Below are 144179 nucleotides of genomic sequence, written 5' to 3' on the forward strand. Positions count from 1 at the left end.
TGGGAATTGAAGAAGGTTAAAGATTAAGAGAAGACAATTAGAATTGACAGCTAAGATATTACTGACAGCATTGGAGAGCTAGGGTTCAGTTGAGTGATCAAGTTAGACACCAAATTACAGGGTTTTAAGAAAAGATTGGGAGAACGGGGAGTGGGGTCATTGAATATTAGAGAGCTTTTTCAAGGCGTTTGGGTGCAAAGAGAGGAGAGGTATTGGAAGACAGCTAACAGGAATAGTGAGCTCTACTGAGGAGTCTTATTTTTTTTTAAATTGAGGTAATTGGGGTTAAGTGACTTGCCCAGGGTCACACAGCTAGTAAGTGTTAAGTGTCTGAGGTTGGATTTGAATTCAGGTACTCCTGACTCCAGGGCCAGTGCTCTATCCACTGTGCCACCTAGCTGCCCCCTCTACTGAGGATTCTTGAAGATTGAGGGAAACAGGTATGTTTGTAGACAGCAAGAAAAGAACCAGTACATAGAGAGAATGAAGATCAGAGAATGAGTGGGATAATAAGTAGGAGCAATGTGGTAGAAAAGATGAGAGGGTATGGAATCAAGGCCTGGCCTCTTTAAAGATGTGTTCCCTTCTTTGGAAACCAGAATCATGGAGAAAATGATCAGAGTGACTGAATTTTTATAAACCAATCACCTTTCAAATGCCTTAATGCTAAGTACTATTGAAATGAATCCTTTATAAAATAAATACATCACTCCACTCATCTGAATTTTCATACATAAAGACTTTGATGGATCAATAGGTTTCTATATCATTTTGCTTCAGATAATTCAGGGACTTAGATGTAGCAAACCACTCCAGTATCTTTGCCCAAACAAACCTCAAATGGGGTCATGAAGAGTCAGACATGACTGAAATGACTGAACAACAGCAGTCAAGCATTCACCAGGGCTGCACTATGTTAATAATGCCTACTATTTAGAACTGATTGGGGGAGGGGAAGGTCTCTAACTCTACTTTGTCTTTAATTCACTTATTAGATTTGGGGCAAGTCATCTAACCTTATCAATACTTTCCTTATCTTTAAAATGTGGGTGCTAATAATCCCTGACTTTGTCAGGGCATAATATCAATCAAGTGAAATAATGGGAAGGAAGGCAATTTTGAAAACTAGAATGCAAGATATATAAAGTAATTTGTAAAAACTGAATTTTGCTAAATCAGCCCTATGCAAAGAAAGTGCCTGAGGAGGTTTTCATCCCAAACGTCATTATAAGATTAACACAAGGAAAGTTCATTTGTTAAACCAAGCCTGGTAATTGTTTCAGCATCAAAGGTGTTGCTTGGTGGGTGGGGAAGAGATGCTAAGAATCTTGCCAAATAGAATTACTAATTAAGATATGGATTTCTATGGGTAGGTGTGGTGATTCAAAAAGTTGTTGTTCTTCCTTCATTTTGAAAAGGACCAATGACATCAGAAGTGATGTCTGGGGCAGCTAGGTGGTGCAGTAGATAGAGCACCAGCCCTGGATTCAGGAGGACCTGAGTTCAAATTTGAAATGAGATATTTGACACTTACTAGCTGTGTGACCCTGGGCAAGTCACTTAACCCCGATTGCCTCACCCAAAACAAAAAACAAAACAAAAAAAAAGAAGTGATGTCTCTTGACTTGTGAGGGAATTGGATTTAAGTGAGGCAGAGTTGCACAAAGTCCTTAGCCTCACTCCCTCTTTCAGAGCCATTGAAGTCCAGCAGCAGGACAAGTCAAGACAACTGGCAGTGACCTGGAATACAGTGAATAACATCGGCATCTTCAATTTAATATATACAATGATTGTTGTTCACTCCTGTCTGACTGTTTGTGAACTTACTTAGGGTTTTCTAGGCAAAGATACTGTAAGTGGTTTACTATTTCCTTTTCCACTCATTATACAGATGAGGAAACTGTGGCAGAGTGAAGTGACTTGCCCAGGGTCACAGAGCTAGTAATTGTCGCCAAATCTGAAGTCAAGTCTTCCTGACTCCTGGCCTGGTGCTCTATCCAACTATACCACCTGGCTATCCCAGTTCAAAAAGTAAATACAGGGCAGCTAGGTGGCGCAGTGGATAAAGCACTGGTCCTGGATTCAGGAGGACCTGAGTTCAAATTTAACCTCAGACACTTGACACTAGCTGTGTAACCTGGTCAAGTCACTTAAACCTCATTGCTCGCAAACCGCCCCCCCCCCCTAAAAAAGTGATGGCAATTGGTCAGCAGCTTACTCTAAGAGGTACCTTTTAGGTCTGTGAACTTGAGCCCTGGACCCTCCCTGACTTTTCTTCTTTGGGTAACTTGTAGGTCTTCCTGACTCAGAGGCTGGCTCTCATTTTGTATATCGTGCTGCTTCTAGTACATTACTATTTAATGTGTAATAATAACCAAATAATCTTGTAGACCTTGAAAGTTTACAAAGCACTTTCTTCACATCCTGTGAAGCAAAAAGTGCAAGATTTATTTAACTATTAAGGAAATTGTGGCTAAGAGGTTAAGTAATTTAGCTAAGGTCACACAATATCCAAGTCAGGATTCTATTCCAGATCTCCTAATTCTTGTGTTCTTTCCATCATTACCACACTATCTCTCCCTCCAATGTCATTAATTCAGAATTTGACTAAAGAGTGTGTGTTCTTTTCATTGGTGGGGAGAGGTGGAGAGAGCACTTAAAGTCTTTTTCTATTTTTAAAATTAATGTTCTAATGTTTGGTCTGGATCAAACCTCACCACTCCTTGATCCCCTCTCTATCTGTATTTAATCTCTGTGGGAATCAAAGGGAGTTGTCTCAGGAAGAGGAGAGACTGAATCCTTTGTTTTACTAAGAAAAAATGAATGTGGTAGGTCGAAAAGTTTAGAAAGAATAGTTTATACTTTGGTTCTGTGCTGCCCCTCTTCTTTGCAGAACTCGCCTTCTCAGAAGTGAGTGATTGGATTTATCTCCTTTAATTTCAAAGTTTTTACTTAGCAACAAACTAGATAACAATTTCAAGTTCCTTTGAATATATTAAAGCTTGAGTTCTCTCTTATACTTAGATAGGAGCATCATAAAGGGATTTATTTCTTGAATGTGTTTCTCTTTTTCACCAGTACTACATTATAATCAGGGCAAGAACCAAGTGAGTAAGAATAATAGATGATTCTCTCCTGGGTTATGGAGGGAGGCGAGGCAGTCTCTTGGGGTCAGGTCACATGAAGATAAATGTCTGAAGACATGACTATTCTTCCAGTATTCCAGGTTCCTAAGTTCAGCTATATCCCTCACTCCTCACTCCCCTCACTCCACAGAGTTGATTGTATGCCAAATCTTGCCATTCTTACTTCCACAACATCCTTACATTTGACCCCTTCTCTCTGCTCACATACCTACCACATTGGTTCAGGTGCTCATGACTTACCTACTTTACTGTTGCAATCCTCTCCAGATTAATCTGCCTGCCTCAAGCCTCTCCCAGCTCTAATCAATTCTCCATATAGTTGCCAAGGTTCTTTTCCTTAAGTGGGTATCTGACTATGTCACTCCCCTACTCAATCAACTCCAGTGACTCCTGATTACCTTTAAACTCCTTAATAATTTTACCCCAAACTAAATTCACAAGCTCATTTTTGGTTGGGGTGGGGAAAGGATTCAATCTTCCCTTATATTGTCCTCTTGTTACAGGCAGAGTCTCCTTAAAGCACTCCCAAAGGTTGATTAATTCAAAGCAAGAATCCCTTCCATGATATAGTAGCCCCAAGGTATGGCTAATTCTTTCAAATGATTCCAATACATTTTGCTTGTGTCTTCATCTGATTTCATCCAGTGGCTCAAAAACACTTTATGCCTCCCAAATGGATTATGGACTTATTTAATATACATTATACCTTTGGTTGATTGGTTTTATAACTCAACCAAAGAGGTATTCTCTCCTTTTAAAAGTTTCAAGGAGTAGAGTCAAATCAAATCAATAAATATTTGTTAAGTACCTACTATATGCCAGGCTGTTGTTATTTGTCCCTTTTTTTGAAAAGGAACATCACAGGTGGTGTCTTGACTCATATGCGAATTGGATTTAAGTGAGACAGAGTTGTGCAAAGTTGTCAGCCTCTCTCTTCTAGAGTCATTGAAGTCCAGTGGCAAGACAAAAGTCAAGATGACTGGCAAAGGTCCAGGATGCAGTGGATGACCCAGGCATCTTTAATGTCTGTCCAAATTCTAAGCACTCCAAAGCACCTGCTTTAGCTGCCTTTGTGGCCATTGGAATGAATTGCTCTCATCCTCCCATTCTTCTGGGGAAAGTCTTCATGTGCTTGGGGTAGACACTCCCCTAGCTCACTGACAGGTTTGAGGCCTGCTGGTTACTCTGTCAGTGCCAGGCCCTTTGTTAAGCATTGGGAATGCAAAAAGAGGCAAAAGGCAGTCCCTGCCCTCAAGGAACTTACAATCTAATAAAGTATATTGGTAGTTATATTCATTGGAGATGAGGAGTATGAGATTCCATTTTTAAATTTAAAAGTGCTTGCATGGGGACAGCTAGGTGGTGCAGTGGATAAAGCACCAGCCCTGGATTCAGGAGGACCTGGGTTCAATTCCAACCTCAGATACTTGACCCTTACTACCTGTGTGACCCTAGGCAAGTCACTTAACCCTCATTGCCCTGCAAAAAAAAAAAATACTTACTGATTGGTTAATTGAAAATCCATACAATTACAGAGGTAGAAGAGACCCTAAAGATTACCCAGCCCAACCCCTTCATTTTATATCTCAGAAAACAAGAGACCCAAGAACATTAAAGTGAGAGTAATCTTCAGATTTGTATCTTGTGGCTTTTACCGTGGCTTTGGCTTTCACCTTAGAGAATTATTTTAATTACTATTAATATTATTTCAAACTTCTGGAGATGGCTAATTAGCTTCTAAGTATGGTATTTTATATTGGTCTTTGCAGGATCCTTTAAAATTCTTTTTCCCCTTCTATGTGTGTACACACATATCAAACTTTTTTATTTTTACAATGTGAATTTTCCCTTCTGCTTTTCTTTTTTTTTCTTTTTTCTTTTTTTTTTTTCAGGGCAATGAAGGTTAAGTGACTTGCCCAGGGTCACGCAGCTAGTAAGTAACCAAGACCAGATTTGAAAAGCAATCTCCCTGACTCCAGGCCCATTGCGCTATCTACTGCATAACCTAGCTTTGTGGAGAATGGCATGAACCCAAAAAATTATTTTTGAGAATACTGAGAAAAAAAAAGATCAAAACAAGGGATAATTCTGAAAAATAGATATTGGCGATTTTCCAAACCAGCCCCCTCATTGTACAAATGAGGTCACAGAGGCCCAGAGGAGTGAAGTTCTTTGCCAATAGATAATAAGTGGGAAGTGCAGAGCTAGGGTTCAAACTCCGGGCTTCTGACTCCAAATTCAAGATACTTAACAGTAGGTGATACTTAACCCTACGTAAACTGTAAGGATACCCTGCTTTAAATGCACTAAGTTCCTCTTCTTCCTCCTCAGAAAACTGTAGTATGAGGACAAAAATGGCGTCTAATTCAATCAAACTTGATTCTCATAACTATACAATGAATTAGACACCATTTTTATCCTTGATTCTCATAATAATTCAGTGAAGTAGGCACCATTTTTATCTTTGATTCTCATAACAATTCAATGAATTAGATGCCATTTTTACCCTTATTTTACAATCTCAGTGGAGTTAAATGATTTCTTCAATAGAACACAGCCAGCAAATGTTTGAGGCAGGATTTGAATCCAGGTCTTCCTGACTCTGAAGTTCCCACTGTAATGGCTGCATCCTACTGCCTACAACTTCACTTTTTATACCCTATTTTACAATTGGACAGAGTTCAAGAGACAGTGGAGCATAGAAGGGACTGGTGTGTTATGGTCCGTGGGGTCACAAAGATTTGGACATGACCAAACACCATACCTGAAACTCAGAGAGATTACATAACTTCCCCAGTGGAGGTCATGTGGCAAACTGGTAAAGCCAGGACACTGATTTCTCTACTCTCTCTTTTTTTTTTTTTTCCTATTTCAGATTTCCTTCTTCTGTATGTAGAACATTGGATGCATTTTTAAATAGCTGAATCGGTCTTATTTTAGGTGATTGTTATTCCAGTCAACAAGCATCCACCTAACTTGCTTTTTACCCTGTTTGATTGATCTACTTTTCTGTAGCGGTCTTCATGAGGCAATCATCTCACATAGCCTGCACCATATTAATGTGCAGCTTAGCTCTGCATTTTAGAAATCCATCATAATGAGACGTAGCCAGAATGCAATCTTTACTATTCTTACATATTGTTCTTTACTGTGGGATCAGCTGGTCTCTGGGTAGAATTAGGGAATTAAGTGCCTAAAGCCAGATTCTCATCCTCTGTTGCTCTGTGGGGATTGTTCCCCTGCGCTAGATGGAACGAGAATCTAGCCTCTGGTTAATTGTTAATAAGGGCTCCACCATGCTGATACGTTGCTTGCCATTGCATTTTTTAGGCATTTCAAAAGAAATGCTGGTTGAGCCTTGCTATGATCTTTCCTTCAATGGCTTACAAATATGTTGCAGATTATTGATCTAGTGCCTAAAGTTGGCTAACCATTTAAAAATTTCCATCTAAATGGGAAACAGGAGAGGGAGAATAAAGAGAATATCCAGGATGATTGGCAGGGCAGACTGGAACTCAACCTCCTGACAATTCTCTTCTCATTTGCAAATATATTGGTGAAAAGCCTAGAGCTGTCTTGAATATCTTTCACTAATTTAGGTGGTTCTCTCTTAATATAGAGGTTATTTAACCTTTTCAAACCTCTGTTTTCTCATCTTTAAAATGGGAAGGAAAATAATAAAAGTCCTATCTGCCTCACAAGGCTATAAGGAACAAATGAGAGAATATATGTGAAAATATTTTGTAAAGTACCCACCCCTACACAAATATAAGCTATTATTATTATCACAGGGGCAGTTAGGTGGTGTAGTGGGTAGAGTGCCAGGCCAAGAGTCAGGAAGACCTGAGTTCTCAGACACTTATTAGCTGTGTGGCCCCCAGGCAAGTCACTTAACCCTGTTTGCCTCAATTTCCTCATCTGTAAAATGAGCTGGAGAAGAAATGGCAGATTACTCCATTATCTTTGCCAAGAGAACCCCAAATGGGGTCACAAAGAGTGGGACACAACAGAAAGTGGGAGTACATTCCAACCCTAGGAGACCACTTACAGAAAGTTATATGGTCAAAGATAGAATGTCACAGGAAGAGCTAGCGGGCCATAACAAAGAAATGCATCAAGAGAAATAATCTGATTCAAGACAAAAAGGTAGAAAGGAGGCAATGGTGCCAGATTGAGAATTTTGTCTTTTTGCTCTTATCAATAGGGGAGGAGTCCAGGGTTCGCAGGTATTGGCTTAGCTCTAAATTCAAGAGGTAAAAATAGATACCAGCCTGGAAAAATGGAGATATTACAAGTCCTACAGAAAAGAACATTTCCAATTATAATAAGAACAGGCTGCTTTGGGACCTGGTTGAAAAAGAAAAAGAAAATAAATATACTGCCAGATATCATCTCTTTTCTCTAGGAGGACATCCCATTTCTGGGGAGTTTATCTTTGGGCTGTCTCCTGTGGGGTGTCTAGGAGAGATAAATGCCATGCCATTGTTATAGAACTCTTCAAAACACAGGTGATAGTATAGAATGTACAGGTTCCAGAACAATTGGTCAAAGAAAATACTTATTGACCATAGGCTGATCCAGAAATAGAGCCCTGATATGGCTTTCATGGATAAAGATGAGACTACAAAGTCCCTGGCCAGAAATTCCAGTCAGAAATCTGTCACCAACAGGCGAACCAACTTAGGACTGTGGGTTTGTTGGATGGTAGGAATGGAAACCATTTGTCTCCTTCTTCTACTTTCTTTCTCTTCCCCCTTTACCTTTCTCATTCCGGTCTCATACTTCTCCTGTTTCCCCTCCCCCATCTCACACTTTTTCTGTTTCCCCTTGTGTCAAGATAATGGAATGTGATAGATGAGGAGATTTAGCAGATACTCAGGGGCCCACCTGGAGATTGATTTAAACTGATTGAATTGGATAAGGCAACTGACTGCTGACTGGCTTACTTCCAGTTAACTAGATTGTAAGCACATCTGGCTGGTATTTAAGAGGGTATGTTCTCAGAAGCTAAAAACTTTGAACTTTACCACCTTCGGGTCCAGTGAACCAATGAATTTGAATGACGCTAGCCAATCAGCTTGAAGAACCTCCCATTTCTGGGAGGGGAACATGAAGGAGGAAGCAAACTCTGGCGAGAGAGTTCTTCCTCTTTTGGTGCAAGAAGGGGGAGGTTTAGGAAGTCGAGGATTTCCAGGCTATAAGAAATCTCTTCTCAATCTTTTTCTTTCTTTTACTATCTTTCAATAAACACTTAAAAAAACTAAATTCGTTTATCAGTGATTTTAGTCGGTTCCCCCCAAAACTGGGGGGATAGATTAGAACACACATTTATAATTTTAAATTACACACTCTCTACCACAAAGAAGGTAGGGGAATGATTTGCATCGAATCAGAATCATAAGGGTAAATTTAAACATTCCTCTTCTAGCCAATTTCAAGACCTGAAGAAATTCCTTGACAACCTTTTTTTGCTTTTCAGTTTTCTGATTTGAAAGGGGAGAACAGTAGTCAAGTGTTCTGGCAGGAGTATTTGATCTGGGTCAACAGATTTGAGTTCAGAATCGGTCTCTTATTGTTGTTGTTGTTGTTGTTGAGTTGTTTCTGACTTTTTGTGACTCCATTTGGGGTTTCCTTGGCAAAGACATTTGAATGGTTTGACGTTTCCTTCTCCAGCTCATTTTACAGATGAGGAAACTGAGGCAAACAGGGTTAAGTGACTTGCCCAGAGTCACACAGCTAGTAAGTGTCTGAGGCAGGATTTGAACTGAGGAAGATGAGTCTTCCTGACTCTAGGCTGGTACTCTATCCACTGCCATTGGCCACCTCTCATTGAATGACTTCTAAACAAGTCTCTGTACCTTTCTGACCCTTAGTGTTAAAATGAGTCAAGTCAGGGGCAGCTAGGTGGTGCAGTGGATAGAGCACCGGCCCTGGAGTCAGGAGTACCTGAGTTCAAATCCGGCCTCAGACACTTAACACTTACTAGCTCTGTGACCCTGGGCAAGTCACTTAACCCCAACTGCCTCACTTTAAAAAAAAAATTAATCAAGTCAAGTCAAAAAGCATTTATTAGGTACCTCCTATGTGGCAGACACTGTGCTAAACCCTGAGAATACAAAGAAAGGCAAGAAATAATCCCTGTTCTCAAGGAGTTCACAGTCTAACAGCAGGATACAACGTGCAAACAACCACATCCAAACAAGATGTATGCAGGATATATTAGAGATAATCCCAGAAGAAAGACACTAAGACTAAGGAGGACTGGGACTAGTTTCTTGAAGAATTAGAAAGAAGCCAGGGAAGCCTATCAAGCACCTACTATGTGCCAGGCACTATGCTAAGCATTTTATAAATATTAGAACTTGATCCTCACAGCAACCCTGAGAGGTAGGTGATATGTCCATTTTACAGTTGAGGAAACTGAGGCAGACAGAAGATAAGTGACCTGCCCAGGGTCATACTGCTATTAAGAAACTTAGGGTGGGGGCGGCTAGGTGGCGCAGTGGATAAAGCACCGGTCCTGGAGTCAGGAGTACCTGGGTTCAAATGCGGCCTCAGACACTTGACACTTACTAGCTGTGTGACCCTGGGCAAGTCACTTAACCCCAATTGCCTCACTTAAAAAAGAAAGAAAAGAAAAAAAAAAAGAAACTTAGGGTGGGCTTGGAGTCACAATTTGCTCAGGGTCAAACAACTAGTAAATATCCCGAGGTATATTTGAACTCAGGTGTTCCTGATTCCAGGCCCAGAGAGAATTCCAGGCATGGGAAACAGCCACTGAAAATAGCCACAGTCTGGAGATGGAATGTTGTGTGTGAGAGAACTGCAGGAAGGACAGCGGAGTACATGGAGTGTGAGAAGACTGGAATGGCAGAAGGGGCTGACTAACGGAGGGCTTTACAAGCCAAACAGATTTCATATGTGATTCTGGAGAGAATAGGGAGCCACTGGAGTTTACTGAATGAGGGTGAGTGTTATGGTCAGACCCAGGCTGACTTCACTGAGCTGAGTGGAGTATGGTTGGAGTGGGGAGAGACTTGAGAAATGAGAATAATAACACTTGGATTTCCTACCTCACAGCATTGTTTTGACAAGAGTGACATTTAAATCTCAAAGTGTTATATAAAAACGAGCTTTTTTTTTTTTTTTAACCACAATAAAGGCATAACATGACTATAACAGCATACGTGTGTGTATCCCTTGGGGCAATGAGATGGTTTGAACCTCCTTCTAAGATCCTTTTCAATTCAAGAGTCCCTAAGCATTTTATTTAGAATCTAAAAAAGAAGCAGTTGATTGTCTGGGGGGGGGGGGGGGAATAAAGACTATCTATCTGGTCAGTTTGACCAAAAAAAAAAAAGTTTTTCGTTTTGTTGCTTACTGCCCAGGAAGGGCTTCTGTGAGCACAGGACAGTTGCCAAGGCCCTCTGACCAAGGAAAGCAGTAGATCTATTTACTGCGGAGCAGCACATTTGGGGAGGGGAGAGTGGGGAAGAGAAAGTGATTAAGATTTATTAACCAATTGCCCTGATGTTGTTAGACATTCCTTTGACTGGATTTTCCCCATGTGAGCTTCTCAACCTTAAGTTGCCAGTGTTTTGACGAGTGTGGGTTTGCTGGCCAAACACTGCCCAGGAAACAATGGCCCAAATTCATCCCTCAGAAGCTGTGACACTCAATCCACTGTTCTTGTCCTCCCAGTATTCAAAACTCTGCTGGGGTTTGGATATGACATTGTGCAACTTCCTGACATTAATGTGTCATTACCCTAGGGAAGGAGGGAAAGAAGAGGAGGAGGAGGAGGGCTATTTAAACACCACACACTCACACATCTGTACCCAAGGGTAACAAACACATTCAGACTTCTCATAGCCCAGCATAGTCTTTTCAGAACGGACCTGCTCACTGAGCCCTGCACTGTGCTGTCCCTCAGTAATTTGGATTTAATTGAGCGTTGTCCAATGCGACTTCCTACTAGGTCTTCAAAATACAGGAAGGATTCCATCTTCTCCTTCCCTCCCACACTCCTCCCTGGCACAACTACCTCTTTGCAGTTCACATAAATTTAAAGCAGATCCATGCCAAGGGTGTGACTGGTATGACCTTCCCTTCAGTGTGACCTTGGGTAGGATTCTAGTCCAGCCCTGCTGGCTCAGAAAAAAAGTATGCAAGGTTTTATTCTATGCCCTGAGCTGCAAACACATTTAAAAGTCCACATCCAGGTGAAAGGTGCAGGGGAGGGGGAGTGTTCATGATGAAGTGAGGAGAGACATAGTTTTTGGAATATAGTCTTGCCATGGGCTCAAATACACCAAAACGCAACCCTGGAAAAGCGATTCTCCACGACAACGAAAGCATATATTAAGTGATTACTATATGCTGCTCATAAAGTGACCCCTTCCTGCCTTTCCCAGGCTTCTTACATCTTACTCCCCTCATGTATTCAATAATCCAATAACCATGGTCTCCTTGCCCTTCCTCACACACATTTTATTTCCCAACTCATTTTCACTGACTATCCCCCATGCCTGAGAATGATCCCTCACCTCATCTAGGCCTGCTGGCTCCTCTGGCTTCCTTCAAGTCTCAGCTAAAATTCCATTGTCTGCAAGCAGCTTTTCCTAGTCCTCCTTAATCTTAGTGCCTTTCTACTGAGATTTTCTCCCACCCACCCCCCCCCTCACCATTTGTATCCCCAGTGATTAGCACAGTGCCTAGCATAGAGTACGAATTTAATAATGCTAGTCATTTGATGCTCATAGACTGATTGCCCCAGTGTCTGGAGAGACAAAGACAAAAAAAAAAAAAAAGAAACAGTCCTTGGGTTTATACTCTGATATTGGACCAGTACTTTAAAACAAACAAACAACTTCTGACCTTACCCATCTCCTTCAAAAGATAATCTGCAGATTAACCTGGGCCAAATGGAGATCAGTAGCAAAATCAAGTGTCTGCCTCCATGGTCCAAGACTAGGATGACTCATTTTATTAGTTGTTGTGTCTCTGGTTCTGAAAGCCCTGACACGAGCCTAAACACAGCTGACCCGATCCACACGGTTAAGCTGCTTTCTTTCTCTATTTAACTTGTTCTGTTCCATCCTCAGCCCTTAAAACATGCTTTCGTAGAAGATGCCTCTTACTTCCTGGGATCTCTGCCTCACCTCACCCTTTCAGCAATCACCTGAAACCCAGTCATTTGTCCCATTCCTCCTGAATACATTTTCTTTCTTTGCTGCTGTTTGCATTCTTGGGCTCTATCGCTTTTAGCAGTAGCACTTTTGAAACATAGATTTTTGGTCTGGAGGAAATTCCCATTCTTTCCATAATGGAGTCATGTGGTCCTGTAAAATCAAGAAGGAAGAAAAAAGAGCTAGCACAAAGCCTCCTCTGTAGAATAAGGAAGCTGGACTCAATGACCTCTAAGATTCCTTCCCACTCTAGAACTCTGTGATTCCACATGTCAGCAAACAAAGAGGGATCATGGAAATGGAGAACATGCTCTGACCTTTCCTTGGTTCTGTACAGCAAACGGTCAAAGGATCCCATGCTTTTCTACACAGTGGCGACTTTTCGTATCCATTTATCACAGCTTTGAGAGCAAATGATGCTTCTTTTCTGCACTGGGAAGAAAGAAAAATTCTTTCCTAGGCCCTCTACTCTCCTCTTTAAAAAAAAAAAAAAGCCAATGCCATTCATCACATAATTTCCCCTAAACAGGCATTTTATGTTTCAGTGCTTAGTGGGATCATCTTGATTCAAATCTTTATGACAGTGAACAAGCTTATCTTAAAGAGCTGGCTGGCAGAAAACAGCCTACCAAGATAAGCCTCCCTCAAGAGATGACCTTCCTTGAACCTTAACACCACTAGGGAAAACAAAATCTTCTACTCTGAGCATCGTCAAGACAAAAATGTTTGGAAACTTAAGCAGCCAAAGAGGGCTATCACTTTCCTTTATGAGACGTGAGTTTTCTCACTGATAAAATGCACACTGTAGTGCTCATTGGAGGGGCGGGGGAGGCATAGAGCAGACCAGGTCTCAGTAAAGCAGTTTATTAACTTTATAGATCCCAGTACAAATGTGTCATTACCCTAGGCGGAGCGAAGGGGGAAAAGAGAAGAGGAGAAGGAGGTGGTTGTTGTTCAGTTTCTGTTGTATTGTGACGCTTTTGGGGGTTTTCTTGGCAAAGATACTGGTGGTTTTGTCATTTTCTTCTGTAGTTCATTTTACAGATGAGGAAACTGAGGTAAACAGGGTGAAGTGACTTGCCCAGGGTCACATAGCTAGTAAGTGTTTGAGACTGGATTTGAACTCACGAAGACAGCTTAGTCTTCCTAACTTCCAGGCCTGGTGCTTCATTATTCAGTCAGTCTGTCAGTCAACGGGCATTTATTAAGAGTTTACTATGTTCCAGGGGCAGCTAGGTGGTGTAGTGGATAAAGCACTGGCCTTGGATTCAGGAGTACCTGAGTTCAAATCCAGCCTCAGACACATGACACTTAACTAGCTGTGTGACCCTGGGCAAGTCACTTAACCCTCATTGCCCTGCAAAAAAACAAAAACAAAAACAAAAACAAAAACAAATAAAAAAAAGAGTTTACTATGTTCCAGACATGTTGCTAAGCACTAGAGATGAAAGCCAAAGGTGAAAAATATGGTCCCTGACAATCGAATAAGAACAATTCCTACAATGTGATCTTGCAAGGCCTCAAAGTCTTCTTTAGGAAGTCAGTTGCCACTGAATGATACCATAGATGCATTTGTTCAAGACCAGAGTGAATAGTCCTAACCTTTGTGTCCATCTGGCCCCCATAGCTGCACTGATGTAACTGGGAGAGGCCTGGGGTGTGTGGCTAGTGTCAAAGAATACCCTCATGAGTAGGGATTTGGGGTGAACCAATCATTTGCCAGCACTCTCTGCCAGAGTGTTTTCTGACCCAGAGGGGGACTGCTGCTCTGGTCTGTTTCAGTGCTCCAGTCTAGCTCTGGAAAATGGTTTGTCCCCATGAACTCTTAGAATTAACCTCAGTACAGTATTTTGTCTGAAATCATGGGTTAGAGCACATCCTTCTTCACCTTCTCATCCCACCTTGTGTCCTACCCCCAAACATGTCCTGCCACTTTTTGCTTTAGGATTGTTCCTAATCACAACTACACATTAGATTACCTTTACTACTGTGAAGGGTATAAACATGTATTGTCCCCTGGCTTCATGATTTGGAGTTTATTTAGACTAAAGCTCTCTTACCTGACCACCATTCCCCATTACATTATACCCATCCACATGAGCTCCATCTCTCCCGCGTTCCTAGCACACTCTACCTTTTCTTTCCATTGTGTTCACTGAAAAACACCATTATTGGGGCAGCTAGGTGGCGCAGTGGATAGAGCACTGGCCCTGGATCCAGGAGAACCTGAGTTCAAATCCAGCCTGGGACACTTAACACTTACTAACTGTGTGACCCTGGGCAAGTTACTTAACCCCAATTGCCTCACCAAAAAAAAAAAACCCAAAACACCATTATTAACATGTAGGAGAAGCAATGCTGTTGGTTCATGTGCACCAACAACCCCTTCACAAGATGGGATAGTGGTGTAAGCAACTTGCGAAAGGACCTCTACAGCCAGAGGTTTCTGCTTACACATGCATATAGCCCACCTCATGGAGAGAAGGGAGGTTGTGTTGAAGTGGACTGACCACAAACCAGCAAGAGTTGACCATTGAGTAGACTTCAAAGGGAAGGACAACAACTGTTCTCTTCTTCCTCTTTACTGAACTTTTGATTTACCCATGGACATCCTGAGTAGAGGAAAGGGGCTCTTTCTCTCCCCTAACAACTACTGCAACTGAACATCTATGGCAGCAGCAGCATGTGCTCATTTAGGTGAGTTTAAGAATGGATGGCCACCTCTCCCTCGACTCCACTCCGGCTTGTTCAGATTTACCTCTTTCACTCTGTTCTTTTCAATTCTCTTTTATGCATTATCTTTCCCTATTAGAATATAAGCTCCTTGAGGTTAAGAATTATCTTTTAGTTTTATTGGTTGGGCAATGAGGGTTAAATGACTTGCCCAAGGTCACACAGCTAGTAATTGTCAAGTGTCTGAGGCTGGATTTGAACTCAGGTACTACAGAATCCAGGGCCAGTGCTCTATCCATTGGGCCACCTAGCTGCCCCAAGAATTGTCTTTTGCATGTGTTTGTATTCTCAGCACTTAACATAATCCTAATGACCTAGTAAATGACTCTCTCTCTCTCTCTCTCTCTCTCTCTCTCTCTCTCTCTCTCTCTCTCTCTCTCAGCCCTACCTACCCCTTTATTTTATTTCTTTTCTTTATTTGTACAGTACAGAGATGAGGTAAAGGTGAAATACCTGTTCAGCAGTCCCACAGTGTTTTCTGTTTTAATGTTTTAAGTGTCAACATCCAAAGAGAGTATGATGAGTTACCAGAAATGGATTTAAGTCTTTGTCAATGCACACTTGAGTCTTTTGTGTTTTAAGCATTCCTTTTGTATGGCAGAAATAAATAGCTCTCTTTCCTCAGCACCCTGAACTATCCTCGATCTCAGTCATCAGCCTCCAGCCTCTGTCTTCAATCCAGTGTCCTCTCCAATAATATGAGAACATACCTCTCCAGCCCCACAACTTCTTCATTAAACCCACATTACTACCTGCTACCTCCTTATTTAGTCTCCCCTAGGGCTAAATCTCTGTTTGCTGTGAAGTGAGCTTCCTGTGGCCTCATATAACATCATCGCCAGCTATGATGATGGGTTTCAAGGGAGAACCTTGAATTATCTTATCATTTGTGGGTTTCAATGCATCTCTCTCTGTCTCTCTGTCTCTGTCTCTCTCTCTCTCTCTGTGTCTCTGTCTCTCTCTATATTTGCTTCTCTCTGTCTCTCTGTCTCTTCCTCTGTCTCTCTCCATCTTTCTCTCAGTACTGATATTCTTCCAGGACTCCCTCAGTCCTCAATGGTTAACACACACTCATCCCATCCTACTCTTCCCATCCCACTGGTTCTGAACTCCTGGCTATTGAAATGCAAACTCTATTCCCCAACCCCAATTGCCCTCTCTTTTAGTCCAGTACCCCTCAACTCCTCCTCTCTCTCCACTCCAGATTTGCCCTCTCCTTCCACTGTGCTCTCCAGAATGCCTGCTCCCTAATTAAATTTCCTTTCATCTTAAACTTTTTCCTTTCTTACTTCTTCAATCTTCTGACACTCATTTCTTTTTTTTTTTGGTGAGGCAATTGGGGTTAAGTGACTTGCCCAGGGCCACACAGCTAGTAAGCGTCAAGTGTCTGAGGCCAAATTTGAACTCAGGTCCTCCTGACTTCAGGGCCGGTGCTCTATCCACTGTGCCACCTAGCTGCCCCGACACTCATTTCTGATATGGCATCCCTGGCCACCCTATCCAGTATTAGGTGTACTTTACCTATATACCCTGACTCACTGGTTGGGGGTGGGGGGACACAAATACTCCTCAATTCCCTCTTGCCTCTTAAGTCTCCCTCTCTCCAACATCACTCAGCAACCTCTCCTAGTATGAGATTCACTCTAGTTGGGACAGATAGGTGGTGCAGTGGATAAAGCACCAGTCCTGTATTCAGGAGGACCTGAGTTCAAATCCGGCCTCAGACACTTGACACTTACTAGCTGTGTGGCCCTGGGCAAGTCACTTAACCCCAATTGCCTCACCAAAAAAAGGAAAAAGGGAAGAAAAAAAAAAGAGATTCACACTAGTCAAATTTATTACCCAAATCCTAGTAGCCTCCATTATCTACGAACCTCCAGGACAATCTCTTCATTCAAAGCTTCAAGGGATTCAGATCCTGACTCAATCTTCCCTTCCATGCCAATCCTTATCCTCATACTTGAAGATGACAATAAGAATGTTGATTTTTTTCTTGAGTATCTTGGGCTCCCAGTTCATCAATCTCTTAAATTTCCATGATGTTCATCTTCATTGTGCCTGTGAGAAAATGGGTAGTTGTCCCCTCTCAATGAAGATATAACTGTCAATCATACTCCTCTTGACCTTTTTTTTTTAGGACAAAGGTCTCAGATCCCCTCCTTCCCCTCTGGGTAACAAAATCACATGGTTCAAGGAGCCCTGGTCTGTGTCCATATAAGGAAGAACTGATTAGGGATGGGAATACTGCATTCAGATTAGCTAGTTTTTGCTGGAAGATTGTAACCTTTGAGTAATCAGACCAATGATGAAAAAGGGGAGGGTCCATTTGTGTTTGGGATTAGGGTTTAAAAGAGGACCTACAAGCCCCCTTTCTTTGCACCCACTAGCTACATACTAGGGTGCCTCCTCAAGAGAAGGAAATTAAAGAGCCTTTGTCATATTGCTGCTGAGTTCCCAAGAATTATTGAGAAGAGGATTGTTCTCCCTCACATGCCTCAGCTATAGACAGGGATGGTTACACGTTTGATATAATATCACCTCTAACTGCTCACCTCCATGATCCAAAACTCTGAAATTCCTTCACCTCTCTTCTTAGTCTCTCTTCTTCTGAATTACTGCTCCTAAACCTATTTTTTTTTTGCTTTCACTATGACTCCTATTATTTCTATCCCTCCTGTTCTCTGAGTTCATCATCCCTACTCTACCCTCCCTTCTCTCTCTTCACAGTCTTGACCTTATGGCCAAAAAGTTCAACCAGCAACCCTTGAATCCCTTGTCCCCTTGTCCTATTGCCAGTCATACCACTGACAAACCTCAGACCTAGATTACCCCCACTATCTGCCTTCTCCATTCCAGAAAAAAAGTATTATTGAACATTCCTGAAAAAAAAAAAAGGCATATTACTGGACCAACTGAGTTCACTAAATATTTATATGATCCAACTTCATTTGGTGGCACAGAACATTAGGCCTAGAGTCAGGAAGATCTGAGTTCTAATCCAGCCTTAGATACTTACTAGCTATTTGACACTGGGCAAGTCACTTAACTCTGTTTGCCTCAGTTTCCCCATCTGTAAAATTAACTGGAGAAGAAAATGACAAACCACTCCAGTATCTTTCCAAAGAAAACCCCAAATGGGAACACAAAATAACTGAAGAACAACTTCATTTGGGCCCTCATTGCTTAATAGCAATCTTTTTTTTTTTTGTGGGGCAATGAGAGTTAAGTGACTTGCCCAGGGTCACACAGCTAGTAAGTGTCAAGTGTCTGAGGCTGGATTTGAACTCAGGTCCTCCTGAATCCAGGGCTGGTGCTTTAGCCACTGTGCCACCTAGCTGTCCCCCACAGGCACACTCTTTAAAGAATTACAACTCTGGCACATGATCCACTTAGAATAAAATGGTCTTTTATTTGGGTGCTGGAGAAAGTGACCTAGAGAGACTTTGCCTTAAGGGAAGGAGTTGGCTTAGAAACATTCTCCTCTGGAAGGGAAGTCAAAAGTCTTATAGAAGATGGATGGGATGACCACCTGACAATGGAAAGTGCCCTTTGGGGGTGGGGTGGGGAAAGATACCAGAGTCCCAGGGATTTTTCTTTTGGAATGATAGTCCCAACCTCTGAAGTTATCTCTGTCTTCTAGCTCAGGTAGTAACCATGCCCAATTGACTTTCCTGCTATTTCTCCCCCTATTTCTTAGGTGCATCCTTCCTGATAACTAGTTGGCCAGTTTAAACTTTAATATCCCCTTAATTCCTCTATATGCCCAAGCCTCATGTCAAGTCTATGCAGATGACTCATGTATGTGTCCTACCCTGAACTATTTCTTGAAATTCCATATTACCTAATAGTCATCTCCACCTCAAAGTCCTCTAGCTATCTCAAACTCAAAATGTCCAAAATTGTACTTTTATATCCCCCCACCCCCCACCCCCCACCCAAAGCCATCCCTTTTCCAAATTTCCCCATTTTTACCAGGGGTACCACTATCTTCCCAGTCATGGAGGTCCATAACCTCAGAGTTATGCTGGACTCTTCATTCTCCCTTAGCAGTTGCTAGAAGAGAGAGTGTCCAGATGAAACAAAAGCTAAAACTAGAAGTCTGGAGCCCTAAAAGATTTAAACTTGTCCTGTAGAGGAAAAGGTTTTTAGATGCAAAATAAGACATCCACTACCTTTAAAAGAGTCAGAGGTTTGATTTGCTCAATAGAAAGTGAAGCCCTCAGTGAGACAATGAACTTGCCCTAAGGATACAGACTGCATTTATATTCTTATCTGTTGTCAGGCTTCTGCATAAGACCTCAAAAAGAGCTCGGAGTCTGGTCTCTGAGCCTCAGCTCTTAGGGAATGAAGGAGAAGTTTCTGGCAATCCTGCCAATCTTAGATTATTGCCCTAGCTGAAAAGTACAGTAACACCCCAGCTGGAAGGGAGGGAGAGAGGGATGGAGGAAAGGAGGATTGGAAGGAAGGAGGACAGGAAGGAAGAAGAGAGTGAAAGGGAGAGACAGAGACAGAGAGAGAAAGAATATTATGTAGTGCCAAGCATTGTGCCATGTGCTAGGGATACTAAGAATACAAAACCAAAAGTGAGACAGTTCCTGTATTCTACTTGGGAAACTGAGTCACTGAGTCTTGTGATTCTTTTGGGATGACTCACAATCAATTTGACCCCAAATTCCATCCCACATCAATTTTGTTGTGGGAATGTGGTGGGGCCCTAAGAAACCTAAAGGTCCCAACCCCCAAGGGATCCTTAAACTTTCCAAAGGGAAAAGCAGCTCTGCCCCCACCTCAAGAATGGGTGTTACAGAGCAGGACCCCCCCCCCCAAAGCAGATGATAAGATCTGCAAGAAGATATGCAAGATACGGATGCTGCACATCTTACTGATATCCCATTATTCAAAGATCCCCTCCCAGTTATCTTGCCCTTCCCAGTTTTTGCATTTCCTCTTGCTTTGTAATTCCCTCCCCTTTGTTTTGTAAACACACAAAAAGGCCCAGTCTTCCCTTACCCAATGGGAGTTTTCCATAGTGTTCTGTACCCCCCAGCCATATATCTCTCTCTCTTTTTTAAAAGTATTTTATTTATTTATTTTTTATATTTCTCTCTCTTAATAAATCTTTTTATATTATAAGATTTGTGATGAGCCTCCAATTCTTTGGGAGAGCCAACCCCCCCCCCAGGTCGCAAGCCCCCCCCCCAACAATTTTTCTGAAATTCATTTCAGAGATAATATTGCAGGTGGTGAAAAGTGGGTAGATAGCAAGGTAGCTGTGGTGAATAGCTGGATGGTTATGAAGCATGGCTTCCTAGCTTCTGTCATGGGGCACAGAGCACCCCAGAATTTCTCTGGGGCACACCGAGGAATCTTCTTGAGAAACTAAACCAGAGGACAGATAACGCCTAAAGAGATAAGCTGAACCAAATCGGACTAAGCTAGTTTGGGATTCCTACCCTTCATTCTGGTCTCCCTTACCCTGGGGAGATAAATTTGGGTGTGGCTGCGGCCTTTGTGTTCTGAAGAAGGATCCATAGCCACCCCTCACCCAATTCCTCTAGTCACTACCAGTGGGGGATGGTCCTCCACTCCTCACCCAATTCCCCCAGCTACCACCTGTGGGGGATGGTCCTCTCTCACTAAAGGAACTTTTCACGGTCAGATGGTCCACCCCCATCAGTCCTCTATAAAAGTACCTTCCAGTCTCCTGTTTGAGGAGATTTGGTACTTCTGAGCCATGTGCTTTATGCCAGTCTCCCCATGAAAAGTCCAAGGCTTTCTTTCATGGTTTCCCTCCCCCCACCCTTCCCTTCCCTTGCTCCTAAATAAATTACCACCTTATTCTAACTACTTTTTGTGTGCAAGAGGGTATAATTCTTTAAAGAGGAATTCCTAAGAACCCCAACCCCTAACCCCAACCCATACCCCATTTCCCACCATTACACTTCCATTTATTTGCCTCTCCATCCTTACCACTACCTAACTGCCAAATAGGTATTGGTAAAGCACAGGTATTTCCAAAGCCACTCCCCTGCTCAAAAATCTTCAGTGGCTTTCTATTACCTCTAGGATAAAATACAAATTTCACCACTGGACATTTAAATAATTTCATAATTCGGCTCCACCTTTCCAAACACATTTCACATTATACTCAATATATTCTCTATTCCAATAAAACCAAACTACATGAAATTCTCTGTTCACAAAAATACATCTCCTGTCTCCCTTCCATTTGTTCAAGCTGGCTCCTAGACTGGAATTTTAACTCCACAGTCAAGTCAAGTTGATGTGGGATGGAATTAGGGTGATCAAATTGATCATGAGTCATCCCAAAAGAATTACAAGATTCAATAACTCAGTTTCCCAGGTTTTATTGAAAGACTGTTGACCACAGGGAGAGAACCAGAAAAAAATATGGAAAGGTATCTCTCAAAAAGGGAAAGGAAAGACAGTTATATTTATAGTATGGATAAATTGATAATCAGTCTCATAATAGTCTCTACCTTAGGGAGGTATAGGGAAGGGCTTATCCTAATTTGGAGTTCCTGGGGTCCTAAGCCAACCTTGGAGGTGAGTACTTTTTTTCTGTGGACATGTATTTTGGGGGTTTACACGTCATAAGGTGAATCTGGGGACAAATTTGGCCTTTTCTGTACATGTTACCTTTTCATTCCCATGCCTAGTGTTATGGGGAAATAAGTGAGGGTTTGGGGTAGTGGTTCTTAGGAATTCCTCTTTAAAGAATTACGCCCTCTTGCATGCAAATCCAATTAGAATAAAATAATAGTTTACTTAGGGTGCTAGGGAAAGGAAACCAAGAAAGAAATCCTTGGACTTCTCATGGGGAGAAGGCATGGCACAGAGGTATGGCTCTGAGATACCTATCTCCTTGAGCAGAAGACAGGCAGATACTTTTATAGAGGGCTGATGGGGGTGATCATCTGACTGTGGAAAGTTCCCTTATTGGGGGAGGACCATCCCCTACTGGTGGTAGCTGGGGGAAGATGGGTGAGGGGTGGCTCTGGATCTCTCTAGCCATCAAGGCAGCAGCCACACCTAATTTTATCTTCCTGAGGGGTGGGGGAGACTGGAATGAAGGGTGGCAGTCCTGTGGATAGCTCAGTCCCAATCTAAAGCCACTTATCTCTTTAGGTGTGTCTGTCCTTTGGTTTCGTTTCTCCAGGAGAAGGTTCTCTGATTTATCCCAGAGAACTTCATATAGTTTCTGAATATTTTCATTTATCAATTAGAATTTCTATAGCCTGTCTTTATGTCTTTGTTATAGTTAAGGTCTTTATGACCTGCCTCTTTATGTTCTTGTTATGAGTGGTAATTAATGTGGGTAACAGGAGCCTAGTCCCTGACTTGTATGTAATGAAGGCCCAAGTCTTACATTATCCATTAATCCCTTTCCAGGGCTGGGGTCTATAAGTTATAGCCCCTCTTGGAGCTCAGATCTAAATTAGAGCTCGGGTCTTAAGTTTGTCTGTTAACCCTTTCTTTGCCTCCTACATCAAAGTCACTAGCCAGATAATGTGCTAAGCACCAGGTATACAAATACAAATGAAAAAAAAAAAAAAGACAGTCCTTTAAAGAAGCTTACATTCTAATGGAAGCTGAAAGAGGGGAAAGATGAAGCTAATCAGTGCAGAGACATTGTAGAAACTATTAATGACAGTCAGGAGTGCAGCCTGGAAATGAAGACAAGGCTTACCTGGTCATCTTCCTTAAAATGGAAGTTTTCACAGGAACCAACCAATCAGATGGAGAGGCCAGAGGATTGGAGGGTATTTTCACTGTGTGACCTCCAGGGGAGGAGAGAACTTTCAAGAAGAATAAGTTTCTGAGGCATTCTGGAGAAAGGTCAGTAGAAGTACAATCTGGAAAAGAACGGGGGTAAAGAAATCCATAAACAGAGAAATTCCATAGGAAAAGGAAGTAACTGGGGATGTTTGAACAAGAAAAGACATGACTAGGTCTATGCATAAGAAAGATTATTCTGTCAGTGACACAGGAGACAAACTAAAAGGATATAGAACAGAATCAGGATTATAAAATTATCAAATGGCAAATGGTAATGAGAACCTATGGATGACGATGGTTGCAGTGGGAATAGGGAAGTAGAAAGACAAATTATTCTCACTTCATTGATTTTTTTTGTTGTTGCTTATTGAAACTTATTTACCTAATTACTCAATAGAAATAATTTCTTTTTCTTTTGGTTCTTTTCAGTGACTTCCCAGTAATTCTCAGAATTGGTGCCGCACTTAGAACAAATTACTTACTATTATTGCTGGCTAGCAAATGAATTTGACATCCTCCTGGACTAAATCCAATCCTCTCGATTCAGTTCCCCGATCACCAAAACCAAGATGAATGTGTTCCCTGGCCTTTCTGTGAACATTGCTGTTTCATGAATTCTATTCATAGTGCTCTGATGAAATATTCAGTACTGCATTGCACCATGGGAGAGTGGACAATTGTCCATGTGCATTTTGAATCTCAGGCCACGGGTTTCAGGATGTGTGCTTGATATAATGTGACCATTCATTCTGAATCAAAACTTGGAACATATAGTCTTGCAGAAGATTTTTTTCTGATTTGCTAATTTATTTACATGAAAGCTGCAAAAGTATAAAATCGAGAGTCATATTTAGTTATACTTTTGATGAATTAATCACCTTTACCAAAAAGAAACCCCAAATTCAGTGATATATATTAGTGAGAGATGTGTTCTTTTTCGCCATTTATCCACTATTGAAATCGATGAGGTTTCATTTCCCTTATACTTGCTCAAAGAAAACAGCTTCTTTAATGGTTGTTTATTCTCTCCTAAACCGCTTTGGATTATGAAAAAGGTTTTTTTTTAATTTTCAGTAGTCATCAAGGACTTTTCCTATCTCTAAAAGCAATTAATTAGGGAGAAAATATTACCAACTGACAATTCCGTTCATTTTAACAAACATTAATTGAGACCCTATTGCATACAGAGCACTATACTGGATCTGGTATGCAATAAGTTCTCAATTAATGTACATATAAAACATATATATATATATACAATTATACACATATGTACATATAAATTAGTGTATATAATAAAGTCTCTGTTTGCATGGTATTTACCTTCTAATATGGGAATATGACACATACACCCAGCCCAGTTGATGAAATTATAGATGTCAAAGGACATGTAACAAAGACAGAAAGATGCTGAGGTCTTGAACAAAGTTCAAAGAAGTATATACCCATTGTTATCCCTTTGTTGTGAAATTCCCAGTCAAGCCTGGCAGAATTAAAGGGTGTTTAGCCATCTCCTGGCTGAAGAATTGGTCACACCTTTAGTGGCCCTTTAAAAAAAGTGGGGGGAGCAGGTGGAGAGGAAGTATTGGAATTCTGAGTTGAGAAGAAAGTCAACCATATGGCAGTTGAGCTTCAAGGAAGAGCTGACCCCAAGAACCCAAATGAGTGGCCATAAGGCTACTTTGAAAAGGAACAGGATATTGGTGTCCTACAGTTCTGGAGGAGTGGATTTCCTGAACCCTATATGTTCCCTTTGTGTGCACCTCATCAAGTTGATCTTCTTAAAGCACAGATATGACCATGTCATCCCACTAGTCAATAAACTGAAATGGCTCCCTATTACCTTCAGGATCAAATGTAAAATCATTTGGTTTTTAAAGCTCTTTGTAACCTAGCTCCTTACTGACTGTCCAGTCTTCTTCCACCTTCCTATGTATTCTGAGATCCAGTGACAGTGGACTTTCTGTTCCTCAAACACATTCCATTTCCCAAATCCAAGCCTTTTCCCTCACTGCCCCTCCCCCAGTCCTGACTCCAATTCTGGAATATTCTCCCTCCTCATCTCTACATCCTGGTTTCCCTGGCTTTCTTCAAGTTCCATATAAAATGCTGCCATCTATAAGAAGCCTTTCCTGATCCCAACACACACACACACACACACACACACACACACACACACACACACACACACAAACACCTTTAATAATAGTGACTTCCCTCTGATTATCTCCAATTTATACTGCATGTAACTTATATGTGCCTAGTTGTTTGTATTCTACCACTACCCCCCATTAGACTATAATCTCCTTGAGGGAAGAGACTGTCTTTTTGCCTTTCTTCATATGAGCAGAGTTTAGCAAAGTACCTGGAATATAGTAAGTACTTAACAAATGCTTGTTCCTTGATCTGACTATGTGTTTGCCCAGTCTTCTCACTGATTTTGTACTCCAGGTTTATGGGGGTGTGAGGGGACATTTTCTTACTATATGTTTTTATGATGCCATCTCAATAAAATGTCTTTGCTTTGAGCTAATTATATCCTCTAGGTGACTATTAAAAGTTAATGCCCTGGTAGAAGCTTGTAAGAGATATTTTTAGGAATCTGGACCCACAGAATATCTTGAACCTGGGTTAGTTGTCCCCTGGGGGATCAATTCAACCTGTTAGTACAAGTTGAGGTAACCCTGGAAGAGGCACGATACATGCATCACTCTTTTCAGTCTCCGATTGGAGAAAACATCTGTGCATAACTCTGTAGACCCCAAAGTTAGAGCTTGAAGAATTCTTAGAGAACAATTAGCATAAACTCTTCATTTGAGATGAGGAGACCAAAGTGACTTAGAATCAATGGGATGCTGGTAAATGTTTAACAACCAGTTGGGGGGAGGGGGATGGTGTGTGTGTGTGTTACCCTTTGACACACTTTTAAGTTTAATTTGCATTCTTAACATTTTCTACCATACTTTCTTAAGTCTAGACAATAAACAAAACAATAAATCAAGCTCTGGCTTTGTAGCCTTTGCTGATTCCCGAAGTATAAGCGCTCACACTGAGAGCCAGTTGGAGCTGACCACTGCTAGATAATCAGAGGGAAGTCACTAGTATTAAGCAGGGGGTGGGGAAGGGGACAGTTGGGGGCGGGAGTAGGAATTAGGAAAGGCCTCTTATAGAAAGTAGGATTTTAGGTAGAACTTAAAGAAAGCCAGGGAAGCCAAGAGGTGCAGATGAGAAGGGAGAGTATTTTAGGGTTAGGGTTAGAGGGGGCGATAGCCAATGAACAGCCTTAGTGCTAGAAAAAATATCAATAGTGTTTCTGTAGTGCTTTAAAGTTTGCAATGTGCTTTAGAAATATCTCATTTTAACCTCACAACAACCCGGAGAGATAGGCATTATGATCACCCCCACTTTACAAATGAGGAAACTAAGGCTGATAGGAGTTAAGCAACTTGCCCAGGTGTTGGGGAGGGGGTCATAGAACTGGTAGTAATAATAATACCTAACATTTATATAGCACTGACTATGTGCTGGACACTGCACTAAGCGCTTTACATTTGATCCTCACAACAACCTTGGGAGGTGGGGTCTATCATGATCCCTCTTTTACAGATGAGGAAACTGAGGCAAACACAGGTTAAGCAGTTTGCCTGGGGTCACATACTTAAGTAAGCATCTGAAGTTTAATTCAGGGCTTTCTGATTCTAAGCCTAGGGTTCTATCCACTGGGCTACCTAATCACCTTCACAGCTAGAAGGTACTTAGTCCAACCTCTTGTTTTTTCCATAGGGAAACTGTAACTTAGAATAGGCAAGTGATGGAGTAGGAAATGCTAGAGGCCACTTAATGATAACAGAACCTCTGCTACCATCACACCACAGTCAGAAGCAGTGGGATTGGGGTACAATAGAGAAAAGGGCAGGTTTTGGCATCAGAGGACCGCCATTGAAGTCCTGACTTTGCCATTTAGATACTGTGTGACTTTGGGACAATCCCTTAACTTCTCTATGCCTGAGTTGGCTCATTTACAAAATGAGGGGACTAGACTAGATGATCTTTGAGACACCATCCAGCTCTACAGTTTTCCCCAAGCCTTAGTGCAATTATAAGCCCTTTGAACTTTAGTGACTTAAGGAGGTGTCCCAAAAGTCTTGGTGCCATTTGAAGCTCTTTAAACTTTAGTGACTTAAGGGGGTGTCCCATAAGTCTTGGTGCTATTTTAAACTAGTAAAGCTGAAATAGTTTCCAATGGTACTAAGACTTTAGGGACACCCGGTATATCTGTGATCCTAATGAAAAAAATAAAGGTATTTCAGAATAATTATCTATCTCTTCTAACAGATGATCAAAAAGCCACTTTTTACTTAGCATTGCTAGGCCAATGTGGACCTCCAAATCTCATTTATAAGTAAACCTTGTGAAAAAATCAATATGAGATCTAGTGAACCAGCTAGATAAATCGCAGCTTGGGATCAAGTAAAGTTTATTAAGCATTGATGTTCAATACCCTTTCTTGAGGATTGATATTCTCTTACACCATGACATTCCTTGACTCCAAAGCCAGATGCCTTTCCATTACACCACAGAAAGATAAGATCTCTGCCCTCTGAGTTCACTAAAGGAATGTACAACTTTTTTTGTGAGTTAAAATTGTAGGATTTTCACATTTCCCTCAGAGGGACCAAGATGGGTGCGGAGAGAATACCTTTTATTCCGTAAGAAAAAGACTTGTGATGATCCCACCAAGAAAATATAGAAAAAGTTCCTGCTCTTCTGACATCTTGTTCTTGCCAAACATCCCTGGAGACACTTGCTGAAGCCCCGTTGTCCTGACTAGTGACTGCCTTTCCAGACAATTATTTCAGTAAAGCCCCATCTTAGAAGTTTGTTAGAACCAGCTAGAATTAGCTTATAATTGAATTTTCAATGTAAGCATTTACAGTTCAGAAATCCAAAAAATGCAATAAATCAAGGCTTGATTTATTACTTCGTTGACTTCTGAAATTAAAATAGTTATCGAGAAAAAATTTAATAATGTAGATTAAATTTAAAAGTCTACATTTTCTTCCAGAGAGCTCGTTGTTAAGCATTTACTACCATACTCTTGACTATCCTGGCTTCACTTTACTCTTTTCTCTCTGGCCATCTTCTAATTTTCCCTGTCAACTCTTATGCTTTTGTTCCCCCCACTCTCTTTCCTTCCAATTCTGGAACCAAAAAGCATGATCAAAATAAACTCTGCCCCTCATTTCTGGATAGGATATGTCAGTCTACTTCTTGGCCACAATTCCTCTCTGGGTTCAAATCCTAAAGACAGTCTGATCTTACCAGATTTGAATCACATCTATAAAATAAGAGGATTAGAGTGATCATAAAACCTCACCCCATACCTACTGTATAACCAAAGAAGGGAGATGTCCTAGAGTTTCTACTACCTGCCAATTTGTTTGTAGTGGTTATTTCCTCCTAAATTTAAAACAAAAACAAAACCAAAAAAAAACTGGTTAAGGGGTACTTCAGTAGAGGGCATTGACAACCTGCTGGTTTTACAATACTGAATATAGTAGTTTTACTAATAGTAAGCCATACAAGTAGCAATTTAAGACTTAAAAGACTCATAACAACTCTGTGAAGTACATACCATAACTATTATCCCCATCTTACAGATGAGCCAAGTTAGACTCAGAGTCGTTAAGTGATTTGCCTATAATCAACATAGCTAGTAAGTTCTGGACCAGAGATTTAAACCTGAACCTCTCTTAGTTTGGGACTTTCCTAAATACATCCCACTGATACTTGATCTCTTTATAAATGCCTGCTTTTCCTTGGCCCTTGTGGACTATTACTAAAGTATTCTGTAAGCTTTAAACACATCAACAACTCCAGCTTGCTCAAATTCAGGTCTTAAGAAAAAGTATATGGGGCGGTTAGGTGGCACAGTGGATAAAGCACCAGCCCTGGATTCAGGAGGACCTGAGTTCAAATCCAGCCTCAGACACTTGATACTTATTAGCTGCGTGACCCTGGGCAAGTCACTTAACCCTCATTTCCCTGCAAAAAAAAAAAAAAAGTATACATCAAAGTGAGAAGGCTTATTTTTAGATTTCCTGGTCATTGTGATGATCACCAAAATATTTCAGGTGGCTTCCGTTCTGACACATCTGAACTTCCATATGTTGGATGTAAATTTTCAGAAGTTGCACATAATGTGTGGTAAAGGTTTCATTCCAATCCTGTAAAAAACAAAAAAACTTTGGCTGGTTTGGATGGATAAATTGATTTAAATTCCAGAAACCTCTGAGGGATTTTCAGTGATCCACTTTATCAGAGGGTTAGGAGAGGTTATAATTATCTCTTTTCAAGTATCAAAGATAAAATGGCCTTCAATCCTCTTTTTTCCTTAACAACCTCTTAAAAGGTTCCCATGGTAATCAAATGACCTACCCTACACAAGAGAATAAGGAAAGGCCTGGAGCCCCAGTAATACTTGTTTCTGGTTAATTTTGAATAATGAAAGCATAAATTGTTTCTAAAATCTAATGCAATAAGATAAAGCCAGGAAAATGCTTTCTCTATGTTATAGAATCATAGATTTAAAACTAGAAGGTATCTCAGAAGTCATCCAGTAAAACATCCTCATTTTACAAATGAGAAAACTGAGGTCTAGGAAGATTAAGTTGGCACAAGGTCACACTCATAAGTAGAGCTGGAGTTTAGACCCAGGTCTGGGCCTTTGACTCCACAATCAATGTTCTTTCTACTATACCATGCTTTTCAGAGTGTATTCCATGGCAGTAAAAGTCAAGGTATAGTTTGGGGGATTTTCTGACTTTCCAGACTTTTACTTAAAAGGATATGAGACAAAGGGAAAGGAAGCTGTAATTAGATGGCTGCAGGGGCACAAAGCTGCCTTTGATTTCCTAAACATGTTTAAGGGCACCAGGTAGCAACTTCAGGACTGCTTCAGGCCATTGATTAGAAATTAGCCTAGGTGTGGTGAAGAAATGGGATGGGAAAGAGACTGTGCTCCCATAGTCAGAGTGAATGAATCCCTGTGGGAAGGCAGAAGAAGCATGAGAGTGAGTGTCAGCTCAGTGTCAAAGTGATGCAATGGGTATTCAGGACTGAACTATGTGGTGTGGTCATTGAGAGGGCTGGGAAAGAATGAGTGAGCAGCGAAAGAATTCAGCGAATGTAAGAGCCTGTGAGAGGAGATAGTAAGTGCTAAAGAAAGCTTGAGATTGGAAAGCCCCGGCTTTCTGGTCTGTATTATATTGAACAAGTGGGCAGAGCATATCTGTGTCTCTGTGCCTCACATACAGTATAAGTGGTGGCATAAAGAGAAGAGAGATGAGGGGTTTTTAAGGTGTATTACTTCCTTTTACACTTACATCATTTCATTTCTGAGTTTATCCCTTTGCCCTCCCCTACTCAGAGATCTTTCTCTTTAATAAAAATTTAAAACAAAGGAGAGTTGCCCAGAACAGGAAGACTCTGATGGGCTGGGATTTGGGTCATTGAAAGGAATGCCTATGTTGAGATCACAGATCCATTGGAGTTTTGGAGTACAAAAAAGATTTAGGTTTGTAGACCATTCCCTTATTAACACACACACACACACACACACACAGTCCCCTACTTCTGTAATGAAAGGAGAGAGGTACATTTTATTCCCTCTTTTCTGGGGCCAAGATTGACCCTTATAAATAGGTAATGTTTGGTTTCATTTTATTGTTCTTTCTGTTTACACTGTTGTAGTCATATGTAATGTTTTCCTGATTCTATTAACTTCGCTCTACATCAGTTCATAGATCTAATGTTTCTCTGTATTCTTTGTATTTGTCTGTGTCAGTTGGTTTTGTTATTTTTTCTCTTTGCTTTATTTAGCCAAGTTTCAATGGTAAATTAGAAATTAATGTGATATAAAAACAAAGCACTGGTTATATTGTTTTATATTTGTCTATGTTTCCTAGTTCTGCTTAACTTCTGTTTAATCAGTTTAAGTCTTCCATTGCTTTTCTGAATTCTCCATTATTCATTATTTCTTATACCATAGAGTATTCCCATGCCACAATTTGTTTAGCCATTCCTGAATCCATGGACACCTACTTTGTTCCAGTTTCAAAAAAAAAAAAATGCTGCTATGAATACTTTGGTGAATATGAGAACTTTGTGTCTTTGACCTTCCTACAATATATTCCTAGTAGGGGATCTCTGGGCCAAGGCTTTCAATCAATTCCCCCTGCAGCTTTCTATTATAGTTCCTCCAAAGTTTGCCTCTCTGACAGGGGATGCAGTATCTATTCTTCCCTGAATCACTATAACTGCTATATCTCTCTCTTCATTATCACTGAGCATCCAGTCAGGTGGAGGTCTATTCTAATACTAAATAAAATTCCTGCTGTAGTAGATAGTCTTCCTTGGATATTCACTATCACTGGCATTCTAGTCACTTCTAAATTGCCTTCAGAACAGCTAGACCAATTGGCAGCTCCACCAACAACACATTAGTGTGCAGGGGTGTTGTTTTTTTCTTCCAACTTGAATATTTCTGTCTCTTGTCATTTGTCTTTTTTTCTTTCTCTTTCTCTTTTTTTTTTTTTTTTTTGGTGAGGCAATTGGGGTTAAGTGATTTGCCCAGGGTCACACAGCTAGTAAATGTTAAGTGTTTGAGGTCGGATTTGAACTCAGGTCCTCCATCCACTGAGAGGCTATTAATTTGAGTTTCTCTTTTGCGTTTATCTAACTTCAGTGTTTTCTGAGATCATCCTAGTTTTCATTATTGTTGTTGTTTTTAAAGAGAACATTCTGAGAGGTAGGAGATACAATTATATAGGGGGATAGGACATTTGCCTCTGTGAGTAATGGTTTTGTGGCATATAGTCCCACCTAGGAAATATGGGGAAATTTCTGCATGGACTGACTTCCATCCCCAGTATCCTGAGACCAACTCCCTACTTGCACATAGTTCAACAAAATAGGAGCATGAAAGGTCAAAGAGAAAAAAATAGAACTCCCACTAAAATGCTTGAAAAATAAGACACCTTCCAATGAACAATCATCTTCCAAAGGTCTATACAGTCTCGGCAACTTAGAAATAGACATGTTCTTTCCTATTTTCCCCCGTTGGCATTGCCAGGTATAGTATCTCCTATAATCTCTCAAAAGGCAATGCTAGAAACTCTTCCCATAGTTCTCCCCAGCTCTGAGCTCCTTTAGCAATCCTGTGACATCAGACATTATTCATCTCCTTCATAGCAGTCCCTCCTATGGCTTTTGATCAATTCCCCCTGCAGCTTTCTATGATAGTTCCTCCAAAGTTTGCTCCTCTCACCCGAGATGCACTATCTGTTGTTCCCTGAATCGCTGTAACGGTGCTACATCTGTCCATTACCACTACTAAATAAAATTTCTGCTGTAGCAGCTATTCATCCCTTGATATTCACTATTATTGGGCTTAGGAAGGTCAGGTTTCCATTCCTGTTCCACATTGAAACTGTTCTTAGAGGCCTCTTTGCCCTTGAATTTGCTATTTTGTTTAGAAGATGTACTTATTCTACCAAGTACTATCATAACAGCACCCTAATTTTCCTTTAATGATCAAATATTCATGCACATTGGGGCCTCCATTAATATTATCATTTCTGTCTCAGCACTGCTTCTGGAAAACTAGCCCTCTAACCCTGGCTTCTGTGAGATGTGGGTTTGGAAAATTAGTTGACTACAAATACTCTGTTCTATGTCACAACATAAATACTGCTGCTCAAGGAATGTGTTTGGAAGCTTTATCCCAGCAACTACTGCCACAGGGAAAGGCATGTAAGGAAAGGAACTCTCAACTCTCTGTACCTTAGTGAACCCAGACACTAGGCCTTTTCATAAGTAGAGCCACCAAGCTCAAACAAGATTCACTTCCTGTGTAGCATGCAAGATCCCCCTCTTTATAGGAATGAGGTAAAAGAATTGGTACTGAATATGAGTGCACTCATGTCTCTGAGGAGCTCATCATCAGATATTTATCAACCCAGAAACTTGACACACCTTCCCTTTCTTATTTCCCCTTTGTTGGAAAGAGCAAACTGATATCATCCTCCATCATCACAGGACCCCTGAAGATGGGGGTCTCATTCAAATGGTATTTCCCACTCATATGGCAAGCAAATTCCAATGTCTTTTTCCCATAATCCCTGCACCTTCTCCATATGCAGAGTAGTAGACAACTGGGTCAAAGGGCATATTGTTTAATAATTTGTTGTATACAATTCCAAATTGCTTTCCAGAATAGTTGTAACCATTCACAAATCCACCAACAGCACATCAATGTGTCTATTTACCCACAACCTCTTCAATATTTGTCATTTTCTTTTTATGTCATCTTTTATAACTATTCTCCAAAAGTCGTTAAATTGTGCTTAACCCAGTGATACTACTATTTGGCCTATACCCCCACTCCAAAATTAAAACAAAATTAAACAAAAACAAAGAAAGTGGGAAAGGTTTCATATGTGCAGAAATATTTATAGCCACTCTTTTTTCATGGCAAAATACTGGAAGCTAAAGGGGTACCTATTAATGGAGGAATGAAGGAATGGTTTGAACAAATTATGTTATATGAAAACAATGGAATACTATTATGCTGTAAGAAATGATGAAGAAGATAGTTTCAGAGAAACTTGAGAAAACTTTTATGAAGTGAGCAGAACCAGGAGAAAAATTTACATATTGAAGACAAAAAAACTTTAAAAAGAGTTAAGAACATTAATCATTGCAATGACTAATTCCAATTCCAGAGGACTCATCTCCTGATAGAGAGATAATGACTCAGGGTACAGATTGAGATTTTTGAACATAGCCAATGAAGGAATTTATTATGGATTACCATGTTATAAAGGCTTTGTTTTTCTTTCTTTCTTTTTTTTAATTGGGGGCAGGAAGGTGGGAGGGAAGGAAAATAGATTTTTTGTTCATTAAAAAAAAAATTTTTAGGGGGGGGGCAGGGCAATGAAGGTTAAGTGACTTGCCCAGGGTCACACAGCTAGTAAATGTCAAGTGTCTGAAGCAGGATTTGAACTTAGGTCCTCCTGAATCCAGGGCTGGAGTTTTATCCACTGCATTACATATCTGCCTGCCCCCCCCCCAATTAATTTAAACATTTTAAATACGTTTATTTTTACCTTGGACATCTTTTCTCATTATTTCTACCTTCTTGTATCCATGGAAAGCTGCTACCCTCTAGATGACTACACTACATCCCTGACTACCTCACTGGTATTGGGAGACTCTTCTGTCTTGTCCCCTATATGCTGAGTCAGGAGCAGGAGTTGGCATACCTTGTGTTCCATATTGCCTCCTAGACACCTTCCCTCTCTCCCTATTCCTCAGCAAACTCTTTCTTTGAAGTTCTCTCTATGATCTTTAACCTGATACTAATATTGATAACAACTACTATTACTGTTATTTGTAGACTCTTAAAATTTGTAAAGTGCATTTGTGTGTCCTAACAAAACGGTGTGTTTGGTATTATAGGGACCATTATTCTCATTTTCTAAATGAGGGAACTGAGGTGCAGAGGTCAAATGACTTACCTTGGTCACAAAGCTCATAATTGTCGAAGGTGATTTGAACCTCAATCTTCCTAAGGTTCAGTCCCCAAGACCGGGACCTTCTAACTTCAACACTCTGTCTACTACACTTTAGGCCCTTCTTTTTTCATGGAGTTTAGTATATTTGACTAACAGTCTTCCTCTTTATCCTAATGCCTGCCCTCCTGTTTTGGGGCTCCAAAATACATACTGATGGTCCCTCCAATGCCCTGTCATCCCAGTTCATCAACATCCTAAACTGAATGATCTACACTTTGATTCTAGGGCAGCTAGGTGGTGAGGTGGATAGAGTGCTGGGCCTAGAACAAGGAAGACTGAAGTTCAAATCCCATCTCAGACTCTTACTAGCTGTGTGACCCTAGGCAAGTCACTTAACTTTGTTTGCCTCAATTTCCTCATCTGTAAAATGAGCTGGAGAAGAAAAACGGCAAACCACTCCAGTCCCTTTGCCAAGAAAACCTCAAAATGGGGTCATGAAGAGTCAGACATGACTGAAACAACTAAATAACAACAACTAGTTAGGCACACCAAGTAGAACATAAGTGTTCCTAGCATTAACTCAGTACAATTATACCACTTTGGTTGAGGATTTCTTGCCAAGTGATAGATTGCTCCCCCAAAATCTTAGTGCCAATCATTTCCAGTATAACTATTTTTCAATTATAGATTACTAAACAAGATTGTCTCTCTCTTACAGACTCAATTTCCCCCTGCTGAAATAGTCCATCTGTTCTTGAGGAATCAAAGTTCCTTAGATTCAAGAGGAATCAGCAACTTCTGGAGAGTCATGTATAAGGAAAGCATTTGCAATATATTTTCATGATAGAATCCAACAGCAGCAGTCATAACTCACATTCAGATAGCACATATGAAGAAGCACTTTCCTACCAAGCATGCTGTGAGGTAGGTAGGACCAAGGGGTGCTAGCCCCACTTTATAGATGGTGAAATAGCGGCTCAGAGAGAGATTGAGTCTTGTTTATGTTCACTCTTGTCATGGGATGCAGAGAACCCCAGAAGTTCTCTGGGGCACATCAAGGAATCTTCTCCTTGAGAAATTAAACCAGAGGACAGATAAGCCTAGAGAAGTAAGCAGAACCAGTTTGGACTGAGCTAGCTTTGGGACCTCCACCCTTCATTCTGGTCTCCCTTACCCCTGGGGAGATAAGTTTGGGTGTGGCTGCAGCCTTTGTGTCCTGAAGAGAGATCCATAGCCACCCCTCACCCAATTCCTCTAGTCACCACCAGTGGGGGATGGTCCTCCCTCACTAAAGGAACTTTCCACAGGCAGATGGTCACACCCCCATCAGTCCTCTATAGAAGTACCTGCTGGTCTCCTGCTCCAGGATATTGGTACCTCAGAGCCATGTGCTTTGTTCCATACCTATCTCCCCATGAGAAGTCCAAGGATTTCTTCCATGGTTTCCCTTCCCTCCCCCCTTCCCTTCCCTTGCCCTTAAATAAACTACCATCCTATTCTAACTGCTTTTGAGTGCATGAGGGTGTAATTCTTTAAAGAGGAATTCCTAAGAACCCCAACCCTTAACCCAACCCCATACCCCATTTCCCCCATAACACTCTGATGTTCTCATTCCAAGCTCAGTGCTTTTTCCATTACACTATTTCACTTTTCATAGAAAACACTGGATATATTCAAAGCATTTCTCCCCAAACTTTAGGAGATTTAGCCCCACTTTGTGTCAGTGGCTTAAGCAGATCAACCACAGGAAGCAGCGAAATTGATGTAACAATAGCAGAAGCATCTATCAGCAAATGCTCAGACTGCAGTCATAGCCATGGGGCAGGAAGAGAGCCTAGTAGCAAGACCTCAGTCTGGGAAGGCTAGGGGGAGGAGAAGGAGGTAATCGTTTTATGTTCAAAGCAGAAAGGGAAAGAACAGGCATTGTGGAGGAGTGCATAGAATGCACTCTCCCTGCTTCAAGTCTCTTCCCACGCCAGTTGATCCTTCACTCAGCTTTCAAATTGAACTTCCTAAAATGCAGATCAGACCCTATCTAACACATACACACACACACACACACACACACACACACACAAACACACACACACACACGCACACACATGCCCCTCTACTAGCACCCTACTATCTGCGCTAGCTGTTCCTCTTACAAGATACTCTATCTCCAGAGGGTGTATGGGGTGTTCAGGGAGGACCAGCGCCTCTGGTATGAGGCCTTGCTGAAGCCTTTTCAGGAATGCTCATCCACCTTTAGTGTCTACCTGGCACTCAACTCTCACCTGCTATAGAAGAACCAAGAAGCTATAGCATGTGCAGCAGCCACTCCCTGGTAAAGCAGTCTCAACAGACTGGCTACATCAGGTTGAGGGTAACTGATGGGCTTCAAACCTATTAGTGAATTAGGGGGATGTCTACCCCAAACATGTGAGAACTTCCTCTGGTGGAATGGGCAGATGAAAGGAGATTGTTCCAATGACCATGAAGGTGCCTTAAGCAAGTGCTATGAAGCACTTAGAGCTTAGTCAGAAGACACCAAGGCTATCCATATATATGTATATGTATATGTGTGTATATGTGTGTGTGTATATATATGTGTGTGTATGTATATGTATATATGTGTGTATGTGTATGTGTGTGTATATATTTATATCATAAGATCCTTGAGGGCAAGGACTATATATTTTTTCTTGTATTTGTATCTCAAAGCTTAGACACTGCCTAGCACATAATAGGCTCTTCATAAATACTAGTTCTCTGACTAGACTTAGGGTCAGGAAGACCTGGATTTAGATCCTGCCTTATGCATTTACTAGCTGTGTGATCTTTGGCAAGTCACTTAACTCTACTTTGCCTCAGTTTCCTCATCTGTAAAGGAGGGGTTACCTCTTAGTGGAGGCTAGGGTATGATAGGCAAGGACAATTACTTTATATAGTAGCTATATATACTACATAGATACACTATACTATTTTTTTGTTTGTTTTTTTTTGGTGAGACTTGCCCAGGGTCACACAGCTAGTAAGTGTCAAGTGTCTGAGGCTGGATTTGAACTCAGGTCCTCCTGACTCCAGGGCTGGTGCTCTATCCACTGCGCCACCTAGCTGTCCCCACTATACTATTAAAAAAAACCACTATAGTATTTTTTTAAAAAACAGTGTAAGGAATGACTAAAGTAGGAGGCAATACATGGGTAGGTACAGTTCAGCCCATTTTCTGGACTCAGCTGCTTCCTAGAAGCAGTGTCTGAAAACAGGCCTATAGAATAAATGAAAGAATGAATGAAGCATTTATAAAATGCTTATTATGTGCAAAGTACCCTGCTAAGTGCTGGAAATACACAGTCCCTGCTCTCAAGGAGCTCACGTTTTAATGGGGGAGAAAATACACATGGCGGGGCAGCTAGGTGGCCCAGTGGATAAAGCACTGGCCCTGGAGTCAGGAGGACTTGAGTTCAAATCCAGCCTCAGACACTTAACACTTACTAGCTGTGTGACCCTAGGCAAGTCACTTAACCCCAATTGCCTCACCAAAAAAAAAACAAAAAAATCACATGAGCATTTCCTTTTAAAGTCTGATAGAAAAGTCCCATTTTCCTTGGTGTTCAGATGTTAATTTCTCTTCTTTATTATCCTCTCCACTGATAAAAGTCATATCATTTCCTGCTTTTGAACCATTTCACAGTGCCAAGGACTTTGGCATCCAGAACTCCCTTTTCTTGGACTTCTGGAGGTGAAACTGTAGTATCTATAGGGAGCAGAGTCTGTTTCTCAGAAAAGTGGTTGAGGACATTGGGATAAATAGTGCTGCTATTCCCAAGGCTCTTGGGTTCAGGGTCCTGGGCTGTCTCCATTAGGATCTGAAGGGAGATGGTGGTCAAGGTGGTAGTCAAGATGGTGATGGTAGTCTGACTTGCCTGGCACCTTTTGCCAGGCTGTTTCTCCCTCAGGGTGCTTCACCTTGCCTTCCCTGGGCTGACAATCGGTTGGCAGTCATTAGGGATAGATGATCCCTTCTGCCCAGATGATGAGAGTGAGGGCCAGGCTGAAAGCAGGACTAGTGATTTGAGAGGTGTTTCTATTTCCAGTTGGTCAGAAGTTGTCACTGATGGTGATGAGGAAGGTGGGACCCCAAAAAAAGCACAATTTTAGACTATCTTCTCATGCTATCCTTCTTGAGGCTGGCCATGTTATCTGTGAGACAGAACAAAAATGCTTTCACAATACAATAGATCATTTCTGCAACAGAGTCAGACAGGGTCATGAAGCGAAGAGTCACCTTGGGTTTCTATTTCTGCTCATCTTCATGTGTGAATTGGTAGATGTAATAGCCTGTGGTTTCCATCCTTGGTGTTCAGACCCCAGGGAAATTGTCCTCTCTGTCTCTATTTAGGCAATCAGGAATCCCAAATCAGAAACATCTTTGCCTTTACTATTTATGGTGAGTGAGAATGAGCTATGACTTGGTATTCTCTGATCACACTAGGAATCAGCCTGGTGTGAGATTTGGTCCTAGCCTCGCTGAGTCAGTACATATTTGAAACTAGTCATAATGAGTTGTTGTTGTTTTTGTCACATGAGGACAGACAGTAACAAACAAGGGAAGGAGTCCTTGACATTTCTATCACAGAACCATAAAAGGTTAGAGGTGGAAGGGACATAATTCAGTTCTATCACCTTCTCTCCTCTCCCACGGCCCCCATGTTCAGACTGGTTCAGGCTCTCATCAACCCCTAGATTATTGCAAGAGTGTCCTAATAATTGTTCTCCCTCTGATTCATTATCCACATAGCTTCCAGAGTGATACTCCTAAAGTACAGATCTGACCATGCCATGCCTTCACTCCAGAAACTCCAATGGCTCCCTCTTGCTTCTAGGATCAAATAAAAACTCCTGTGGCATTTCATTTCTTTTCTTTTCTTTTGTGGGGCAGTGAGGATTAAGTAACTTGCCCTGGGTCACACAGCTAGTAAGTGTCAAGTGTTTGAGGCTGGATTTGAACTTAGGTCCTCCTGAATCCAGGACCAGTGCTTTATCCACTGCACCAACTAGATGCCCCCTCCTCTGGCATTTAAAGCCCTTCACAATCTGACTGCATCCTACCTTTCCAGACTTTTTTTTTTTGGGGGGGGGTGAGGCAATTGGGGTTAAGTGACTTGCCCAGGGTCACACAGCTATTAAGTGTCAAGTGTCTGAGGCTGGATTCAAATTCAGGTCCTCCTGAATCCAGAGCCAGTGCTCTAGCCATTGAGCCACCTAGCTGCCCCTCCAGACTTCTTATACTCTACAGATACTCTACAGTTTAGACTGACTGTCCTACTTCCTGTCTGTCACAAATGACATTCCATCTCTCCCTCCTCTGTTCCACTTCTTAGAATCTCTAGCTTTCTCACTGAATGAATGAAGCATTTATAAAATGCTTATTATGGGCAAAGTACCATGCTAAGTGCTGAACCATTTTAATGGGGGAGAAAATACACATGGAGCATTTCCATTTAAATTCTGATGGGGGGGGAAATAAAGTCTGCTCTTATTCTTCAGGCTATCTCTAATATCAAGGAGAGATTATTATTGCTTGGTGGTTAAATAATAATGAGGAACTCAGAGTACTTCACTGGAATATGATGGTTATCCTTGGCATTTACCCTGAAAGTAAAAAATGGACCAGTGGAGGTATCAGGAGATCTATTAGGTAGTCTTGGCTCTGCTGTTTAACTAGCTATGGGAATGCCTTGGGTAAATAGTTTTGTAATTTTGGGGGGTGGGAACTTTCTTCATATAAAATATGAGACTAGAGTAGATTAAGCAAGCAATTAACAAGTATTTATTAAATGCCTACTATGTGCTCTGTGCTACGGCTTGAAGATATAAAGATAAAAATGAACAGTCCCCTTCCTCAAGGAGTCTAATGGGGGAAACAACATGTACATGTAGAAACAGATATATAATATATACAGAAAAAAATATATAAGGTAATTTTGGGGTGAGGGAGGCACTAGTATCTGGGGTGGGGTAAGGAAAAGTCTCACATAGTTGTCTCTTGATATTGTCATCACATGTTAGTTAACCACATACCTCCCAAATGGAGAGATCATTAATGCTGGAGGCTGTTCAAGGAGGAATAGTACCTGGAGTTTCTTCTTTACTGAGGCATGTAAAAGCCTCAGCTCATTGATCTTCAGTGTACAGTATCAGGCATCTTAAAAAAAAACAAACAATAAAAAAAACCCTGGCACACCCCAGTGGGGTTGGCAAGATGAAAAAGCTGTTTTAATTTGATGTTTTATTAAAATGACTTCATATTGTTTAGGGTATTTTAATGGTTTGGTACATTTTATAGTACTTATGCTCCAAGACTTTATTGAGAAGCAAAAATTTTAAAAATACTCATTAGAAAAGACCTAGCTTTCTCTATATACCTCTTCCCTATGCTGAGTTGCAATAGACTAATTTGACTGGACTACTTCCAAGTGTCTCTTAAGGTTGAACTCTTGAGAGTAGATTGGGGGGGGCGGTGTCTACTTACGCAGAAAAGACTTTATTTCCCATACCGATTTCTTTATAACATCTGTGTGACTTGTAGGTAGAATATTTGCCACATTAATGGTATTTAAATGTTGGGAAATTATTATTGCTATGTGAGCGGGATGGGCACAAAGTCAGACATATGTTTACTCTATCCTGTGGTTGACCAGACTTTAATCTTTGGGTGGATTCTGGGAAAGTATTGATTGTCCAAATGTTAGGGGAGGGGGCTAAAGTAGTGAGAAAGATGATTCTAATCTGATTTTTTGGCACTTTACTTATAGTGAATGAATGTTCTCCGCTTAGATATATTATTGATGGGCATGTTATAAATTATTAAATGAAATAAATAATTTATTTAGAACAGTGTCAGTTTTTGTCTGATTACCCTTTTTACATTTTAAAAGATGTACCAAAATTATTAGAAAATGCTTCTTTAGGATTCATTCAACAAACATTTTCCAAGGGCCTACTATGTGCAAAGCATTCTGTTAAAGATGAAAAACAACATAATTCCTGCCCTCAAGGAGCTTATACTCTATTAGAGGAGCTAAAGATTATACAAAAATAAGTTTTATCTAAGGTAAATTAGGGGTTCTTTTTTTTTGTCCTTAACTGAGGCAGTTGGGGTTAAGTGACTTGCTCAGGGTCACACAGCTAGTAAATGTTAAGTGTCTGAGGCCAGATTTGAACTCAGGTACTCTTGACTCCAGGGCCGGTGCTCTATCCACTGCTCCACCTAGCTGCCCCAAAAGTAGGGGTTCTTAACCTGGGATCTGTGAATTTTAAAAAAAATTAATAATAGTAGTTCAGTATAATTGGTTTTCTTTGTAACTCTATACATTTTATTTTATGCGTTATACATATTTTTCTGAGATGAGATCCACAGGCTTTAGGAAACAGCCAAAGGGATCCATGTCATGAAAAGGGCAAAGAAGAGAGTCAAATGAAAAATCTAGAAAAGTTTGAGGAGGGAGAACTCACTCTGCTATGGGCAACTGGGAGGGATCCATGGAGGACACAGCACTTGAAGTGGGTCTTCGAAGAATAAAATTCAGCAGGTAATAATGGGGTAGAGAATGTGTTCCTGACCCTAGCAAGAGAAAGTGTTAGACAAGGTTCAGGAGGCACAGCTAGCAAATCCTATTGGACAGGAACTAACTATAATTATAATTATTATTATCAATTTAATTTATTAATTATTTTTATCATCATAGGAAGCTAGGTGGTACAATGGATGGAGAACTGGACCTAGAGTCAGAAAGACTTTAGTTCAAATCCAGCCTTAGACACTTACTAGCTGTGTGGCCCTGGGCAAATCACAACCTCTTTCTGCCTCAGTTTCATCATCTGTAAAATGGGGTTAATAATAGCAACTACCTCCCAGAGTTGTCATGAGGGGGAAATAAACTATTTTTAAGTACTTTATAAACCTTAAATTGCTATATAAATGGTAGCTGTTGTTGCTGTTATTGGAGAGTTGTAGACAACAAACTCAAAAAGACTAAGCAAATTGAAGAAGGGAGTGGTACACAATGTAAAATGCCACAGAAAGTTCAAATAGAATGAGGACTCAAAAAAGGCAATTCAATTTAGCAATGTAAAAACTCTATCATTGGTAATTTGGGAGAGAGTAGCACTGGTCAGGAAGGAAGCCAAATTATGAGGAGTGCATAGGTTGGTAATTTGGATATTCCTTTTCTCTGCATGCCTGACTTCTCCTACCTCCTGTGGGGCTGGAAGATTTTGGTGCTGTCCTCGATGTGAATACATATTTATTAATCAAGAATATTTATGCTTTTGAAAATACTCTTCTGAGAAGGGAAGAAAGTGAAGGCAGTAAGTAAAGATGTCTTTTTCAAAAGGTGAGGAGAGAGATACTCTAGGACAGAGGTTCTTAAATTTATTTTATGTCAGGGACACTTTTTATAGTCTGGGGGAAGCTTAAGGACTGCTTCTCAATTTAACAGGCCTAGTGCATAAAGCACCTGTATCAATGTCTGCCCATGTGGAAAGCCATACTTAATGGAACATGTCATAATTAGTTTCATTCTGCCAATCACCTGATTAGGAGAAGGTTTTTTTTTTATTGGCTGCATAGCTAAAACTGGGGACATCTTAAAAAACTCCTGAGTCAGCCTCAGTTTAGTCTTTTTGGTCATTTTCTCTTTGGCTATGCTCTACAGAGACTTGTGGACACAGATTTGGGTTATTTTTCCTGCTTTGTTATATATTCTTTCATTTTAGGTGGAAAAAAAGCTGCATCTCGGTGTCCTGATTTTTGAAGCTAGATTGGCATCAATGTCCAGAGGATCAAGAGGATCGATCAGGAGTGACCTTTGAGACCCAACCCACCAGAAGTTGAGACAAGACAATTTGGCATGACATCCAGCAGTTATGCCAAATCTAGACATGAACTTGTTATGCAGGAATTGAGTTAAGTTAGATCTTATTCTCCCCATAGACCAGGTGGGTTAAGTAAGAGTATGCTCCCCAGGTGTTAGGGGGAAGTAAACACTTGTACTTTTGTCCTTCTTTGAAGTAAATATACCTTTTTGAATGCTAATTAAGTGGTAAAATGCAAATGAGGCGGGGTCACTGGCACCAGACAGTGAGGAAGAACACAACCAATGAAGACTAGAGCAAATGGCACTAACTTAAAGAAGAGATATTCCCAACACTCTCAGGGTATTCTCAGAGATGTAGTTGGCTTACCTCTGAGAAAATAAAGCAGAGTATACTTACTTCATGAGAATAATATTTATTTTTGTTTTGTCAAATATTTCCCAAGTACATGTAAATTTTTTAACATTTATTTTTTTTAAATCTGAGTACCAAAATAAATAAATAGGTAGATAAAAAATAAAAATCTGAGTACCAAATTCTCTCCTTCCCTCCCCCACTCCACCCCTTGAGAAGGCAAGCAACATGATATTGATTATACATGTGAAGTCGTGCAAAACATTATTTTCATATCAGCTATGTTGTGAAAGAAAACACACAGAAATGAAAACAAACAAGGAAAATAAGAAAGTTTAAAACTCAAGCTTCAATCTACACTCAAAATTCATCAGTTCTCTTTCTGAAGGTAGATAGGATTTTTCATTATGAGTCCTTTGAAATTGTTTTGGATCATTGTTTTGATCAGAGTAGCAAAGGTTTTCATGGTTAACCATCCTTGCAATGTTGCTGTTACTGAGTACAGTGTTCTTCTGGTTCTGCTCACTTCACTTTGCATCAGGATAATCTTTCCAAGTTTTTCTGAAACTCTTCTGTTCATCATTTCTTATAGCACAATAGTATTCAATCACAACCATATACCACAATTCATTCAGTCATTCCTCAATTGATGGATATCTTTTCAATTTCTAATTTTTTTACCGCTACAAAAAAAGCTATTATAAATATTTTCTTTTTACAAATAAGTCCTTTTCCCTTTTCTTTGATTTCTTTAGGATACAGACCTAGTGGTGGTATTGCTAGGTCAAAGTTTTATAGCCCTTTGGGCATAATTCCAATTTGCTTTCCAGAATGGTTGGATCAGTTCACAACTCTACCAACAGTACATTAGTGTCCCAATTTTCCCACATCCCCTCCAACATTTGTTATTTTCCTTTCTGTCATTTTAGCCAATCTGGTGTGAGGTGGTATCTTGGAATTGTTTTAATTTGCATTGCTCTAATCAATAGTGACAGTACATTTTTCATGTGAACAATTTTTCATAATTGCAAGAAGTGCTAAATTTTAGTTAGAGGTCAGTGAAAAGAAAGATATCATATTTTCCCATTCAAGTTCATATATCCTCTGAAATCTATCCATGGATCCACAGACCATGGGTAAGAAATTCCACCTAGCATGATAGCTTGAAAAGATGGGGCTGATTCCCCTCAAAAGAGTATTTTTAGAAAGGTGAAGACCCAAGAAAATTTACTGATTGAGTGATCGGAGAGACAATGAAAGTTAAAGAATAATAAATGTTTACTGATTGAGCGACTGATTAATTTTAATTGGCAACACCAATTCTATTGTTATTTTTATTATTTTTTTTTTAATTTTTTTTTTTATTTTTAGTGAGGCAATTGGGGTTAAGTGACTTGCCCAGGGTCACACAGCTAGTAAGTGTTAAACGTCTGAGGCCGGATTTGAACTCAGGTACTCCTGACTCCAGGGCCGGTGCTCTATCCACTGCGCCACCTAGCTGCCCCCTATTTTTATTATTATTATTATTATTTTTGCAGGGCAATGAGGGTTAAGTGACTTGCCCAGGGTCACACAGCTAGTTAAGTGTCAAGTGTCTGATGCTGGATTTGAACTCAGGTCCTCCTGAATCCAAGGCCAGTGCTTTATCCACTGCACCACTTAGCTGCCCGAGGCAATGCTATTGTAAAGTTATTTTCTACATCCCATGGAATAAGTCAACAATATTCATTGAATGCTTACTTTTCATGGATTGCTTACTGTTAGCTAATATACAAGAAACCAGAATAAACCTTATACTTAATGAGCATTTCACTGTAGTTGAGAAGATAAGATATACACATTTGAGATGACTTATGGACACTTTTCAAGTAATATATCCACAAATAGCAAGTAATAAGTAGGTAAAGTTCACTAATTTGGAATTAAATGGGACAGAAAAGTGCTAAGTCCCTTCCTAAATTCATGAAAAGAATGAAAATTATAGAAAGCAACAAAACTTTAAAAATGTATATGTTTAAACTGATATTTAGTCATTACTGCATCTGGGTTTCATACAGTGCCCTAATAAATCTGTATTTACATTCAATGACAGTACCAGAAACTTCTAAGCCGAGAGGAAGCAGAAGCCAAGAATTCGGAGAAAAGAATATCCAAATTACTAATATCTCAGAATCCACAGGGCTCAAATTTCTGGAATGTTACCATGATAAATGCCTAAGCCTATATACTCTAAATCTGCTCTTGAAACTGAACAGGATCAGTAATTAATCAGTAGTAAGGAGTATATGTAAGAACACAAGGTTTTCTCTGCCTTCTTTTATCCTTAGAACCAGAAAGATTTGAGTTTGAATATAGCTATATTCATGTAGCAACAATAACTGTCTCAGCCTAAGGATAGTGGAGCACGAAGAAAGAGATCAGATCTCACAGTTTACCAGCGGACATATAATACAGAAAAGTTAACTGAAGTAACCATATTTTCATTCAGCCATTGTAGGAAAATGGCAAACCAGGAACAGGGACAAGAGCAGGGATCCCATAGCATGGGAGAAGATGAGATGAAGGCAGGTTTTCTATTGCCCCCAGACTGAACTAGGTAATTGCAGCAGCAGCAGAAGGCCATTGGTGCTATAGACAAAGCTAAGTTAGCAATGAGAAGCCTCTTCTTTTCCTTCTATCACATCTTCCTATGGTTTAGATACCTGTCAGGGCTCAAGGCTGTAATTCAGTCCAGGGATGGACTACAGACTCCAAGCTGTAGATTAACTTCAAAGCATTTTTCATTACTATGTAAACTAATGAGTCACCCGCTTAGCTTAGATTCACAAGGTGGATTATAGAATCTTGCAATTGGAAAGCACTTTCGAGATCATGTTTTCCAACTTCTCATCCCATGAAAATATGATCAGTCGGAATAGAGTTGTAATATTATTCATCATAGAATCTTAGAATCTTGGAGGTAGAAGGGAATTCATAGGGCACCTTCCAATGGATACATGAACAAGAATCCCCCTTACATTTCTGACAAGTAGTTACTTGAAGCCAGGGATGTGCTAGTGAGTGTTTAAGCACCATTTAAGCAGAAGGATGTGTGCTGTACACACTTTTTTTTTTTTTTGAGGCAATAAGGGTTAAGTGACTTGCCCAGGATCATATAACTAGTAAGTATCTGAAGCTGGATTTTGAACTCAGGTCCTCCTGACTCCAGTGCCAGTACTCTATCCACTGTGCCACCTCGCTGCCCTGCTGGACACGCTTTTAAATTTAATCTGCATTGTTAACATAGTCTCCATCACTCTGCAAAGCCCAGGCAATCAACAAAAAAATAAATTCAGCCTTGTTTGTCAACTTCTAAAATGTATCTGTTTACATTAAAAATTTAACAGTCTCCTTTCCAAGTCTTGCATACACCTGCTTGAAGCCCTCTAGTAAGGAGAAACTAGCTATTTCCTGGGGCAATCCATACTATTTTGTGGTGGCTTTCATTATTAGGGAGTTTTTCCATACATTAAACCTTTCTGCAACTTCTACCGAATCCTCCCACTTGTGCTTCTGGAGACAAGCAGAATAAGCCTAAACATTCTTCTATAAAAGAGCCCCTCAAAAATCTAGGGGAAAGGGCAGCTAGGTGGCACAGTGGCTAAAGCATAGTGGATAAAGGAGCATCTGAATTCAAACCCGGCCTCAGACACTTGACACTTACTAGCTGAGTAACCCTGGGCAAGTCACTTAACCCTCATTGCCCTGCAAAAAAAAAAAAAATCTAGGGGGAAAAAAAGTCATTTATCTCATCTTCTTATCTCCAAGCCAAATATTTCAAGTCCTTTTAACTGATGCCAACTTGGCATCATCTGTAGGTCCGTTCTATTGGGTCTCCCCAGTAGAAAAGAAGTTTCTTCAGGTTAAGAACTGTTTTGTTTGCATCTTCAGATCCAAGCACCTCAAAGTGTCCAAAGTCATTAAGGAAGGTCCCTACATTTTTGATAGATGCCTCCTCCCCAATCAGGACACGCCCTGCCCCCCCTCCCCAGAGAGTGCCTACATTGATGAGATCACAGATAAATTAGAGTATTTTAGTCCCCAGCATATGGTTTTTCTCTGGATGTACTCTGGTTCATCAATGTCCTTCCTAAACTATGGTACCCAAGACAGAATTCAGTACTTCAGATGTGTTCTGACCAGGGCTGACTATGACCAGGAGGCAGGACTGTCACATCTTGCCTCCCGGATGCTATTTCTTTCCTAACACAGCCCAAGATTGTGTTAAATTTTTTAGCTATTTCTAAACATTGACACTATCTCGTATTGAACATACAAGTCACTAAAACGATAGCTAAATCATGCCAATAATCAGAAGGCTGCTGCTTCTTTCTGTCTTACCACCACTGCCCAACTAAGTCTGAGTATGGAGAAAACTAGCTCTTTTTCACATGAACCTAGTGTCATCTCCCACATACTATACTTATGAAGTTAATTTTTTTAATCCAAGCATTAAGACTTTTCATATATGCCTATTAAATTTAATTTTATGTCTTGCTTACTGAGAGCTTTGGAGATCTGGAATCAGTCATCTGACATCCTCTTTATTCTTCCCAGCTCTGTATCATCTGCAATTTGAGAGGATGGCATTTATGCCTTTATACAAGCCAATGATTAAAAAAATAATAATATAAATAGTACAAGGCCCAGGACATCTGTCTAGAACATTCCACTGAAGATATCCTCCCAAACTGACACTAAACCACTAATGATTATTTTTTGACTCTGGTCACTTTACCAGTTCCAAACCTACCTAATTTTACTATTGCTCAGGGCTCACTTTGTCTCTTTTATTTATGTGACATAAAATTTTATTGTATTTTAAAATATAGAAATCATTCTCAGTTCTTGGGCCCTGTGAAAAGAGGCGACAGTGCCAGATTTGGTCCTCAGGCCATAGTTTGCCTGACCCTTGGTCTAGGCCATCTCACCATCTTAGCCACAAGGATACCACAAGACTGTATCAGATGCTTTGCTATCATCTTGATTGCAAGATCTCCGCGGGTAATAACCATGTCTCTGTCTTATATATGATGCCAACAAAGCAAGAGCGATGTGTTTGATGCCTGTGTGGTGTCTGTTCTGGGACCACACAATGTAAACCCATGCCCTGGCTAGCCATGTCAGAAATACATACAAGATAGACCAAGCAAGAGTGGGTGGATATAATTCAATTACTGGGGCTGTGTGGGACAAGTCAGAGTTTATATGCCTACCTGGTCAAGAAGATTAACTCAGTTCATAAAGGAAAGCCTCATTATGCTAGTGCTCTGTATTATATTCCACATACACTTTTCATATTCTGTCCACATCTTATACACAGATTCTTTGGCACCTAGAACAAAAACCTATGTATTTGGTTTATTTCCTGGGCTGTATTGATCAAAACCTGATACTATTCCTAAGTGATATGAGGTCATCTTGAATTAAGTAGGAAATAGATAAATTTATTCCCAGCAGAGAAACTGTAGTACTGAAAGATAAAAATAATAGTAGGGGGGCAGCTATGTGGCTCAGTGGATAGAGCGCTGTCCCTGAAGTCAGGAGGACCTGAGTTCAAATCCAGCCTCAGGCACTTGACACTTACTAGCTGTGTGACCTTGGGCAAGTCACTTAACCCCAATTGCCTCACCAAAAAATATATATATATATATATATATATAAATTATAGTAGGAACTACTATTGGGTTGGTGATGGAGGTGGCCATGGAGCACTATTGCTCAATCACAATCAACCTAACTTGTAGAGGCAGGTAATGAACACAAGCCAATAATAGAAAGCAAAGCTGGTTTTATTAGTTGTATACCTCTTGGGGAAGGAGCTGGATAGGGAATGAATTTTTGTTCATGGGCTAGTAAAGGTGACTTTAATCTGTCTTGAAAGGCACACCTGTTTGGGAAGGTATTAAGACGAACATGAAATGAAGCAAACCATGATTGACTTGAGGTCATAAGATCATAGGGATTTAAAGGGAAGGGACCATAAAGATCATCCCATTTCTTTGATTTTACTTGAGGAATCCAAGGCCCCAGGAGATGATGTCACTTGCCCAAGTTGATTATCAAGGTAGTAAACAGAAGAGCCAGGATTCAAACTGAGGGCTCCTAATTCCAAACTGTCAGGTCATTTAATTAGTTTAAATATCAGACTCTCACCTATAAACCAGAGATAATATTGGTTATAGGTACCTAACAAGGTTGTTGGGAGGCTCAAATGAGATAACCTATGAAAATGATTTACTATAAAAATGTCCATTAAAAGCAAACAACAAAAATAAATTCAGAATTTTTTCCAATTAAAAAAGTAATTTAATTTGACATTTATTAAGCACCAACTCTATGCAAGATACATAGAACAGTAAGATAAAAAAATAGAAACAGTCCCTGCCTTCAAGGAGCTTACATCCTACCAAGGAAAATACAACTTGTATCCAAACAAGTACAGTCTTTGTTGTTCAGTTATTCAGTCCTATCCAACTCTTCCCAACTCCTCCAGACCAAGCCCTTCTATCCTGCACTATCTTTCTTCCTTTCTTTCTTTTGTTTTGGTGGGGCAATGAGGGTTAAGTGACTTGCCCAGGGTCACACAGCTAGTAAGTGTCAAGTGCCTGAGGCCGGATTTGAACTCAGGTCCTTCTGAATCCAGGACTGGTGCTTTATCCACTGGGCCAACGAGCTCCCCACCCCCCCCACTCCCCACTATCTTTCAAAGTCTGTCCTAGTTCATGTTCATTGTTTCCATGATGCTATTTATCCTGCTCATCTTAGGCCATCCCCTTTTCCTTTTGCCTTCAATCTTTCCAAACATCAGCCCATTTTGTCCTTAATCATAAGGGAAGGACCATGGTTTAATTAGCTGTGTGACCCTGAGCAAGTGTTTTTAGTTTTCTGAATCCCAGATTCCTTAGCTATAAAACAAAGAAGTTACAGCACCTCTTAAGCACTTCTTTCCTTCTACCCCCAACATTCCGTGAACCTTATTTCTAGTGGAAATTTCTCAAAGCAAGCTATTCCAACTGAAGAGAACAGGTTTTGAGATACCAAGTAAGTAGTCTTTTTTTTTTAAACCATTCTAATCTTTACTCACCTTTTAAGACTGAACAGAGTGTGAAAGAGAAGCTCACGGTTTTCTAAGAGTCAATCACATAGGGATTCTGTTTTGGACTTGGAACACTGAGTTCCTAGAGTTGGAAAAAAAACAAACCAAAAAACACTTTTCCACTCCCTATTTAAAGGTTTTCTTTGTATTTTAATGTGTTGTGTCCAGAGCAGTTCACTACATTCCTACTCACCTGCTTATGCTTTTTCAAAAAAAACCCTCTTTGATGTCGTAAGCTACAACATCACATAAATTATGCAATGCCATTTAGTTGGATGGATGCACATCTAAATACTAACACGAATAGAAACTTACATTAATATAGTACTTTACAATTTACAAAGGCTCCGTATCTTTAAGACCAAAGTAATCTGAGATATAATTGTTCAAATTTCATCTAGAAATTTGAAAGTTAAAGCGGCAACAAGCTTCCCTATCTCTTCTTACTTTTTTATGAGTTTCAGCTGCAACTTTGATGTTGTTTGTAGTCATGTCTAAAAAAAAAGCCTCAGGTAGGTTTTCACTCCCAATTACTAAGCTGAAGAGATTCTACTGAGTACACAATGTGCCCTGGGCCCCTGCATCGGTGTGGTTCTGTCCAGAAAGGCTTTCAGACAGCTCACAGGGAATCTGGAGCACCCTTGTTTTCCCCAGGTTTAAAGCAGCTTTGGGTGAGTGCTGGGCCTCTGCCCTCCTACCTTACAAAGAAGCCCTCACTCTGAGAAGCCTATTAAAGAGGCTTGCTTTCTCAGAACTGCTTTGACAAGGAGGGTTTATACCTCTTTAGGTCAGAGTGACTCTGAATTCCATTTGCTGAGAGTGGCTTAACCTGTTCTTCTGCTTATTAGGTTGGCTGCCAGAGAGGTTTCCTATTTGTTTATTATTTCAGTAGTAGCTGAGGTAAGAGACTGTTTGTGTCCATATACTCTGCAAGGGTCTGGTTTTGGCGGGGTTTGGTTTTGGTTTTGGTGTCAATTTGGCTATTTTTTTCACCCAACAGAGATTGTAACTCTTCTACAACTTGGTCTCTGTAAGTTGTAATGACTAAAAAATCCATCACACCGATTGCCACCAGCCTTTCCAAACCAAGGTGATTTTTGGATTAAAGGTAGAAATGTATTATTGCAAGGCCCACACTCAATATCTTTCTGGTTTAGTAAAAGCACAAAAACCTTCCTACCCTTTAAGGACTAACTCAGATGCTACCCCTTCCATGAAGTCATTCCTGAGCCTGACAGGTAGAAACAATTTGTCCTTCCCTTGTGGTTCCATACCATTTGGTTTATTTATCTCTTAAAGCACCTAGATTCTAATTTGGATTATAGTTTGTGCCCTGCTGGCATAGCCTATCCAGGGTGCCATGTCATAGAACTTGGAACTAGAAGGGACTTCAGGGATCTTGTCTAAACTCTGTCGTTTTTACAGATGAGGAAATTGAGGCCTGGAGATATGAAGTACCTGGTGGTCCAAGGTCACATAGATAGTAAGCAGAAGAGCTGGAACTTAAAAACCTTGGTCCTCTGCTCTATTCACTACCCAGTGAAGTTGAACTCAAATAGAAAGTGATCCCCGAGAGCCCCATATTGATTCAGAAAACCACAAATTAACATTATGTTGTATTGTATTTTTATTTATTTTGTTTAACATTTTCCAATTACATATTTTTCTGTTTGTTTCTTGTTTTTTTTTAGTGAGTCAATTGGGGTTAAGTGACTTGCCCAGGGTCACACAGCTAGTAAGTGTTAAATGTCTGAGGCCGGATTTGAATTCAGGTACTCCTGACTCCAGGGCCGGTGCTCTATCCACTGTGCCACCTAGCTGCCCCCCTCCAATTACATATTAATCCAGGGCCTTACAAGTTTGTAGCCCTTCTGCCACAAATTTCACACATGGCTGCCAGCTAAGTGAAATGAGTTTTGAAACTTAGGCTTCAAGTAGGAGCTTTGGGCCTGAGCAGATTATTGTATGTCAGGCCTAATTCAAGCCAGTCTGGTGCTTCAGGATGAGAACCAGAATTCATTGAGATGCTTGTAGATTATCTCATGGTTACTAAAAGAAGTTTACTTAGCCACAGCATGAAAAGGATAATTAGCAAGGATACATCATTGATTCACTTGAGTACAATTTTCCTACTTCTCTATTAGCTATACTCATCTCCCATTAAAAAGCCTGGGGATTTTTTTTTTTAAAGAACATGTAACAGAAAAAGCCCTAGGGGGAAGTTTTCTGACTTCTCTTGTGCTGGTTTTTGCACTTAGGCCACCAGGAAGTAAGGTCAGTGGTTTGATCTTCAGTCCCTTGTGTCAATAAGGTCTCAAGGATGTTTTTCAATGCCTTTCTTTCTTTCTTTTTTTTTTAGTGAGGCAATTGGGGCTAAGTGACTTGCCCAGGGTCACACAGCTAGTAAGTGTTAAGTGTCTGAGGCTGGATTTGAACTCAGGTCCTCCTGTCAATGCCTTTCTAAAGAAAAACTTGCTTAACCTTAGTAGGGTAGGCCCTCAGAATTTTGCTCCTATAACACAGGTCCTTGACATTTTCCCTGATGAAGATTTGGATTGAGGGCCCCATGATATGAAACTGTAACTGTCACAAATATTGCATCTACTTATCACACTACATAGTTCAGATTTTATTTATGGACTTCAAGGCTCAGAGTTATATATTAACAAGTAACAGAATAGATTAGTCACCAAAAAGGAAATAATTAAATCAATTGTCAACAATTAGTCTACAAACAGTTGGTTCAACAAATCGTGTAAATGTGGTCCATGTAAAGCAATATCTCCTTCAAACTAGTGGATAAGCATCCCTAAAGAAGCATTCTCTGGGCACAAAGTACCACTGACTTTTTGTTGTTGTTGTTGTTGTTGTTGTTGTTTTTATTTGTTGGGGGGTTTTTTGCAAGGCAATGAAGGTTAAGTGACTTGCCCAGGGTCACACAGCTAGTGTCAAGTGTTAAGTGTCTGAGGCCAGATTTGAACTCAGGTCCTCCTGAATCTAGGGCCAGTATTTTTTCCACTGTGCCACCTAGCTGCCCCTGTTGTTGTTGTTGTTGTTTTACCAAAGGGATCTATAATCATATTTTGACTTCAGACAACCTATAAATATGAGATCTGATGAGGATGGAAACTTCCTCCCCTCTATTTCTGCTGCAAAGGACAGGCTACCATGTGTATTGGAAAGAACATTGGATTTAGCATTAGAAGACGTGGGTTTAAAACCCACCTCCTCAATTTATTATCTTCGTAACATTTGGCAAGTAATTTTTTTCAACTGGGTCCTCAGTTTCCTCAACTATAAGATGAGGGAGGGCAGCTAGGTGGCGCAGTGAATAAAGCACCGGCCCTGGATTCAGGAGGACCTGAGTTCAAATCTGGCCTCGGACACTTGACACTTACTAGCGGTGTGACCCTGGGGCAAGTGACTTAACCCCAAATTGCCTCACCAAAAAAAAATAATAATAATAAAATGAGGGAATTGGATTAGATGACCCCTTAGTCCCTTCTAACTTGCTCTGGGGTTCTTTGATTCTCTAAACAGGAAATACGAATACCCCTCTCTTACCATTTTATTGGCTTTGATTAGAATCTTTATTTTTCTTTTTCTAGTAGCCAGACGAAAAGATGAATTTTTGAGTTGAAGAAAGTAATTATTAGAAATTTTAGCTGAAACAAACAACGGTGAGGAACTTTAATGAAAACAATTCCCAAAGAAGAAAAACTAAGCTGGAAGGCATCTGTAATTTATGAAGTAAAATATCCAAGTATAACCTTCCAATAACTTTAGCTCTTAGGGTGTTCTTACTCAATGTCTTACCAGTAGATCCCAAGCCTAATGCTAGTTCAAAAACTTTTCCATTTCTTAACTCCCATTGTTGCTACAGAATTATAGAATCCTGTATTCTTTGACCTGGAAGGAACCTCGGAAGTCATTCAGTGAATCCCACCAACACCATCCCTGAGTGGTCATCCTATGTTAATGGTAACCCCATTAGCCCTTGGTATAACCCATTCCATTTTTTTGACAGCTCTAATTATTAAGAAGTTTTTCCTTATATCCAGACAAAATCCACTTCTCTGCAATTTCCAACTTTTGGTCCTGATTGTTTCTTCTGGAGATCAGAAGAAAACATTCAATATCTCTTGTCATATCTGAGAGTAGAGAAATCAGTGACTTTTGAATCAGGGGACCTAAACTCAAATCCAATCTCTTTGTCTAATGAACATGAACATCTTGTTCCTGACTGATTCGCACAAGTGTCATAAGGATCAGTGAAATAATATCTCTGAAGCAGAATTCTTACTGCCATGAAATGCAGTTGCTATTATGGCGCATTCTTAAATTCTTAAGGGCTGATTATAGATCCAGCTCTCTTCCTTGCTATCTGTCATTTTGCCTGCCTTTGGGACATTTCCTGGCTCATTGGGACCTTCAGTAGAGTCTGAGTAAAGAAAAAGGAAAAAAATAGCCATAAATCCCTTGTAAGTGGTCCACGCAAGATAAAAATGGAAAGAAAAAGAAGAAAGTATACCCAAAAAAAGGTGAAGCAGATCTAACAAGGAAGAAATGAATCATCCTTGAAGTAATTATAATGATCAAGTTGAAAAAACGCACCAAATTTCCCCCTAAACATTTGTACATTAGTTCCCCCTTGGGCAAAGTATATATTAAATTAAAAAGTAGAAATAATCTTGATTCAAGCGCTCATTGAATTATTTGTTTGAAACTTGAAAGGGATCCAAAGTCCTTAGAACTGAAGTAGATTCAGCTTCTTTAAGAAGTAAGTATGGGGGCAGCTAGGTGGCGCAGTGGATAGAGCACTGGCCCTGGAGTCAGGAGTACCTGAGTTCAAATCCGGCCTCAGACACTTAACACTTACTATCTGTGTGACCCTGGGCAAGTCACTTAACCCCAATTGCCTCACTAAAAAAAAAAAAAAAAAAAAAAGTAAGTATGGTGTTTCAGACATTCTAGATCAAGTTTGTCACTGGCTTTTCAAAGGTCAAAATAGGTTCATGTTAAGAAAGCAAAATAACAATTTTGTGGATATCCTAACTTTCAGATGACCTTCAAACCAGGATTATTGTCCAATCCAATTATGATGATGTCGTGCTAATCATACATCTCCTTTATACCTATATTTACTACTCCAAAGAAATGCCTTTTCAGTATCTTTCAGCCAAAATCTTATCTCTTTACAAAATATTTGCTCAAACTAAGAACTGATTCTACTTAAAATAGTACATGCAAATCAAGATGAGAAGTTACTTCAGAATAATTCAAGGAATATTGATTAAGTACCTACAATGTACAAGGTATGCTGCTAACCATGGGGTCTAAGTCTGTACTTAGATCTATATCTAGATCAATTCCATTGAAAGTTACTAATATATCTAGGTCCCAATTAGTGCAAATAATGAATAACCTGAAGTGGTCATTGTATTCAAATGAGCACTATTCAAAGTTATGATTATGTAAAATATGTTCATTGGTTCTAGTCCAAAGGAAATATAAAATGTGAGTTTGAAAAATGTATCTACTTCAAGGGATTCATTATTCACACTAATAGAGAACTAGCTAGATTTTATAGTTTAATTATGATTAACATTAAAGCCTACTGTTCTTTTTTCAATTTAAATCTTATTTCATTTTCAAACAAGATCAGCCTTCTCTCCCTACCCAACTTCCCTTCCCCCTCTCACCATTGAGAATGCAAGAGAAACAAAACTCCTATTATATACAGTTATAATCAAACAAAACAAAATTTCTCATTGGCCATATTTTTATGTGTATGTATGTATGTGTGTATGTTGTGTGTATATATATATATATACATGTGTGTACATATATTTATATACATACACTGAATCCATCACCACTTTGTCAAAAGGTGGTCAGCATATTACCCTTTTTAAAAAATAAACATTTTTATTTAAGGTTTTGAGTTCCAAATTCTGTCCCTCCATCCCTCTCTTCCCTCCCCCCTCCCTAAGGCAATAAGCAGATATAGGTTATACATATGCAATTATGTAGAACATTATCATATTAGTAATTTTGTATAAGAAAACTCAAATAAAAGAAAGAAAAAAATGAAAGAAAGAAAGTGAACAATAGCATGATTCAGTCTGTGTTCAATGAATATCATTTCTTTCTTTGGGGGTGGATAATATGCTTCATCATTAGTCCTTTAGAATTAGCTTTCATATTATTGCTGAGAATAGCTGTCATTCATAATTCTTCATCAAACAATATTGCTATTACTGTGTACAATGTTCTCCTGGTTCTGTTCACTTCACTATACATCAGTTCATATAAGTCTTTTCAGGTTTTTCTGAAGTTATGCTGTTTGTCATTTCTTTTAGCACAATAATATTCCATCACCATCATATACCACAGCTTGTTTAACCATTCTCTGATTGATGAGCATTCCTTTGATTTCCAATTCTTAGCCACCATAAAAAGAGCTGCTGTAAATATTTTTGTACATGTGGGTCCTTTTCTCTTTTTTATGATCTCTTTGGTGTATAAACCTGGCAGTGCTATTTCTGGATCAAAGGGTGTGCACAGTTTTATAGCCTTTTGGGCAGAGTTCCAAATTGCACTCCAGAATGGTTAGAACCTTCCACAACTCCACCAACAGTGGGTTAGCATCCCAATTTTCCCACATCCTTTCCAACATCCAAAATTTTCCTTTTTTGTTAAATTAGCCACTCTGATAGGTGTGAGGTGGTATGATCAGCATATTTATTTTTTTGAATTTTTTTTTTTTTGCAGTGCAATGGGGGTTAAGTGACTTGCCTAGGATCACACAGCTAGTAAGTGTCGAGTGTCTGAGGCCGAATTTGAACTCAGGTACTCCTGAATCCAGGGCCGGTGCTTTATCTACTGTGCCACTTAGCTAACCCAGCATATTTCTTTATGAATCCTCAGGAACTGTGTTAATGCCGAGGACACAAAAACAACAAATGAAATAACCTTTATTCTCAAGGAACTTACATTTGAAAAGGAAAACACAAAGAACATATAAAGAGAATACATACAAATAAATATAAATAGAAGAGGGGATCTGGGAAAGCTACATGTAGGAGGTTGGTAGTTGTGCAGAGTCCTAAAGGAAGATAGGGATTTTGTGAGATAGAAGTAAGGGTGAATTTATTCCAGACATGGGGAATAGCCGGTGAAAAGGCACAGAGGCAAGAGATGGAGCATCCTGTATAAGGAAGTGAAAAAAGGCCAGTTTAGCCAGATCACAGAGTTCTGAAGGTGGAGTAATGTTCAACGAAACTGGAAATATTGGCTGGTGTAGAGATGGGGAAGGTTTTCAAAGCTAAAAAGTGGAGTTTACATCTGATCCTAGAGGCAACAGAGAGCCCCTTGGATTTATTAAATTAAGTAGTACCATAGTCAGATCTGAGCTTAAGGAAAGTCACCTTGGTAGCAGTGTATAGGATGGATTGAAGCAGGGAGAAACCTTAGGCATTGAGACCAATTGAAGGGCTGTTACAATAATCTAGGCAGGAGATGATTAAGACCTAAAGTAAGGTACTAGCTGTGTGAGTAGAGAGAAGATTCAGATGTGAGAGATATTGTGGAGGTAGAAATAGCAAGATTTGGAAAATGATTGGATGTGTGAGGTCAAAGAGATTAAGGAAATCAAGGACAATATCAAGGTTACTAACCTGGGAAACTGGGAAACTGCCATTGTCAGAAATAGGAAAGTTTAGAGAAAAGTAGAAAATTGAGAGGAAAGATAATGAGTTCTGTTTTGGACATGTTGAGTTTGAGATGTTTCTGGGACATCCTATTTGAAATGCCCAGTATTTGATTAGCAATATCCAGTTGAAGTTCAGTTGAAAGACTGTATAGGTCTAGGAATCATTGGCATAAAGGTGCTAATTAACCCATAGGACTTAATGATTTCATCAAAACTAAGAGTATAGAAACAAGAGTAGGAAAGACAGGGCAGAGGTTTTGTGATGAACTAGATGATGAACTAGAAAAAAAGGGGAAAAAAAAAACAAAACCTTTGGGAAGGAGCAGTTGAGGAGAATAAGAACCAGAAGAGAGTAATGTCATAGATGGTCAATTCCTCAGTTTCTTTAAATCCCATGACCTTCTCCTCCCTTCAACTTCATCCAGCACAACTGGATATCACCATTATCCATGTGTTCTACTTTCTCTCACATTACTTTCTATTATTCCATTTCTCCGCATGCCTCATCCCTCCTTAACTCATTCTTGGTCCTCATAGAGATCTCCATTTCCTCCAACTTCTAGTCCTACTTGTAGGTCCTTGAACATGACACTCCATCTTATATCTCTGTGCCTTCACAATGGCTCTCCTTCATACCCACATGCTCTGCTCTCTCGACTCCATCTCATAATTTCCCTAGCTTTCTTCAAGGTTTAGCACAAATTCTACTTTCCTAGGAGGTACTTCCTGGTACTCCAAATAGCTAATGTCTTCCCCTTTCAGATTACCTTCATATACTCTGTACATAGCTGCTGCATGTGTTGCATGTTATTACATGTTGTCTTCTCCATTAGCATGCATACTCTGAGAGCTGGGACTGTATAGTTTGGGTAGGTTTTTTAGTATACCCAGTGCTTAGCACAATGTTTAACACATAGTAAGTGCTTAATAAAGGCGAGTTGGCTGAGGGACCATTACCTCCACTTTGACTTTACTTCCCTCCCTCTCCAACCTTGACCTGATAGAGAGCCAGTTAAACTCTACACAGTACTCTACTAACAAGAGTACTTGGGGCAGCTAGGTGGCACAGTGGATAGAGCACCGGCCCTGGAGTCAGGAGGACCTGAGTTCAAATCCGGCCTCAGACACTTTACACTTACTAGCTATGTGACCCTAGGCAAGTCACTTAACCCCAATTGCCTCACCAAAAAAAAAAGAGTACTTGCCCTCTTCTCCTGTTGCTACTCATCCCTTGCCAAACTTAGTTTGGATTATTTCCATCATCTATTTCCTCCACTTCTACTCATATGCTGCTGAACAGATCAGGAGGAAGTCACATAGCCATCCGTCTTTACTGGGTATATTATAAATTCATGTTATATAAATTCAGGTGATCCTTCATTGCAATAAGATAATTTTATTCTTCACTAACTACTTCCTTATCTCAGTTCCCAAATTTTGTTCTTGCTTCTCTCTACTCTATTTCTTTTAGGTGAGAACTCTACCACTTAGCTTTACTTTAAAAAAAAAAAAAGATCATTTGACATGAACCTTCTCATCATCTCTTCTCTTCATCTAAAACCTCTTGGCATCATCCACTACTCTCTCCTCCTTTTCTCTTAGTCTTTAGCCATGAGGCAGTCCTTCTCCTTGCCATGTCTATCCCTTCTATGTACGCTCCTAATCCCAGCCTCTCCAGCAGATTGCAACCTCATTCCCCTTTCTCTCTCTCTAATAGTCAGTCTCTCCCATCTACTAGTTTCTTCCCTTCTTCCTCCAACCATGCTTAAATCTCTTCAATCCTTAAAAAACAAAACTATTCACTTGACCCTACCATCTTCTCAAGTTATTGTTCATTATCTCTCCTCCCTTTCTCAGCCAAATTCTTAGAGAAAACTATATACACTTTCTGCCTCTATTTCCTTTCCTTTCGGTCACTCTTCAACCCTCTACAATTTGATTTTCAACCTCATCAGTTCTAAAATGGCAAAGTTACCAATGTCTTTTAATTGCCATGTCTGATGGTCTTTTTTCAATCCTTTTCTTGATCCATCTGTTGCATTTGACCCTGTTAGTCACTTCCTCCTATTTGATGTTTTCTCTTTCCTGTGCTTTTCTGAGACTGGTCTCTTTTGGTTTAACTTCTCCTCTGACCTGTCAGGTATTTATCTCCAAGTCACTGAGAGAACTAAATTAACAAAGTGCTTTGAAATCATAGGATGAAAATCTCTGTAGGAAAGCTAACTAGTGTCATTAATCAATCACCTTGGGATGCCATTTAGAATTAAAAATACAGTACCTTTCACTGATTAATCCTCATAGCATTTTCATGTCAGCTAATGCCAATTACAGCTATATCTATTTGTGGCAATTGCATCAACCATAATGATTTATCAATTCAGTCAAACAACTGGTTGACTCAATTAGTCTAATTGATCTTTCTTAACCTAACAGACAAATTCTTCCAAATTAGTCTGCTAAAATGGCTATAGCTATATTAGGTCATGTAGACAGTAGCCTATGACAATGGTTAAATGAGGTACAAGGAAGATAAAGTGTCTTAGTGGTTAATTAATCAATCAACAAGGATTTATTTCATGACCACTATGTGCCAAGTACTGTGCAAAGTGCTGGGAATTCAAAAGACAAAATGAAACAGTCTCTTCTCTCAAGGTGTTTACATTTTACAGGGGGGGGGGAGACACACAATATGTACATATATAAATATATGCCAAATAGATAGAAGGTATTTAAATGCAAGGTAGTTAGGGAAGGAGGGCATCAGCAGTTAGGGAATCAGAGAAAGCTTCTTGTATAAAGTAATGCTCCATCTGATTCTTGAAGAAAGTGGGAGATTCTATGAGGCATCACTGAGAAAGAGTATGTTCCAGGCATGAGGAACAGCCAGTGCAGAAATAGAGAGATAGGAAATAGAATTCTATGTGTAAAAAAACAGGGAGAAGGCCTATTTGGCTAGACCACAGAGAACAAAAATGTATAATAAGTCTGAAAAGATAGGTTGGGTCTAAGCTGTGAAGGTCTTTCAAAGTTTAAAGAATGAGTTATTTTGTTCCAGAGGCTGTAGTTTCCTGACAAAGCATTTATCTGACAAATACTTGTCTGGGGCAATGCTATCTGACCGGGTAGCGAAACAACAACAGGGTCAATGCCCAAGCAAATTAGGCCTTCCCTTTATCTCTGCCCTCTAGAAATCATACTGGTTTTAGACAAGCAGGGTGGGCCTACTAGGACTGACTTTTCAGAACCTAAAGCAGACCCACATGCTCCTAGTGATTCCTCTGATAGAATCAATGTCTAATAATTCTGCTGCCTGAGCAAAGTGGAGTTGGGGGTGGGAGATACAGTGGTGCAGGAGATGGTTTCTCCACACACAGCTTGGCACATGGCTACCATATTCCTGAATTACCCATCTATTCAAATTGACTGTGATGTAGAAAAACCTTGCCTAAGCCCCTGAAATGCAGGCAGAACAGTCAGGAAACTTCTTTCAAGGTTTCCTCTTTTCCCTGACCTGCCTAAGAACTGCACAACCACTCTCCTGAGATGGCACAAAATCCAGAAGAATATACTTCCTCCCCAGAAAATCATGGTCCTTGAAGGGCCTCCTCTTCATAAGCAGAAAGTGGTTCTAGGACCCTGCCCTATGCCACCACTCATCCCTGGGCAGCCCAGGAACTGTGCCATCCTCTGGGGGATGCTATTCTTGCTGGGAGGGTCAGCTATCATCTAACCTACATAACTAAAGTCCTCTGGGCCTTACCATCTGACCCTCTGCTGTATCACTAGGCCTTTCAGACTGTTCCATCCACTTTACAGCTGATCTTTCTTTTTTGTGTTGTCTCTCCCCATTAAAGTGTGAGCTCCTTAATAGGGACTGTCTAGCAGGTTTTTTTTCTATTTTGTGCCACCAGTGTTTAACGCAGAAGAAGCATTTAATAAAGGCTGTTTCCTGCCTTCCTTTCTTCCTCCCTCCCTCCCTTCCTTCCTTCTTTCCTCCCTCCCTTCCTCCCTCCCTTCCTTCCTTCCTTCCTTCCTTCCTTCCTTCCTTCCTTCCTTCCTTCCTTCCTTCCTTCCTTCCTTCCTTCCTTCCTTCCTTCCTTCCTTCCTTCCTTCCTTCCTTCCTTCCTTCCTGCTTATTCCTTATCTCAGGACCAACTCATAAAAGATCTGGAGTCTCCCTCCCCTCCCTTCAATGGAACAAAGGGTCATCAGAAGGAAGTACCCTATGGCCCCACCCTAGTTTGGTTCCATCTCTGGAAGGGAGAAAATCCATCAACCATTCAGATTTGCCTAGTTGAGGCAAAGTTCATTTGCTTATTTACCCTATGGCTTTCAGCTAGTTGTCAGGCTTCTTTGGACTTAAAATACCCATGGCAAAGCCAGTGGAGTAGTGGGTAGAGTATCAAGCCTAAAGTCAGCAAGACTCATCTCCCTGAGTTCAATTCTGGTCTCAGATACTTATTAGCTGTGTGACTCTGGGTAAGTCACTTAACCCTTTTTGCTTTGGTTCCCCATCTGTAAAGTGAGCTGGAGAAGGAAATGGCAAACTATTCCAGTATCTTTGCCAAGAAAACCCCAAGTGCGGTCACAAAGAGTCTGAAATGTCTGAACAACAACTATATCATTTTCCCAACTCCAGACCATTTTCTTTCCAAAATGAAATTTTTACTCTGAGAAGATTTTCATTTTGAGGATATAGGTAATGGTTTCATTAACCAATTTATCTAATTCAAAAATATTTTTGAAAATATTTTCAGTATATAGTGAGGGAGGAAACGCTCTATTGATTCTAGTGTTAAGTGTCTGGTTTTGCCAGACAAGAGTATCTTCCTAAAGCCACAAACTGGATATCCTCAGGGCTATAACAACATCCAGTTATTTGTGTTTGGAAAATTAGATCTATGTTTGGAGCCTTAGCCTTCACAGTCTGAATTATATCTTACATTAGTAGTTGGTTTTCTCATGGATATTTGATCTCAGCCAAGTAGTGGGGCTGCCGCCTGTGTTGTGGGGAATAAAGGAAAATCAAGGGGCCTGGCCTGCTGCTGAGAACTTGAGCCCTTACTCATTGACTGTGTTTGCTTAGTAGGTATTCTCATCTTAAATGTGATTTTTGTTGTTGTTGTTGTTGAGGAAAAGAACTGAGCTAGAAGTAAAAAGGTAATCACTTAACATACCAAGTAAATGTTTACTCACCTACTCTGGACTATGAATGTGTACATAGTATGTTCATGCTGTGAAGTAGCCTTAGATTTATTAAATATCTGTACAAAGTTCCCTTTAAAGTTTATGCATCTGTGTGTGTGTGTCTGTGTATGTGTGTGTGTATACTCATATTATAAAATACAGGATGGGCCAAAAGTCACAAAGGGATTCCAATGTTTAATAACTCCTTTATTTTTTATTTTTTATTTACAATACCATGGCATCATATACAGTCTATATATAGGAAATGAATTTACATTATGGGTAAAGATACAATCTTGTAGATGGTGAAAAATAAAGAAAAATAATTTTTTAAAAGTTATTAAAGCATCGTGACTTTTGGTTTACCCTGTATTACTGACCTTCCTGGCTTATTTTAAACTCCAACTAAAATCCCATCTTTTATTAGAAGCCTTTCCCAACTCCTCTTAACCAAGTGTCTTCCCTTTATTTATTATTTCCTATTTATATTGTATATAGCTTGCTTTGTATATATTTATTTGCATGTTATCTCCCCGATTAGATTGTAAGCTCCTTGAGAACTGTCTTGGCACTTAAATAACTATCGGTACTTAATAAATGTTCATTCATTGATTGAAGAAGCATCATGGCATATTGGATAAAGAGAGCCTTAGAAGATGGAAGATCTGGATTCAAATCCTGTTTCTTCCACAATTTGGCTATTTCACCCAGGGCAAGTTACTTAACATCTTAATGCTTTGAAGCAACTCTTCTCTAAGACTATAAATCAAGTGCCTTGGTACAATGACAGAAGAAGTGTCCTATGCTATTGAAATCAAAGGCCTGGTCCATAATATATTTATACTTTCAAATACTAGTGACTAGTGAGAAGCTTGAAATGGTAGACTTGAAACCTGGCATTAGGAATTTGAACCAAAAGATAAAGGAAAGTTCAGGAGGTGTGCCCATGATGTAATTTTAAACACAATACTCTGCCAACTTGCTGAAGTTAAGTTGGTCAACATTTACTGAGTGCCTGCCTGTGACCAAATAGAGCAAAGACACTAATGGGACCAAGGTCATGGGTTTGATCTCTGTGTGGGCCTGTTGGTTTTACTTTATTCCCAACCACAGACTCTACTTTTAATCCTCAAAATCCTTCTTGCAAATTTATGCTGTGAGTCACAAGAGGAGTCAGCTGAGAAACATTTACTAAGTGCCTACTGTGTGCTAGGCCTGGTACTAAGGGCTAGGGATACCAATACATATAAGAACAGACAATAAAGGAGCCTGGGTAGATCATTGCAAATCTATTACCACAACTGAAAAAAACAAATTGATGATCACACCCTATTCACGGAGAGTCATACTCAACTCTAGAGGACAGCATCATTGTTACCATCATTATCATTGTCAGTCTCAACTTCCATTACGGATCTAATATGAAGAGGGGTGAAAATTGACAATGTACACAAATGAGCAACTATCAAAGGCTGTTTTTTGATAGTAAAAATTCAAACCTAAAGAAAGATCCAGTGGAAACAATTCATTGCCCATTTGTTATTGTTTTCAATGGGGCATCTAGAAGCATCAGTCCCTGACATTTGTGTGGCAGCTGTTGAGAGCTGCAGAGTAAGCTCTATGCCCGGGGAATCTTAGAAGGGACTAGGAGGGAGATTTTGTGTTTCTAGTGAAAGATTCCTCAACATCACTGCAACTGCTATGGTGATAATGTCCCTCTACTGTTTCACCCCCAGATTGGCAAGGCGGGGAGGGGAAGATGATTCATCTAGTCTTCAGAAGCTTCATCTACTTCGTTGGCCAGAAAGTTTTCAGTGACATCGACAGCAGGAGCACCTGCTTCCTCCCCTACTTCACTTTCAAAATGAAGGACCTCGGAGACTCTAGGAATATGCCATACTTTCCACATCCCCAATGTGGCTTTAGCTAATGCTGCTGCATCAGTTAATCTGAGCTGAGCAGAGCTTCATGAGACTTGTAACCCCTTCCAAGTGATGGACCACAAAGAATACCTTCCCACCTTTACCCCATAAAGCTAACATTCTGCACCAAGAGCCTAGAATCATCGGTGTAAAGCTGAAAGGGACATTGGAGGTATAGTCCAAACTCCTGGTTTTATGGATGAGGAACCCCAAGCTAGAGAGGTAAAGAGACTTGTATGAAGTCATACAAGTAGCAAGTGACAGGGGCAGGATTTGAACCCAGGTCTATAGTGCTTCTCACTGTACCATACCAACTCTCTGTCTTCATTCACACCCGGCCAATGACATTCCCCCTAAACACATAGACTATGATAGCAGCTCAGGCCAAAGCTATAAGCAGTCAGGGAAGAGAAGCTGTCTTAATGGAAAGAGAAATTATATCAGGAATCAGGAGACCTAGGCTATCCATCAGGCTGTGCCACTAATTAGCTAAGTATGTTACTGTGGGAAAGAAAGCTATCTATCTTGGTGTCTTCATCTGTAAAATGGGATTAATAACACCTGCGCTGTCTACCTCAGAGGGTTAATGTCAGGGTCAAATTGGATAATGTCTAAGAAAGTGCTTTGAAAAGTATATAGAACTGTACAAATGCAAGGTATTATTTGGTGCCACATTCCCATCATTAAAAGTGCCACATTCCTATTATAAAAAGCTATTGACTCCAACATAATCATACCATACAGAAGCCTATCTCTGTGCCTGGAATCCTTCCTCACTTTCTCAGTGGTCTTCCATCTGTTTAGCTATGGCTTCAGCTACATTTATCCCTAAACTCTAGTCCAGACACTTCCAACTGCATGTATACAGGCTGTAGGATCATAGCATTAATTTTGGAAGGAACCTTCGAAGTCATCTGGTCTCCCCATCCTCCACCCATTCATTTTACAAATCAGAAAACTCTAGCTTGGCTTTGCTCATCCGTAAAACCAGGAGTTTGGACTGGATGACCTCCAATGTCCCTTCCAGCTTTACACCGATGATTCTAGGCTCTTGGTGCAGAATGTTAGCTTTATGGAGTAAAGGTGGGAAAGTACTCTTTGTGGTCCATCACTTGGAAGAGGTTACAAGTCTCATGAGAAGTTAAGAGGTTTGTCCATTCAAGGCCCCCTAGGAGCTAAGCCCAAGCTACCTTTCCTAGTTTAGCTCACACGGCAGAGCTAGGATTCAAATCCATGTACCATGACACCAAACTCAGTTCTTTTTCAACTCTACCATGCACACGGCCTCTTCTCCAGGTTGTTGTTGTTTGTCCTTCATTTTCAAAGAGTGTTAATGATATTACAGGGTGATGTCTTGACATATGCGTGAATTGGATTTGTGCGGCAGAGTTGCACAAAGTCATCAGCCTCACTCTCTCTTCCAGAGTCATTCAAGTCCAGTGGAAAGACAAAAGTCAAGACAACTGGTGATGGCCCAGGATGCAGTGGATGGCCTTGGTGTCTGACTAAGCTCTGAGCACTCCATAGTGCCTGCTTCATGACCATTGCAATAAATTGCTCTTATCCTTCCCTCCCCCACTTTTCACTGGGGGAAGTCTTCACAGGCTTGGGATAGACATCCCCCCAACTCACAAACAGATTTGAGGCTTGTTGGTTACCCTCAACCTGGTTTAGCCCATCTGCCATGTCAGTTTACCAGGATGTGGCCACTGCACATGCTACAGCTTCTTGAGAGTTGGGTGAAAGGTGGAGACCAAAGGTGGATGAGCTGCCCTGAAAAGGGCTCAGCAAGCCCTCAAAACAAAGGTGATAGTCCTCCACGAATGCCCAACACACCCCCTTCTCCCAGTACCTGAAGTTCAATAGGTCCAAACAACAATTTATCTGAATAGCTCCCCCTGACTTTCCTATTTCTATGAATGGCTGCTTTCCCAGTTTCACCCAGGCTCAGAGCCTCTCAGAGTCATTGGCTCCTTCTAGCATTCACTCCATACTCAATCAGCCAAACTTTGTCGATTCTACCTCCACAGTATCTCTCTAATCTTTCTTTCCATTGCAATTGCCAACCCTTCTAAAGCAAGTATTCATTGTCTCTTCCCTGCATTATTCCTCACTCTAATCCAACCTTCATACACTTTTGTTTTTTTTGGTTGTTTTTTTTTTGGTGAGGCAATTGGGGCTAAGTGACTTGCCCAGGGTCACACAGCTAGTAAGTTGTCAAGTGTCTGAGGTCAGATTTGAACTCAGTTCCTCCTGACTCCAGGGCCGGCGCTCTATCCACTGTGCCACCTAGTTGCCCCCCTTCATACACTTTTACAATAATTTTTTTCAAAACCCACTTCAGATTCTATTACTCCCTTGCTCAAAAAAACTTCAGAGGCTAACCATTGACCACCAAATAAATTTACCCCTCCTTTCCCTGGCATTCAAGGTCCCCCCCCCCAATCTAGGCCCAAGCTACCTTTCCTAATTTAGCTCTCACTATTCTCTTATGCCCCAGATGTACTGAATTACCAACTGAATCAAATGGAACCAGTCACTAAATACTTCCAGAATTTTTCTCCCTTGGTACCTTTCTTTGTTCATACTCTTCTCTATTTCCTTCCCTATTTTTGCTTCCTATTAAAATCATATCTATCCCTCCAGGTCTAACTAGTGCAAATGGTTCCTCCTCCATGAAGCCATTCCTGAGATCCCCAGACAAAAATAATTTCTTTTGCTTTAAAGTCATGGAAAACTAGTTTTATGCATCTTATCACATTCTAACCTGTATTGTAATTATTTGTATATATGTAATTTCCCTTACTAGATATAGACTTCTTCAGGACAAGGACTCCATTTGACATTTATTTCATTTCTAGGGCCAGTAAATAATTAATACAGACATAGGTAGTCTACCTAACATTCATTGGTTCTATGAGCACACTATATATATATTTTATTTATTTATTTTTTGTTGCGGGGCAATTGGGATTAAGTGACTTGCCTAGGGTCACACAGCTAGTAAGTGTTAAGTGTCTGAGGTCGGATTTGAACTCAGGTCCTCCTGACTCCAGGGCCAGTGCTCTATCCACTGAGCCCACCAGCTGCCCCAAGCACACAATTTTTGATCAAACTGTCTCAGGGAACAATTAGTTCCACTTGTAAATGGAAGACGCACTTGTTAACCAAATTTCAAATACAAAAAGTTTAAAGTCAGAGTTGATAAAAACCCTATAGAATAAAAGAATTGGACTAATAGGGTCCCTGACACACCAAGTGGAAGAAAGAGAACTTTGATGTTTGTAGCGCTAGAAGGGAAGGGAAGGGGCAAGTGGACAGAAGACAAGAAGCAAAAAACCCAGGAATTTGAAGGGAGAGACAGCTAACTCTCTACTGTAAGTACAGACACAAGCATTTACTATATGCCAGGAACTGTGCATAAAAAGACAAAAATAAACCAGTCCCCATTCCACTTGGGAATGCATGATCTAATAAGACCAATCATGTCATGGGGGCAAGATAAATTGTATTTCCCCAGTACAATTCACGTTGCCCTCCATTTTTTTATTCATTTGGATTTTCCCCAGTACAATTCAAACTCCTGGAGGCCAAAGACTCTTGACCTTTTCCCAGTGCCTAGGATAGAGCCTGACACATAGAAGGTGGCTGATAATTATTTACTGATTGATAAAGTGATTTGTTATAAAATGGCTGATGCTACCCAAGAAATGACAAAAGACTAGAAGTACTCTACTATTTTGTTTAGAGGATTGATGGGAAGACAAAGTCTCACAAGATGAGAAAATGTATGGATGAGGTTCCTTCTGTTGGTGGAGAAAATGTCCTTATCACTGTGATCACTGATCCATCAAAATACCAAGGAATTTCTCTGACATCTCTGACGTCCCTGGCAGTTGGTATAACCCAAAGGGTAAATCACAGCATTGTAAGAGCACTGGCCTTGGAATTAGGAGATCTAGGTTCAAATCCTGTTTTTGATGCTTATTACAATACCCTGAATTTCCCTGGGCCTCCTTTTTCTCTTTTTAAAATGAGAGAGCTGGACTAGATGACCTCTGAGGTCCTTTATAGCTCGATAGTCTAAGAGCCTGTGATTTACCCTTTGGGCTATAGAAAGTGCCAGGGATCATTGATGTCATAGAAGTGCCTTGGTATGTTGATGGAAGATTACCAAAAGGAATACTATTTGACAAAGATGATGTTGCTCATCTCCCTTTGGACTGAAAAAGAATCCCCCACTTCCTGTGCCTTTCTCAGTGTGGGTTGATTTATTTTTTCTTTCACCTTTAATATGATTCAATGATTTTTTAAAAAAATTATCCAATCTGAAAAAACTAACTGCTTAGATTCCACGTCAGTGCTCTGCTGAATTTACCCTATAGTATCGGTTGTTTGTTGCTCTATCTACAGAGGGGTATTAGGGCTGCAAAGAGTCATGCAGTAGGTTGGAACTTTTGTTCTAACCACCAAAATCCAGAGCTCCTTTTTCCAGTTATGTCCAGTTATATCCAAATTTTAATTATCTTTATTTTATATATATATATATATATATATTTTTTAGTGAGGCAATTGGGGTTAAGTGACTTGCCCAGGATCACACAGCTAGTATGTGTCAAGTGTCTGAGGTCACATTTGAACTCAAGTCCTCCTGAATCCAGGGCCCATGCTCTATCCACTGTACTACCTAGCTGCCCCGTTCAGTTATATCCAAATTTTAAAGGCACTTCTGTGAAAAAAATGCCAAGTAGGCAGTTTATTTTGTGCGTTCCCATCTCTCCTTTTTATTATTCTTTCCTCACCTTCCCCATTCTTCCATCCTCTCACTGAGGTCTAGCATTGAATTTTGTGGTCGATTCTCCCTCTCTCCATTAATTAGTTCCCTATAAAGAAATGACATAGAAACACCCTCTCATAAGCTCCTCTCCCTTCCTTCAAGGCCCAAAGAAATACATCTCCAATGATGGAATTTCAGGTACACCAGCAACCTCAGTGGGGAGAGTTTTGGGGTCAGAAAATCTTTAATTCCTCTTCCTCCCTCCCCTCAAATTAAGCCTGTCTATTCATACAGTCACCAGTTAGTCATCAAATGGAGAATCTCTTCCTATCAGGAAGGTTATATCCAGCAGAGTTCCTTTGAAATACTTCTGGAACACATGAAGCACTACTTCACAGGATCATTCAGCTATATCCTCTAGAGAAAGTTGCCCCTTTAGGGAGTCAGTTGATTATAGGTGCTAAGAAATCCCAATAATTATATATCAAAGGAGGAGGGGGGAGGGGCAGCTAGATGGCACAGTGGATAGAGCACCGGCCCTGAAATCAGGAGTACCTGAGTTCAAATCCGGCCTCAGACACTTAACACTTACTAGCTGTGTGACCCTGGGCAAGTCACTTAACCCCAATTGCCTCATTAAAAAAAAAAAAAAAAGGAGGAGGAGGAGGAGGAGAAAATTAAATCCCTCTTCTACCCTATATGAGGAACAAGTTTCTTTCAAAGGTTGGGCTCTCTTTCCATACCTGGTTCTATTTTTAATTCACAGACTTCACACTACTCAGAGCTGTCCTCTGCCTGAGCTACTCCTGAGAGTGTCTTGCTTTTATTTATTTTATTTTTAATTCATGGAATAAAACAATCATCTCCATAACATTATATATATATATATATATATATATATATATATATATATATATATATATTTTTTTTTTTTTAGTGAGGCAATTGGGGTTAAGTGACTTGCCCAGGATCACACAGCTAGTAAGTGCTAAGTGTCTGAGGCTGGATTTGAACTCTGGTACTCCTGATTCCAGGGCCGGTGCTTTATCCACTGCGCCACCTAGCCACCTCACATTATATAATTTTTAAAAGACAATTGCTCATGAAACTGAAAATCTACTATGTACAACTTGCTGTGCCTTTTAAATATAAAGTTATTATGTAAATTTTTTCCATTTAAAAAAAGATATTCCTTTGCATATCCAGTGGCTGTCCACTTTCTATCCCATCAGACTTGACTGAAAATATTCCTCCAGCCTCATAAAGGGAAAATAGAGTGTAGATACTTCTTTGTACTTTGTTTAATAACTTACCCTATCATTGTTTCTGTTACTTGATTTTCTATGATTTCCTTAACCGGATTGAGAGAAAATCAATAATGTCCTCACCAACTCCTCCATCCATATAGAAATAGCAATAACATTATTTCTACTACCTTCCTCAGGAGATTTGTTGAGAGATTTCAATCAGACAATTTATGCTAGGTGCTTTATGATCCGTAAAGTTCTACCTTCATGTCACCTGTTATTATTCATACTCAGTCAGTGAAAAATAATGCAATGAGGCTTCTTGTCAGCAATGAAATGCCAAGACAAAAGCTGAGGAGTTATTTTGAAACCATGAAATCTGCTGGCTCTGTCATTGGCCCCTGAAACCACACTTGATGCCAGGCATCAGCTTTGATTGGATTTGATTTCTAAGCTGGGAGCAGTTTACCCCACTTCCTTGTAGTGCAGAGTGGGGTGGGGTGGGGTGGGATGGTGTACAGCTGTCCACAAATGCGGCCTGGGGAACTCTGGGGAGTTCCGTGTCTTGGGAGTTCCAGGACTTCAGTTTGCCTAAGAGCAATACATATTATTGTCTCAGGCAGGATATCAATTCGGTATCCCCTTATACTCCTTAGGTAGGAGGTATGGAGGTAGGGGTGGTAAGGAGAGGTAGGGAATAAAAACAAAAAACCACTATAACAAAACAACCTTCTATAAATTAGGTAGGAGACATGAAATAGGAGGTTGAAAAATTGTGTGACCATGGAAGGAACCTTAGTCCTATTAGATAGATGATGGATGGCTGGAGATAGATATATTTGCTTTTTTGAAAGCATATTTTACTGATACATTTTGTTGTTATATGATTTTTATTTCAGAATATATCTTTCCACCACTCCCACATTCAGTGAGTAATCCTTTGTAACAATGATTAGAAAAGACAGAAAAAAGCAATTCAGTAAAACCTGCCTATATACAAACTATGTCTTGAGCATACATGCAATATTCAACACCCTTGGGCCCCCACCTCTCTCTGCTAGAGTTTTTTAGTCCTCTATTTTATGCCCCCTTCATTCAGCCTTCCACCACCTTCTTTCCTCTTCCTATTTTTTCTAGCATGAACTGGAGTCAAGAATATTAGGGTTCAAATCCTACCAGCTATATGATTCTTGGTGGATGTAGTAGTTCATCTCTGTAGCCTCAGTTTGCCAAATGCAAAATGGAGATGATACTAATAGCACCTACCTCAAATGGTTGTTGCAAGAATCAAAGGAGGTGATGTTTATAAGCCTGTTTTGAAACTTTAAAGCTTATGTAAATGTTAAACATCCTTCTCCTCCTCATTATTATGATTATTATCCCATTCCTAGAAGAAGAGGTGACCCTTCTTGCCAACACCAACTCTTCTATTTGTATGCTTGATTCCTTCTCCAATACGTCTTCTCTTTATCCCTAATTTTTCTGACTCTCTAATGGTGCCTTCCCTACTGCATCCAATCCAGCCTTCAAAACAAAACAAGATGGGGACAGCTAGGTGGCACAGTGGATAAAGCACTGGCCTTGGATTCAGGAGGACCTGAGTTCAAATCCAGCCTCAGACACTTGACACTTAACTAGCTGTATGACCCTGGGCAAGTCACTTAACCCTCATTGCACTGCAAAAAATAAAAAAATAAAACAAAACAAGATAAAGAATCCCTTCACTTCACCCTATTATCCCCTTAAACTATCCTCTTTTATCTTTTCCTTCATTTCCAAGGAAACTACTTGAAAAAGCTACTTGTAGAAGCTAGCTGTCTCCACTTTCTCTCTATCCCCCCAATTCTCAGCTTCTAGTATTCTGGCTTCCAACCTCATCCATCACTCAACTGATAACTCCAAGGTTACCAATGATCTATTAATGGTCAAACCCAAACAGATCCGCGCCCCCCTCAATTTTCATCATTTTTTTTTTATCCTCCACAGGCATTGTGTAAAGGGTGCTGAGTACATCCAGGCACTTTCTAACGTCCCGCAGCAATGTCCCTGTGGTGGGACTAGATGAGATCTGGAGCCTGCCCTAGCTAAAACAGCATTTCTAGTCTCTCAGGACCCCTAATTCCTGCCTCCTCAGATGCTACTACTCCTGCTTTCTTCCTCTGCTACAAACTCACTTCCTTTCCCTTCTTCTGGTGTGAGAGGAAGAGGAAAGCACTAGTAGGGATGGGGTTGCCCTCACCCTCTTCACAAGCCTTCTTCCTAACCACTACTGCCCCTCCTGTTCCTATGGTGTGTCTGCTTGGCAATTCCTGTCCACTCTTCTCCTTCTCACTCCCAGGAACCCCTTCTCTCATCCTGCCCAGGGACTCCAGCCAACTATAGCCAGGTCAGGAAAAAAAATCAACTAGAAATTAGTAGACAGTTAAATGATGGCAGCTAGTGTGCTGGGCCTAGAGTTGGGATAGACCTGAGTTTAAATCCAGCCTCATACTCTTACTACATGTGTGACCCTGGGTAAGTCATAACCTAGTCATAGCCTTAGTTTTCTCAACTCTACGAGGATAACCGCACCTACTACTGAGAGCTGCGAAGATCAAATAAGATAACAAATGTAAAGTGCTTTGCAAATCTGCAACTACCAATAGCTAGGATTTCCTCCTTTGATTCCTTGGGCCTCAGTTTTCTGTGACCCCTGGGGCTGTAAGCTTGTATGGGCAAGAAGGCCAAAAAAAAGTAAAATGTTTAAAAGCTTGCACCTGTGGCTGCTGGTCCTTAAACTCCATTGCCAACTTTTCATTAACAAAGTACATCCAGGGCTGGGGGAGCAGGTTCCAGTTGGAAAGATGCCTTTTTAGTTAAGAAGATAAGGCTGAAAAGGCAGTTTGGCATTTGAGAGGACAGGGAGGGGTTTGTTTAAAAGGAACCCTAGGCCAAGTTTGTATTTCTTTTTAAAGTAACACTTAGTTCTTAACATTAAAAATTTAATTTAGATAAGTTTAGTTTTAGTTTTACAAATAAAAATATGTTCCTTGTGACTGAATAGTAAATAAATGTTCATCTTTTAAAATGTTTTTTCTTTTTCTTTTTCCCTGTAACAGATATTTTTAAAAAATGATTGCACACGAAACTGCAAATCTGTTATGTACAGCTTGAACTTTTAAACATATAATAAAGTTTTTGTGTAAATTTCTTTTTTTTCTCTTTTTTTCTTCCCCCCCAACCCAAATGGCTACCACTAGACACAAATATATATATATAAAATCATTCTATATATACTTCTATTTATCAGTTCTTTCTCAGGATGCAGATAGCATCTTCCTTCATAGGTCCCCTCTTGTTAATTTGGGTATTTATAATAGTCAAAGTGCATGCACACATGAAATGTGCTGGGCAAAGTTATTTTGATTTCTCTGAAGCATTTTGTGAGGGAAAAATCCATCCTCCTCTCAGTAATTCTCAGGAACTCAACAGGGATGTGGCAAAGGCTCTTTATTTTCTTCTCATGAGAAGGAGGCACCCTAGTGTGCAGCTAGTGGGTGCCCAGAAAGGGGGCTTGCAGGCCCTGTTTTATACCCTAGTCCCTAATGCAAATGGACCCTCCCCTTTTTCATCACTGGTCTGATTACTCAAGGGTTACAATCTACTTGAAAAAACTAGCTAATCGGAATGCAGTATTCGCACCTCTCTTCCTTGTCATGGGCATAACTCAGGAGTGGACCTTATACTTCCTTATATGGACACAACTCTGGAGCGGACCTTATTGAGACCAGGGCTCCTTGAACCATGCAATTTTGTTAACCTGAGGGGGAGGAGGGGATCTGAGACCTTTGTCCTACAAACAGGTCAGGAGGAGTATGACTGACTGTTATATCCATATTGAGAGACAACTACCCCATTTTCTCACAATTTTAATATGTTAACCTGGAAATTAATGAAACAATATAGGAGAAAATAAGGTCTTTAATCACCACTTTTCCAAGTCCTTCTCCTCAATGGATGTTCTGCTCCTGCTCTTTCCCTGGTTATGCTCCTGCTAGCCTGACCACTTGGTCTCCGGCTGCTTTGGTAGATTGACCTCCTTATCTCAACTCCTATGCATGGGTGCAGGTATCCCCAGGGCACAGTTCTAGGCCTTCTTTGTTCCTCCTCCCTTTAGATTCTCTCTTTTGATGATTTCATGAATTCTGAAGGGTTTAATTATCACCCCTATTCGGATAACTCCCAGGTCTACATATCTACCTATGGATTGGAATTCAGTGGCTCTCCACAACTCCAAGCCTGCATCACCAGCTACTTCCTAGACATCTCAGCTGCATATCTCAGACATCTGAAAGTCAACATGTGAAAACAGAACCTATCACCCCCCAAAAAAAAAACCCCTACCCTCTTATTAACAGTCCTATTTCTGTCAAAGTCACCACCATCTTCTCTATTGCACTGATTTGTGACCCCTAGAGTCATCTCCTACTCTTCTCTTTCTACCCCTTTACATCTAAGTAGAGACCAAGTCTTCTCCATTTTCCTCTACAACATCATAAATATAGACCCTTTTCTATACTCATTATCCTAGGAGGTGTCCCTCATTTCCACCTCACCTGGTGGAGGCTTCCTCTCCTCTCCTACTTATCTCCAAGTCTCCAGACTCCTCAATCCTATCTAAACTCTGCACAACTTCCATAGTGTATTCCTAAAACACGTTGGACCTTGCTACTTCCCTGTCCAATAATTTCCAGTAGCTCCCTATTGCCTCTAGGACAAAATATGAACTCCTTTCTTTGCCCCTTTGACACTTTTCTAGGCTTACTACACATTATTTTCTTCTTTCTCTTCTACACATTACTTTCTGCTGTGTACTATACATCCCATCCAAAATGGACTGCTGGCTGTTTCCCATATTAACATTCCTGTCCAGTCTCCCTGCCTTTCCACAGATAGGCTGTTCTTTCATTCCTGAAATGAACTTCCTTCTTGACTTTAGCTCCCTAGCTTTCTTCAAAACTTGGTTCAAATGCCACCTCTATAGGAAGTCTATCCTGATGTCCTTCAGTAGTTGCTTCCCTGATCCCAGAAATCATTTAGTATATTTTTATACTTAATTTTCTGTGCATGTGTTTTCCCCCAAATAAAAGTAAGCCCCCTTGAAGGACCAGTTTTTCCTTCCTTCCCTTCCTTCCTTCCTTCCTTCCTTCCTTCCTTCCTTCCTTCCTTCCTTCCTTCCTTCCTTTTTCTTTCTTTCTTTTTTCCTTCCTCTCTCTTTCTCTTTCTTCCTTTCTCTCTTTTTTCCTCTCTCTTTCTCCCTCTCTCTTTCTCTCTCTCTTTCTAGCAATGTGACTAGGACATAAATGTTTCATAAATTCTTGTCAAATGTTGAATAAAGCATTATTTTTTTTCTTCTTCCTCTCTCCAACATGTATCCATCTGAGTCTCTTCCAAGACAACATTTCTTCTCTCTGCCATTCTCTCGCTTCTCCTGCATACAAGGCCAACGACAGCATCTTTCAAGAGTAAAAAAATCTCTCCTTCATGGAAAGGAACAAAGTGGTTTCTCTGTGCTAAATTAACTAAGCCAGGGTGACACAAGCAGTTTGATTGCATTGATTAGCAAGACTACAAACTCAAAACACCTCTCCCTTCTTCCCACAGATCCCAGCAGCAGGCATGATCTGCATCAGATGAAGCTTCTGCTCCTGTAATGCAGGGTGTATCAGAAATTTAAGGATGGCTTGTCAGCTCTTTTGCAATCATGCTATCGCCAGCATAAAACTGAAAGGCAGCACATGGATGGTTGCCAGGATATAGTGTAGGCACTATTAACAGAAAGGATCCATTGTGTTTCCATACTGGTGCAAAGGGAAGAAAAGCTACTTTGGGCTAATACATGCATGCATACATAGGGGTAGGGAGGGTATGGGATTGTATGTAGCCAAAGCAAATGCATCCTATAAAGCTCACATTCATCATTCATTTCTTTTTGTAGGATTTCAATTTCAGATCTACATTGAGGTTTACATAAGCCTTAATGCTGCAGGCCAAACTTAAAGGCCAAAAAGAAAAAAAAGTCAGGTTCTTACTTTTCTCATCTTGTTTGAACAAGATGCCACTTAGCGTATCCATGGAGATGGTAAAGACAGAAGGGTCCCAGAGTGATTCTGATCTCCTCTCTCAGGTAAGAAGTGGGTTTGACTGGCTATGTATAGCACCGAAAAGGGCTTGTGTGTATGGAGTCTTTACAACACAACTCTGCCTATCTGAAGAGGTGCTTTTTACATAATGAAAACAAACAAACAAAAACAGATTCCATTCCTAGGGAGCTGAAGCATCCACAAACAATGCTGAGATGCAGTGGCTGGTTGGCTCAGTGGCCGAGAGAGAGAGAGAGAGAGAGAGAGAGAGAGAGAGAGAGGAGAGAGGAGAAGAGAGAGAGAGAGAAAGGAGAGAGAGAGAGAGAGAAGAAAGAGAAAGACAAGGGCGAGTGAAGCTGGTTCAGAAAGCTTTGTTTATGAACGATAGAGTGGAGTCACAGCTGGCTTAGTGGATAAAGAGCCAGTTTAGGAGTCTGGAAGACCTGATTTCAAGTTCTCCCTCTCCCATGATGCCCTTTTGACTCTGGGCAAGTCATGTAACTTCTCAAGTGCTTCAGATAACTCTCTGAAACTGTAAGCTACCTAGTAGCAAAGTACCTAGTAGTTGCTAATCTTTATTGGTAGTAGAGGGAGGTTTCTCCTGATGAAAGGGGACTGGTTTTCTTTGATACAGGGAACTCAAGGTGAGGGAAAAAAGGAAAACTCCTTTACCAAGCTGGTTGGTAACTTCTCTGAAATAACTCTTAATTATTATTAAGATAACAACCAATAATAGTATTACATAATATAACCAATATTAACATTAATACTATAAATATGATATATAGGTGTTATTATATCAAATATCATATATAATAATAACAATATATTAACTTGTCATCTTAAAGAGTTTCCTAGAACACTGAGATGGTAAATTATTTGCCTAGGATCACCCAACCAGGATGAATCAGAGGGAGAATTAAACCCAAGGCCTTACCTAGCTCTTAGGCTGCCCTCTCTAACCATCACACCTTGTTGCCTCTCTATCACAGTTAAAAATCAAATAAAAGCAGTAAATAGAGTTAAGGTAAGTATTTTTGGAATCCTGAAGCATACATTGTGTTGTATTACCCATCATAGGGATAGGATGGAAGTGACCCTTAGGGGCCTTCTCTAAATTAACCTCCTCATTTTACAGATAAAGAAATTGAGGCCCAGGGATGTTAAGTGACTTGCCCTAAGTCACATGGGTAATAAATGACCAAGGTAGGATTTGAACCCAAGTCCCTCTGACTCAAAATTAAACACTCTTCTCACCCTACAGGTAGCCCAGTTCGTAGCTCATTTAGTTAATTGAGTCCCAAAGAAAAGCTTAGAGATTTGCTTCTATGCCTATGCTCTTTGGCCTAGCTTACAAATGCCAGCTTGGTCAGTATGGACAAATATGGATGAACAAATCAATCACAATTATAATTGGAAGAGCAAATTTATCTCTCCTGAGAGTGAACCTAGTTAACCCGATTAACTACTATTTATTGTTTCCTTTGTGCCAGGCACTGTGCTAAGGAGCAGTAGCATGATTTTTAACAGAAGAAAAAAACCAGCCCATATTTTATTTCTTATAGTTGGGATTAGACAAGAGGCCCTTTCACTGCAAGAAGCCAACCAGAAGAGAAAAACAGACAAGTATTTGATCAATCAAAATATATATACATGAAAACAATAAATAGTTCTATCGTGAGTCAGGACACAAATGCCAATTGTAACCTGGACCCAAGTTATAGAAAATAGTCAACGAAGGGAAGATAGGCAAAAGAAATGAGATTACAAGCAGTGGCCAACCTTGAATTAAAAAAATTAGAAGTTCAGAAAAAAACATTTAATGCTTTGGCGTTGAAAGAAAAGTACCCAAACTAAAGAGGCTTCTCTTTTCCCTTCAATATTCCCCACTCTTATTGAAAATAGAGGCTCCAGGGGCAGCTAAGTGGACACAGTGGATAGAGCACAGGCCCCCGGAGTCCGGAAGTACCTGAGTTCAAATCAGGCCTCAGACACTTAACACTTACTAGTGTGTGACCCTGGGCAAGTCACCTTAACCCCCAATTGCCTCACAAAAAAATAAATAAATAAATAATTAGAGGCTCCAATCTCTGGTCCCCATGATTAATCTCTCCGCTTCCCTTTCACAAATAACTAAGGCTAAAGTAGCATATACATTTTAATTTTTTAGGCATTTTATTTACCTGGTCTATTTCTTGGAAAGAAGAAATCACGCAATGCCGCAAACAACTACATAGGGCGTCTCTTACTGACATCTTCCCCCTACCTTTTCCTAGCTTGTGAGGGATGGTAGGTCTTTGGTAACAAGAAGCACATCAAGGAAGAGACCCAAGTTCAATTTCAGAGAAATGATCAAGTAATAAACATCGGCGCAGAGTTTTTCTTGATAGGACCAGCCCACCATAGCTACTCATCCTGCTCGATAATACATTAGTTGCAGTGAGAAAGAGCTCATTTTCAGTGACAAGGACAGAATTTTGTGCTGGTAGCATTAATTTTAAGATTTAATATAATCTTTTTTTTATTAATTATAATCTTAAAAAGGCAGGCCTATACCTCAAGGTATGCATATTCCAACGGAAACAATAATACATAAAAGGGAAATCGAAAAGGAGTTGTGTGTTGGGAGGGGCAGGGTGGAGCAGCTAGGTGTCCATGTGGATAGAGTACTGAGCCCTGGAGTCAGGAGGAGTTGAGTTTGAATCTTTCCTCAGACACTTACTAGTTATGATGACCCTGGGCAAAGTCACAACCCCCAATTGCCTCCATAAACAAAACAACAAACAAACAAACAAACAAATAAATAAATAAGAAAGTGAGTTGGGGGAGATGGAGAAAAAGGAAGGTATCTATCTGGGGCGCCCAAGCTGAAAAAAGCGATCCAGAGAAGCAGGATTTGAGCAGACTTAGATGTGTGTGTGATTGGTATGGGTACTTCCTAAAATGGAGGTTGTGTAGCGGAAAGTCCACCGCAGTTTAGATGGGAAAAATATCCCAGATGGTTTAAGAAGTGAAGAAGCTATGGATAAGTAACTATTGTAAAATAAAAGTCACTATGGAATGACCTGTGAGACCCATTTGGTTCCAATACTGAACCTAGACTCATAGGGGACCAGTCAGGCAGACCAATTGTAGGAGGCACTTAGAAAAAATAGTTTCAGCAGCAGTGGGGATGGGGAGCAAGAGGGAGGGTGTGGATCAGATTGCAGGAAGTTAGCAACATAATGAATGGAAAGGAAGTGGAATCAGTTGAGTGACAAAATGCAGCATTTTAAAGGTGGCAGAGGCTATAGAGATCAGCCCCATTATTTTGGTGGTAGTGATGGTGCTTGGTTGCTCCTTTTCATCACAGGACCAAAGATATCCCAGGATGATGTCTTAATTTGTACATGAATTGGATTTAAGTGAGGCAGCCCTGAAAGGACTTGGCAAGCCCTCACACCAGAGGTACTAGTCCTCTCCGAACACGCCATATCCTCCATTATTCCTACCATAATTTTAGTAGGAAGCTAAGGTCTACTGAGATCAAGAAACTTTTCTAAGATATAACTCTAGTTAATGGCATATCTAAAACTAAGTACTAGGTCTCCTCACTTGCCATCAAGATCTCTCTCTGCTCTATTATTTTGTCAAGTTGTTATTGTTATTTGTCCTTCATTTTCAAAGAGGACCATGACATCAGGGTGAGTTATGACTTGCACTGAATTGGATTTTTTAAGTGAGAAAGGGTCACCAACCTCACTTTCTTCTCCAGAACCATCTGGTTCCAGTGGCAAGATATATATCTGGATGACCGGAGATGGCCCTGGATGTTTTTAAGGCAATTGGGGTTAAGTGACTTGCCCAGGGTCACACAGCTAGAAAATGTCTGAGGTAAGATTTTAAGTCAGGTCCCCTCAACTTCAGGGCCTATGCTCTACCCACTGGGCTACCTACAACAGAATGAGGAGGTTAGACTAACCATCCTCTGTCACTAGATTGTAACTTGCTCATAGTTGAATATCTTGTGTCAGAGGAAGAATTTAAACCCATTTCTTTCCTGACTCCAGTTTCTACACATTCCTAGACTTCAGCTAGGAAAAAAAGCAACATGATTATTAAATCAATGTGGAACACCACTAGCTTTGGGGAGAGAGGACTTGAGTTCACCTCTAATGTTTTCTGCCTGGGTGACCTTGGGCATATCACTTAAGTTCCTTAGTTTCTTCATCTATAAAATGAAGAATTTAGATGAGAAAATCTTTAAGGTTCCTTTGAGCACTAACATTCTGTGAGCCCATGATTATCTTATTCAAGTAACTCAATGAGTGACCTATTTGCATATTAAAAGATGAATTTGTTAATACAGATGGATCTCTAATTGGTGAAATGTATAGGCTGAACTTTTTTTGTGCAGAAGGCCTTCCTGATGTCCTTTTTCTCCTTCAGGCTGTCTCTACACTTCCCCTACACAGCTGAAGACAGCTAGGATGGTTCCCAAGCTGAAAGTATCATTGTATTTCATACAACACACATGTAGTCATATACTAAAACCCATTCCAACAGCCCCTTATAGAATATCTTGGGCAAGGATTCTCTGGGCAAGAGGCAGAGAAAAAGGAAAGTTCCCTGATTTTAAAGAGAAATTCTTGTTGTGTTGTTGTTGTTGTTGTTGTTTGGTGAGGCAATTGGGGTTAAGTGACTTGCCCAGGGTCACACAGCTAGTAAGTGCTAAGTGTCTGAGGCCAGATCTGAACTCAGGTCCTCTGAATCAGGGCCAGTGCTCTATCCACTGCACCACCCTAGCTACCCCCAAATTCTTGTTTTTTGTTTTTGTTTTTGTTTTTTGCCAGGGCAATGAGGGTTAAGTGACTTGCCAGGGTCACACAGATAGTGTCAAGAGTCTGAGGCCAGATTTTAACTCAGGTCGTCCTGAATCCAGGGCCAGTGCTTTATTCACTGTGCACCTAGCTGCTCCCTAAAGAGAAATTCTTAACCAAGTTCTTCATCAGGCATACCCTGTCCCAAACCTACCCTTCACCTACCACATGCCCAATCAAAAACCTGAAGAAAAACATCTTGCCAGCAATTTAAAAGGAGATATGAATGTGATAGGGCTTTAATACATGCCCAGATAAATCAGTCAGGGCTCCCATGTGGGAGATTCCAGAGACTTGCTTACAAAAGAAGATGGGTAGGAGCTTCTTTCTCCATTGGCTATGTAGTGTAAACAGGCTGCATCTTTAAATCTACCAGACTGGGCCAGTTTCTCCCTCTGGCAGTGTCCAGAGAGGTAAAGGTCCTGTTACTCACCATATGCTGCCATGAACTCATCTGGGTGGGAGAAAAAGGCAGCTTTCTCCACCTTTCCCTTTTAAGGCCTTTGGGCCTGAGAAATAGGCTTGGAATTTGGGGCCTGTTTCATTTGTCCTTTTCTGTTCTAGGCACAAGCAGTGCAGTCACTGGACCAGGGATCTCAAGCCATGGTGACCTTGTTGACAGGATTCCAGGCCAAAAGTCATTGCCAGCCCAGCAGGGAAAGTCTGAGTAGCCAGGGTGGTGGGTTCAAACCCAAGGGGGTTTGAGCTTAGAACTTGGTGGGACCATGCTATAGCAGCACTGAGTTAAGCTTGTAAACCTAATTACTCTCCCCTCCCCACAGCTTGAAATGGGGTAAGAGGCTAAGGCTAGTCGATCTCTTGATCTCAGCAGTTTTGATCTTCAGTGGGCTGTGGGGTTTCCTCACTAAATTCAACCTTAATATGGTGAATCCAAGAGGTGGAGGGAAGGTACCAGGTTCCCTAATGAGGAGTGAATCAGCTCAGTTCTGAAATGGAGCAGGTCATAAAGCTCCCATAAGCCAATCATTCCAGAGCCAATAATCTAATCAGAGAAATGAGCCCAAAAAGACATTAAAAATAGATCACAGATCTACAGTTGGGAGAAGCCTTACCAATCATCTTGTCCAACCTGGAAAATGAGCAGAAAATAGTCCTATTGTTACATAAGGAAGAATCGGTCCCAGGGAACTGAAGTGGCTTCTTTAAGGTCAAAGACATGTCAGAGCCAAGATTCGGACAGGTTTTCTGACTCTAAATCCCAGGCTCTTTCTATACCTGGATGCCTCCCATAGTTTATTTGAACTTGAATTATGAAGTGATATGAAGAGACAATTTGGTGACAAGGAAAGATTGCTCGACTGTGGATTAGAAAACATGGATCCAAGTCCTGGCTCTGATATTTCCCATCTGTATTTATTTAAATTACCTGAGCCATCGTTTGTTTTTTTTAATTTATTTGTAAAATTGGGAATTATATCACATATACAAAATCATTTAGAGAGTTGTGAGAAAATGGGATTGCACAGAATAAAAGAACTGGAATCTCAGTCCTAGTCTTCTAAGAGCTGATAATCTAATCAGAGAGATGGACCAAATGCGCATGAAATACTCTTTGTAAATTAAAAAAATGCTCTATAAATATTATTGCTAGTTGTTTTTGTTAATGATAATGATAGATGTTTTTAACAGCTGTCACCATTCCAAATATTCATAATCTCAAAGCTATAAATAAATAGACTAAAATGTCTTCAAGTTACAGAGACCTTAAAGGGAAAATTAAAATCATGTGGGAAAAGGACTTAGTGCACATCATCCCTATTTTCCTACTAGAGTTGTCTGTAGGCTTTCAGTGAGCCTAGCTATCTTATATTCAACAGCTTTTCTACAACTACAAAAAGTAGTTACTTTATCTACCTGTACAAAGATCTACAGACCATTAAATGTAACAATGAGAGCAAGATACCATTTTTTTCTGAATTTCATCAATAAAAGATGTCAAAAATGAGTTGAGAAGGAGGAGGAAGATAATAAGCCATATGCATAATAACTGCTTAACCAACCCCCACACTCCACTGATTGTAGCTGGGATTACCACCATACCCACCACCATACCCAACTCAAGATTCTGATGATTTTGCTTAATGAAATTCAATTCAGGCATGTAGCATCTTATGTAAGGAAAAGGAGGTTAGGTGCAATCATGTTAAAGGGTGAGAGTAATTAGAAGATTGGGTACTAGCAGAGTGTTCTCCATGCAGAAATGTGCCTAATAAATGTGTATTGTTTTATATTAGGGCATTGAGGTGGCATAGTGGATAGAGTGCTGGGGCTGAAGTCAGGAAGACTGATCTTCACAAATTCAAATCCGGCCTCAGACACTTACTAGTTGTGTGACCCTGAGCAAGTCACTTGACCTTATTTGTCTCAGTTTCCTCTTCTGTAAAATGAACTGGAGAAGGAAATGGCAATCCATGCCAGTATCTCTGCCAAGAAAAACCCAAAATGGGGTCATGAAGATTCAGACATGAATCGAACAACTGAACAACAACATTATATTATATTATATTATATCTGATGATGTGGAATAATGTTATAAATGGAATACCTATCCCTAGACAGGGGAATGTCGAAGGAGAAGGTAAGAATTAGTGAGATTTAAGAAAAGTAGCAGGTTCTAGGTCCTTAGAGCTAAACTGGCCAGTGTGGGGAGAGTCATAAAGGTAGAGCGGAACTGAGGCAGACAGTGGCGATGGCAGTGGCAGAAATTAGGATGGCCCTGAAGTAGCCAGACAATGGATGATATTACATTGAAGTTTTGAAGAATTAAGGTGATATTTGATAATAATGAATTAATGAAGTTATTATAAGACAATATTATTACAATCTTAGGATATGCCTGTACATTGCTCCATATTTAGTGGATACTTCACACACATTATTGAATGACATACTCTTAAGATGGAAAGTCTGTGAGACTAGGAAAGGGAATGACCTAGTTGTACTAGGCAATGCATCCATATTTCTGCCCAGGTTTGACTTATAGGTATTCAGTGCACTCAAGTGCCAAAGACCAAAAGGGTTGTTCTCATGTTTCCTTTCTACTGGCCCTCATATATCTGCTGATGTAAGAAGAATGAGTACACACAGTAGAGTAATGGGGTAAGATGAAGAAGGACCTTCTCAGTGAAAGAGAGCTGCCTGAGTAAACTGTAGCCCACAAATTCCTTCCCTTATATATGCATCTTTGTGCTTTATGAAGGGTCCCATGTGAGTTCCCTTAGGTGCCTCTTGTTTGTCAATATCTACATGGATTTTGAAGGGCTCACCACTTAAAATTCCTCTAAGGGTGGGGCAGCTAGATGGCACAGTGGTTAAAGCGCTGGCCCTGGATTCAGGAGGACCTGGGTTTGAATCTGCAGACACTTGACACTTACTAGCTGTGTGACCCTGGGCAAGTCACTTAACCCCCATTGCCCCACCCCCTCAAAAAAAATTCCTCTAAGGAATCAAAGGATGATTATGCATCAGGCTCAGCTCTTTTGCCATCCTGAGATTAGGGTTAGGGTTAGGGTTTAGGATTATTCTTTCCCTCAGGATATGCTCATTCAAGGGAATAGCAGGAGACTTTACCACTGACCTGGAATCAGGAAGAGCAGAGTTTAAACCTGGCCTCAGACACTTGCTAGAAGTGTGATCCCAGGCAAGTCATTTAACCCTATTTGCCTCAGTTTTCTCATCTGTAAAATGTACTGCTGAAGGAAATGGCAAACCACTGAATTATCTTTGCCAAAAACAACCCCAAAAACAAATCCTAAATGGAGTCATAAAGAGTCAGATGCAACTGAACAATAACAGATTGTCAATTTTAGTCTTTGTTTATCTTGTTTGGAAAATCTAGTCAAATGTTCAGCAGACATATTGTCCATACCCCAAAGTTATGTCTATTTGTTCTGTGACAGGTTATTTTCTCTTTAATTCAGTTCAATTTTTTCCCCAAGCTCTCACATTTCCTTTCTAGAATAATTTTGCTTTTGCTGCTATGAAATGACCTTTTAATTATTACCTTAAGTTCATTTTATGCAATCCTTTTGCCAATTTCACTTTCTGTAAAATAGCAATTAATAGACAAAATGTTTCAACACTCAATCCTATTTGAATAGCAAAGAGAGTATTCCAGGATATCCCTTATTTATTTTTGTATAGAGACCAAGTTTGAGGTAAACAAACAGCCATGTATTTTATTTAAGATCCATGATTTTGTCACTGGAGTTATTCTCTTCACCAACTCTTGGCAATACCCCTCTAACTTTAGCAGATGGTAGGAGAAAACTGCTATGGTTAAAAAATGTATATTTGTTGTTGTTCAGTCATGTCCGACTCTTCATGATCCCATTGGAGTTTCTTGGCAAAAGATAGTAGAGTGGTTTGTCATTTCCTTCTCAACTCATTTTACAGATGAGGAATTGAGGCAAAAAGGGTTAAGTGACTTGACCAGGGTAACAAGCTAGTAAGTGTCTGAGGCCAGATTAGAATTTGGAAGATGAGTCTTCCTGATGCCAAGGCCCAGTAAGCAATCCACTGTGCCAACTAGCTACACAATACATACAACATATACATATACATATATACACACATTATTAAATGTTATATATAACATTACATATTGTATATGTTATTAAATACTAGAATTATATTAATATTATTACATGTATATATATATATATGTGTTGTGTGTGCAACTCTCATTTTTTGGAGCTATTATCCCAACCACAACTAATGAAATTGTATCTCTAGAGCTAGGGCCTTCTTAAACTTTTCTGCTCACAACCCCTTTTTACCCCCCCCAAATTTAATTTATTTATCTATTCATTTTATTCCTTCCTTCCTTCATTTATTTACTTACTTCATTCATTTATTTGCTAATTCATTCATTCATTCATTTATTTTTGGCAGGGCAAATGAGGGTTAAGTGACTTGTCATGATCACACAGCTAGTAAGTGTCAGTGTCTGAGGCTTGATTTGAACTCAGGTCCTCCTGAATCCAGAGCCGGGTCCTCTATTCACTGTGCCACCTAGCCTGCCCCCCCACCCCAAAATTTTTTTACTTGAGCCCAGGTCTATAGGTATATAAAATAGGTATATATAACCTTTTACTGTGGCCAAATTTTTCACAACCCCCCACACACAGTTATGCAACCACATATGGGGCCACAACCCACAGTTTAAGAAGCTAGGCTCTAGAGCATTGCTCCCTACATCACCACAGGGCTCTAGGTTTAGCCCTGAGGAGTTGGGGGTGGCTTTTCTAATATGATATAGTTCACGGGTTCCCAATTGTATGCTTCCCACCACGAATACCAATTGATATCAGTTAGTCAGCCAGATAATTAGTTTTTAGAAAGAGGTATTTACCAAAATTATATAGTAATAACAGTTTATACAAACATCCCCTCAAATGTCCTTGATATACTCTTCCACAAATATACAGAGTCCAGGGGAAAGTGACCCCAAGCTTAGAAAGTGACCACATGTGGCAAAAGGAGAACTCACAGCTCCTGGAAGTACTTTTGCTACAATTCTCAAGATGTTCCCTTTTGTTGGGCATGGTTGGTTTCTGCTGGACTCTCTGTTAAGCCTTGAATCTGTATCTATTCTGTTGTTAGCTCCCCTGGCAGGCATTGCCATTGACTGTTTTAGAGATGCTGCTGAGACAATGATGTGAAGATGAGAAGTCCAAAATCATGTGAATTCCTTAGAAGTTCACAATCTTCCTCCAACCATGGGGAGTATGTTGGGGAGAGGAGAGCACACCTTGACCTCAGCCATTACTCCTGCCCCTCAAGTGGTTCCTGAACAAACTCTTCCCCTTGGGAACAACACTTTCTAGAACCTATCTATTAAGAAGACTATCTAGGGGCAGCTAGGTGGCGCAGTGGATAGAGCACCGGCCCTGGATTCAGGAGTACCTGAGTTCAAATCCACTTATTAGCTGTGTGACCCCGGGCAAGTCACTTAACCCCAATTGCCTCACTAAAAAAAAAAAGAAGAAGACTATCTAGCTTCCAAACAAAAATTTTGAAATTAACCAGCAACTTAAATTTAAAAGCTTCATCTCCTTGCAATCCCATGGTCAATGCTTTACTATTTTATAACAGCTTCAAAGAAAGCTTGGAGTCTTTACACTGCCTAATTAACCTAAATTATAGCAGACCCCAAGGAACACTGACAACCTCGTGACAAGAGTTGTAGAGTGCCAAGATAACTAGTAGACCCCTGAAGAGACATGATTTTTTATCCTAATTCTACCATAGAGGCAGAATAATCACCCTGTTCAAAGACAGAGAAACAGAGAGACAATGATCTTAGTAATGCTCTTACCTTTCCAGGCCTACCCAGTCTTGTGACTCTTTCAACATCCTCGTTGCTATTCCTGACAATTTTTCCGTCTATATTGGGGGAGGCCCAGAAAGGTATAGCATGTCCTAGTGGAAAGGGCATAGGACATGGAGTCAGAAAGGCCTGAGATATCAACTAGTTATGCGACCCTGGGCAAACATTTAGCTTTTTCCAGCCTCAGTTTCCTCATATGTAAAATGAAGGTAGTCATATCTCTAGCACTTATGTTATGGGGTTAATATGAGGATCAAATGGAATAATGAATATAAAGTGCTTTGAAAACTCTAAAGCTCAATGTGAATGCTAACTTGTGTTATTGTTGTTGTTATATCTATTCCAATATTCTCTTACTACTGGTCTTAGCCCCAAAGAGATGGAAGGTCATGATTATAGCTATAGATGTCAACCTCAGACACTACTACCACCACTGTCCTCTCCATGGAGGCCGCCATATTAGTTCTGGAGCCCTACTGCAGCTCAGAACTCCAGAGCTCAAGAAATCCATCGGTCCAATCTCAGCCTTCCCAGTAGCAGGGATTATAGACCTCTGCCACCACATTCAGAAAGATGTTTAAAATATTCCTAGTTTCACTTAATGTTAAAATATAACATATGTTACATTGAATTTAAATTTTTTTATCTTTTTTTATGGTTTTTTTTTTTTGTGTGTGTGGGACAATGAAGGTTAAGTGAGTTGCCCAGGGTCACCCAGCTAGTAAGTGTCAAGTGTCTGAGGCCGGATTTGAACTCAGGTCCTCCTGAATCCAGGGCTGGTTCTTTATCCACTGTGCCACCTAGCTGCCCCCTATCTTTTATTTTAATCCCTTTAATTTATGATTATACTTCCAGACCTCTTTCCATACCCTTGTAACAAAAAATAAAAAAGAAAGAATAAGGCAGTTCAGTAAAATTAATCAACATATCAACTGTATCTCACAGTATATATATATATACATACATGTTCTTCCTCAATATATATATTATATATATTGTGTATATATATACAATCAATATATATATACATATATATACACATATATACATATATACATATATATACATACATATATACATATATATATATATATATATATATATATATACACACACACACATACATGTTCTTCCTCAATAGTCCCCCAGCTCTGTAAAAAGGGAAGGAGATACGTTTCCTCATGTCTTCTTAAGGGCGAGCTTGGTCATTACAGCTACATAGCAAGGTTTCTTTTCTGGTCATTATTGTTCTTTACACTATTGTCATATACATTATTTTTTTGGCTCCACTTCACTCTGTATCAGTTCATGCAAGTCTTCCACAATTTTCTGAATTCTTCATATTCATAATTTCTTACCCCATGGTATATTCTATTTTGTTTAGCTGCTGCCTAATCAATGGGCATCTGTTTATAGTTCTTAGCTATTATATTTACTGAAAATGACACTGAATATTTTGGTAAACATGGAAACTTTCTTTCTAGTTTTGACGTCCTTTGTGTTGCTATTGTTCAGTCACGTCCAACCCTTCATGAATCCATTTGGGGTTTTCTTGGCAAAGATACTGGAGTGCTTTTCCATTTTCTTCTCCAACTCATTTTTACAGATGAGAGAATTGAGGCAAACAGGGTTAAGTGACTTACCCAGGGTCTTATAGCAATTAAGTATATCCTTGAGGCCAGATTTTAACACAGGTCTTTCTTTCTTTCTTTCTTTCTTTTCTTTCTTTCTTTCTTTCTTTCTTTCTTTCTTTCTTTCTTTCTTTCTTCTTCTTTCTTTCTTTCTTTCTTTCTTTCTTTCTTTCTTTCTTTCTTTCTTTCTTTCTTTCTTTCTTTTTTTTTTGGTGAGGCAATTGGGTTAAGTGATTTGCCCAGGGTCACACAGCCAGTAAGTATTAAGTGTCTGAGGCTGGATTTGAACTCAGGTCCTCCTGACTCCAGGGTCGGTGCTCTAACCACTTGAGCCATCTAGCTGCCCAACACAGGTCTTTCTGATTCCAAGTCCAGTGCTCTATCTACTGTTGCACCCTTGGGGCACATAAATGCCCAGCACTGAGCTCTCTAGATCAAAAAGAATGAAGTTTAGTCAAGTTCTTAGCATAATTTCAAAGTTCTTTCCAGAATGACTGGATCAATTCACAGCTCTTCCAGCAGTGTATTAGATGTGTATTAAGCCCCTCCAACACTATCATTGTGCTCCCTGAATTTTCTATTGCAGACTGTTTTCAACCTTTAAATGCTATCACCTTGTTTTATTATACCAAGGTAAAATTAGTAAGTCTATTTTCACTTAGTCCCTGTCCTTCATAATATTCTAAACTTTCACAGTCAACAGAATCTCAGAATTGGAAGAGGCCTCAAGGGGCTCCAGTCTGACTGGTCCTTGATTGAGAATTTTCTTTACAGTAGTCCTCAATATTCCTAACAAGTTGACTCATCCATTCTACATTGAAGACCTCTACTGCCTGAAACAGCCAGTTACACTAATTGTTAGGAAATTTTTGGGGTTGTTTTTCCCCTCCATATATCAAGCTTAAATTTGTCTTTTTGTAACTTTCACCAAATGATCCTAGTTCTTGGCCCTCTGGTGCCAAGCAGTAAAGTCTAATTCTTTTGTCATAACATGGTCTTCCAAGTACATACTGTTTATCAACTTTCTCCTAACCCCACCTACAGAAAAAAAAACAAAAAACAAAAAACAAAAAAACTAACCCCATCTTAAAACTTCCCTTTTTTTTTCTTGAGGACATCGCTATTCTTCTACTTATCCGGGAATGTATCTTCAGAGTCTTCCTTAATATTTCCTATGACCTCATACTGCATATAATTGGCAATTATTATTGATTCTGCCTTCACAAAATCTCCCCAAGACTCTCATTCTCAACATCCAATGGGCCTTTGATTATCTCTCTCCTTTCAGCCTTCACATTTTTTAGTTTGCTCTACCAGAGCAGGTCTTATATCCTTTTGATAGGGTTCAGTCCTTGGCTCCTCTTTCTCTCCTTTGGGTAAGAGAATACTTTCAGTCCAGTATTTACTGACCCTGGGTGTATGCCCTTTAGACAACAAGGTTTTAACAAAGAGTCCAGCATCCTCTAAGTATAGTTTGTTTGCTTTTCCTTAATGCATTACTTTATATTTTCCCCAATTATTTCTTATCTGCCATGTATTTTGGAGTTTTGGGTCCACTTGAAAACATTCAGTGACCTGCAGTAGTTTATCTTTACATGGAGTTTCACTCTCTGATTACTTAGTTTAATTTGCAAACCTAGAGACTTCACTCTTCATTTGTTTAAACAGTCCTCTCCTCCCAAAAGCAATTCAATCAATTCTCTTCTACCCCAGGGTTGATTATCCAGTTTAAGTATTAACTAAAGCTTACGTGTCTCTGCTTTCTCCCAGTGGTTGTCTACCTTTGGGCCATTTCACTCCTCATTAGCAGCTCTAACTATTTAGGAAGAAATGGGAAGAAAGGAGAGTTTAGGGAGAAATGGAAAGAAAAAGTCTAAAAAAGCTAAGGGAAAGGAAATTGAGTGGGTTGGTGATAGTCATGGTGTAAGCTTTGTTAACAGAGGTACTGCAAGAGGTCCAGTGATGGTTGAATTCCTGTGGTAAAATTGCCTCGTAGACTGTACAGAAGTTTTAGACCCATTGCTTTCTTGGTTATTCTCTTTCTCAGACTTTCTTTCAATCACCACATGTATTTCACAGGTCCAAAAACATACACCTAGAATAAATATTTTTGCTCAGAATGGACAGGGGGAGTAAAAAAACAAAATAGTTGTACTTTTCTTCCTCATCAGGCTAAAATAAAAGTGGGGAGAGGAGAGTGACCTCCAAATGAAGTATGCATCTCACCTTTTGGCAGACAGGTGGTAGACTAGAAATACAGATTGTGACATTCATCTTCAGAACCAGCCAGAGCATGAATTTGTTTTGCTTGGTTATATTAATTTTTTTACAAAAGGTTGAAGGGAAATTGAGGTGAGTGGGTGATACTGATGCCAAATTTAAAAAAGAGAAAAGAACAGAAAGGAAGCATTAAAAAAAATACAGAGAGAACAGAAGAAAGCTCAGGAAGGGACACATGCACGACAGCATTGTGTTAAATTAATATACACTTCAAAACAAACTATGTTCTAGAAGTTCAAATAGTCATATATAGTCAATCAGTTAACCAGCATTTATTAAGCACTTACTATATGCCAGACTCTGTGCTACCAAGGAGAATATAAATACAATCAAAAAAGAAGATAGCCCCCACCTTCAAGGAGTTTATTTTCTAATGGGGAAAGACAACACACGAAAGGAAGCTGAAAGGAGTAAAGAAAAGTTCAGAGTGATTTTCCTAATAGTAAGGCTGGCAGTCACTCTCCTGCTGACTAAACTCCCAGGGCTCACCTATCACCTCCAGGATCAAATACACAATATTCTGCTAGGCATTCAAAGCCCTTCATAACCTAGTCCCCTCCTACTTTTCCAGTTTTCTTCCCCACACATAATCTTCAATCCAGTGACACTGGCCTCTTTGCTGTTCTATAAGTAAGACATTCAGCACTGGGCTTTTTCTTTGGCTGTCTGTCCTCCGTGCCTAGAACACTCTCCCTCTTCATCTCCACAACTGACTTCCTTGGCTTCCTATAAGTCCCAATTAAAACCTTGTCTTCTACAGGAAGCCTTTCCCAACCGCTCAGTTCTAGTGCCTCCCTTCTGTTGAGTATTTCCCATTTATCCTGTATATAGTTTGTTTGTACATATATTTGTTTGCTTGTTGTCTCCCCCATTAGATTGTGAGCAACTTGAGGCCCAGGACTGTCTTTACCTCTCTTTGTATTCCTAGTGTTTAGCAAACTGACAAGCACATAGTAGGTGCTTAAATATTTAACTGAGTGAAGCCAGTAAAGGAATGAAGACATGGGCCAGCTAGATATCCCACCTTCCTTAAAGTAGGTTCTGGGGGGCCTGCTAGGTGGTGCAGTGATAAACACGGCCTGGATTCAGGAGTACCTGAGTCAAATCCAAGCCTCAGACATTTGACATTTACTAGCAGTGTGACCCTGGGCAAGTCACTTAACCCCCATTGCCCTGCAAAAAAAAAAAAAAAAAGTAGGTATGGGAGGAGCCACCAATCAGAGAGAAGAGCTACAAAGACAGCCAGAGGATCCTTCCCATGTGTGAAGCTTTCTTATGAGAGCTTCCAGAATGATGAGGTTTCTGGGGCATACTGAGAAAGTCCAGTATGAAGCCCTGGAGAGGAATGAAGACATATATTCTTCCTCTGCCCACTCCCCATTTTTCTTCGGATGTTAAGAGTAAGGTTGGTGTAGTCGATTAAGCCTTGTTTCTGGAATGAGGAAGATCTGAGTAGAACTCCCATACAGTAGACACTTAGTAACTATGTAACCCTATACAAATCATATGTCCTCTCCCTCAAGCACAGTTTCTTCATCTGTAAAACGGGGACAAGACCCCTACCTCCTAAGGTTGCTAACTAAAGAGAGAGCATATGTAATAGAGCCCTATAAATGTTAACCAATTCCTACTGAAATGGTCCGTGTTTGTTAAAGTTTAAGTTCATACTTTTTTAAAAAGGGAAGGGGGGGTAGCTAGGTGGCTCAGTGGATAGAGCAGTGGCCCTGGATTCAGAAGGATCTGAGTTCAGATTCCAGACTCACACACTTGACCTAGCTGTATAGCCCTGGGCAAGTCACTTAACCCCCATTGACGGGCAAAAGAAAGGAAGGAAGGAAGGAATAGGAAGGAAGGAGACAGGAAGGAAGGAAGGAAGGAAGGAACGAAAGAAAGAAAGAACAGAAAGAAAGAAAGAAAGAAAGGAAAGAAAGAAAAGAAGAAAGAAAGAAAGAAAGAAAGAAAGAGAAAGAAAGAAAGAAAAGAAAGAAAGAAAAGGGAGGGAGGGAGGAAGGAAGGAAGGAAGAAAGAAAAGGAAAAACATTTTGAAATGAGGGATGGGGAGGGAAAGGGTTAGGATTTTCTAAACTGGGTGGGTTTGTTTGCAGAATCCATTCAAGTGTTATATGCAGGAGTAGACTGTTTGAAGAACCAGAGCAAGAATGCTGTCAGCTTACCGCATGTTTATAATGTTAAGCCTCAGAGATCTGGGATGCACAGCTCAGACACACCCACACTGTGACATTTTAAAAATAGTATTGCTGCATCTGGTATGACTCAATATATAGGGTACCTTGACCATCCAGTTCCCCAGGAATCTGTTTCACTCTTCTTTTAACTTTAATAAATGCTTGTTGACTGACTGACTAACCATACCTCATATCAACTCCACCTCTCCCTATCTAACAGAGAAACCTATTTTCATCTGGTTATAGCTAAGTGGATGGCCTTCTTTTTACAAGTCCTTTGAAGGGACCATATTTTCTGAGCAGAGTAATTTTCCCTTGATCACAAAGCCATGTTGCATTTCAGAAAAGGTTATTAAAAAACTATATTCTCCTAATGTCTTAACTAGTCATTTCACACTAAACAAATATGCTAGGAAGAGAAAGTCTGCCCTTACCATCTGGGCTGTGCATTTGTATTATTCTCCATGAAGGGATATGATCATTTTGAAACCGGTTTCTTTAATTTGGATGTCCTACCATATTGGCTTTCAAGTCCATAGAGCTGACCAAGCTTCAAAGCCTTACCTCTCTCTTGCCCTATCTTCTCCCCTAATCATTCTTTCTGAACACTTCTCTGGAAACTGGTCTGTAGGTTTGATTTAATTTTGGTTCTAATTCAGTTCAATAAACAAACTCAAGACCATTCCCAGTGAGGAACAGTGGCCCTGAATGGAAATCATACCATTCTTACGCAAGTGGGAATCTGATTTCACTTTTTTTTTTTTTTTGGCGCAGGGCAATGGGGGTTAAGTGACTTGCCCAGGGTCACACAGCTAGTCAGTGTCAAGTGTCTGAGGTCAGATTTGAACTCAGGTCCTTCTGAATCCAGGGCCGGTGCTCTATTCACTGTGCCACCTAGCTGACCCCTGATTTTAACATTTTAAGGGGGGAAAAAAAGAAAATCATCAAGAGCAGCCTTCAATAGGAAAATGACTCAGAAAAGAAAAACAGCCTGGGAAGTGGGAAAGGGGTAGGTAGGATGGGAGGGGTAGGAGAATGCTTGAAGGGGTTGAATCAATATATGAAAAGAGGGACTGGTAATCCCAGTCAGTTTGCCTTTTTTGTAGTTCATGGTGCAAAAATATGCAGGCAAAGGTAACCTCAAAAGTCCTGTGCAACCCCTTAATTTTACAGCTCAGGAAACTGAGGCCCAAACAGCAAGCAAGCATTATTTATTAAATGCTCGCTCTGTGGAGCTAAGGATACAAAACCAAAAGCAACCACAGACCCTGTCCCTCCAGTAGTTTATCTTCTAACTAGGGAGACCAATTTGCATAAATGTGGATTTATGCAAGACATATGGGTACTAATATCTAGGGGACCTAGAAAGGGTAGTGCTTGAGCTGAGTCCTGAAGGAAATCAGGGATTCAGGAGTGAGAAGGGAGAGAATTCTAGGCTTGGGGTTGGGGGAGTGGAAGTTTATGGGCTGATTGTGGGAATCCCAGCCATCCATCATTTTTCTTTTTGCAATAGCTACCATTTTGTTTTTTCCTCCAGGTTGTGTGTCCTCCTGAGGCAATTAAGAGGGGAAGGTAGGAATATCAGTTTTAGACCAGAGTCTGTGGGCTTAGTATTCTACAGCTGATTATAATTTCTAGCTAGACCTACTCATTAGCATTAAAGTAAAATAGAATCATATGTAACTCAACTAAAATCTTCCCCTGTGCTTAGGAGGCCACAACATTAGTAGAACACTGCCACACTCACCGCCACCCTTTCCCCAAGCTATATGCAGTGGTATTTCTGAAGCTGGTGAACTGGAAGTGAGAGAAGGGGTTGTATTATTCTCAGTAAGAACGCCAAATTAAAATTTTATTATCACTCCAATAATTGACAACCCATTCTGTTTTACCTTCACCCTCAATGTGATTTCTTTCATTGGTATCTATTTGCAGGAAGAACATAGGCCTAACTATTCCAGACAGATAAATATCTACCCACGTCTGAACCAAATCTAGATAAAGACATTCCCCAAGGCTTCCTTGGCCATGTGGAAGCTTTCTTTACAGTGTCTCACAATCCTTAGACCTGACCTAAATCCCTGTCTGCCAATTTAGATCCTTGAGTCCAGATGAATGGAACCTGGATTTACAGTCAGAGGAACAAACAAAGGAAAAGGTCCCCAGTAAAAATTGTCTAAACCAGCTTTCATCATAAATATATAGCATAAATAAAATATATGATTGTGTGATACAGCATAATTTTTTTTTTACTGTGCTTACTTTGGATGACAGACAATTCACTTTGGCTGAGGCACAGGTGAGTAATGAGGCTGTCCCCAGTTCTGCCAATAACAACTTCGTACTACATCTCATAGCCTCTTGCTGCAGACAAATATGCTGCATAGATGGATGGCATTTGTAATAAACCTAGTGATACCCCTCACTTCAGAAACACCTTTTTATTTGTGGATTTCAAAGCACTTGACAAAGAATAATTAGCCTTCATAACACCTCCATGAGTTTTTATTATCCTTTTAACAAAGGAGGTGAGAGATGAAGTTAATTTCTCCATGCCACACAACTCTTTGTGTCAGAGCCAACTTTTTACCATCTTATTCCCCATTCTAGGTCCAATTTTATTACTTTGAGTTATCTCCTTAAAGCCCAGAACTTTAAGATTTTGAAAAGACTCCAAAAGACGCAGAATTCCCCCACCCTACCACCTCCTCAGGAAAAAATGCAGACAGTAAAACTGTTTGAAGCAAAACAAAACCATTCTCCTTCTTTTTCAGACACCAATTTCTGACTAGTCTTTCTGGTAAATGCCTTTTTGATTTGACCTTCCTCCATTCCCACAGCCACTCCCCTAAACCACATCTTTACACTAAGGTCTGGGCTACTTAAGTGCCCTTTTTAATGGACTTTCTAACACTGGTCTTAGCAAGCAAGTCACATAACTTCTCTAGGCTTCACTTTCCTCCTCTGTGATCTGAGGGTGTTAGACTAAGATGACCTCTATGGTCCCTTTAACTCCAAAACTACATAATTTTATGACTTCTTTACAAGAGATCAGAACATTGACATCCTAATAGTCTCCAAATATCATTCATCATGCCACTCCTATGTTCAGGAATGAACAGAGGTTCCCATCACCCACCCCTTGACCACAACATTAAGTCCAAACTCTACAGGCTTGCCTTTCCAAATCCTCCCTAATGTCCCCACCCTACTTATTCAACTTTCTCACTATTTCCTTACATGGACCAGTCAACATGGTCTCACTGTCACCCTGCCTCCACCAGGCATACAAATACTCATACCTACCTCCATGTTTTTCCTCAGCCTGAAATGCCCCCCACACCCCCTCTTAGCCTATTCAAATCTTACCCATTCTCTTAGGTTTAAGCTCAAACCCCTTTTTTCTAATGAATAAATCAATGATTTATTCTATTTAAATACTTATTGACTTTCTAGTCCTCACAAAAGAGAGCAAGAGAGCCAGCCTTGCCCCTTCTTTTCTTTGGCATCGCTTCCTGACGCCAAAGAAAAGCCACATGGCTTGCCCTCAGATGCCTTCTCCTCATGGCGGAGCTTTCCTACAGTAAGTCTCCAGCAGGTGGTGTCATTCCAATCGTTACACAAATGTGGCTTCATAAACTTACTAGCTATGTGGCACTGGGCAATTCACTTAAACCAATGTTTGCCTCAGTTTCTTCAACTGTTAAATGGAGCTAATAATAGTATTTACCTAATATTTATCTAAAACCATCAGCAACCATTATCTATAATGGGGATAAGGTAGAAGCCTTTCCAATACAATCAGGGGTGAAGCAAGGATGTCCATTATCACCTCTATTGTTTAATATTGTACTAGAAATGTTAGCTATAGCAATGAGAGAAGAAAAAGAGATGAAAGGAATTAGAATAGGGAATGAGGAAACAAAACTATTACTCTTTGCAGGTGACATGTTATACTTAGAAAATCATAGAGTATCAACCAAAAATTACTTGAAATTATTAACAGTTTTTATCAAAGTTGCAGTATACAAGATAAATCCACGTAAATCATCAGCATTTCTATATATTACCAACAAAGCGCAGCAACAACAGATAGAAAGAGAAATTCCATTTAAAATAACTGTGGACAATATAAAATACTTGGGAGTATACCTGCCAAGGCAAACCCAGGAGCTATATGACCAGAACTATAAAACACTTTTCAACAAATAAGTCAGATCTAAACAATTGGAAAAATAGTAATTACTTATGGGTAGACCAAGTCAATATAATAAAAATGACAATCTTATCTAATTTATTTAGTGCTATACCCATCAAACTATCAAAAATATTTTCTAGATCTAGAAAAAATAATAAAATTCATCTGGAAGAACAAAAGCTCAAGGATATTGAGAAAATAAATGAAAAAAAATATGAAAGAAGGTAGTCTAGCAGTACTGTCAGATTTATGGACAGAGGAAGAATTTAGGACCAAAGAAGATATGGAGAGCAAAACAAAATGTTAAATAAATAATTTTGATTATATAAAAAGTTTTTTGCACAAACAAAATCAATTTAACCAAGATTATAAGGGAAGCAGAAAACTGAGAAAGAATTTTTGAAACAGGTATCTCTGACAATACATATCTCTCAAATACATAGAGAATTGAGTCAAATTTATAAAAATACAAAGCACTCCCCCAGTTGATAAGTGGTCAAAGGATCTGAACAGGCAGTTTTCAGACAAAGAAATCAAAGCTATCTATAACCACATGAAAAAATGCTCTAGATCACTATTGATCAGAGAAATGCAAGTTAAAATAACTCTGAGACATCATGTCACACTTATCAGAGTAGTAAATGTAACAAAAAAGGAAAATATTGGATGTTGGAGGAAATGTAGGAAAACTGGGACACTAATCCACTTTTGGAGGAGTTGTGAATGAACCATTACGTAGAGCAATTCAGAACTATTCCCAAAGGGCTTATAGAACTGTTGCATACCCTTTGATTCAACAATACCACTGCTAAGGTTTACATCCCAAAGACATCTCCCAAAAAAAGAAAAAGACCTATTTGTACAAAAATATTTATAGCACTCTTTTTGTGGTGGCTAAGAATTGGAAATCAAAGGAATGCCTGAAAATGACTAAACAAGCTGTGGTTTATGATGGTGATGGAACATACCATATATACTATAAGATGATTTCAGAAAGGCCTGGAAAGACTTGTATGAACTGATATATAGTGAAGTGAGCAGAACTAAGGAACTTTGTGCGCAGTGACAGCAATATTGTTTGATGAAGAACTATGAATGACAACTATTCTCAGCAATACAATGATACAAGACAATCCCAAAGGACTAATGATGAAACATACTATTCACCTCCAAAGAAAGAACTGATATTGATTGAATGCAGACTGAAGCATGGTATTTTTCAGTTTCTTTCATTTTTTTTCTTGTATTCAAGTTTTCTTATACAAAATGACTAATGTGGTAATGTTTTACATAATTTCACATATATAACCCACATCTGATTGCTTACTGCCTCAGGGAGTGGGGAGGGGAGGAAGGGAAGGAGGGATTAAATTTGGAACTCAAAATTTTAAATAAAAATATTTATTATCTGTGAAAAAAATAGCACTTCCCTCACAGGTTGTTGTAAGGATCAAAGGAGTTAATATTTGTAAAAGTGCTTAACACAGTGCCCAACATATAAGTGCTATCTAAATGCTTTTCTCCCTTTTCTCTGTATTTCTAGTTCAGATAGAAACAAATTAGTACTTGATTATATACTGGTTTGCTGATATTTGTTTTATGTAAGTAGATCTTGTTTCACTCAATAGATTGTAAGGTCCTTGAAGGCAGACAACTTTGCCATTGATAAGGTCTCCATACCTCACTAAGCACACATAAGGACCTTAATTAATGCTTAACAATATAAACATAGAATCATAGAGCAGAAAGGAAATTTAAAGATCTTTAGTTAAACATTTTACAAATGAAAAGACAGATCCAAGGCAGGGGAATAGATTTGCCTAAGTTATTGAACCTTGTCTTTTTTCCAATATCTGTGACATTTGTAGCAATAGTTTTACTAATATGATAGTTTATCAAATGGCAATGAAAACCACATTTGATATAGTAGTTCAAAATATGAAAAAAGTCTAGTCACTTAGGTTTTTAAACAGCACAATTTGCAGTATATTTGACAGTCTTTAGCAAAACTAACTACTAAAGGGTGGCATGGAAGACCTGCCTCCCTTACCTGCCTGCCTCAGGTTCCTTATCAGCCCCCTGATTAGTTCCCACAATGTTCTCCTTATTCGTAGTCATCAATTCTCTGGCGTCTCTGCCACTCCCTTCCCATTTGCTCTACCAAACTCAGCCTTCCCCATGTCTTTGCAGAGTTGTCAGGGGTAGAAAGAGAGGTATATCCAATGCCCGGTTGCTTTTACCATCTTGGTTCACTCTACCTTAACCTGGACAATGGTGAGAAAACACTGATAACATCCTGACCCTGGACAATATTACACACACACAAATGCACATACACACACAAAATGAAATCATATTCAGTTCCTATTTAGTCAGGTTTCCTTTTCATATCCACTGCCAGTACATGTTTTTCCCTTTTCCCTCCTACTCCTAAATAATGCACAACCCACTTTTAAGGTATTATCAGGAGTTTTGTTCATAACAACAGGGAAACATACAGACAGGCAGCAAACAAATAAACATGATGATGTTTGTTTTAAGATGTTATAACTTCTTAAAAGCCTATAGTCATAATTTTAATAATAATAGCTACCATTTATAGAGCCCTTTAAAATTTCCAAAGCATTTTAGATATGGTAACTCATTTGATCTTCAGTTGATTAATTATCCATGGATCTAGGCCAGATGCTTTAGTCTTATAGCCTTTCCTTGTCCATCTCTGGTTTCTTCTCACAGTCACTCTAACACTAACCCCTTCCTGCTTTTATGCCCAAAGGCTTATCCTGAGTCTCCCCTACCCTAGATAATAATCACAAAAAATAATATTTATGCAGCACTTTAAGGTTTGCAACGTATTTTACAAATAGTATTACATTGATCCTTACAACAACCCTGGGAGTTAAGTTCTAATATTATGTCCATTTTACAGATGAAAGAATTGTAGCAGACAAGGTTAAGTGACTTGCCCAGGGTCACATAGTAATGAGTATTCAAGCCCTGATTTGAACTGAAGTCTTTTGTACTCCAGGTCCAATACTCTATCTACTTTACCACCTAGCTGGACTCTAAATAATAAAACCCTCATCTTAAGTTGTCTCTAACCTGTTCTTCCTTTCCCCAACCCAGCACCACATCTGGACCTGTAGTGGAGAGGTCAACAAGTTTTGAAAGGTCAGACTTCCTAATATCGTCATTCATCTTCTTGAAAAGTCATCTATAGTCATGTCCTAATATCCAATTAGGTTACACATTGGAAAGATAAAGTAATGCCATTAAAGGCAATCAGATGTGTCCAAATTCTAGAACCACGTAATCTGTGAGTTGGAGCAAACTTCAACATCCAGTTCACCTATATCTTATCCAAGAACCTTTCTGCAGCATTCCCAGTGAAAGATCACCTGGCCTTCACTTGAAGAGCCCTCACGGTGGAGAACTCAGCACCTTTCAAGGCAGCCCATGATATTTTTTAATAACTCTAATTATTAGGAAGTTTCTCCTTATAGTGATGCTGAATAAGTCTCTATGCAGTTTTGAAAGGCAGCATGATATGCTGGACGGAAAACTCAACTTGTGTTCAGGATAAACATGGTTTGGACTACTGCCTCCTATACTTACAAATTGTGTAACTATGGACAGGTCATGAGTAATACTTATCTCTTGAGGTCCTTTGTGAGGATCAAATGAGAAAATATTTGTAAACAGTTTATAAAACTTAAAGCCATATATAAATGTCAGCTATTAATATCTCATCCATTGTTCCTAGTTCTGCCCTCTGGAGTCAAACAGAACAATTTTATCCCTGTTCCATGATTGTCCTTCAAATACTTGAATATTGTTGACTCCTGATGCTCTCCACCTCACTTAATATGTCCACTTCCACTAGCTATCATTACATATTTCTCCTCATGCTCTCTTACCTTCCCCCCCTCCCCCATCCCCTATCCAACTGGTTGTCATAATACTGTCTACCTTTGGTGAAAGTTGGGGGGGGGTGGGGCTTATGGATCTTGGACCTGAAGACCTTGACCTTAGAAATCTTGATGCTCAAGTACTGATGGTTTTATCATGATTATCTGCATCTTCTTAAGTACCTTCTTGCTATGCTTCTTAGCAAAACGTCTGTCCCTCAGAAATTTGGGTTTAATTCCTTTCAGCAACATAGTGCTGGGACCTGGCTTTCTGGATGCCATTGCTTGGATGGACTATGGTTCTTAGGTGTGGTTCTTAGGTGTGGCTTTTTATATGCCAAGACCCCAACCTCTGGGGACTCCACAAACTGGAAGTGATAGAGATTGAGACACAAAAACAGTCAATTTCATGTTTCAGGATCGAGATACTTTTGTTATTTGTATGATTGTATTCAAAGTCAAAATTCATAATTAACTGTTGATTATTATTCTTTCTTAGAGTTCTTTAAACAGTTCCTAAAATGCAATAAATGAATATAAATTGTTTAGAACTCACAAAAATTGTGAATGCACAGGAACAAATAAGCATCTCTCTTCAAATAATACATGTCTAATTGTTTATGTAGGTTATGAAAGGCTTAGCATTTTCCTAATGAGTACATGACTCACAAACCTTTCAGCTCATTACCTCACTCCCACCTGAACTTTTCTTTCTCCATGTCTTTAAAAGTAAGGGGAGTTGTATCCAGAAATAGACCTGACCAGCCACCTACCTTCCCTGAAATGAATATGGAAGAAATAGAAATCTCGCCTACCGTAGCTGAAGTTCACAAAATGAATTCTGCAATACAAGGAATTACTGATATTCACAGAGTCCCATTCTCTTTGATGGTCTTAGATAAAAGTCAAAGACTGTTCCATAGAAACCTAGGCAGCTAAGAGAATCAGAATCCCTTTTGGAAGATTCATGTATAATATAGGTGCAATCTTACCTTCTGGGCCAAAGAGATAAAGCTATTAGTCATCACTATTCAATAAGGGAAATCAAAGGCCACATGCACATAAAATGAAAGCTTTCAATCACTTTTGAATTTTTTCCTTTCCATTCTCAATGAAGGCCAATAATCTTCATGCCCAAATATTAGGCTGATTAATCTAATCTATGTATAAGACCTAAGAATAGTTATATGACATTACCTTCATGATTGGACTACTTCAATTGATGAGATCAGGAAAATCCCCATGATGCCAGCATTTCCCACTGTGCAGTTTATGATACGAAGTTGGCAGCCCATTGACTTATTCCATTAGTTAGTCCATATGGGAATATGGACTATAGGGAATATGTATGTATGTGTGTGTGTGTGTGTGTGTGTGTGTATGCATTACCCATAGGGAATATATAAATATGTGCATTTACACACATATAGACATAGCTATATATCTTGAACAGACACAGAAGACAATAATTTGGGACAAAAATTAAATAGGAGGAAGAGATTGAACTGGGTTGCATTAAAAGCACAGTCCTCCTGACTGGATCAAAGTACTTTCTTTGATCCCAAACTGCTGAATGCCACAGGGTTTATCCTTTTAGCACCAGATTCCTCTAGGTGTTTCTCATGCTTATGTTAAGGATCATAAAAGATTCCTTGGTAAATGCAACCATAGAGATAACTTTGTCCAAAGGTCTTCTGATTATCAATATCAAGTGATGCATAAAACAGAGAAATATATACTCACCAAAGGTGTTAGGATTTGGAGTGAGAGGAACTTGTTTCTTTTTTCTTTCTTTTTTTTTTTTTTGCGGGGCAATGGGGGTTAAGTGAGTTGCCCAGGGTCACACAGCTAGTTGGTGTCAAGTGTCTGAGGCTGGCTTTGAACTCAGGTCCTCCTGAATCTAGGGCCGGTGCTTTATCCACTGCACCGCCTAGCTGCCCCTGAGGAACTTGTTTCTAATCCTGCCTCATTTGTAGATTACACTGGATTCATTACATCAATCCCTGAATACTACAACCACTCCAAAAAGTTCAACCTAACAGGAATAACAACAAAAACAAGTGAAGAATGCCTACCATCCAGATTATGTCTTATAGCTAAGTAAACAGCCTGTTCAGATGGTCCAAGCAAAACTGAACTAAATCTTCTCCTCTGTTTCTTCTTCCACTAAAGTTCAGACATCTGGAACTTCTTCGAGAATTTGTTTTCCTCTGTAGGAAGCATCAAATGGGATAATGTACAGATAGCACTTTAATCGCTTTAAAACAATGTAACTGTGGCCTAGAAAGTGGTATAGAAGTGTGAATTACCATTATTTATTACCCATCACTTGTGAACTCTTCAGGGTCCAGCACAAAGTGGAACACATTATAAGGTCTTGATGAATTCTTCTTCTTCTTTTTTTTTTTTTAGTGAGGCAATTGGGGTTAAGTGACTTGCCCAGGGTCACACAGCTAGTAAGTGTTAAGTGTCTGAGGCCAGATTTGAACTCAGGTCCTCCTGACTCTAGGGCCAGTGCTCTATCCACTGTGCCATCTAGCTGCCCTGATGAATTCTTTTTGAATGAATGAATTTGGTTGCTGTTAAAAGAGAGCCATGGATTGATCCCATCACAAAGAAACGGTTAAAAATCATTCTCAAGGGATCTAAGAGCTTTGCTAGCTGTTGTGATTGCTCCAGGAGGCTGTTGGAAATCTGCAGATCACATTTGTTCATGCTAAGTATCTGGCTTCATTTGAATGTTCTGTTTCATATAATCTTTGCTGCATAAGGAATGTGACCTTTATTCCTTCTCATCAGCTCCCATGGCTTTAATTACCATCGCTATGCTGATGAATCTCAAATCTACCCATCCTGCCCCAATCTCTCTGCTGACCTCCAAACTCACATCTCCCACTGCCTTTCAGACATCTGGAACTGGATGTCCAGTAGACATCTTCTTCTTCTTTTTTTTTTTTTTGGTAAGGCAGTTGGGGTTAAGTGACTTGCCCAGGGTCACACAACTAGTAAGTGTTAAGTGTCTGAGTCTGGATTTGAACTCAGGTACTCCTGACTCCAGGGCTGGTGTTCTATCCACTGGGCCACCTAGCTGCCCCATCCAGTAGACCCAGTCTTAAAGTTGGTATGTACAAAACAGAACTCATTATCTTTCCCCTAAACCTTGTTCCCCCCCCACCCCCAGCTTCCGTATTATTATAGAGAACATCTTCCTCCCAGTTTCTCAGGCTCACATCCTAGGAGTCATCCTAAATTCCTCAATATCTCCCCCCACCCCTATATCCAATCTATTGCCAAAGCCTAACAACTTTCTTTTTTCTGCCCTTTCTCTCCTCTTACACTGTCACCACTTGAGTGCAGGCCCAAATCACCTCAGATTTGGACTACTTCAATAGCCTGCTGGTAGGTCTGTCTGCTTCAAGCCTCTCTTCACTTCGATCCATCCTCCATTCAGCCACTAATAGGATTTTCCTAAGATGACAGTATGATCGTTTCACACACACACACACACACACACACACCCCGCCCCCACTCAGTAAATTCCAATTGCTACCTCCAGAAGCAAATACACAACGCTCTGTTTGGCATTCAAAGACCTTCATAACCTAATTCCCTCCTCCCTCTGTGGTCTTCTTACACTCGACACCCCAGCAAACACTCTTCAATCTATTCCTGGCTTTTCCACAAACAATACACTGTCTCTCAGCTCCCGGCATTTTTTCTGGTTGTCTTCCCTGTCTGAGATACTCTCCCTCTTCTGCTCCAACTACTGACCTCCCTGCCTTCCTTTAAGTCCCAACTAAAATCTCACTTTCTACAGGAAGCCTTCCCCATCCCCGTTTAATTCCAGTGCCTTTGTTAATTATTTCCTATTTATCTTGTATATAGCTTGCTTTGTTTGCATGTTGTCTCCACCCTCCTCCCCCATTAAATTGTAAGCTCCTGGAGGACAGGGACTGTCTTTTGCCTCTTTCTCTATCCCCAGCCCTTAACATAATGCCCAACACATAGTAGGTTACTTAATAAATGTTTGTTGATTAATTGATTGATTCTATACAAACAAGGATTCTGGCTCTTTTAAGAGAAATAGTTTAGGGGCAGCTAGGTGGTGCAGTGGATAGAGCACTGACTGGCTCTGGAGTCAGGAGGACCTGAGTTCAAATCCGGCCTCAGACACTTAACACTTACTAGCTGTGTGACCCTGGGCAAATCACTTAACCCCAAATGCCTCACTAAAAAAAGAGAGAGAGAGAGAAATAGTTCACATATATCTATATCTGTGAGAAACCCCATTTAAAAATTTCTGGGACTCAGTGTTGGAGAAGTATCAAAGGTCTTTATTTACATTCTCGAGAGCGAAATGTGGGCCGTGGGCCCTGGGCCCTTTTATCCTTTAACAGGCTAGCCCCTCCATTCTTCCCCAGTTACAATCTGAGTGCAAAGGCACTGGCGCCAAAAACTAGCCAATCAGAATGCAGTGTAGCCAGTAAAGGGGGGGGGGGGGTGACACAGAGACAGCCCTCTAAACTCCTCCCCTATGTGACCAGCCTTGGGTCTCCCTCATCATGTGATTCGGTTCAATGGGGAGGGGGAGGGGAGGCAGCCCTTTCTTAGACTGGGAGGAGCCTGGCCCCAGTTTGTGGACATTAGCATTTTCAGCTTTTGGGGGGGGGGCCCACATTTTCCCACAATATCTATCACTCTTCTATTATCCCATTAAAGCATAATGAAAAGAACAACAGATATTCTTGGTTCTTGGATAAGATACAGGTGAACTAGGTGTTGAGGTTTCTCCCAACCCAGAGATTATGGGGTTCTAGAATTTGGACATATCTGATATCCTAAAATGCAAAAGCTGAATCAATGAGAAAAGATGAGACTGTATATTACATTTTCCATCTTTGAATATTTGATGTATCAGAGTTAGATTCAGTACAATTCCACAAATATTTATGGAGTGCCTATTGTGTTTCAGGTACATTATTAACAAACTTTCTTATACCCTTGAATTTTTTAACCAACATTCTTTCTACCTCCTCAGCCTTAACCAAAATGGAACCTCCCTAACAATACCATATCCCTTGGAAATGCCTCCACTAAAAGTCTCCCTACTCTCCATACCCTACTACCTTAGTGCACAATAAGGAGAGGCCATATTCCTTGCTCCTTACTACCACTTTTAGAACATTACCATACTACCATCTGTTAATGATTTGTTAATCTTTCCTATTCTGGCATTCTTGTAATCTCTTTGTACCTACCTCTTCCCATCCTCTTTGGTGCCATTATCTTCCCAACTTTTTCAATAAATGTCATACTTGACTTCAAGTTTTTCTCTCTACTTCTCCTGCCATCATCAACCAGTCTTCTTTATTCACATTGGTAAACCCATCACAGTTTGATCACATAATTTTCTCAACCCCTTCAACTCAAAAGAATTTGTATAAAAATCTTCCGTTATAAGGATTTTACAGGAACTTATTATCTGGGCTTTCTAAGTGCTGATAAATAACTTGTCTTCAGGTGGCTTCTTGTTCATTTTCTTGTTTTGTTCTTTTTATATATACCAGCAGTTGATTGTTGATCAGTTAATTAAATAAGAGTCATCAATTTGATTTGGTCATTTAGCCAGAACTTCACAGTTGTGGTACAGGTAGTTATGTTGGCTATGGTACAGTTTTTTTCAGATGCCCTAACAACCTAAGTGAATTGACCTCACAGAGATCTGAACACTTGATTTTATCATTATAAATCTATATGCCATCCCTATGACTCAATATAATCCTGATTGTCTTCTGGCTTGCCTTATCTCTTTCCCATAATGGTATTTCCATCATCATTCCATCTGGCTCAATCTGCTTCTCTCATCATGTTTAGGTCACTTCTCTGGCCTGCTCCTTAGCATTTCTTGGTTCCCTTTCCCCTCTTTCTTGTCAATCAATCAATCCACATGTATTTTATTTTATTTTATTTTTTTGGCAGCGCAATAAGGGTTAAGTGACTTGCCCAGGATCACACAGCTAGTAAGTGTCAAGTGTCTGAGGCTGGATTTGAACTCAGGTCCTCCCAAATCCAGGGCTGGTGCTTTATCCACTACACCATCTGGCTGTCCCCCCACAAGTATTTTTAAGGTCCTACAATGTGCCAGGCACTGTACTAGGCTTGGAGACACAAATACAAAGAATAAACAGTCCCTAGACTCAAGAAACTTACATTCTAATGGGGAGACAATAGGTACATATATGAACATATATGACAATTATAAAGTGAACAAATACAAATATATACAGAGTGCTTGAATACAAGGGAATGTGAAAGGGAGGGCTCTGGTAAATCAAGAAAGATGATGATGGCACTTGAGTTGCATATTGAAGAAAGAGGCAGAGGTAAGGAGGCAGGGTGAAGGCAGATTGAGTGCTATATGGGATAAAGTGAGAGAAGGCCAGTTTGGCTGGAGTATAGGATGTGGGAGAGGGAGTGATATCCATTGAGGTTGGAAGGATGGGTTGGTCCTAGAGTGGAATGGGCTTTAAAAGCTAAATGGAGAAGTTTATGTTGTTTTCCTAAAGGCAATAGGAAGCCATTGGAATCAATTAAGTAGGGGAGTGATGTGATCAGATCCCTGCTTAAGGAAAATTCTTTTGGCAGCAGTGTGTAAGACATACTTGGAGTGATGAGAAACTTGAAGAAGGGAGACTAATTAGGAGACTGTTGCAATAATCAAGGCAAGAGATGAGAAGGGCCTGAATAATGTGTGAAGCCAAAAAAAAGGGGGGTTTAGATACAACAGATGTAGAGATAAAAGCAGCAAGATTTGACAACTGATTAGATATATGGGGTGAGAGAGAAGTGAGGTGTCAAGGAAAATACTAAGTTTATGAACCTCAGACACTAGAAGGATAGTGATGCATTCAACAGAAAAAAGGAAATTTGAAAGAAGAGAGAGATTAGGGGGGAAAATAATGAATTCTGTTTTGGATATGTTCAATTTGAGATGACTCCAGTATAACCAGTTAGAAATGTCCAATAAGGGGCAGCTAGGTGGCACAGTGGATAGAGCACCAGCCCTGGAGTCAGGAGGACCTGAGTTCAAATCCAGCCTCAGACACTTGACACTTAGTAGCTGTGTGACCCTGGGCAAGTCACTTAACCCCAATTGCTTGGGGGTGTGGGGGGGAGATGAAGAAATGTCCAATAGGCAGTTGGCAATGTGGGACTATCAGAGGACAAAATGATGGAGATATTTAAACCCTCAAATGTCCACCAGGACAATATGACTTAAGTAAGATGGATCATTGGAGCCTTGAAAGATAAAACCTTCCTTTAACATAAAGTTTTTAATCTAACATTATTTAGATATTTTGATAATTATTTAGATAATTGCCTTCTTCTACACTGATCACATGCCTTTATCAATGTGAACCATCCAGAGAGAAAAATGACATTAGTACTGATGTTTAATTTTTCACAGGAACCATAAACATTTTAAAACACATTTTTTTTACTCTTCAAATATTTTAAGCAAAATGTATTGCTTATTAAGAAAATTTTGATCCATTATCACAAAATGCTATGAAAGTGAAATGTAAATAAAATATGTAAATAAAAGCAACAGTAAAAGGTAGCCAAAATCAGATTAATTGAAAGGATCAGTCTTGGTTCCAGAAAACAAATTATTAAGCATATGCAGATGTAGAAGGTTGCATATACTGTCAGATAGTTGGGGGTGGGGGGGCGCAGTTTTGCTCTACTATTTTTCATTATTATAAGAGGTCAGTATATATTTGGCAAGGGATAGACTGGAAAATACCTAGTGTTAAAAAAAAGACATCAATGAAAATTTAAAAGCTACTATTTAAGTGCAAAGACATATTATAGAAATTGATTACCTTAAACATTTTTACCAACATATAAACAATTATCTTCTTGAAATACTGACTGAAAATTTGAAATGACTTCTTTTAACTTGTCCCTGTATTGTCCCCTTGTAATATAATGCCAGGTATATCAACAATTTCTGGAGACCCTTGAATGGGAAGAAAACAGAGAATTTGCAAAACACTTGGATGTACTTAACATTGAGTATGCATGCATAACTCATATTAACATTACTGAAGCTGATATATGTACTGTACTACATCTCTACAGAACCTGTATCACTTAGTTTCATTACTTAGCAAACACACCAGCCATTCAAAGAGTTTTTCAGAAAGAATTTCATTTTTATGAATAACTTTGAAGAGATTATATAGATAACATATAATATCTATTATTTATATTGTATTATATATCATATATAATATACACATGTATACATGTGTGTTTGTGTGTGTATAATCTCCAATCTGATGGATAATAATACAATTATTTTTTCTTACCTTCAGATCTGATTTTTTTAAGTGAATTTCTTTGAGAAAATTTCCTTTTATATGCGCATCAATGTGATGTATCCTGGGATTGCCTAAGGTCATTAAATCTTTGCTGATTCATAGTTTCTACATAATTTAATAAATAGACTTGCTCATAATGAAAATTGGAATTTACATTGAATTTAGTTTTTCCACATCACTTTAATACTTTTTTTTAACTTTTTTTTTTTTTGGTGAGGCAATTGGGGTTAAGTGACTTGCCTAGGGTCACACAGCTAGTGTCAAATGTCTGAGGTCGAATTTGAACTCAGGTCCTCCTGAATCCAGGGTCAGTGCTCTATCTACTGCGCCACCTAGCTGCCCCCACTTTAATACTTTAAAAAAAGTTTTATTGAAGTTTTGTTTTATACTGCTCTCATTTCTCTACATCATCTTATCCCCAAATGAAATCTCACTTAAAACAAGGAAGAATTAAGCAACTTTGATTCATAACCATTCTTGGTACCATATGCCTAATTCTACATTTGTAGTCTACCACCTCTTTTCTCAGCAGAGCTAGCTATATTTCATCTTAAGGTTATGTTTGATTGGGCAGATAGGTAGAACAATGGAGAAACTGTTGCACTTAGAGTCAAAACGACCTCAGTCACTTGTCACCAGTCACTGTTACACTGTTAGTCTCTGTCTGCCTCAGTTTCTTCATCTGTAAAATGGGGATAATAATAGCACTTACTTCCCAGAATTGTTATGAGGATCAAATGAGATAATATTTGTAACTCGTTTTGCAAACCTTAAAGTGCTATGTAAATTTTAGCTATTCATCATCAGTCTTATAGTCAAGAATAATCATTGGAATGACCTGAGTAGAGCTATATTTTAGTGTTTTCCTTTAAATAATTATTCATGATCCATGTGTTGTTGGGTTTTTTTTTTGTTTTGCTTGATTTGTTCTGAATTCAATCATAAAAATCTTTCCATGTTTCCATGATTTTCATATTAATTATTTTTATTCATCATTTTTTCCAATATTATACTAATCTATCACACACATATACCACCATTTGGTCAGTCATTTCCCCCATCTCCAATATTTCTTCATGAAAGGATACAACTTCAAAAAACTGCCAGATCACCAACACAGACTACCCTCACTTTCCAATTTAAAAGAATCATTTTAGACCAAAAAAAATTCATCTCTCCATGAACAACCTAGTAATAATCTTCTGCAAAGTTAGATATCCATGGACAACAGACTATTACTTGACTGCTTTTTTTTTTTTTTTTGCTTTGAAGGATCTCTTCTCTTAATGCTAAGGATATTTGCATCAGTGATGAATATCATAGTCCATCCATGTCTAATTATCCAGTACAACTCACTGACATTAGCCCATAAATCCTCTACAAAAAGTCCACCCAACATGCCAAAAGGCTTCCTCTAATTCTTTTGACACTGTGCAAATGCCAATGAAGCATACATTTAGCCATTAGGCTTGCCTAGTCCTTCATTTTGTGACTGACCCATTTTTTTTTTTCAGTTATACATCTTTCTGATGACCTTTGACCCCAATTTTGGGGTGGTATTGTGTTGTAAAGTACTCACATCTCTCCAGTGCTCTTTAGATCACTGTCAACTTAAATTTTTCAAAGAGCATAGTAATGAATGGTTCACAATCATACAGATATCATCACAAAAAACATATCATAATGCTCTCATGAGTTTTTTTTAACCATGATAAGGTTTAAAATTAATTCCCAGCAATAAATAATATCAGCTTTCCAAGAATTACTCTAAGTTCCCAGAAGTTCATCAAATTGGTCATTCATTCTTTGGCCATGACCACCAATAAAGCTTTTCTTACTCAGGAAAAGTAAAGATATATTTGATACAAAGCAATATTCTACTGAGTCTTTCAACACACTGAAAACACACCAGGACTCTAATTTGTTTTTTGTTGTGTTTTTTTTTTTACATTGAGAAGTGTAACTTGTTTTTAAACATCTAATGCTAACAATTCTTCTCTTTATACTTCAAAAGGCTAAATGTTAGTTTGTACAAGTCTTTCTTCATTCTTTGATCACAGGTATTTTCACATGAAAGTATTGACTGAGCTTGGGTCCCTAGTTTGAAATTCAAACATGGTTATGAAATGCAAGTGTGCTTACTTTTTTATTAATTGTTACTATTAGCTTATACTAAAGGCGCAGCCTGTTAAGTAAACTATTAAATTATAGCAGACATTTTTCTGAGCCCATTCCAAATCCTTCTCTAGTCATCTTTGCCCACAGTGATGTCTCTTACCTATGAACTCCTACAGGCAATTACTGTCTCAGCTACCTATTTGGCATGGATCCATAGAGGCAGTGGGTATAATGGAAAGAAAACTACACTTGGAATAAGGAAGACTAAATCTAGCCACTGACACTATCTATGTGATCGTAATCAAATCACTTCACCTCTATATAATGAATGAATAAATGAATGAATCAATGAGCACATATCCAACACTTAACTATGAACTAAGCAGGGCAATTAGGTGGCACAGTGGATTGAACACTGGCTCTGAAGTTGGGAAAATATGAGTTCAAATCTCACCTCAGATACTTACTAGCTGGGTGACCCTGGGCAAGTCACTTAACTCCAATTGCCTTAAACATCCTGGGCTATCTCCAGTCATGCTGATATATATCTTACCACTGGACCCAGATGGCTCTGGAGGAGAGAGTGAAGTTGGTGACTTTACACAGCCCTCCTTCACTTAAATCCAATTCAGTTCAAATCATGACATCAGGGTGATGTCATATTCCTCTTCCAGAACGAAAAGTACTGATGATACCAATACAAAAGGAAGACAGTCCTAGCCCTCAAGAAGCTTATATTCTAATAGGGTGAGACAACAATATAGATGTATAATAGCCAGGGGAGGTTTTGTTGGCCTGGGAAGTCATAGGAATGAAAAGTGGAATAGCAGAAATCTTTCTAGGAGAAAAAAAATTTTGATTTTTATTACAGACACAAAAACAGTAAGTAAAAAGTTACCTGGGGATAGAAAGATAGGTATAAAAATTTTGTATATACTAATAAAAACACTACCTAGCATTTAGATGATGCTTTAAGGCTTACAAAACACTTTACACATCATATCTCATTTTATCTTCACAACATCCCAGAAAGACAGGTTTTGTTTTTATTCCCATTTTATAGATGAGGAAACTGAGATAGAAATGATGTGGCTTGCTCAAGGTCATACAGTAGTTAAGCCCACAATAGCAGGACAGAACATAGCCAATGTGGAAAAAAACAAAACAAAACAAAACAAAACCATGGTTGAGAATAGGGTCTATTCGATATCAGATTCTTACCAATCAAGACAGTAGGACCCCAGGACAAGAGTTCTAGTTTTGATGGTACACCAGCAGTAGTATCCCCATTAGGGAATATGATTGGAGTAAAGATGTGTGGTCAGTCTTGAGGCTAGCTAGACTCCAGCTCAATGGGAGATTAGTCAGTAAATATACTATAAATAATAGGAAGTTAGCAAACACTTGTTAAGTGCCTACTCTGTGCCAAACACTGTGCTAAGTGCTTTATAAATCTTAACTCATTTGTTCCTCACAACAACCCTAGGTGGTGGGTACGATTATTATCCCCATTTTACAGTTAAAGAAAATGGGTCAGGCAGAAGTTAAATGACTTACCCAGGGTCACACAGCTCATACATGTCAGAGGCCAGATTGGATCTGAGGTCTTCCTGACTCCAGGCTCAGAACTCTATTCACTTCCCCATCTATTTGTGGATCATTCAAGTGCACTTCAGCAAGGCTTTATTACATGAACTATTTTCATCTTAACAGGGACATTTATTTTAACATCATGGACTTCATTTGGAGAGGCACTGTGGTACAATGGGTAGAGTGTTGGGCTCACAATAAGGAAGACCTAGGTTCAAATCACTCAGACACTTACCAGCTCAGTGACCTTTGGTCAAGTGGCTTAACCTTTCAAAATCTGTTTCCTCCTCTGTAAAATGTTTTTAACAACCACACCTACTTCAAGGTGTTGTTCAGAGTCTCAAAAGAGATAATGTATCTATGGCCCTTTGAAACTTTAATGAGCTACAAATATCAGCTGTTACTAATCTTTCGGAAATAACAACTGTTTCAAATGTTTAAAGGGCTATAAACTAGGAGTTCTGCTGTCAAACAATCAAGCCTTCAGAAAGACTTTCTTTTAAAAGTGTAATTGTTCACATCTCACCGCAGAAACAGTATGGAAATCTAAATTTTGACAAGAGCCTAAAGCATTTTCTGATCTGAATCTCTGATAACTAGGAAAGCTAAATATGCAATGAAGGATCTTGACAAAATACTGACCAATAGATATGAACAAGGGCACATCTTCACATTCTAGAATAACCCATCCAGCCTCAGTTTGTTATACCATACACTGGCCCTCAAACATAACGATCAATCTCCTTTCTCGTTGCTTTTTGGAGGTGATCTGGTTAAGTGACTTGCCCAGGGTCACACAGTTAATAAGTGTGTGAGGCTGAATTTGAACTTAGGTTCACCTGACTTCAGGGCCTGTGCTCTATCCACTGCGGCAGCTGGCTGCCCCTCTCATTGCTTCTGCAGGGGCTGCCCCCTCCCTTCCCCCATGTCTACACGTTCTGCTCCCTCACCTCAGTTTCCCTGGCTTTCTTCAAGACTCAGCTCAAAGCCCACCTTCTATAGGAGGCTTGTCCAGGTCCCCTTGGCTGCTAATGTCTTCCCATTTCAGATTCCCTTCTACCTACTTTCTACATATCTTGTGTGCATCTAGTTATTTACATGTTGTCTCCCATATTAGAATATAAGCTCCTTCAGGCCAAGGACTATTTTTTTTCTTTTTGGCATTTCTTTGTCTCCTCAGTGCTGAACACAAGGCCTGCCACATAGGAAGCACTTATTAAATGCTTGTTGACTAATCCATTTAAACTACCCAAGGTTCCAGGTACCAGCCATCAGCACTCACTCAAAGTCATAGCTAATGATGCTTCCCCACCTCTATGTTGATCAGTAAGCCAAAAACCAATTAATTCAAAATAATGACATTTAATAAAATATCATAGTAAAGAAAAGTAGCAAAGGAAGCTTTCTACCCTAAATGTGGGACGCCCTCTACCACAGCTATTCATAATATAAGTAGGAGGAGTGGAGCCAAGCAAAATGAATAAGATCAGGAACAATGCACAGCATGATAACAATAATATGAAGAAAAACAACTTAGAAAACCATGGAACTCTGATCAAAGGAGTGAGTAATAATAACTTCAAAAGGCTGATGATAAAGCACACTCCCATCTGTGGATAGAAAGGTAATGGACTTAAGATGAAGAATGACATATGCATTCTCAGATATAGCCAATGTTTGCTGTGTTTTATATATTTGTTTTAAAGGGAAGGATTCCACTAAGGGAGAGAGAGGGGGAGTAGGAGGTTAGTGAGTAGGGATAAATGTGGGGGGGGGGTGGAGAGAAAGCACAAATAAACATTTTTAAATGCATAGAAAATAAAAAATAAAGTATGGAAGGGACCATAAAACTAGGATAATTTTGTTACCACTCTATAAAATTATATATATACTTATTTGCATAACATATTTCTTTTTACAACTATATATAAAACAAGTTGTTTCTTATACTAGCTTCTTTCTTATTCTTTTTTGTATCTTGAAATTTTTTGTATTTGTTGGTCATTATTAAAAGTTCACAATAAAAGGGAAATTATTTTAAAAAGCGAGAGTAAATATTGTAGGGAAGATTTGTGACTGAGGCATTGGCATGGAGGGACAGGGTTCATATATCTCTGGGGCAATACATACCTGTATTCGACAACACATAGCTGCGATCAACAATCCCATAGTCAGGCATTATGCTAGGCCCTGAAGATACAAAGACAAAAAGAAAAACTGTGCCTGACCTTTGAGAGCTTACATTCTATGAGCAGAGACAGCATATACACATATAAGTATATATATAAATGAGATACAAAGTAGAAACAAGGTGAGGGGGGGAGAGCCCTAGTGGTTGCTAGCTAGGAAAGACTTCATGTAGTATGTGTGGGGCTTTGGCTGGGTTTTAAAGGAAACAAGAATTCTGAGAGGAGCAGGAGAAAAGAGAACACATTCTATGCATGGGGTACAGCCAATGCAAATGCATGGAGATAGAAGACGCAGTATTGTGTGTGAGGAACAAGAAGAAGGTAAATATGATTGAACCACAGAGTGCAGAAAGGGGCCAATGTATAATAAAGCCAGAAAGGTAAGTTGTGTCCAGATTATGAAGGGATTTAAAAGCCAAACAGAAGGGTTCATATTTAATTCTAGAGGCTGATAGAAAGCCACCTGAATATAATGAGTAGAGGACTGACAAGTCAGACCTGTGCTTTAGAAAAATCACGTTCATATCTTCATGGAGAATGGAATGGCATAGGGAAAGAATTGAGCCAAGGAAACCAATTAGGTTATCACAAAATTCCAGTTGAGAAATGATAAGAAGAATTAGGTAATTAGGTTGGCAACCATGCAGAATGAGCGAAGCAGAGTATGTAAGAGATGCTTCGGAAGTACAAATTTTGATAAGATTTGGCAACAGATGGAATCTGTGTGATGAGGAAAGGCAAAGAATACAAGATAACACCAACTTTGTGAACCTAGGTGAATGGCAGCATATTGGCACCCTCAATAGAAATAGGAAAGTTTGGGAGATGATCTTTGATGTTTGAAATCGGTTGCTTTTTTCTGGTGAAGCCAACAAAACTGCTTTCTGATGGGTCTCATGTTTTTGTAAGGCATCTTGGGTTTTGTTGGGAAGAGTACGAAACAACATTTAATGAGTATCTATTATGTGCCAGGCACCATGTGAAGTACTTTTACAAAAATTATCTTATTTGATCCTCACAACCACCTTGGGAGGTAGGTAATGTTATTATCCACATTTTATATTGAAGAAATGGAGACAGAGGGTGAATGACCTAGCCAGGGTCACACAGCTAGTGAAGTATCTAAGGTCAAATTGGAATTCAGGTCTTTCTGAGAAGCCCAGGTCCAGCACTCTATCCCTTGGACCACCCTAAAGATTGATAACCAATATATAGATTTCCTTTAGCCAACCCTTCAGCTGACTAATATACTCGTTACAAGTTTCTCTGTCTTCTACATCACCCAAGATATAGAAATCAATATGTAAACATGGAGGAGAGGAAATAATGTGGTCAGAAAAAGAAAATCACATTGACAGCTCTATGAAGTGGCTGGAGAGAGATCAGGGAGACCAACCTGAAGCTTTTTTAAATATTCCAGGTGAGAGGTGATGAGGCACAAACTAAAAGGGGTGGCTGTGTTAATAAATAGAAAGATACATGTTCAAGAAATATAACGGATGTAGAAACAACAATATTTGACAAAAGATTAAATATGTGAATGCCAGTAGGGAGTCAAGATAACTTTGGAGGATGGTGGTATCCTCCACAATAATAAGAAAACTAGGAGGAGGAGAGGGTTTGGAAAAAGAAGGGAGATCTGTTTTTGGACATATAAAGCTTGAGATGCCTATAGGACATTCAGTTTGAGATACCAAAAGGTAGTTCTTGTGAGACTGTAGCTCAGAAGACCAACCAGGACTTTCATATACAGAAGTTGTTGTTGGGTCATTTTTCAGTCATGTTCACCTCTTTGTGGCCCCATTTGGGATGTTCTTGGCAGTGGAGTAGTTTGCCATTTTCTTCTCCACCCTATTTTGCAGATGAGAAAACTGAGGCAAACAGGGTTAGGTGCCCAGGGTCAGACAGCTAGGAACTGCCTGAGGCCAGATTTGAACTCAGGTTTTCCTTACTCCATGCCCAGCACTCTATCTGGCCACCTAGCTGCCCCAGATGCATAGAAACGATCATTCAACCCACAGGAGCTGACAAGATCACTATGTAAGATAATAAAGAGGGAGAAGACAAGAAGGCTCTGGACAAAGCTTTGGTGGACAACCAGTTAGTTGTTGTTCATCCTTCATTTTTGAATTGAACCAATCACCTCATAGGGTGATGTTTTGACTTGTGCATAAATTGGATTGAAGTGAGGCAGAGTTGTTTAAAGTTGTCAGCCTCACTCCTTATTCCAGAGTCACCAAAGTGGAATGACAGGACAAAAGTGAAGATGACATGATGGCCCAAAAGTGAAGATGCATGGATGACCTTGGCATCTTTGATGTCTGACCAAGCTCTAAGCACTCCATAGTCCCTGTTTCAGCTTCCTTCGTGGTGTAAGGGGCTAAAATTCTAGCTATACTATCTAAAAACTAATGAGTGGTCGCCAATAAATTATAAGCTTTAGCAAGAGTATTTAAGTGTTTAAGTATTTATTAAAGAGCATTAGGATCAGAGAGAAAGGTAAAAATCTAACTATTTCTAAAAGACCCCATCATCCCACCAGCCATGGCGAGGTCAGGAACAAAAAGAGGAAGAACCCCTCTGCCAGCATCCACATCCTTCTTCATGTTCTCCTCCCAGAAATGGGAGGTTCCTCAAGTTGAATGGCTGGTAGTTTTGATAGACAGTACCCACGAGCAAACATCACTTCCTGACACCAAGGACCTGACCGCATGGCTTGCCCTCAGAGGCCTTCTCCTCATGGTAGAGCTTTCCTACAGTACCTCTCCAGAAGGTGGCATTCTGATCGTTACAATGGCCATAGGAACAAATTGTTCTCACCTGGCCATTCTATCAGAAGAAGTATTCACATGCTTGGTGTAGCCGTCCCCTTACTTCACCTATGGGTTTAGCCCATCTGCCAATATGGTTTTACTAGAGTATAGCTGCTGCACAAGAAGCTACCACTTCTTGGAGCCACAGGTCAGTGTTGGGTGAGAGGTGGACACCAAAGATGGATGAGCAGCCCTGAAAAGGGCTCGGCAAGCCTTCACACCAGAGGTTCAAGTCCTCCCTGAACACCTCATACACCCCACCACAATTAGTAGGTACAGCTTGAATGAAGATCCACAAAAGAAGGTTAGAAAGGGCACTCAGAGAGGTAGGAGAACCAAAAAAGAGCAGTGTCATGAAATCCTAGAGAGGAGAGAATATCCAGGAGAAGAGGGTGATCAGCATGGTCAAAGGCTGCAGACAAATCAAGGATAAGGTTTTAGGAAAGGCCATTAGAGTTGGTGGTCTTATGAGGTTATTGGTAACTTTAGAGAGAACAGTTTCATTTGAATAATGGTGATGGAAGTGAGATCACAGAAGGTTTAGAAGAGAACGAGAAGGGTGAAATTGAAGAAACAGAGGGGAAAAGAAAGAGCAGACAGTATTGTTATTCATAAGTTCTGAGACCATGTACATGGAATTCAATTTCAAATATGAACAGACACATTTGGACTTGACTTTGGTTTTGACAAGTGTCAAGCTGGTTCCTGCCAGCCCTAGATAGTGTAGCCAATCAGGTACAGGAAATACCTAGAGTTGCTGAGTTGTTATTATTATTATTTTTTTTTTTGCAGGGCGATGAGGGTTAAGTGACTTGCCCAGGGTCACACAGCTAGTACATGTCAAGTGTCTGAGGTCAGATTTGAACTTATGTCCTCCTGAATCCAGGGCCGGTGTTTTATCCACTGTGCACCTAGCTGCCTCAATGCCACCTAGCTGCCCCTGCTGAGTTGTTAAGGAAGAAATATTCTTTGTATATGGTTTCATTGACATGGTTCGCTCTGACAAAAGGTGAGACTTTGAGATCAAACTACTCTAAGGTGGTTTTGGCAGGTATCAAGAAGTCTCAAGTTTCATTTTACTACCTTCAGAGACAACCAGAGCTGGAATGTTTTTAACCATACATACCAAGGAACCTGAAGACTGAGCAGAAGACTCAGTGAAGTCGACAAGAAATCTTTGGCTACATTAAGAGAGGTATACCTTCTCTGCCCAAAATGAGGTGATAACCCTCTCTGGCATGGTTACAACATATCTATTATATTCCTGCCAGTATAAATAGACCATAAATGATAACAAATATGAGAATATTGTATGTATCTCATTATATACCCCAAATATATCTCATTAAATTCATAGCACTCTATAGCAGGATTTTATGCAGTGATCAAATAGATATCTCACACTTAACATGTACACAAATATACATACATGCACAAATTTACATATATGCACACACATATATAACATTAGTATATTAGCAGAGCAAGAAAAGAATACATAGAAATATATGTATACCACATAAGAGAATACATTTCAGTTACATACAAAACATAGACAATAAGCTCTCCAGCCACCAGTGGTAGCATCTGCCTACATAAGTGATTGCTTTTCTCATTGCTCCCAAAGCAACCTAAGTGTATCTTGGCCACTGACCAATTACATTGGCTTTTTTGGCTGCCACATCAGCTATTGATTCATATTGACCTTGCAGTCCACCAAAGCTCCTTGTACCCAAAGAGTAGGTACTATAAACTATGAGGGTAGAATATCTCAACTGTCTTATTGAACAATATTCAAACAAGATGGCTCACAAAAATTCCTTTCACAACATACAAATCAGAAGTCTCAAGGGGAACATCCTATTCAGTTGTTAACATACTGCAGGGAACTGTGTACAATATTGTATTCCCATATGAAACATTTGTTTTCTGCAGACACTAAGTTAGTTCTGTCTGAATTGAGTAGAGAAGGATTCACTGGGTTTTTGTCTTGGTTCCTTGACTAAAATTATGTATCCCTGGATATTTCAAACCTTTTCCTCTTTCCTCAAAATTCTTATGCCACATTTTTTTTTTTTTGGCTTTTGGAATTGTATCTTGTCTATATTGATCAACTTTGGTTTAACATAGAAGACAAAAATAAACACACAAAGCATAACTCCCTGAAAACAATTAAGCAAAATAACACTAATGAGTAACTATAACTGATGATCCATGAAATTGTTGAAAGAAAGGAAGAGTGGGCTTTAACCTTAAAAGCATAGTACCGTTGTGTTACCTATTGTATTTCATATGAGTTTTGTTGCTGTTTAATGTTACCTTTTTCAATTTAGGTTTTATTTTTTGATTAAAAGAAATCTATTTTCTCTCTTTTCCACTCTCTACCACACTGAGTTGGAGAAAACAGAAAAAGGAAAAACAAATTCCCTGCAACAAATAGTCAAGCAAAATAAATTCCCCCTTTACCTGTGCTATTTGTCTTTTTTCTTTTTCTTTGATCTCCTTTGGGTAAATAAAAGTCTAGCCATGAAATAGATGGGTCGAAGGGCATGTACCATTTAATAACTTTTTATGTATAATTCTAAATTGTTTACCAGAAAGGTTGTACAGGTCCACCAAGAAAGTGCATCAATGTTCCTCTTTTCCCACAGCTCCGTTAACATTTGTCATTTCCCCTTTATGTCATCTTTATGGCACGGTCTGTAACTATTTCACAAAAGTTACTAAGTTGCATATACCCTTTGACCCAGTGATACCACTACTTGGCCTATACCCCCAAAGAAACCAAGGAGGAAATGGATCTATATTTATAGGAGCTCCTTTTGTGATGCCAAAGAATTGGAAACTAAAGGACCAAAAATCAATCAAGGAATGTCTGAAAAATTGTAGTGTACGAATGATCCATATAAGGTGGTACATATAATGGAATACTATTGTGCTATAAAGAATGACAAAAATGGACTTTCGGAGAAACTGGGAAGACTCCTCTAAATTGATTCAGAGAGAAGTAAGCAGAACCAGGACAACAATTTATACTATAACAACAACATTGTAAAATAAAAAATTCTTTTGAGAAAGTCTTAAGAGCTCTCCCGTGAGCCAATGATGAAGCATGCTACCCACCTCCTGACAGAGAGGTGGTAAGCTATATATGCAGAATGAGGCATATATTTTGAGACATAGACAATATAGAAATGTGTTTTTCTTGAATATGCATACTTGTTAGAAGTGTTGGGTTTTTCTTTTTTTCCCAGTGTTGGGGAAAGGGTGGGAGGGAGAGAAAAATAAGTGCTTGTTAATTGAAAAAATAATATTTTTAAAAGATGCCAATGGCCTCTCTAATCCTCCTCTTTTGGCCGGTGACTTCCCCTTCTATTTTTCTAAAAAAAGAATGGGATCATCTGTCAGGATCCTCCCTCATGTAAGCCTTCTATTCCATCCCTATTTACATTTTCAGAATCATAAAATCAAAGGGTTGGAAAGAGCAACCAAGACCATAACTTTTCTCATCTCTAGTACTTTCAGTGGTGACAGAATTTTCTTTTGGGTATGGAATTTGTACACTGATTCATTTTAACTTTGGAGGTCTGGTAAAAAGAAAGCAAAATATATACATATTCACATATTCAGTTTCTAACTACTGCCAGTTCATAACTACTACTTCCGGACCTTTTAGGATTTGTAACAGACTGTTTGCTTTTTTAAAATATTTTTTTTGAATTCTGAACTTAAACCAACAAAAAGAACATTTCCATATACATAGCAGAATACAAAAAGAGGATTGTATACGGACACGAATCTCCATATCATACCTCTTCCTTTAAAAAAAAAGTATAGCATAAATTCCACATATTACTTTTAAAATCATCACTACTTTTTTGTGTTTCTTCCTGAACTTCTGTCTGTTTTTTTTTTTGTATGTGTGTATTTTAAAAATGTTTCAATGAGCCTCTTTTTTTGGCATCAATATTGCTAATTCTTCCTCCCCTCTTCCCCCAAACTCCTCTCCCAATAAAAAACAAGAGAAAGAGAGAAAATTTTTGTAACAAATAAGCACAGTCAAGCAAAGTGAATCCACACAGTTGTGGGGATTAAAATTGTCCAACCTGCAATAACCTGTTGTAAAAGAGACAGAGGCAGAGCTCTGAGCCAAAGACACTTTATTGAAGGGTCCCCTCTAATGAAGTGGATCTCAGATCTTTTTCACAATCTGAGATGCCCCCTTCTTCCAGGGCCTTACCTTTATAAAGTTGTTTTGTTGTTGTTGTTTGGTTGGGTTTTTTTTGTTTGTGTTTGTTTTTGTGTTTTTGTGTTGTTGTTGTTGTTGTTGTTGTTGTTGTTGTTTTATGGGGCAATGAGGGTTAAGTGACTTGGCCAGGGTCACACAGCTAGTAAGTGTCAAGTGTCTGAGGCCAGATTTGAACTCAGGTCCTCCTGAATCTAGGGCTGATACTTTATTTATAAGGTTTTTATACCAGATTTGATACCGGAATATTCTAAAGAGTATATACAAAGTACAGAATCCCATTGGATGATGATAGATCTTGCTTTGTGAGCCAAAAAATGATTCATCAGCTAGAAATGGTATGTCAGTTGGTTGGATGAAGCATGGTCACCTGCTCATATTGGACAAGAGAGCTACAAAAATAAGTTGGGGGACTTTCCATGTAATTGAGTCACCTCTACCATGCTGGGCTTGGTCACCATGACAAGGGAAACCAAGGGTAGAAGGTTTCTGGTTAGCTTCCTTTGATTAAGCAAGGGAACTTACAACCTGTAGTTCACAGAACTGGGGCTTAATATACAGAACTTATAACTACTACCCCTATAGAATCATATCAAGGTGATTAATACTGATTGGAATAGAGGAGGGGTCCAAATGAATCATTTCTCATGCAGTCTCTATGTTAAAAAATGCATGTCTCTTTCTGTGCTTTGAGTCCATTACCTCTTCATCCAGAGCATAGCACAGTGTGTGGCACATTGTAAGTGCTTAATATTTAATTAATGTTTATTGATCAATTAAATGGTCAACATGCTTCATCATAGGTCTTCTAGAGACACTGTTGGTCATTGCATTGATCAAAGATCTTAAGTCTTTCAAAGTTGTTTTTCCATACAACACTATTGACTTTTTATGACTTGATCTCCTGGTTCTGCCCACTGTATTCTACATCTATTTATACTATCCATAATTCTCTGAAATCATTTCATGCCATTTCTTATGGTCCAATAACATTCTATTACATTTATGTAACAAAATTGGTTCAGTCAGTCTCCAATCGATGCATACCTCTTTTGATAATTTAGTTGGTTTGTTTTCCACAATACACTATCCTCTTTGCTAGTTCTTCATTACCTCTTTTTCTCCATCTTGCTTCCAACCTTCCCCATAATTACCTCTGAATCCACCAAGTGACTTCCAGTCCAGGTTTCCAGTCTCCCCACTCCCACACCTTTCAGTCTTCCATCTTCCCATCTCTGACGCTATTCTTTGGATAGGTGTTCAGCTCATTTTCAGAAACGCAATAACCCTATAAACATATCTCAAATTTTCCAGTACATTCTCTTACTCCTTTGGAAAATTTTCAGCTCAAGCACTCATTCAATCAGTGATATCTTGGATGTTAGGCAACTGCCATTTTGCAACAATCCTTGAGATAATTGGTAACACCCTTTGGTGTCACAAATGCAAGGCTTGCTAACTACTAAGTCATAGAATGAAATGAAGTTATTCTTGTAAGTGTTATAATTCCCACAGAATGGAGGAAAAAACCCTTTGGCAGTTAGATTTAAAACTGTTTTTGTTTAGGATGATGTTGAGGTTTGGGAGATCCAAGGTGAATCAGGGTTTTATTGAAGAAACTGCAGCCATTATATTGGCCCAGCTTGAAGAAGTAATTTAAAAATATTATGGTGGAAATGAGAGTCCAAGAATGTCCACAGATCAATGGCAAGACAATTTTGTAGAACTGAAGCATTTGTTGTCAGATGTAATCTCCCTCATTTTCTCTTTATGTTTGGTAGTTGCTTGTTTGGGCACATTGACTATTTGAAAGAAGGGTTTTGTGGTTTCCTTGGCTGTGCTTTTTCTCTCATTTCTCTTTCTGAGAATATGTCAGGGCATGTTATCCCATTTGTATAATTTTCCTAAATTTATCCTGTCAAGACTTTCAGAGGCCTCTAGGCAGGGATGTTGATAAACGAGAGCAACACTTAGCAATATAAACATACTGACAACAATGGGCCCTGTCCCTATTATTGGCAGATGCCATGAAAATGACAGTTACAAAAGTTAAACATGACTTCTTATTAGAATGGGAGCACCTGTGGTTTGGTGCCTCAACTGAGGCTAAAATAAGTCTTTTATAAAACCACTGAAAGATAATAAATGTTTGAGAAGCTGTGGGAAAATTGGAACACTAATTCATTGTTGGTGGAGCTGTGAACTGATCCAACCATTCTGGAGAGCAATTTGGAATTATGCCCAAAGGGTGATAAAGCTGTGCATACCCTTTGACCCAGCAATTCCACTTTTAGGTCCTTTTCCCAAAGAAATCATGGAAAGGGGAAAGGGACCCACATGTACAAAAATATTTATAGCTGCTCTTTACGTGGTAGCAAGGAATTGGAAGTTGAGGGGGTGCCCATCAATTGGGGAATGGCTGGACAAGTTGTGGTATATGAATACAATGGAATACTATTGTGCTGTAAGAAATGATGAGCAGGAGGAGTTCAGAGAAACCTGGAGGGTCTTAAGTGAGCTGATGATGAGTGAGATGAGCAGAACCAGAAGAACATTGTACACAGTATCATCAACATTGAGTGTTGACCTACTGTGATGGACTATATTCTTCTCACCAATGCAATGGTACAGAAGAGTTCCAGGGAACTCATAATAGAAGAGGATCTCCAAATCCAAGGAAAAAAAAAAAGAACTGTGGAGTATAGATGCTGATTGAACCATACTATTTCTTTTGTTTTGAGTGCTGGTTTTTTTTTTTCCTATTTTGAGGTTTTGCATTACTGCCCTGATTTTTTCTCTTATAACAGGATTAATGCAGAAATAGGATTAATGTTATTATGTATATATATATGTATATAGATATATAGATATAACCTATATCAGATCACCTGCTGTCTAAGGGAGGGGAGAGGGAGGGGAGGGAGGGAGAAAAATCTGAAATTGTAAAGCTTGTATAAACAAAAGTTGAGAACTATCTTTACATTTAATGGAAAAAATAAAATACCTTATATAAAACCACTGAAACTGTTGTATAAGTAAATACCTAGACTAATTCTCAAACTCCGTCTTAAATGCTGAGAATTTCAAGGATTAATTGTTATTCGGGTTTGCGATGACATGCCTAGGTCTCAGAACCTCAGAAACTTTGGTCATACCATCCCCTCAAGCTACTATCTCATATCTCTCCTCTCTTTCATAGCTAAACTTCTAGAAAAAGTTTGGTCTCCCAGATATCTGTTTTCTCACCTCAGTCTCTCCCTTTTCAACCTCTGACCTCATAACTCAACTGAAACTGCTCTCTCCAAGGTTGACAATAACATTTTAACTTCCATACCTTTTCATACTACTTCTCTCTTCTATTTCTCTTCTTGTCTGTCTGGCCCCCTTTTTACAGTCTCCTTTGCAGGAACATCAAATTTGTTCAATATACTAGAAGTGGGTGTGCCTCAGGGCTTTGTCTTGGTTCCTTTTCTCATTTCTCTCTGGGCCATCTCATCAACTCACCTAAATTCTATTACCTCTACGTAAATGAGTCCCAAATCTATATGTACCAGTAGGAGTAGACTTGTCTCTTTCCTAAACTCCACTCCCCCATCACCAGCTACCTTTTGGTCATTTCCAAGTAGATGGTCCATAGGCATGTCAAACTTAAGATTTCTAAAATAGAACTCATCACCCCCCACCCCTTTATCTCCTCCCAAAGTATTTCTTCCTTTTAATTTCTCTATTTCTGTCAAGGAATCCTTCTAATCTCATAGGTTTGCTACCTCAAAGTCATCCTTAACTTTACCTTTTCTTTCACTTCTTATACCCAATCAGTCACAAACATTTTTAGAATCTACCTCCACAATCTACCTTCTTTCCATTCATATCACTATGACTTTAGTTGAAATCTTCATTACCTCTTTCTCAGACAGTTGCAAAGCCTTCTCATTGATTTCCCCACCTCCCATCTCTCCCTTCTCCAATACATCTTCCACATAGCTATCATTACTCTTCCCGTATCACTTACTTGCTCAATATGTTCCAGTGGCTTCATTTTTAATTCTAGAACAAAATTTTAAAAAAAATCTTTCCTTTGGCTTTTAAAGCCCTTCACAGTCTGGTTTCAGACTACCTCTCCAGGATTATTGTACATTGCTCTCCTCCATATTCTCTGTGTTCCTGTCAAACTGATCTATTTTCTGTCTTCTGTGTATAACATAGGCTGTCTGCCATACCTACTCACAGCTACCACATGGATCCCTAGCTTCCTTAGAAAGCTCAGATTATGTACCACATACTGGCAGAAGTCTCTCTTGATTCCCATTCCCTACTCAGTTGCTAGTGTCCTTCCCAAGAAATTAAGGACAGGGACTATTTTATTTTTGTCTTTCTATACCTAGAGCAGTTCCTGGCACACAGAAGGTACTTATAAATGCTTGTTAAGTCATCCAAGAGTGATGCCATTCAAAGTTAGGTTGTAACTACTCTGTATGTGTCTAGATATGTAGATATACCTAGATATGTAAGTATTGTCTCCCCTATCAGAATGGAAACTCTTTGATGGTAGGGACTGCCATTTTGTTTTTGTCTTTGTGCCTCACTACTTAGTACAGTGTCTGGTACATAGTAAGGGTTTAATAAACAAAGGCAGTAGTAGCAGAGGAGGAAATTAATTTCATTCTCTAACTCCCCAATATGGACTTGTAAAATAGTCAACCAACAAGCATTTATTAAGTGCTTACTATATGCATTGTGCTAAGAGCTGAGGATACAAAGAAAGACAAAAACAATTCCCACTTTCAAGGAACTCACTTTCTAAACAGAATTTATCAGGCAATCTATGTAATACAACATATAATGTATATATATAAACATACACCATACATACACAACACACATGTGTGTATATACATACACATATACATAATATATTTATATGTTTGTATATATGTACACACACATATGTATATTAGTGTAAATGGGAGGTAACCCCAGAAGAAGATCTCCAGCATTGGAGAAGACTGGGAAACTAAGGGGGTTCCCATCAACACAAATGATTAAAATTCCAAATTGTTCAAAATTAGAAAATGTTTATTACTATTATTGTTATTATTATTTTTTGCCAACTTTTTTCACCAGTTAAAGGGTAAAATGGTGGATATTCAAGAACCAAAGACAGGAAGAAGTCCTCCACATCCTTCTTGTATTCTCCACTTAAAGTAGGGTTATGCCAAGTTTGAGCAAAGAAGCATTGACAGCATTTAACAGTCTCTATAGCTGCCTAAGGAAATGTCATTTCAGGTGCAGAGGTGCCAATATATATAGCAGGATGACATAGGAGCCATGTGGCTAAGCCACCACCTTTCTCCATTGTCTCACCAATATTGGGCTCCTTTGTGGTACCATTCTGTAACAATATTAAACATAACTAAAAGGTAGAGAAATTATGCTTTATGTATATAGGATAGATATCTCCCTAGAAAGAGCATAAGTTTCCTGGGGACAGGGTTTTTCTAGAATATAGTGACTGTTCAGTAAATTTTTTAAAAACATACTTTTTTGCTATTTCCTGCCACCTCTCACCCCCAGATCAAACCTTCCTTGTGACAAAGAAAAAAAAACAAGCAAAAATATCCTGTATAAGCCAGGTAGTAGTGAAGAGGGAGAATATTCCAGACCACCAACCTATGTTGTAATGGGGAAAGCATTGTACAACATGCTGAATATTGAATGAATGGACTGGGAATCAGTCAGTTTCAAGTTCTGGGTTTTAATCTTCATCCTATCACTTGCTAGCTTTGGAGAATTACATAATTTTTCTTGTCATTTTCCTTATCTATAAATGGGGGATTTCAGGGATGGTCAGTGGTATCAAACTCAAATGAAAATGGGGGCCACTGAACCATACATAAGGCTCCCTAGGACATTGACAGAAAACCACAAATTGGTGGCTAAGAATTGAAAATCGAAGGGATGCCCATCAATTGAGGAATGGCTAAACAAGCTGTGGTGTATGATTTTAATGAAATATTATTTTTCTATAAGAAATGACAAGCAGGGTGACTTCAGAAAGGCCTGAAAAGGCATGTATGAACTGATGTATAGTGAAATGAACAGAACCAGGAAAATGTATATAGTAACAGCAATTTTGTTTGATGAAGAACTGTAAATGATAACTATTCTCAGAAATACAATGATCCAAGACAATCCTAAAGGACTAATGAAGAAGAATACTATCCACCACCAGAGAAAGAACTGATATTGATTGAATACAGACTGAAGCATGCTATTTTTCACTCTTTCTTTCTTCTTTTTCTTCTTTTATTTGAGTCATATACAAAATGACTAATATGGAAATGTTTTCTATAGTTGCACATGTATAACCCATATCTGATTACTTATTGCCTCAGGATGGGGAGAGGAATGGAATTTGGAATTCAAAACTTTAAAAAAAAAAGGTTTTGGGGCAGCTAGGTGGTACAGTGGATAGAGCACTGGCCCTGGAGTCAGGAGTACCTGAGTTCAAATCTGGCCTCAGACACTTAATACTTACTAGCTATGTGACCCTGGGCAAGTCACTTAACCCCAATTGTCTCACTAAAAAAAAAAAAAGGCTTTGATTTCCTAGTGCACTTAAAGTTATGTATACACTATACTGTAGTCTATTAAATGTTCAATGGCATTATATAAAAAACAAACCAGCAATGTCTATACCTTAATTTTTAAAAAATACCTTATTGCTTAAAAAAATGTAACTATCATCTGAGCCTTCAGTGAGTCATACATAATCTTTTTGGTAATGGAGGGTCTTGCCTTGATGTTGATGGCTGCTGAGGGATCAGGGTAGTGGTTGCTGAAGACTGGGGTGACTGTAGCAATTTTTTCAAACAATACTATTGTTGCTGTAATGATTGGAATGACGTCACCTGTTGGAGAGGTACTGTAGGAAAGCTCCACCATGAGGAGAAGGCGTCTGAGGGCAAACCATGTGGTTAGGTCCTTGGCGTCAGGAAGTGATGTTTGCTCGTGGGTACTGTCTATCAAAACTACCAGCCAATCAGCTTGAAGAGCCTCCCATTTCTGGGAGGAGAACATGAAATAGGAAGTGGACGCTGGTGGAGAGGTTTTTCCTTTTTTGGTTCCTGACCTCGTCGTGGTGGGTTGGATGATGGGATCTCTTAGAAATAGTTAGATTTTTACCTTTCTCTCTGATCCTAATGCTCTTTAATAAATACTTAAACACTTAAATACTCTTGCTAAAGCTTATAATTTATTGGTAACCACTCATATAGCTAGAATTTTAGCCCCTTACATGCCTCATTGACTGTATCTTTCACTTGAACACTTACAGGCGATTGTAAGGTTATCAATTGGCCTAATTTCAATATTGTTGTGTGTCTCAGAATAGGGAGGCCCAAGGAGAAAGAGAGAGACAGGGGGATGGCCTGTCAGTGGAATAGTCAGAACACATAGAACATTTATCAATTAAGTTTGTCATCTTCTATGGGCACAGTTTGTGATGTTTCAAAACAATTACAATAGTAACATCAAAGATCACTGGTCACAGATCACCATAATATACGTAATGTTGAAAGAAATACCAAAATGTGACACGGAGACATGGTCTGAGCACATGCTATTGGGAAAATGATGCCAATAGACTTGCTCAACACAGGGTTGCTACAAACCTTCAATTCGTAAAAATGCAGTATCTGGGAAGCACAATAAAACCAGTGATGCCTGTATTGTGCACCTCTAAGGGAAAACTAGAGTTGCTAGAGAACAAGGGTTCTTAATGGGGTTTTTTTGTGTCATGGACCCCTTTGGCAGTCTGGTGAAGCCTATGGACAGTTTCTCAGAATGTTTTTGAATGCTTAAACTGGTGCTTTATCCACTGCTCCACCTAGCTGCCCCTTGTTTTGTTTTGTAAACTAAAATACACATGTTTTGTTTTGTTTTGTTTTTAACAACAGGTACTCATATAAAGCCTGTACCTTCTATATAAAATGTCAAAAGGCATGAATAACAAAGAAGCGATGTCCATAGACATGTTTGATTGGGATCTCTTGCAATCAAACCGAATGCAGGACTCAAATCCAGCCAGAAGGAAATGTGTAAATTTGTCTCCAAAGATGGATGGGCAAAGAGACCAAGAATAACCTAGTGCTAATGACTGTGGGCCCACTACCCTTCCCCATGTGCTAAAGGCAGTGGAAGAGAGGCACAGCGCCAATCTGATCATGTTCTACATTTGTCTGTTTGGGGAAGCCTAGTCATAACTGAATTCAGGAGAGAGTTCATGCGTCTCCCCACCTGTAGTCAAGTGGTAAGTAGAAGTACACCAGCAACACAGCTGGGAAGTCACCATCGGGAGTCTGAGCTTGTTTCTTGTTATCAGAGGCTAGCCAAGCCCCAGCCTGGATGGCTCATAGACCATAGAGCTGCTAGTTGGCTCCCTTTGAGTGTTCTTGCCTCTACACACTGTATGCAAAGAGAAGACTGTGGATCATTTCCAGGCAGGGATTTTCATTGCAGGGAACATCATCTCATATATTTCTGCAGTAACTGAGCAATCCCAAACTGGGGCAGGAATGAGTACAGACAGCAGGAAAGAGGCACTCACCACTTCCACTTTGTCTCCACCTGGGAAGCTCCAGCTAATTGAATGATGTCTGCAGCCACTGGAGTTGGGTTGCTGTTTCCCATGATCTGTACTTTGGCATCAAGCTGTTCTTTGCTGCTGAGTTAAGATTCCACCATAGGGATTTTTCATAGGTCAATGGAGTTTTTATCAGTGCTTGTGCCCATCTAAATGTCAGTGCTTATTTTCAGAAATGAAATGGCAGATTGACTGCTAAAAGAGTAGAAAAGCCTTAACAAATGATTAAGTTGCCTAAGGCTAAATACTGCATTTCATGTTCCCCCATATAAACACTTAAGCATATCAAAAGAATAAAGAGATATAGAAAGGTGCCAGGGGACAGTCGGTCAATTGGTCAGTATGCAAGCATTTATTAAGCTTTTATTATGTGCCAGATACTATGCTGAGCTCTGGGGAAGCTATGTGCTGCTGTGGATATAGAGTCTGAAGTCAGGAAGACTCATCTTCCTGAGTTCAAATATAGCCTCAGACACATACCAACTGTGTAACCCTGGGCCAGTCACCCAACCCTATTTGCCTCAGTTTCCTCATCTGTAAAGTGAGATGGAAATGGAAATGCCAAACCACTCTAGTATCTCTGCCAAGAAAACCCCAAATGGGATCACAAAGAGTCAGACACAACTGAAACAACTGAAGAACAATTATGCTTAGCTATAGGGATAGAGAGAAGGAGAGGGCAAATACAAGAGTACATTCTAATGGAAAGTACAACATGTAGATCACTAGGTACATATAACATAATACAGAGTAAATGAAGATAATCTGAAAGATATAAAAATCATCATGCTTTTTTTTAACTTCAATTTAGCTTGGCACAGGAGTTTCTCTTATCCTTTACTTGAATATTAATGTGGAACTGCTCTCATGACCAACAAAGTCCAGCAGAAAGAGATAGAAAGAGAAATTCCATTTAAAGTAACAGTAGACAATATAAAATACTTGGGAGTCTACTTGCCAAGACAAACCCAGGAACTCTATGAACACAATTACAAAATACTTTTCACACAAATCAAATCAGATCTAAATAATAGGAAAAATATCAATTGCTCATGGATAGGCTGAGCTAATATAATAAAAATGACAATTCTACCTAAATTAATTTACTTATTCAGTGCCATACCAATCAGACTACCTAAAATTATTTTATAGAGCTAGAAAAAATAATAACAAAATTAATCTGGGAAAACAAAAGGTCATGAATATCAAGGGAACTAATGAAAAAATGCACAGGAAGGCAGGCTAGCTGTACCAAATCTGAAGCTTTACTATAAAACAGCAGTCATCAAAACTATTTGGTCCTGGCTAAGAAATAGAGTGATGGATCAATGGAATAGGTTAGGCACAGGAGATACAGTAGTAAATGACTTTAGTAATGTACTGTTTGATAAACCCAAAGACTTCAGCTTCTGGGATAGGAAAAATTGCTGGGAAAACTGGAAGAGTGTATGGCAGAAACTAGGCATAGACCAACATCTTACACTTTATACTAAAATAAGGCCAAAAGGGGTACATGATTTAGACATAAAAGGTGATACCACAGGTAAATTAGGAGAAGAAGGAATAGTTTACCTCTCAGATCTTTGGAAAGGAGAACAATTTATGGCCAAACAAGAGACAGAAGATATTATGAAATGCAAAATGGATGATTTTGATTACATTAAATTAAAAAGGTTTTGTACAAACAGAAGCAATGCATCCAAAATTAGAAGGGAGACAGAAAGCTGGGAAACAATTTTTATAGCCAGTACTTCTGATAAAGGCCTCATTTCTAAAATATATAGGGAACTAAATCAAATTTATAAGAATCCAAGTCATTCCCCAATTGAGAAATGGCCAAAGGATATGAACAGGCAATTTTCTGATGAAGAAATCAAAGCCATATTGCCATATGAAAAAATGCTCTAAATCAGTATTGATTAGAGAAATGCAAATTAAAACAACTCTGAGATACCACCTGACACCTATCAGATTGGCAAATATGACAAAAAAGGAAGAAGCTGTGGAAAAATTGGAACACTGATGCATTGTTGGTGGAGTTTTGAACTGATACAACCATTCTGGAGAGCATTTTGGAACTATGCCCAAAGGGCTATAAAGCTGTGCATACCCTTTGACCCAGCAACATTACTATTAGGTCTTTTCCCCGAAGAGATCATAAAAAAGGGAAAAGGATCCACATGTACAAAAATATTTATAGCTGCTCTTTTTTGGAATTGGAATTGGAAGAAATTGGAAATTGAGGGGTTGCCCATCAATTGGGGAATGGCTGAACAAGTTGTGGTATATGAATGTAATGGAACACTATTGTGCTGTAAGAAACGATGAGCAGGCAGATTTCAAAGAAACCTGGAATGACTTGCATGAACTGAAGATGAGTGAGATGAGCAGAACCAGGAGAACATTCTACACAATATCATTAACATTATGTGTTGATCAACTGTGATAGACTTGATTCTTCTCAACAATACAATTGTCCAAGATAGTTCCAAAGGACTCATGATGAAAAATGCTCTCAAAATCCAGAAAAAAAAAACAAAAACTGTGGAATATGGTTGTTGTTTTTCTTTTTTGAGGTTTTTCCTTTTTATTCTGATTCTTTTCTCATAACATGACTAATGCAGAAATATGTTGTGGGGACCAATTTTTAATTGGGGAGTGTTAGCTAAGTGGCTCACCGCAATACTGGGGCAAGAAAGGAGACAGACAGCCTCCCTCAAAACAGAGCAGGATTTATTTAACAAGAATGAACTTAAAAAAACACAAACAGAATCAGTAGGATTAAGGGAAAGGAAATAAAATGGGGAAAGGGAAATTATACAACCTGAACAACACCACTGCCCAGGAATCAGCTGAGAACACACAGTAGCATCCTGTCACCTTTCAGCTTCAAGCTAGAATGGCAGAAATCCTCCCTTCTTCCCAGCAGACCCCAAGCTGACCACATACAGCCCCCAGCCAATTGGCTGGCCACTCTGATAGTCACATGACTGCCCTCACTAGGCTTCCAATCATTATAATTTTGCCAGGTCCATGTAGGCGTCTGCAAGTGGTGATAATGTGAGCTGCCAGTGCCATGGTGATGGCTACAACCAGTGGGTAGAGCACTGTGCCACCCGCAGAGCCCCTAGGCCAGTGTGCATGCCAAGGTCTCCTCAAACTCCAGCCAAAAGATGGGGCCATAAAAACCTCAAATAACAATTAATTCTTTACACTGTTTAATGTGACTGTACACATATAACCTATATCAGATTACTTGCTGTCTTGGGGAGGGGAGAGGGAAGGGAGTGGGGAGAAAAATTTGAAACTAGAAATCTTATAAAAACAAATGTTGAAAACTATCTCTAAATGTAACTGGAAATAATAAAATATTTATATGGAAAAAAATCAATAAACTATAAACTCAGTAGGAAAAAAAAAGAACTGCTCTCTCGGAGTAAAAGTACTATAGCCTATGTAAGTTCTGATGTATCTTCTCCAGAACTTTTACTCTCCTAAATGAAATAGGTTGCCAGATCTTGGCTAGCTACATCTTATCTTCAGGGTTCTGGGGGCATCCATAAGTAATGTAAAGTGGTAATTTGCTAATTCCATTTTCTTAAACCCCCACTTTTTTGTCTCCCTCTCCACCAGATGATCAGTTGAGAGTCATGTGGTCAGCCAGCTTTTAGCTATGTAGAAGATGGAGTGGGAAGAAGCTTAGGGAGTTAGATTCAGTAGTTCTATGACTCCTTCCAGTACAAAATCTATGACCCATTGTTTCTATGATCTATGACAAGATTTGGCAATATTTTGGTTATGAGGAATTGAAGACAAGTCTCTCCATACCTATGGAGGAATCTGAAATGTAGGAGTGAGAGTCCTCATCATTAATCTAGGGAGGACAAGAATTCGTGGAATCCCAAGTAGGTCATGACATTGGAAACAGATGTGAAAGGTACCTCACAAAATGTCTCTCTTGTTCCTCTGACCTAGCAAAGACATACAGCTAATTGAGGATATTACACAGTCTGATTCATTTAAAGTCAGCCTTTATCATCACCCTATATATCACACCAAATAAACATAGAAACAGATAAGACACTTCAAGTAGAATCATCTAAATCTTAAAGACTTTGAGAGAATATGGATATTTGAAGTGATTCTACCAAAATCTAGTCTCCTAGACCTGCTCATTACTAATTACTAAGAATGCATCATTGAGGGGCAGCTAGGTGGCGTACTGGATAAAGCACCGGCCCTGGATTCAGGAGTACCTGAGTTCAACTCCAGCCTCAGATACTTGACACTTACTAGCTGTGTGACCCTGGGCAAGTCACTTAACCCCCATTGCCTGCAAAAAAAAAAAAAAGAAAAACCAAAAACAAGAATGCATCATTGATTCATGATCAGCCAAATAGTGCTCACATCGATTCAATTAGGCAACAAGAGCTGGAGATACAGAGATAGATATGACCTAGATAGTGTTCTCAAAGTACCTAGCATCAAGACTGGGTAGGAAGAAAAGTGAGACCAGAAAGGTATTTATGGACTGGAAGAACAGGGGGGAGTCAAGGAATCAGAGATCATGAAGAGAGTGAAGAATAGACATGGGAGGAGTAAAGGAGTGGGAAAGGTGGAAGGAGAGAAGATTGCAATCAGAGAGGGGAATTTCAGAGTACAGAGTTTTGTCAATAAAACAATCTCAAGCGATGGGATGGTTTAGAGTCTTAATGAGCAGGTAGGTAGATTATTAACTGTTTTAACAACCATACCAAAAGTGTTGATTAATGGACTGATTTCGTTGTATTTAAAGCCAGAAAGGATCTTAGAGATCATCTAGTCCAACCTCTTCATTTTACATATGAGCATCTTGAGGCACACAGAGGTAACACAGCTTACCTTCTATGTAGCACACAGGTAGGAGGGGGTGTTCTGATCAATAAGGAAGGAGGGTGTATTAAGATACTATCTATATGCCCATCAATTGAGGAATGGCTAAACAAACTGTGTTATATGGTTGTAATGGAAAATTATTGTGTTATTAGAAATGGCAAACAGGATGATTTCAGAAAAACCTGGAAAGACTTACAAGAACTGATGCATAATGAAGTAAACAGAAGCAGGAGAATGTTGTACACAGTAACAGCAATATTGTATGATGAACTCTGAATGACTTAACTATTCTCAGCAATACAATGATCCAAGACAATCCCAAAAGACTAATGATGAAACTTACTATCCACCTCCAGAGAAAGAATGGATATTGTTTGAATACAGATTGAAGCATGCTATTTTTTTACTTTCTCTCATTCTTTTTCTTTTGAGTCTTCTTGTACAAAATAACTAATATGGACATTTTTTTTTAATTTTTATTTTTTTTGCGGGGCAATGGGGGTTAAGTGACTTGCCCAGGGTCACACAGCTAGTAAGTGTCAAGTGTCTGAGGCCGGATTTGAACCCAGGTCCTCCTGAATCTAGGGCTGGTGCTTTATCCACTGCACCACCTAGCTGCCCCCTGGAAATGTTTTAGAAAATTGCACATGCATAACCTATATCTTACTGCTTACCATCTCAGGGAGGGGGGATGGGAGGGAGGGAGGAAGGGTACCTCACTTCACTCCTTGGACCCAAGTTGTACCCAAAGTATCATATGGTGACTGAAAACTTGTTTCCATGTGTCTTTAGTTAATATTTATAAGACACTTGAGGTTCCCCCCGTTAAAGAACTGTATCAAAACTCAGCTTCTCTAAAAAGTTTAGTTGTAACTGAAACACTTTCCCCAATCTAAACTATTCTTTTCCACTCACTGCCTTTGCTTTTGTATTTAATCCCTAGTGTTTAGCACAGTGTTTGGCACAAGGTAAGTAACCAAAACTTTTTTGCTTACTTGCTTCCTTTCTTCCTTCCTTCCTTTCTTCATACCTTCTTTCCTCCCTTCTTTCTTTCTTCTATCCCTCCCTTCTTTCTTATTCCCTTTCTTTCTTCTTTCCTTCCTTCCTTGGTCTCTCCCTCCCTCTTTCGCTCTCTCTCTCTCTCTCTCTTTCTCTCATCACCTCCTCCTTCCCTCTGTCTTCATCTGTCTGTCTCTCCTCTGTGAATCTTCTTGCATTTAAATATGCAATTTGTCCTATCACTCTGTGTTTATTGATATGTTGCTTTGTAATTAGTCTCATGTTGCATCATATATATTTATTTTACCAAATAGATTATGTACTTCTTTGGTGTAGGGACTATGTTTCTTACTTTTAAATTCTTATCTCTTTTCCCCTCCTACTCTCCAGAAGAAGTAGACATTCAATAAATGCTAGTTAACCACCTATATCAGTAAGGTGTGTCTTAAATTCCAGGCAAGTTGCCAGGATAAAGTTCCTTGAAGAGTTAAGGCAGGCCCTAAGTAGGTCACTGAAATGTCTATAAACATTTACTAAAGAGTGATCCAAGATTATAAGGTCAAGAAAGAGAAAAGACAAGTGAAGTACACATATAAATCAATGCATTTTTTCTTGCTATTGAGGAAAATCAAAAAATTTTCTTAATAATAGTGGCCAGAGGGAGGAGGGCAAAGTGGACAGATTTTAAAGGTTGGCCTTGGAGTCAGGAGGACCAGAGTTCGAGTTCTGCTTCTAGTACAAATTAGCTGTGTAACCAATGGACAAATCACTTGAACCACTTGGCAACCCCAGAGGACTCTTCAAGATCATATGTTTTACAAAAGTTGCTGATCTTCAACTAGAAAGAGTTTTCCCACCAGGAGTCCCTCCTCAAAATTAAGGAAGTGGATTAACAATGATCAAAGCCCTGTTTGTAGCAGTTATTTCTGCTAGTCACTGTAATGGGGTGTTAGAATTACATAAAAACCCATCACCATACAACATTCGGTCCCCCACAAAGAGCAATTTGTCACTCAAAAAAACTGGCATAGGATATTTCAAGCTTTGGAAGAAGGTGTATTGAAATAAAGGATTACTGCCAATTACAAGTTGGAAAAGAAACCACTAACAAGCATCAGACTGTGGAGAGCTGCTGCACAGAGCTATTTCTTTAAACATTCTTTAGGATAAGTGAAACCACACAAGTAATTGGAGACTTGAAAAATTTCACATGAGGTGAAAATGGTATATTTCCCCCCCTAAAATTGCACCCTTTAAAAGACACAGTTTTGCCTTTAGACATAATATACTGGAGGTTTTGAAGGTCATATATTTAAAAGACTTCCAAGAGCCCTACATTATATTTCCTTCATGTTTTAATTCTATCTCATTTTTAATGCTCAAGCCTTCTACTTTTGTAATACAATGACACGCCTTCCAAAAACTAGATAGCTAAAGAAAGAATGAAAGGAAGGAAGGAAGGAAGGAAGGAAGGAAGGAAGGAAGGAAGGAAGGAAGGAAGGAAGGAAGGAAGGAAGGAAAGCAGTGTTTGTTTTTTTGTTTCTTTCTCTTCCTCTGCTGGCTAATAAATTCAACTGGTTATGAAGCAATGTGCTATATGGTTAGAGAGCTGACCTCAGAACCCAGAAGGTCAGGTATTAAGTCCTTCCTCTGACATGTACAAGCCACAGGACTCTAGGCAAGTGACTATTTCTGAGCCACCTAGGGTGGTGTCAAACTCAAATAGAAATATGGGCCACTAAACCATACATAAAGATCCCTGTGGGCCACATATTGGCTTAATTTAAAATGTAATATTATCCATGTTTTATTGTATTTGTATTTATTTTTAGAAATATTTCCCAATTACATTTTTTTTTAGTGAGGCAATTGGGGTTAAGTGACTTGCCCAGGGTCACACGGCTAGTAAGTGTTAAGTGTCTGAGGCCAGATTTGAACTCAGTTTCTTCTGAATCCAGGGCTGGTGCTCTATCCACTGTGCCACCTAGCTGCCCCCCAATTACATTTTAAGCTGGTTCAAGCCACACTCAGTAGTTCTGGGGGCCCCATGTGGTCCAAGGACTGGTTGTTTGATACCTCTGTTCTAGGTCACTCTCTAAGATAATAAGTTGCAAAGAAGGTTCTGGACTATATTGGTACAGGGAATTTTCCTCTTCCAAGAATTCCTCATAGAAATGGAATCCCAGGTCCAGTTCCTATCCCATAATTATTTGATATAAAGTACATAGAATCCCCAAATATCATGGTGGTCCTCATGGAAGTCAGACAGGAGGACTAAAAGAAAATGAATGTATTCTTTTTAGTCTATTCCCCTTTTGTTTGTTTGTTTTTGTCACTTTCTTAATGATGGAACTCTTGGGCTATGTCCACACTATGCTAACACATGTGGTCCATCTGGTTATTTCAGTCTTTTAGAAGGTACTTAGGTTAGTCTTTTGGCATTATTTAGGCCACAGTTGTTTTTCCTGAATTCCACTGCTTGTTTGTATTTCATATGGGTAGCTGAATTCCACCTGGTCTCTCTCTGTGTGTAAAGAAATTAAAAGTTTCCATGCTTGAGCTTATGCAACCTAATGATAAAGAAAGCTATGGAAAGGGTGGGGGGAATAGGTAGAAAATGAAACCTGTGGCTTTAGTAGAGAAGTAGAGTCAAATTTCTGGAATCAGATATAATTTTCATGATCCTAATGACTTTTTGAAATTATTTTCAAGGCTCATATTTGACATAAAAGAAAAGCAAAATGTAAATAAATATTTGTAGTACTGAAAACAACATATAATGTAGGATTTTTAACTGAATTAATTTGTATATGGGTGCTGCTGGGATAGAATTCTTTGATACTCACCCTCCACTTGTGTAAATTGGCAAGGGTGTGAATTTGTTAATGAGAATAATGACTCAAATTAATAATAAGATTTTTTTTTTAATCTTTGAAACACATCATTATCCAGTGCATGAGTCCTGGTTTATATCCTGATGATTCAAAGTCATAATCATCACCCTCATTTTTTAAAACTTCCTTTTTTGTGAAGTGCCTAAAGATTTTTCAACTGGGCCCAAGAAACCAGAGAAACCTGTCTCAGACATGTAATGATAGTTCTCTTCAGATAATTACATTGCCACCATATACTTAAAGAGCATCTCTCTCTGAGTGGACCACAAAGCACATTCCTGACCTCATCTAATTCACCCTCCCAGCAACCCAATGAAATAGGAAGAGCTATAGTTTAAATAAGCTACTAGCTGCAAAGGCCTTAAACCAGTAGATTGGGGATTTTTCAACAGATCTCAAAGCCTCGCCTGAAATGTCCCCTTCTTCAGAGTTTGCTGAGATTTCCAAAAAGGAAAGAAAAAAAGTCTTAAATAATGCCAGGCTCTCTTACTCCATGTGGGGACTTTAGTGCTATCTTCATATAAATCTCCCTGTTCCTTCCTGCCACACATACCTCATACCAGATGTATATACATTTACAAAGTAAAAAACTAAAACAAAGGAAGGGACTTAGTGAAGGTCACACATGAAGTAACGACTAAAATTGGACCGACTTTCTTGACTTTCCAATCCTGCCAAATGAATTATTTCTACCCTTTAACCTGGCAATGTCACTACTATATCTATACCCCAAAGAGTTCAAAGAAAGAGGGAAAAGACTCATATGTAAAAAACATATTTATATCAGCTTTTCTTTTTATAGTGACAAAGAACTGGAAACTAAGGTGGTGCCCATCAACTGAGGAATGGCTTGATGGTATTGTATCTGTGAATTTAATAATAATATATTGTTCTATGAAAAATTCCGAAATCAGTTTTAGAGAAACCTGAAAAGACTTGTATGAACTGATACGAAGTGAATTGAACAGAAATAAGGGAACAATTTATACAATAGCAACATTCTAAAGACAAATAATTTTGAAGGACTTAAGAACTCTGATCAATGAAATGACAAACTACAGTTTCAGAGGACCTCTGAAGCACAATGCTACCCACTACCCAAAAGAGAGATTGAGGGACTTAAGATGCACAATGAGATAGAATTTTTTTTTTACAGAGCCACTGTGGCAACTTGTTTTGCTTGACTGTGCTTGTTAATTTTTCAAAGTGATTTAAAAGATAAAAACAAATTTAATCTCATAAGCATTTGCTAAATACTTACTATTTGCCTAATTCCATATTAAATTCTAAATAAGAAATAGAAAAGAAGACTATTTTGGACGTAATTTATGAAAGCAAAAAGAGCAAATGTAAGACAAAAATAGATATATAGGAAATGATATATTACAAATAATTTTTATTAAAAATTAGAAAAGATAAAATTATGGTGTGTGGTAAAAGCAATATCCCAACTCCCAACCCTAATGCAAGTTAGGGTACTTTTCCCTTAAAAAGTATTGAAACTGTCCTTGAGATTTGATTCACTCAGGGGACTAAAGTCTCAGGTTGTTGGCATCACTATTTTTAAAAATTGATAGTTGTATTTCAATATAATTGATTTACTTTGTAAATGTATTTTATTCTATGTATTTAAAAACATTTATAGAGAAGGCTATATGCTTCAACAGACAGCCAAAATGGTTCATGACATAAAAAAAGTTAAGAACCCCAGTTCTAAATCTATTGCTGATACTTCTATATCAGGGCCAAGGAAGAGATACAATACTGGTCAAACCCCTTGATTTAGAGGAAGAAGCCATTACCCTTTCATCTTACAAATGAGGAAATTGAGACAGAAAGAGATTAAGTGACCAGAACTCTACTCAGACCAGAGCTCTACAATTACTAAGTTCCTTAGACACAATTTGGACCAAGGACCTCCTGACTCAGCATCTCACTCCCTGTCCATTACACCACACTTCCTCTCTATACACTAATGTCCTGGAAGTATGTCTGCTATCCCAATTGTATTCTTTCTTACTGCTCCCCATGCCTACATCCTCCACATATAGACCTTAGCTTGTTTGAATTTACAAGTCTGTCTGATTCTTTTGTGAACCCCCTTAAATCCCAAAGAGTTATAATGGCCAGGGAAACCAGTTGTTCACACAGAAATATCCAAAGGCAAACCAAAGCCAAATGAGCATGATTTACACAATCATGCCATTTATTAGCGATCAAATCAATGAGATTTAAAGCTTT

Source organism: Dromiciops gliroides, chromosome 4 (assembly GCF_019393635.1).
Source record: "Dromiciops gliroides isolate mDroGli1 chromosome 4, mDroGli1.pri, whole genome shotgun sequence".
NCBI lineage: Eukaryota > Metazoa > Chordata > Mammalia > Microbiotheria > Microbiotheriidae > Dromiciops > Dromiciops gliroides.